The 144,179-nt window shown below is 43.1% G+C and overlaps 2 protein-coding genes across 26 annotated transcripts in view; both read left to right on the top strand.

The window, feature by feature from the left end:
• The window catches only part of FMO4 (flavin containing dimethylaniline monoxygenase 4), a 27,730-nt gene extending 7,633 nt beyond the window's left edge, over positions 1–20,097 (top strand). For 3 of the 8 annotated variants that reach the window (XM_034778314.1, XM_034778312.1, XM_034778315.1), the window contains exons 2-9: positions 1,856–1,993; positions 2,767–2,946; positions 3,789–3,951; positions 5,338–5,483; positions 6,521–6,738; positions 9,480–9,832; positions 10,281–10,353; positions 18,800–20,097. In XM_034778314.1, coding sequence (XP_034634205.1) covers positions 1,862–1,993; positions 2,767–2,946; positions 3,789–3,951; positions 5,338–5,483; positions 6,521–6,738; positions 9,480–9,832; positions 10,281–10,353; positions 18,800–19,229 — 1,695 coding nt within the window. In that variant the 5' untranslated portion in view covers positions 1,856–1,861 and the 3' untranslated portion in view covers positions 19,230–20,097. Of the gene's footprint in view, positions 1–1,855; positions 1,994–2,766; positions 2,947–3,788; positions 3,952–5,337; positions 5,484–6,520; positions 6,739–9,479; positions 9,833–10,280; positions 10,354–11,212; positions 12,937–18,799 lie in introns of those variants that run through there. The other 5 variants (XR_004646747.1, XR_004646746.1, XM_034778313.1 and 2 more) reach the window with 5 other exon arrangements.
• A 9,934-nt stretch (positions 20,098–30,031) lies between these two features.
• On the top strand, positions 30,032–141,507 carry PRRC2C (proline rich coiled-coil 2C). Of its 18 annotated transcripts, XM_034779739.1 has the most exons (37): positions 30,032–30,156; positions 31,744–31,825; positions 56,405–56,572; positions 57,992–58,169; positions 59,258–59,367; positions 64,226–64,363; positions 68,215–68,471; positions 69,188–69,267; positions 70,851–70,981; positions 71,069–71,159; positions 71,494–71,641; positions 72,800–72,880; positions 74,563–75,220; positions 76,297–76,469; positions 77,236–77,479; positions 79,747–79,960; positions 80,906–83,251; positions 84,697–84,905; positions 85,670–85,824; positions 86,610–86,952; positions 87,484–87,569; positions 92,077–92,265; positions 94,930–95,181; positions 97,011–97,040; positions 104,651–104,740; positions 106,570–106,671; positions 111,764–111,974; positions 112,903–113,106; positions 118,732–118,853; positions 121,520–121,656; positions 122,265–122,499; positions 123,162–123,284; positions 125,234–125,452; positions 131,996–132,099; positions 135,870–135,996; positions 137,023–137,259; positions 140,068–141,507. In XM_034779739.1, exons 3-37 carry the CDS (start codon positions 56,458–56,460, stop codon positions 140,326–140,328), a joined length of 8,400 nt encoding a protein of 2,799 aa, XP_034635630.1. In that variant the 5' UTR covers positions 30,032–30,156; positions 31,744–31,825; positions 56,405–56,457; the 3' UTR covers positions 140,329–141,507. The 18 variants fall into 18 exon arrangements, with proteins under 18 accessions (XP_034635630.1, XP_034635635.1, XP_034635642.1 ...); XM_034779744.1 differs by lacking the exon at positions 31,744–31,825 and having other exon boundaries at positions 30,034–30,156; positions 68,230–68,471; XM_034779751.1 differs by lacking the exon at positions 31,744–31,825 and having other exon boundaries at positions 30,034–30,156; positions 76,417–76,469.
• The last annotated feature ends 2,672 nt before the right edge of the window (positions 141,508–144,179 follow it).

Here is a 144,179-nt window from a genome sequence, read left to right as displayed (position 1 = left end):
ACTCGTGACCCCTTTCCTTTCATGGTCCCAACCAGTTCTATAGGTTGCCAGGAGGCAGAATCTTCAAAGCTAATAGTTTGGGCATTGATTCTGAAAGCCCTTAATTGTTTGCTGAGGGGTGGCTTATCCTGAGCCATTCTTGCTCTTTCTGCTTGTCTTTTCTAACAGGCCCCTATTAGACTAGCCCACTATTGTCCTATAGTGACCCTCCAAATAACCAGGTCAACCTACAACATTCATAAACTATTGCAGAACAGTTACAAACTGTCACTGGATCTTAATGGCCATGTCTCACCCCAATGGTTACTTCATCCCCCGAGATGGTGGGGCTGGGTCTGAAAGAGCCTGGGAAGGGTTTCCTCCACAAAAGAGCTTCCACCCCTTTGCCTTTCGCACAAGTCCTCAAACATAATTTTAGCAATTGGCCATATGGGGCGAAATTCTGGCCCCATTGAAATCAATGGGAGTTTTGCTTTTGACTGCAGTGGGACCAGGATTTCATCCATAAATCTTAGTTTGCTGCTGAGCCCACTTAACGGATTCAAGAGGCTGACTTCAGGCAAACCAGACTTGAACATTTTGGCGAGGGTTTAAAAGACACCAGTGCCTGGTGCTGCTGAAAAGCAGGGATGTTAAGATAACCACAGTTGTTGGTCACAGATGGGCATTGCCCTTAATCCTAAAGACATTCTCCCTGCCAGGGCTGGCCTTAGGGGTGGGCCACCTGGGCCCACGGCGCCGTGGTCAGGGGGATACCATGCAGCAGTACAGAGGCACACACTGCTGGCTGGCAGGGGAGCGCCACAAACTCGCGAAGGCGACGCATGTGGGGGGTGCCCAGATTTCTCCCTGCTTCCACCCCGCGGAATGGGGAGGGGGGACAAGTGGTGACACAGATACTGCTCTCCCCACTCCACAGATTGCTCCATGCCCCTCCCTAGGGGTCTGTGAAGATGGGGAGAGTGAAGAGCAACATCAAGCACTCCATGCATCCAGGTCACTTGCCCACCTGGAATGTGCTGTGAAGCGAGCATCGGGAGCTGCTACCCTCCCCTTACGCAGCCCCGATGGGGAAAGTAGCCTGTATTCAGAGAGCCCTGATGCTGCTCCTCGCTCACAGCCCCTTAAGGGGACACAGAGGAGCAGCATTTGAGGGGGGAGCAAGCAGCAATGCCAGCCACTCTGTGCATCCAGGTCGGTTTCCCCACATGGGTGCAGGGGTTAGGGGCATGGCGGGGGGGGGGGGGGGGAAGGGGTTAGGGGTACAGAAGGAACAGTGCAGCACAAAGTAAGGGTGGCAGTACACCATATACCATGCCACCCTTATTTCTCCGCTGCTGCTGACAGTGTCACTGCCTTCAGAGCTAGGCGCCCAGCCAGCAGCCACCACTCTTCAGCCGCCCAGCCAGTTCTTAATTTGTGCAGGGGGCTTGCTGGGGCTGAGTCCCGGCAACTCTTTCAATACAAATAAAGCACTAAGGGAGGCAGTGGGGGCTTGGGGCGTGGGGAGCCTGTGAGGGTCCGGGGGGGTGAGGAGCCCACAAGGGCATGGGGCAATGGGGCGGAGCACCATGCCCATGGGGGCCAGGAACACCAAAATACAAGTTCACCCAGGGTCCCATTTTCCCTAAGGCCGGCCCTACTTCCTGCCCTGAAAAATCCCTGTTATTGCAGCAGCCCAGCGATACAAATTTTAACATACGTATTAACCTTTGTCCTTTACTGGGCTGCAGAAATTCCAACTACTTCATCATTTATTTCCCTGCCATACTCCAGCTTAAGCTCTTACAGTGCGAGGCATTGAAGGAGTTCCAGAGAGCAACTGTGACACCAACTTGACTCTCTCCTGATCCAGGAAAGCATGGTCCAGAGGGTGGCAATCATTGGAGCTGGGGCCAGTGGACTGGCCTCCATCAAGTGCTGTCTGGATGAGGGGCTGGAGCCCACCTGCTTTGAGCAAAGTGATGACATCGGGGGCCTCTGGAGGTTCACAGTGAGTAGGATTTCCTTATCCAGTGACTTTTAACAAGGTGTTTATTTTGGACCAGGCTTTGTGTTGCTATGAATATTACCATAGTTTATATTCGCAGCCAAGGAAGAGACTGTAGCCATGGCCCTAGGCACATTTTCAGACTAGACTTGGGCTTTCCTTTCTGACTGCACAGGGATAAGGAGATGGAACGACACGAGCCATAGTCTCTGGCATACACGTATCTATTCTTCCCCAGTAAAGTCAGTACTTACATTGAAGCCATGTGCCAGAGTCTGGAAATCAGGTGTATCCAGTCCCTCAATAACACCATTATAGAGACAGGAATATGAGGAGATTGAGGGCTTGTCTACATGGGGAAATTGACAAGAGTAGCTACTGCAGAAAAAATACATTCTGGAATAGCTCCCCATGTGGACACACTTACTCTGGAATAAGCATGTCTGGTTTGTTTTTGTTGTTGGGTTGTTTTTTTTCCTGTGTTATCTGAATCCACTTTGGAAGTGGATTAAGCTAAACCAGGAAAGGCACTCTTCTTCCAAAATAAGAGTGTCCACATAGAGAGTTATTCCAGAACAGCTATAGCCCTTTAAATTTACCTTATTCTGGAATAACTTCCCAGTGTAGACAAGTCCTGCGATGGTGGCGTAGAACCCATATGTCTGTTCTGTGTACCAGTGGGCTGTTTAACTCTGCTCTGATAAACCAAGTCAAGTAAATCCCTCTCGGTCAGTCATTTTTTGAAAACATGGTTCCATATTTTGCATTTGACACAGGAAGCTGGGAGGATCAGTGTCTACAGATCGGTGATAACCAACACCTCCAAGGAGATGATGTGTTTCAGCGATTTCCCCTTCCCAGAGGATTTCCCCAACTACATGAACCACTCCAGACTCCTGGAGTATTTCAGAATGTACGCCGAGTGCTTCAGCCTTCTCAGATACATACGCTTCAAGGTAAGAAGGGAGTCAAAGGTTTGTGTGTGTGCAGCGCTGCAGTTGACACGCCAGGCCTTCAGGTCTGGCCAAGGTACGTTTGGTACAGGACCCAAATTGGTGTGGGGACAAAGATGGCTTAACATTTAATGTCACCTTTGTGCTCTCCCAATCCTGGAGTTAGCCAGGCTGGCAGTCTGACCCCCACTGCTAGTGAAAGGAGACTCAAGGCTGCCCTAATATATGGTGGCTGGTAACAGGTCACACCACTCAGCTACCCTTTTCAGCTACTTAGCATTACTGTCTTGGTGCAAAGGGGCTGGAGCAGGGGTCTTGCATACTTAGGGTAGGTCCACACTACCCGCCCGATTCGGTGGGTAGAGATCGATCTTCTGGGATCGATTTATTGCGTCTCATCTGGACGCGATAAATCGATCCCAGAAGCATTCCCCGTTGACTGCGGAACTCCTGCTCGCAGAGAGGAGGAAGCGCTGTTGACAGGGGAGCTTGCCTGCACCGCGTGGACCCGCAGTAAGTAAACCTAGTTCAATCTAGGAAATGTCGACTTCAGCTACGCTATTCTCGTAGCTGAAGTTGCGTTTCCTAGATCGATCCCCCACCCCAGTGTGGACCAGCCCTTACAGAAGAAAGAAATGTCTGTATCTCCAGGCTTACCCAAGCACTGGGCCCAGATCCTCAAAGCTCTGTAGATGCCTAACTCCCAGTGGAGTTCATAACTCCCAGTGGGATTTAGGAACCGAAGTATCTTCGGGGATCTGGGTCTAACCGTTCACACACGGAACCGATTTACTGAAAAGAACAATCCATAATGATGTTTTGATTTTCATGTGGTTTCCTGTAAGACCACAGTTCACAGTGTAAGGAAACGCCCAGATTTCTCCACCACTGGCCAGTGGGATGTTTTCACTGAGACTGATGGGACGGTTGAGTCGGCCGTTTTTGACGCTGTTATGGTTTGCAGTGGCCATTATGCAGAGCCCCATTTACCACTGGATTCTTTCCCTGGTAAGTCCTGCATTTACGGCTGAACGTATTACAGAAAGCCACACGGCATGTGGGGTGAAATTCAGCCCTGGCGAAGCCGTCTGTGGCGGGATGAATTCCAGCATTAGTGAATAAGGTGAATTCACATATGGACTGGAATACGTCTCCCTGTGTGCTTCTCTACAGTGCCCTGCCTGTGTCCTTCTGATCTGCCTAGAAGAGATGGTCTCTGTAGTAAGAGGGTATTTTATTCCTAATGTCCTTTCAGCCCTTGCCTCGCTAATGAGGCTGCCAACGAGGTTATTAATTAGCCCCAGCTGTGAGGGTGGTTTAATGTGATGCAGGTAAAGCACAAACTGAAACTGACTGCCTGAGGGGTCACCAGTATGACATAGCAGAGTAGAGCTAATACACAACTTCCCAGATCTACAGGGAGAAAGCATATAGCTTTGCAACTAAGGAGAAAATCAGTCTGACACATTTTTCGTGAGTTTTCTGCCATGCCTCACTTTGGGAAGCTTCTCCCTTAGAATCCATGGGGGGGAAGATTTCATAGCCCCCTAAAAGAACAGGCAATTGGCCGCACCTTCTCTCATGACGAGATGAAAATCTAGAGGGCCAAATCCTCAGCTGGTGTAAATTGGTGTAGCTATTGAAGTCAATGGAGCTATGATGATTTATGTCAGCTGAGGACCTAGCACAGAATTTGCAAAATATTCTGAAGGATGATGATGGAAAGCACTAATATATAAGAAAAACAATGAGGAGTCCGGTGGCACCTTAAAGACTAACAAATTTATTTGGGCATAGGCTTTCATGGGTAAAAACACCCACTTCCATCTGAAGAAGTGGGGTTTTTTACCCACGAAAGCCTATGCCCAAATAAATCTGTTAGTCTTTAAGGTGCCACCGGACTCCTCGTTTTTGTGGATACAGACTAACACGGCTACCCCTCTGCTACTAATATGTAAGCTAAGACAATTCATTGTTATTATTTGTATATATTCCATGATCTCTGCAAACCCCCAGGCCTGAGTTGAACCTACTCCACACTAGAGGAGCATGAGGAAAATGAAACATTGATGTCAACGTATTAGCAACTCCAGATTTTAAAAGGTGGCATTGTCTTGGCATAGGCATAAAAACCAATGGGCCCAGAGGATAGGATATTGGATCCTCTCAGAGTACTCAGGGCTCCACACATCACCCAGTGAAGTCAAGACTCCTATTGATCTGAAGTGCACTTGAATCTGACACTTAAGGAAAAATGGTTGGACACGAAGTAGGAAGACTAAAGTAATTCAACAGGGATTAAGGGTAAAAAAGAATGCTGTCCAGACAGAACTGTCTCAATGGAACAAGCACATTTATCTAATGGAAGGAGATGCTCCCTGCTTTTTTTCACAGGTATAGAAAATCGCTTTAGAGGCCAGTACCTCCACAGCTGGGAATACAAAGACTCTGCCAGGTTCCAAGGGAAGAGAGTCCTTGTGCTCGGTGTTGGGAATTCTGGAGGAGATATCGCCGTGGAGATCAGTCGGGTGGCTGCTCAGGTACAGCTCTGGGATGGTATAGAGATTTGGAGTCTGAGTTTCTCATGCACACACAGCGTCACCTTGGGGTGGCTATAATAATAGTCCAACAGACCACAAGCAAAGGCAGATCAAATCCTGGGGAGCACCAGCCATGCTGATCGTGGTTTCTCTCTCAACACTATAACTACAATATCTGCTGTTACTACTTGTATAGTGAATTGCCCCAAGTACACATGCCACCCTTTTGAAAGCAGAACGTATGCAATTGGCAAAGAATTCTAAGTAGATTAGAGGTTCCTGGACAGAAAGCACCTGGTGACCACCAACCATCCCCTCCCTGCCAGTTTTCTTCCTTTAATTCCATCATCCGTTTTTGTCCCATCTCACACTGGTCTCCACCTACCCAGTTCCATCTCCAAAGTAGCTTTGCTGTTTCCAGATCAGCAACATGCAGCCTGGCACCTTCAGGTCCTAGATTTGCCCCAGAATCCTTTGTATAGGCTGCCAAGGAGTCTTCTTTGAAAGAAATGGAAAGCGGGATGTTGAAAAGGTTTCACTGATAGTCCTGCACTCATGAGCAGGACCTGGGACTATTCTCCCACCCATCCCCCAAGTCAGGAAACATAGCTAGTATCCTGAGGTCTTCAAAAACCCTAATTACTTCCCATGGGAAGTGCCTCAGGAAGGATGCCAGACGATATTAGAATGGCATGAACAAACTAGTAGCCGAGGACATACCGAGATTAGGCATTGCCAAGTGCACAGAGGTTCAGATCAAGAGCTATAAAAAGATACATTTCAATTTCCTGGACTGTTTTGCAAGTCAGTTCAGCAGATAAATTGGTGGTTTTGCAGCCACTAGGAGTCAGAGAGAGACACTGTGGACTGACTTGTTCATCTGGATCCTGGTTTCTTGCCCCAACCTCCTTATCTTGGGATATTCTGGTTAGCTCTCTACCCTTCCACACTGAAGGCCTCCTAGCAAACATGCAAGATATGATTTGACAGTGAGAACAAAAAAAGGAACCCAGATTCCCAGGCAATAAATTTCTCAGGCCTCAATTATTTTCCAGGTGTTTCTCAGCACCAGAAGTGGCACGTGGGTGATTAGTCGTATTTCAGACCATGGCTTCCCTCTTGACATGATGCTCACCACTCGCTTTCACAACTGTCTTGAAAACTTCCTCCCATCAGCCCTCATGAGACGGCTAAGACTGAAGAAGTTCAATACATGGTTTGACCATGCAAATTATGGCTTGATTCCTCAGAAAAGGTGCTTTCTTTGTTTTCTGTGTAAATCTCCTGTTTAATTTGGGGAATAGTTACAGATTAGCAAAGCCCTATGTTGCCTTGCTCATAGGCAGTTCTAGGTTAGGGATTAACATCTATCTGTCAATGGTGGCAATTTTTCATGTTTGTTTCCATGTCATACTTTTCTGTGAATCGATCCTTACCAGTAAGATTGACAGCTGCCCCTTCTGGAGAACAGTGTAACAGACTGGATCTATAATTTAAGGACCTAGAACATTACCCTACAGAAGGCAGGAGACTAGATAGCTCAGGAATAGAGCTAGATGAATTTTTTTATGCAAACAGTTTTTTCCACTGCAAAAATGCACATTTGGGTCAACTGAAACTATTCATTAATTTGGGTCAAATTTGACAAAAGTTTAGGACAAAAAATGAAAAAAAATATTTTTTTAAAAAAATCAAAGTGGTTTTGTTTTGGCATGTTCAAATTGAAATGTTTCCACTTTTTGGAAAGTGGTTTTCTTTTGGAATTTATGTAGATTTAATTTTAAAAGAACATTAAAAAACATTTAAACCCTCCCAAATTAAAAACAAAATGAAAACAATTGTTTCAGGTTGAACAAAACGTTTTGTTCAATCCAAAGCTATGTTTTGGGGCTGTTTTGGGATGAGGTTTGTTTTGTTGAGGGGGGAAAAAAATTTGTTTCAGCTCAACCTGAAACAATTTTTTTCCCCAATTTTTCTGTTCTACCTCCAAACTGAAAAATGAGTGATTTGCCCAGCCCTACTCAGGAGGCTGACAAAGACCCTTTAGCATCTAGGTGACTGGTTCAAATTCAGCCTAGGTCAGTGACAGGAACTTAGGATCACTACGTTCTGATCGCTGCTTGGTTGTCTCCATGACATGAGTTCCTACATGACATGAGCTCAGCTTTCCACTCAAAGAAACATTACTATTGACAAGAAAAACACCATTGTAAGGCTAGATTCTCCTTTGCACAGCCTGAGCAGCATGAAGAAGTTGGAACCTGACTACACCTGGCCAGCTGACTCTCAGTGGGTATGAGGCCAGCACAGCCAGCTTCTCCACTGACCATCCTACCCACAACTCAGGGTGGGCTGGGGGTTGGGCATAGGTGAAAGTAAGCCTGTACGCCCCGGTGCGGTGTACCGGCAAGAGCCGGTGTGCTGTACCGGGGCGGATCGGCTTCCCCTGGCGGCAATTTAAAGAGCCTGGGGCTCCCAGCAGCGGCTGGAGCCCCAAGCACTTTAAATTGCCACCAGAGCCCTGCTGCTGGAGCCCTGGGGAAGCAGGGTAGCACCCCAGGGTAGCAGCGGCAGCCGGTGGCTCGGGTGGCAATTTCAAGGGCCCGGGGCGCCTGCTGCAGCTACCGCCCCGGGCCCTTTAAATCGTCCCCAGAGCCCTGGGGTAGCAGTGGCAGAGCTCTGGCAGCTATTTAAAGGATCCGGGGTTGCAGCAGCCGCTACTGCCCCAGCCCTTAAAATAGCCGCCAGAGACCTGCTGCCACCTCCCCAGGGTTCCGGCAGCAGGGCTCCGGGGACAATTTAAAGGGTCCGGGGCTCCAGTAGCCTCTACCATCCCAGGCCCTTTAAATCATCCCTGGAGCCTGCTGGAGCCATGGGGTAGCGGCGGCGGTGGGGCTCAGGCGGTGATTTAAAGAGCCAGGGGCTCAGCCACCGCTACCGCCCCGGCCCCGGGCCCTTTAACTTGACGCCGGAGCACCGCCGCTGCCATCCCAGGGCTCCGGCAGCAGGGCTCTGGGGATGATTTAAAGGGCCCAGGCTGGTAGCGGCAGCCAGAGCTCAGGGCCCTTTAAATCGCCGCCCAAGCCACAGGCTGCCGCTGCTACCCTGGGGCTCCGTCAGCGTTGCTCAGGTGGCGATTTAAAGGGCTCAGGGCTCCGGCTGTCACTACTGCAGCGGAGCCCTGGGCCCTTTAAACCTCCGCCAGAAGCCGGGGCCCCCTCCGATGGTTATTTAAAGTGCCCGAGGCTCCGCTGTGGTAGCAGCAGCTGGAGCCCTGGGCCCTTTAAATCACCCCTGGGGCTCCCAGCCGCCTCTGCAGCTGGTAGCTCCGAGGGTGATTTAAAGGGCCCGGGGCTCCCAGCTGCTGCTGCCCCAGCCCTGGGCCCTTTAAATCCTGATTTAAAGTGCCTGGGGATTTAAAGGCCCCACCTCTTCTGGTAGAGGCCACGCCCCCTCCTAAGGACTCTGGAGTACCGGTAAGTCCTTTAAGTTACTTTCACCCCTGGCATTGGGTGGAGCACAGCTCTGTTCCTCCTGGCCCAGTTGCAGTGTGGTGCCTAGGGATCAGACCCAGCTGTCATAAATTAGACCAAAATTAGGCTGCTCTAACTTATGCCACAGCGCCTTGAGGATCAGGAAGCTATACCAGCCCCAACCGTTCTCCGTCTTCTTCTACATGAAGTACACCTTGGGGCAAGAGAGAATCTAGCCAACAAATGGTAGTCCCAGCTGGTACTGGACAGACAGCTCTGGATTCTGACTGCTTCTGCTTATCAACAGAACAGGGCAAGCTCCCTCCACATTTCCCCATCTACACACCTCACCCCTGAGCACCTCACGTGCTCCATGTCTGGTCTTCCCCCATTAGCTCTTCCACACCTCACAATTCATTGTAGTATAGCCAGAATTCCAACTCTGCTTTGGTTCTTTATCACACCCCATGTCAGAGCAAACACTGCACTCAATCTCTCTCTCTCCCTTCCTTCTATGTGCCAGTCCAAACCTAAGCTTAATTGTGAATGATGAGCTGCCAAGCTGCATCCTCTGCGGTGCTGTTGTGGTAAAACCAAATGTGGAGGAGTTTATGGAAAGCTCAGCTGTCTTTGAAGATGGGACCGTAGAGGAGAACATCGACATGGTGGTCTTTGCTACCGGATACAGTTTCTCTTTTCCCTTCCTTGAAGAGTCTGTTCGCAACATCTGCAGAAGCAACTACGCCCTTTACAAATACATCTTCCCACCGCCTCTGGAGAAGCCGACGCTGGCTGTCCTAGGCCTTATAGAGCTAACAGGCTCCATCATGGCAGGAACAGAACTCCAGGCTCGTTGGGCCACAAGGGTCTTTAAAGGTAGGCAGACATACACACGCTAGCTTTGATCTAGCTGGTGTGCTAAAAATAGCAGTGTAACCACGGCCAAGTGATCTGGCCACCTGTATACAATCTCAGCTAGCCCCTCCCACCACCCGTGTTGCCATTAGTAGAATGTGAGTCACACAACCAATGTGACCCTAGACAGAGCGTAATTCCCCAAAGAATTAACACACTAGCTTCTCTGCGACATATGACTTGGAGCCTCAGCTGTGTAAACTCACCTAGCTCTGCTTGTTTCAGTGGAGTGGTATTGATTTGCACAAACTGAGGATTTGGCCTTTAATACTTAGATCAGCTCTTGCTAAATATGTCCAGCCTCTGATATAATCAGTGAAGGAGCTCATAGTGGACTGACTGGTTTGAGGACTTCGGAATCATCTGTGCAAAGCACTAGTATGTTCTCTCATTTTTCTTATGTTCCCAGGGTTGAATCAGCTCCCTCCTGCCAGCAGGCTGATGGCTGAAGTTGCCAAGAAGCAGCAGCATCTAATTAAACAGTACGAAATGCTACTTATTCTATTCCATATTCAGGGCATGGTGCTCCAGTCAATAATATCGCTGCTGAACAGGGGAAGGTAGCCCCTCTATCTATCCGTGTCACCAGAGACTCTGAGTGCCACACAGTATGTTGCTGTATTTATCCTCACCACAATGCTGTGAGGCAAGGCAATGCTGTTATCCCTATTTTACTGATGGGGAAACTGAGGCACCTCAGCTAGACCTTTCAGGAAGTGAAGAGCCTAAATACCTTTAAGGATCTGGGCCCTAGAAACCAAGTGACTTGCCCAAAGTCACATGGAAAGTCTGTAGAGGAGTAGGGACTCGGTCTCTCAAGTGCTAGACTAACACTCTAACCACTGGACCATCCTTCCACTGACTCACTAGCTAGATTAATAGAAAGACTTTTTTACTGCATTTTTTCCCCTATCTGTTTGGGTTTTGGCTTTTAATTCTCCTTCTGTGGAACCAAACAGGTGATGAAGAGAGTCAGGGGAAACTCTTCTAACAGAGGCTATGTCTCCACTGCAGTCCGAGGTGTGATTACAGGACATGTAGACATACCATGTTAGCTGTAATCTGCTGCAGCAGCACAGGTTAGCCTCCCAAGTAGGTATCCAGGGTGCCAGGTTGGCTTGTACAGACTGCGCTGAAGCCCATGCTGTCGCAGCTTGACTGCTACTGGTACCAGCTCCACACATCCTGCTCTGACGCCTCCGACTGCAAGGAGACATATGCATTTCTATGGCTAACAAGACCCTAGAATGCCATTAACCAACGCTCCTGAATAGAGGGGGGTTGGACTCGCAAGACTTCTTTTGAAACATTTCTTTTGTTTCATTCATGGCCTCTTCCAAGTTTTTTGAAACTGAATGAAACTGAGTTTCACACAGATTCAAAACCACCCAGAAATGGCACCAGTTTGACACAACAGCACTCAAAATAGATCCATTTCTACTGGGAACCAGATCCGAGTGAGCTCAAAGGGATCACAAACTTTTTGACAAACTTGGACCAAGTCTCGAGTTGCAACAGAACAAAACCAGGTGAGCTTTGCACATTTGGGGATTTATTTGATCTGGCTCTAACCCTGAAGTTAATGGTTTTCCTCTAGAGCAGTGGCACCATCTTGTGGCTAAAAAGAAATGGCAGCTGTTTCCTGTGCCTGGATTCCCCTTCTTCCTAGTTCAGGAGAAACAGGAGTGAGAGTCAACCACTGATTATAAAACTGAAAGAGTTCTGATTGCAGGCCTGTCTGATGAGGCTGCTGGTAGAACAGTGTGTGCAGCATTCTACACTAGTGCCTGTTAAAACGATGCCTGCCAGGATTGCAGGGGGATCCTCTGGCAATTATAACACTGCATACAAAGTGTCCCTCTAGTAACCACACCTTAGTTCTGGGGGGGATCCCATCAGCTGACCCCATTTATGTTCCAAGGGAATTTCCTTTCATGACCATGCTGGAGCTCCAGGATGCCCATTCTGGTCCTTGTGCTTTTCTGGCTATGTTGCAATTCTCACTGCTTCCTTCTCCCCCTGAATCCAGCTCAGGGAGAACGTGGCAGGGTAGACATGACAACAAAAATCTTCTCATGGGCTTAAAGCATGGGCAGCAGGTATAATAGGCCAGGGGAAGCTAAGCCTCCCCAAACAGGATGTGGTGCGCCTCCCTCTGGAGGCATGACGCTAGCCTTCTGCCTTTGGAGCGCTGCGACCGAAAGAGCACCCGGGCCACGGCCCCACCCACACTCCACCTGAGGTCCTACTCCCACATCCCACTCTTACCCCATGGCCCTGTCCACATTGCTCCTCTTCCCATCCCTCCTCCACCTCTTCCCTCCCGCCTGCCTCTTGTGCCTCTTCTCCCTTACCCCCATAGCCCCTCCACCCACCGTTCATGCCTCTTTGCCCCCGAGAGGCAGAGAGGCACGGGGAAAAGAGACCCTCAGGAGAGTGGGAGGATAGAGGCACAAGCAGTGGGGGAAGGGGGGGCTTGAAGGAGGGGGCAGAAAGACACGAGTGGCGGAGGGAGGGGCTTGGAGAAGGGGGGCCGAGCAGGAGCGGGGCCTAGGGCAGAGTGGGGGTGGAGTGCGGGTGGGACCTCGGCAGGAGGATGCTGAGTGGGGCTGAGCCTCAGGGCGGAGCAGGAGGTGGAGCCACGGTCTGGGCACCGGTAGCCCACCCAGTTCTAGGGAGCTTCTGGCACTCAGGCCCAGCCTCCCCAAATCCGGGAGTCATGCGCCACCCATGGCTTAGAGAGAACCATAAAATATGGAACTATCCAGGACCCTGAGAATGATCTTTAAAGGTCCATTTGCTTGGGCATTGTAGACTTTTATCTATGACCTTCAAAACCCATCATCTCAACAATTGTCTCCCCTTCACAAGGACTGAGGCTTTGTCTTCACTACAAAAAAAAAGGGTGTGTTCTTAACTCAAGCAAGAGCTAACTCAAGGCAAAACCCTAGTGAAGATAAAAACAATATTAGAATTGAAAAAGGTACAGAGAAGGGCAACAAAAATGATCAGTTTCCATCTGAGGAGAGATTAATAAGACTGGGACTTTTCAACTTGGAAAAGAGATGACTAAGGGGGAATATGATAGAGGTCTATAAAATCATGACTGATGTGGAGAAAGTGATAAGGAAGTGTTACACTGCTCTACAGCCAAAATGCTTCTGAAATAAATGTAGTCAAACTTTACTAATTCTGGGTCACTGAGAACGAAAATGAGGCTTAAAATTGTTGATTGCCTCTAGTTTTCAAGATATGCTATTGGGTCAATATATACGACCCTTGACTTGGGAATGGCGGAGGATAAGTGAGTTATAAAGGGAAGGGATCTCAATTTAAACCAGAAATGACTTAAATACATCTTTGACTGGATCTATGAATAAACCTATGACTCGGTTTGGACAGTACTTGCTTTTTAGGCAAAACAATGAATGATGCAATCTGAAGCTGGTATTGCGTCAAAAATGATATGAATTGCATCATGTTATTCCTAGAAGTCATGGATGATGCAATCATAACGAAGCTTACATCACTCTGCTGAACAAATTGCCCTGTATCAGCTCTAGAAATCATACAGTGTCGTGCTCTCTTATTTGTCAGTGTTTGATTTTGCAAAGGGACACATTTCTGTTTAGCCAAAGTGAGCAGAGATGCCTCATACTTGTGTGAACAGTGCAGATAACTTCTGCTATGTTTGTGGTGAAGTGACTTTTGCATCACAAAAGCGCAGTATAACCACTATGGTTAAGAAAGCCTATCACCTTTATTTTGGCTGCAAAATTGGAGATCAGGACAAGAGGTGGGCCCCACACATATGCTGCAACACTTGTGCAACAAATCTTCGCCAGTGGTTGAACAGGAAAAGGAAATCTATGCCTTTTGCAGTGCCAATGATTTGGAGAGAGAGCCAACAGATCATACCGGCAATTGTTACTTCTGCATGGTGCCTCCAGTTGGGAAAGGTGTGTCAAAGAAGAAAAAGTGGACTGTGCATTATCCAAACATTCCATCAGCTATACGCCCAGTACCCCACGGAGAAGGACTGCCGGTTCCTGATGCACCAGAATCATTCTCACTTGAGTCAGACGAGGAAGAGGAAGAGGATGAAACTTCTGGTCCTGAACCATCAATGTCACAGGACCCACATTTTCTCCCATCCTCCTCCTCTGAACCACACCTCATAACACAAGGTGAACTGAATGACCTTGTCAGGGATTTGGAACTACCCAAGAGTAAGGCAGAGCTGTTGGGCTCCAGACTACAGCAGTGGAATCTCCTGGCAGGTGATGTTAGGGTTTCCATGTTCCGTGACCGTCAAAAGGATCTTGTCCCATTCTTCTTCATGGAAGGTGATCTTGTAGCCTGCAACAACATCGATGGTCTGATGGCAGCCCTCAGCATCGTTCGCGATCCAGATGAGTGGAGACTGTTCATTGATTCATCGAAGACGAGTCTTAAAGCTGTTTTACTGCATAATGGCAATGTTTTGCCATCAATTCCAGTTGGTCATGCAGTCCATATGAAGGAAACCTATGACAACATGAAACAACTTTTGAGGTGCATAAACTATGACCAACATCAGTGGCAGCTTTGTGGCGATTTGAAGGTTGTTGCTCTCTTGCTTGGTCTGCAGACTGGATACACAAAGTACTGCTGTTTTCTCTGCGAATGGGATAGTCGTGCAAGAGATTCCCACTACATCAAGAAAGATTGGCCACTCCGACAGTCATTGGAGCCTGGGAGGAAAAGTATTCAGCATCCACCACTTGTTGAATCAAGGAAGATTTTGTTACCACCATTACACATCAAGCTGGGTCCGATGAAGAACTTTGTCAAGGCCATTGACAAAACACAAGCAGCTTTCAAGTACCTCCGTGGAAAATTTCCAAGGTTAAGTGAAGCTAAGATAAAGGAAGCTGTCTTTGTTGGTCCTCAGATTCGTGAACTTCTTCGAGATGATGCATTTGACCATGCGCTGCGTGGCAAGGAAAAGACGGCATGGAAAGCCTTCCAGTTAGTGGCAATAAATTTTCTCGGAAACAACAAGGCAGACAACTACAGGTTGTTGGTGGAAAACCTCCTCAAGACATACAAAAGCCTTGGTTGCAACATGTCACTAAAGATACATTTTTTGCACTCTCATCTAGATTTTTTTCCACCGAACTGCGGAGCAGTGAGCAACGAGCACGGCGAGCGATTTCACCAGGACATTGCAACAATGGAGAAACGCTATCAGGGCAAATGGAGCCCATCAATGCTTGCAGACTATTGCTGGTCAGTGACAAGAGATGCTCCATTTAATGAATACAAGAGACAAGCCAAGAAGCGCTGAGTAGACACTGAATAGGACTAAACTATGTACGTAATCATTTTTTGCCTTTTGTTTCATAATAAATTTTATTTATATAACCCTTTTGCTGATTTTTAAAGTGTTACATAAACAGGACAGGTGAAATATTATCATGTAAAGCAACCATAAACACATGAAAAGACCTAGGTTTACAATTTATGATTAAAACTCTACTATCTACACAATATACATAGACATAAAATGTAAAAACTTAAATATCTTAGAAACAGTAGCCAATCAGTTGTTTTAATTGTCATATTTGAATTCAGCACATCAAAATACATAATAAATAGCACATTTTATCTCTGAAGCAGACGACTTCTCAAAAATTGTAGACCAGTGTTATTATTCCTTCTCATAACACAAGAACCATGGTCATCCAATGAAATTAATAGGTTTAAAATAAACAAAAGGAAGTATTTCTTCACACAATGCACAGTCAACCTGTGGAACTTGTTGCCAGAGGATGTTGTGAAGGCCAAAACTATAACAGGATTCAAAAAATAATTAGATAAGTTCCTGAATGGTAGGTCCATCGGTGGCTATTAGACATGCTCTGGGTGTCCCTAATCTCTGACTGCCAGAAGCTGAGAGTGGACGACAGGGGATGGATCACTCGATGATTGCCTGTTCTGTTCATTCCCTCTGAAGCACCTGGCAATGGCCATTGTCAGAAGACAGTATACTGCTCTAGATGGACCATTGGTCTGACCCAGTAAAGCCTTTATGTTCTTATGAGGAAGTTTGTAGTTTTCACATGAGTTAGCAGGTCGAGCTATACTTAAAACCTAGACTTTAATTCGACCTGCTGCCACAGGTGAAAACTAAAACCTGCCTTGTCCTCACTAGCATTTCCCCTCAAGTTAGAGTGTGTCTTCACGGCAGAGTTATCTGCATTGGAGTTACTCTTTCCAAGTTAGCCTGGCTTGAGTGAGAGCGGCCACACTGAACCCACCAGCTGCTGTCTCCACATTGGCTCTGTGCTCAGGCATTGTAACCCCCCTTCTGGGGCACCCCTGATCTCCAAAGGCAGTGGAGAGCTCAGTTCCTCCCTCTTTTGGAATTCTTTGACACACACCCCTTTGGGACCAATGGGATCTGGTTCCTGATGAATGGTGTCTCCACCTATTGGCTGAGGGTACAGGTGGCCACACTGCTAGGACCTCTAGGAATAAGCTAACTAGTGTAGTAACTATGCCCAGATAAGAATGACAACTGGAACAGGAAAAGGAGGAATTAAGGAAGGAGAGAAGAACAGGAGACACACTTCGGAATGGCCCTAAAATGGATCCCTGACTTGTGTTACAACAATAGCCATTCCCAAAGTCTCTGTGGTTCGCACAGCGTGGTTGGAGATCAAGGAGCAGGCTGGCATCACTCTGAGCAATTTCACAGTTGGCTGGTTGGTGTCTCAAGCGAATCAAGCCATGGCTGATTTCCGGCCTCCAGTGCAGGATGGGCCTGTGGGCTCTGTGGTCTTCCAGCTCTTAGAGTTGCCACAGCTTCTGGGTGTTCAGGCTTCCTGGAACAGTGCGGGGCCTCTGAGTCAGCTTCAGGCTTCTGACCAGGAGAGTCAGAAAATGGCTTCTCCTGCATGCAGCCAAAGAGAATACATCCCTTCCCCTCTCCCCCACCTCCCCTCCCCTGCCCCGCACAGGTGCTCCATTTCCGAAGTCACACAGGGGCCAGTCCGGCATGTCCATGACTGGTCCCTCCAACACAAGCCAGTAGGAAGGCAGCCTCAGTCTCCACACTGTGCTGCTCCCTGTGCTGCTGCAGCCCTAGACTGACAGAAGCTACACCCATACATGGCACAATGAGTTCTGGGAACATATCCCATGATTCTTTGTGCTGCAGTAAGCTGAGCTGCTCTGTGAATTGTGGAAGAACTTGTCTGTCCTGTCTGAACACACGGGGGAATTGTGGGAAGGCACTGGACTATCGGCATTCGAGGGAAGCTAGCCTGCATCCACACCACAGAGTAGTTGTGTTAGCAGATGGCAAGTCGTACCAAGGTGAGTTTTAGACTATAGGGACTAACCAACTCAAGTTAAAAGCATCACCGCACTTTCTGCACAAATGGGACTCAAGTGAGGAGCAACACTCGAGTAATAACTCAAGTGAACTTTGCAATGAAGACAAGCACTTCACTAACTCCAGTGAGCTAACACACCTCTTTTTTTTATATCATGACAACAAGGCCTAATGCAGAAAGAGTGAGGATGTGTTCCAAATCCCAGTGACTATCACACCTACTCATGATCTCATTACATGGGCGCTGGTTCAAATTAAGATCAAGTTAGTGATCGAGACAAAAAAATCACCTAACTAATGGCTGATGGTGAACTCTTGTGAGATGAGTAGATGATCTCAGTCTAGTTCTTAATGAACTGGTGACAAATGACCTGAGCAGATTAAAGCAGGCAGACAGACGTGGGAGGATATGGTCCCTTATCTTTTTAACTCTCCTCAGAGGGGAACCCTCTTAACTTTTATAGCCCTTCTCTGGATCTTTTTTATTTCTGCTGCTCCCTTTTTCAGACAGGGTGGCCAAAACTGAACCAAGATTGTCAGGGTTCCCTCCCACTATGAACTCTGGGGTACAGATGTGGGGACCCACATGAAAGTCCCCCTAAGCTTATTTCTACCAGCTTAGGTTAAAAACTTTCCCAAGGCACAAATTCTTCCTTGTCCTTGGATGGTATTGCTGCCACCACCAAGTGAGTTAGACAAAGATTCAGGAAAAGGACCACTTGGAGTTCCTGTTTCCCCAAAATATCTCCCCAAGCCCCTTTACCCCCCTTTCCTGGGGAGGCTTGAGAATAATATACCAACCAAATAGGTAAACAAGGTGAGCACAGACCAGACCCTTGGGTTTTTAGGACACTAAAAACCAATCGGGTTCTTAAAAGCAGAACTTTATTATAAAGAAAAAAGTAAAAGAAGCACCTCTGTAAAATCAGGGTGGAAGGTAATTTTACAGGGTAATAAGATTTAAAACACAGAGGATTCCCCTCTAGGCAAAACTTTAAAGTTAAAAAAAAAACAGGAATAAACCTCCCTCTTAGCATAAGGAAAATTCACAAGCTAAAACAAAAGATACTCTAACGCCATTCCTTGCTTACTTACAATTTTTGTAATCTTAGATGCTCATTTCAGGTAGGGGTTTAGGAGAGGTTTTTTTCCTGCCCTGGTCCCTCTCTGGCCAGGAGAGAACAACAAAGAGAGCACAAACAAAAACCTCCCCCCACAGATTTGAAAGGATCTTCTTCCCTTATTGGTCCTTTTGTTCAGATGCTGACCAGGTTATTTGAGCTTCTTAACCCCTTACAGGTAAAGGAGGGATTTTATGCTACCCTTAGCTGAATGTTTATGACAAAGATGAAGGGCATAACATTGATGTATATGATGGCATTATGTTTTCAGTGTTATTTATAGCTATGTCTTTAATGGTTTGTATATCTGACCATTTGCTCTGCACAGAGCTTAGTATGAATCAGGGAAATGGGAAGGAGTTTCAGTCATGCATTTTGGGTTTACACAGAAATACAATAACCTTTTTGTTTTATTTCCTAATGAAGGGGTCTTTCCAACAAGGAGAGCAAAATCAAGACGAGTTACATTGGCTACATGGATGAAATTGCATCATGTGTTGGTGTAAAACCCAAAGTGCTGCTGCTGTTCCTGAAGGATCCCAAGCTGGCCCTGGAAGTTTTCTTTGGCCCATGCACCCCTTGCCAGTATCGCCTGGCTGGACCAGGAAAATGGGTAGGAGCCAGAAACACCATCCTGACCCAGTGGCACCGGGCTCTGAAGCCCCTGAGAACTCGAGTCATCAATGATTCTTCCAATCACTCTTTGGTTTTCTACTGGCTTACAATTCTTGGCCTTCCTGCACTCCTTTGTGCTGGTTTATTTATTTGTAAATATTCCCCTCAGCTGTGGTTCCCCAGGGTAAGATTAGGTGCTATTCCCATATGTAAAATGGGCTTTGTGAAAGGAGGGCTCTGAGTAGCTGGTGAAGGTTCTAAGCTGTGCTGCTAGAAGACAATAACTTCAATGTCTGGAACCATTCATAAGTTCCAAAAAAATTCAGACTCTTCCAGCCCAGCTCATCCCAATCAGATTGACACCAGAAACCACCCCTGGCCTTGGCACTTTGAGAATACACACACTCACTCTCCAGCTAATATGAAGTTGGTCCTGAGGTCAACTGCTGGCTGAGGAAGCCCTGACAATGCAGAGCCAGAGAGAGCAACAGAGACTATAGGGATTACCAACTCAATCAATGCCTCAGATTATTACAATTGAGATGTCAGATGTTTCATTTGTCTTTCACCATTGACCCTGCTTGTTTACTGATTACATACTGTTTGTCTTGGATTATGAAAATAGACTAGTCAGCTTCTCTTTTATACAGAGAGAAGTTGTATAGATAAGTTTCTAATCACCTTCATTTTCTGATTCTTTCCCATTGTGTGTTTGCTACCAGGTGTAGTGCTTACCTTAGCCAATGAGCCACACTCTCTGGTGCTCTGCACCTTATGTAGTTATTTCCAACAAATAATTATCTTGTCTAATACCCCACTCAACGTCAACCTGGGTTTGATTTACCGCAAAGGCAATGAAGCCTTCTGAATTGGTTTTGTACTGGACATGGAATTTGTGCTGCAGCAGAATTTTGGTGGCATTTATAGACAGTCCATTATGTCAATATGGGCAGCCACAAACCATGATACATATTGTTGAGGACTGCCAAATGACTCAACTTCCTGGAGGTCTTTGTGCCTTGAACATCGTCAATAAGAACATTGTGGCTTGGTTTGATCAGATTCCATACACAAAATAAATAAATAAAATAAATTTCCAACAATACAAACAGGATGCAAATCTTTAGCATTCTGATTTTAGTAGCATTTTACACTCATTTGGACAGAGGCAGGACTAAGAATTATCTAGACCATCCCTGACAAATGTTTGTCTAATCTGTTCTTAAAAACCGTCAGTGGTGGAAATTCCATTACCTCCTTAGGTAATTTATTTCAGTGCTTAACCACCCTGACAGTTAAGAAGTTTTTCCTAATGTCCAACCTAAACCTTCCTTGCTGCATTTTAATCCCATTACTTCTTGTCCTGACTTCAGTGGTTAAGGAAAACAATTTATCAACCTCCTCTTTATGACAACCTTTTACATACTTGAAGACTAATATGTCCCTCCTCAGTCTTCTCTTCTCCAGACTAAACAAGCTCATTTATTTCAATCTTTCCTCGTAGGTCATGTTTCCTAAACCTTTAATCATTTTTGTTCCTCTCCTCTGGACTTTCTCCAGTTTGTCCATGTAGTGATTCTGTGGCTGTCCCTTCCCATCAGGCTCCAAGGGAGGCTACTCTGTCTCACTATGTCAGTAAGGGTGTCAATTAGCAGGCTAGGGCTCTGAACCTCTGGGTGGGCAAAGCAACAAGCAGTCTTTAGCCCAAGACCTCCTGGCTTGGGCAGACAGCAATTGACAGTCTAAGAACTCTGATCCTTTAGCTACAATCTTCATGCTGGAGCAGGCAGCAAACACCGTCTGGGGATCTGGGTGGGCAGAGCAATAGGCAGTCTTTAGCCTATGTGAGTAGGCCTGCTGACCTCAGTTGACTAAGCCACCATCCCCCCTAGGGGACCTGGGCCCACCCTACTCCACTAGGTCCCAGCCCAAGCCTCTAACAATGGTGGGTGGTCCCAACACTATGTCAGCAGGGCAGTTACTGAAAAACACTGACTCATTTTCTGGCCACACAACCAGACTAATGTCTGGCTTCCCTGGGCTACTTCCTACCCCTGCCTGTAGGACTCCGTTGCTCATGGATCCCCAATTTCCATGGGGTAATTGTCTGGCAGAAGTCCTGGCAGCTCCTCAGGGTACTCACTTGGTGGCAGTCTTGGCAGCTCCCTTCCTTCGGGGTTCTCCTCTGGGTCAGAGATTGGCATAGCTCAGTCCTTGGTCCAGGGGCTGGCCACAAGGCAGAGGCATCTGACTCCTTCCCTGGCTCTGGCCCACTTGAGCTAGAGACCTCACCTCATTTACTTCCTGTTCCTCCCCTCTGCTTCTGGCACAGAGGCAGGACTTGCCTAGCTCTGCCCAACAGGGGGTGGAGAGTGGTTCCTCTCCGTTAGGTTCAGAAGGAGGCCACTCTGCTTCACTACAATCCACGTTTCCTGAAGTGTGGTGCCCAGAACAGGACACAATACTATAGTTGAGGCCTTATCTGTGCTGAGTAGAGTGGAAGAATTTCTTCTCATGTCTTGCTTATAACACTCCTGCTAATAAAGCCCAGAATGATGTTTGCTTTTTTTTTTTTTGCAACAGTATTACATTGTTGACTCATGTTTAGTTTGTGATCCACTATAACGGCCAGATCCTTTTCTGCAGTATTCCTTTCTAGGCAGACATTTCCTATTGTGTATTTGTGCAAATGATTATTCCTTTCAAGTGGAGTACTTTGCATTTGTCCTTACTGCATTTCATCCTATTTAATTCAGACCATTTCATCAGAATCATTTTGAATTCTAATTCTATACTCCAAAGCACTTGCAACCCCTCCCAGTTTGGCATTGTCCACAAACTTAATCAGTGTACTCCTCTGTGCCATTATCTAAATCATTTATAAAGATATTGACTAGAACCAGACCCAGGACAGAAATCAGCGGGACCCAACACAATATGCCCTTCCAGCTTGATTGTGAATCCTTGATACTCTCTGAGTATGGTTTTCCGGCCAGTTCTATACCAACCTTATAGTAGGTTTGTCTAGGCTATATTTCTCTAGTTTGCTTATGAGAAGGTCGTGGGAGACAGTATCAAAAGCTTTCTAGAAGCAAGATATTAAATCTACTGCTTCCCTCCATCCACAAGGCTTGTTACCTTGTCAAAGAAGGATATTAGGTCAGTTTGATGTGATCTGTTCTTAACAAATCCATGTTGACTGTTATTTATCATCTTATTTTCTTCTAGGTACTTACAAATTGATTGTTTATTTGCTTCATTATTTCTGTGGGTAAGAAGTTAAGATGACTGATCTATAATTCCCTGGGTTGTCCTTATTCCCCATTTTATACATTAGGAGATGGGATTGGTTCCCAGGGGCTTTTGGGAAGGATTGGTGGACCATTAACCAATGACTGTTGTTATTGGGTGTGGCTGTGCATTTTCATTGCAGTCACCTGGTGTTAGCAAAACATAACATAAACTAACTCCAGGCCTGCCCTCTCCCTCAGGTTTGGTGACTGCTTTGTGGTATGGCAGTCTGAAGGGTGTGAATGTGAAGCATGTTAAGGAGGAAACTTGCAGTTCACACCCTGTTAAATCTCCACTGAAGACAATGTCTATGAGAAGTAGTAAACATCGTTCCTGGCAGTAAATATCTGTGTAACCCCCTGGTCAGTGTGTGGAATGGATCCCGATCCACAGAGGCTATATATCTGTTACAGCTCTCAGTTAAAGAACCTGGCTCTTTAGCTCAAGGCCCAAGCTGTAGACACTTATGCTTTCAGCTCTGGAGATCCCTAGTGTCAGCCAAGATGGTGGCCCTCAAATCTGCATGATTGGGCCCTAGCAGAATGGATACAGCTGTTCCAAAACAAACAAACAAACAAGGTAATACTTTAGCCCCTGATCTCTTTAAAGAGACCTGCTTTCCTGTGGCAGTTTCCTTCAATGACATAAAAGAAACAGCAGAGTTTCATAGTTTGTAAGGCCAGAAGGGTCTTCTGTGATCATCTAGTTTGACCTCTTGCATAACACTGCCATAAAACGTCACTGGACTAATTCTTGTTTGAACTAGAGCATATCTTCTAAACATCTAATCTCGATTTTAAAATCACCGGTGATGGAGAGAATCCACCTCAGCCCTTGGTAAATTGATACAATCAATTGATACAATGAGGGTTAATCACCCTCATTGTTAAAAATGTGTGCCTTATTTCCAATCTGAATTTGTCTAGTTTTAACTTCCAGCCATTAGATCTTGACTTCTGGCCATTGGATCTTGACATCATAATGCCACCTCCAACAAAGCCCTTGAGGAGAGCTAGTTAGGCTCAAGAACAGCTTTCAATGGACACTTAAAAGGTTTTGCCCTCCTCCCTGCCATGCAGACTGACTTTGAATTCTGAAATGGTTTCCTAGAACTGTTGAGTCCATTTCTGGACATGTGGGTATTTATAGTGTGGGTGGAGCCACCATCCTCAGTAGCAGATACAGTATGAGAATTCCAAATCACCTGGCTCCCTCTCCCATCTACGTGAGTAAAAATAAGCAAAACAAATAAAAGCAAGGTATGTGTTTTTTAAAGTGTATTTTTTGTCTGGTGGGAAATACACATGTGAGCATGTATGGGACCCCAGGTTTTTTGATGCATTTTTACTGGCAAATTATTTAGAATTCCTCAACATATTATTTTCTTGCTTTTAGATTGTAAGTTCTTTGAGCAGGGCCTGTCTCTTCCTCTCTTTAGAGAGGACCTCACACACATTGGTGCTGCCTCAGTCTAAATAATGAAAATATTGCTCTTATTTGTATTCATTATTTTATGGCACCAAAATGTGATTTAGGTGCTTCTCAGAAGACATGGTAAGTCATGGTCCCTGCCCTAAAGAGCTTACAATCAAAGTCCCTGATCCTTCAAAGAGAACCATGCGGAGAGACTCCTGCACCCATGTGACCCTAAAAGTTCCCCAATGACAGTTGGCAGACTGTTGTCATGATATTTACCCAAAAGGTGGCATGTAATATATCACTGGAAAACTAACAACTCAGCAATCATGAATATGTTTGCATGATGTATGTATGGTAAACCCCCAAAAGACTTTATAGACATATACTGGAAATATGTGACTAAAATATGTTTAAATCAGGTAGGTCAGGGGAATTGATAAACAGGTTCTCTCCAGACAAAGGAAAGAGGCCAACACCTCAAACCAGGTGTGGCCAAATTCAGTGGGCTATTCATTTGCATTGGAGGTTGTGGGAAGAGATCATTGGCATTGTAAAAATCACCATCAGGGAGAAGAGACAGCATGAAGTCATCACCAGACAGCATGGCATCCACACCCAGCAGGGAAAGGAACTTTATCTGGAGATATGTTTCAGAAGAATACATTTCCAATGTTTACTGGCCTATGAAAAGAGGGGGAGCAAGCCCCTACGTTATCCTGAGGAGTCAGAGAAGCCCAGCACTTTGAGCTCCATGTGTTGGGTCCTGGACAGAGGGTCTGGTCAGCCATGGTGGAAAAGAGACTTGGTGAGAAACACTTCTTTGAACAAGACACCCTATTTTGTTAAAGCAGGTTTTAGTCTTGAATGCATATCTTACTTCTGTTTCCTCGTAACCCTTTCTGTCTTTATTCCTTGTACTTGGAATATAAACCTATGGTTTTTTGTTTAATGACCTTGTTTTAATTTTACTATAAACCAGCTCAGTGCTGTGATTGAATCAGAGTGTTTGTCAAACCCCAGTTAAATTAATGAGCTGCAGTGTATTGTCTCTTTAAAGGAACAACAAACTTCTTAACTTCTGTAAGTGGTCAGTGAGAGAGGTGGACAGTGCAGGGAGGCAATTTTGGGGAAATTTGGGACTGGGAAGGTGGTGGGAACACTCTGCAACAAGTAACTGGGTGGTGAAATCCAAGGTATGCTTCTTTCCCCTGGTCTGGTAGATGGCCATCTTGGTTAGCATCAGGAGGAGGTTGATGAGGAGGGCTCAGAACTTTGTGGGGCCACAGATCTCCATGTACTCTAGTGGATAGAACAGTAGCCTGGTAGTCAGGAGATCTAGGATGAAATCTTGCCTGTATTGAAATCAATGGGGATTTTGCCATTCAATGGAGCCTGGATTTCACTCCGGGTTCTATGCTTGGCTTTGTCACGGATCGCTGTATGACCTTAGGCAAGTCACTTCACCTGTTTGTGCTTCTGTTTCCCTTCCCACCCTTTGTCTGTCTTGTCTGTGTAGATCGCAAGCTGTTTAGGGCAGGGACTATCTCTCACTATGTGTTTTTGCAGTGCTAGAACAATGGGGCCTGAATCTCTAGCTGAGACCTCCAAGCACTACCATAATTCAAATAATAATTAGTAAGAAAAATGCTGCAGGGTTGATGTAAGCTGCCTTATGTCAACAAAACCGTGTATTGTAAACATGGCCTTTGAAAGACCAGGAAGTGGTCATGGTGAATAGCCCTGGGGCAGCCAGATGTAGCTCTGCAGACCCAAACAATAATGTGGGGAGGGATAGCTCAGTGGTTTGAGCATTGGCCTGCTAAAACCAGGGTTGTGAGCTCAATCCTTGAGGAGGCCATTTAAGGATCTGGGGCAAAAATCTGCCTGGGGATTGGTCCTGCTTTGAGCAGGGGGTTGGACTAGATGGCCCCTTGAGGTCCCTTCCAGTCCTGATATTCTATGTTTCCTTTTGTGTAAATGACTCTTTTTGTTATCTCAGAATAATGAGTCTTTATTTTTGATGTCAAGAATTTTCAACGATCAAAGTAAGGACACCACATTTGTGTGGGATGGTGGTAATTTTGGGAGTGAAACGAGTAATGTGCCTTGAAATAAGCTTTGCAGAAGCAGGGCCTAAATCTGTTTTGGTACTGCCATGGATCCACAGGATTGGTTCTACTCTCCAGCCTTTAAACAGGCTGGAGGAATGCCTTCAGTATGCTATGCCCATTAGGGTTCCACGCTTCTTCAGGGTAGGCCACATGGCCTCAACACCTCCAAGACTCTTCTGGAATTGACACCTCCTCATCTATTATTGGGAGTGGACTACATCCACCCTGATTGAATTGACCCTGTCAACACTGGTTCTCCACTTGTGAAGTAACTCCCTGCTCTTCATGTGTCAGTATACAATGCCTGCATCTGTAACTTTCACTCTATGCATCTGAAGAAGTGAGGTTTTTACCCACGAAACTTATGCCCAAATAAATCTGTTAGTCTTTAAGGTGCCACCAGACTCCTTGTTGTTTTTGTAGATACAGACTAACACGGCTACCCCCTGATACTTGACACCTCCAAGACTGAGCTGCTAGACTCAGGCCATCCCATTTCACACCATGAACTCTGCCCAGCAAGTCCAACTGCGAAAGACTCCTAGTCAGAAACGTTTTCACTCTTCAATGACCAATGCACCTCAAGTGTTTGTGGTGACACCTGGCAGCCTTCTCAAAACAGAGTAGGATTTATCAGTCAACAGGAACACAGCATCGGAAAGTCCTTGGGTTAGCCTAGACAAGCAACGGGCTTTGTTGCAAGGATACTCACCAGCAACCACACACCAAAAACAATAACCCAGGAACCTATCCTTGCAACAAAGCCCGTTGCCAACTCTGTCCACATATCTATTCAAGGGACACATCACAGGACCTAATCACATCAGCTACACTATCAGAGGCTCGTTCACCTGCACATCTCCCAATGTGATATATGCCATCATGTGCCAGCAATGCCCCTCTGCCATGTACATTGGCCAAACTGGACAGTCTCTTTGCAAAAGAATAAATGGACACAAATCAGACATCAAGAATTATAACATTCAAAAACCAGTTGGAGAATACTTCAATCTCCCTGGACACTCAATTACAGACCTAAAAGTCGCAATTCTTCAACAAAAAAACTTTTGCAAACTGGCCACTATTAAATTAGGCTTGAATAGACTGGGAGTGGATGAGTCATTAAACTAAAAACTATTTCCCCATGCTAATTTTCCCCCTACTGTTACTCACACCTTCTTGTCAACTGTTTGAAATGGGCCATCCTGATTATCACTACAATAGTTTTTTTTTCCTGCTGGTAATAGCCCACCTTAATCGATTGCTCTCGTTAGAGTTGGTATGACAACTCCCATTTTTTTCATATTCTCTGCATATATCTATCTTCCTACTGTATTTTCCACTGCATGCATCTGATGAAGTGGGCATTAGCCCACGAAAGCTTATGCTCAAATAAATTTGTTAGTCTCTAAGGTGCCACAAGTACTCCTCGTTCTTTTTGCTGATACAGACTAACACTGCTACCACACGGAAACCAATTCCTAGTCAAGTAAGTCACTGTCATGTATATCGTTCATAAAAATATTACAGAAAATTACTACTGTGGTACAGGTGCCCCATTAAAGGATTGCCAACCCCCAAATGTTCAGAATTCATCATTCGGGCCCCACAAAAATCATAAGATTTTTTTAAATAATACATTTTGGATTCCTTTTATCTTCCTGCTGGCCTTTGAGTCTTTAGCAAGCACAAAGGCCTGAAACTTACCTTGTCAGTTTTGCCAACTCTTGCAATTTTTGCATCAGTCTTGCAGTATTTTCCGATAGCCTCAGCTCTTGGAGTCTTGTGTCTATGTGAGAATCTCTGCTTTCATAATAAATAAAGAAATAAATAAAACACTTCTGGCCCTCATGGTTGCGGAGAAAATCTGGACAATATGACCCTTAAAAGCTCAAACATCAGAAGGCAGATAGAAAGACCCCAAATATAAATCTTATTTTTAAACCAGTTTTCTGATTTATTTTATGGTCCAACTGATGATTTTTTAATGCTCTTGGTTGGCAAGTCTGTATATGTAATCACTTGACTCTAAGACCTGGGGATTTAAAGTAAAACATCAAACCTCATGAGAGTTTTTACAGGCTCTCTTCAGCAGTGCCAGCATCTCACTCTATTTGGTAGTTTACTTAAAGCCACAGCTCATGATAAAATTATATGATAATCTCATATTTCATTTTAAAAATAAAGTGAGGCCTTGCCTACACACAATACTAGTACTGTTTTAGCTATACCGGTTTCTCTCTTATATAGCCTGTGGCAGGGCATCGACTCACTGGGGCAGCACCTCCTGCTGGCCATCTCGGGAATTAGCTCTTTCCAGCCCAGAGCGCCTTCTGCAGGCCGGTGTCTTGCCTGCCACTGGCCCCATGTCCCTCCCAGACCCCGGTACCCTTTACATCAGGGTTCTGCCCCCAGCAATAACCCACAATCTGGGTCTCCCCACTCAGGGGAACCCCCAACCCTCTATCCCCACCTTGCCTCAGTGGCTACTGCCAGTCACCATCTAGCCCCCGCTCACTGGGGCAGACTGCAGTCTGTAATGGCCTCTCATCATTGGCAAGGGGTTTAGGACCTGCTGCCTTTCCTTGTCTCTGGGCTGCCTCCCTGCAGCCCCAGTACCATTTTGGCCTTCTTAGCAAGGCCTGCAGCCTGGGGCTTTACTAGGCTGGAGCTGGCCAGCTCCCTCTGCCCTTCCCCAGCACTGCTCCACCTCAGGTACCCTTCTCAGCTACCAGGCAGCCAGGTCCTTCTCTCTCAGGAATCTAGTGAGAGAGTGTGTCATAGTTTCTGGCCCTCAGCCCTCGTATACGGCCAGCTGTGGCCTGATTGGGGTGTGGCCCCACCTGTGGCTGCTTTCCCCCAATCAGCCTAGCTTTTCCCCGCCCCAGCCCTCTCCCAGGGCTGTGTCAAGCCCTTCAGGGCATGAGCAGGGTGATCACCCCGCTACATAGCCTCTTTATTTTGAGTCCCAGTCCAGTGCTATATCCATGATAGAACCTCCTTGTTTGGGCTCAGTTATATCAGTACACATTATTCCTGTACAAGAAAGAGAATCCACTATACTGCTATATGGTGCCTTTACACCAATATAACAGCTTCCACACTACTAGCCGTACTGGTATAAATATATACTTTTTTAAAAAAATCTAAATTAGCTATACTGTAGAAAAACTGTGGGTAAGTCTACACTGCAATTAGACATCCATGGCTGCCTCATGTCAGCTGACTCGGGCTCGAGGGCTATTTAATTGCTACAACCCCACCTCTGGGATTCTCCCATCTCTAGGATCCTAGAACCCAGGTTTCAGCCTGAACCCAAATGTCTACACTGCAATTAAACAGCCCCTTAGCCTGAGCACCACCAACCTGAGTCAACTGATATGGGCAGCCGCAGGTTTTTAACTGCAGTGTAGACATACCCTGGGTGTATAGTAGGTCTTATTTTCTAGCTCTCGTCCTTGCAGAGAAAAGATTGGAAATGTAACGTGTGTGCAATTCACAAACTCAGAAAATAAAAGGGAGGGGATGAGAAAGAACTTCCCATTTATTTTTAAAATCTCGTGATTTTGAAGCCAATCTCATGATTTTTTAGCCTGATTCCTGGATGTTGGCAAGCTGGCAATACAGGTGCTCCCCGACTTATGCAAGTGTTCCATTCCAGAATGCCTTGCGTAACTCGAATTTTGCGTAAGTCGGAAACATATACCTGCAAATAAACCAAAAACAAAACAAAAACACCCTATTTCTAGCTTACGGAACTTTTTCCATAAGTGCGGATTTGGGTAAGTCAGGTTTGCATAACCTGGGGGGTGTCTGTACCCGCTCTTTGCCAAGGTGTGCTAGCGGACTGTGTGATAGTTCCTAACCCAGCATCCAACCAGCACAACTTTATTACAAGCCCAGCACGGGCCTCAGATTTGCTGAGATTTGCAAACTTTGCTGTGTCCTGCAAGAATCAGGAAGGCCAGGGAGGAATCTGGAGCTTCTCCAATCTCCCTTGGGCTGACCCCAAAAGAGACCCATATCTGAACCCTGGACAAACAAAAGCCACGTGCCCCCGGGGGTTAGAGTGACCTCACGGTCGGAGGGGCAGTTTCAGAAGGCTCCTGCAAGTGGCGCCATCGGCTCCGCGGAGAGTAGGAACCCGCCCAGGCTACTGCGGCAGGCGGGCATCACGTGACCGGCGTTGCGTGGGCGCTGCGCGGTGAGGTCAGACGCCGTTGGCGCCGGCTTGGCCGACCGCCATCTTGGCCTCTGTGTGGAGGCGGTTCGCGCGGCGGCAGCGGCCTCACCGAGTCCCGCAGCCGGGTACAGACCAGAACGCCGGCCCCGGACGCTGCGTGCCAGGTAAGAGACCGCAGGGGGGCTGGGAGAGGGGAGCTGGCCGGCAGGGTCCTCCCTTAGGGGAGAGGGCTCGCCGCCGCTTCCCCCGCGGCCGGGCGGGGCCGGGCCCGGCCCGGCCCCTGGAGCCGGTGGGAGCGGCAGTCAGATGAGAGCGGCCTGCGCCGCATGGCCCGGGGGGCTCCGTCTGGGCCCCGCTTCCGCTCGGCGTGGCGGGAGCGTGGAGGTGCAGGGGCTGCGTTGAGGGGAGAGGGTTTTGCCCCCTGGTATGGAGAAGGGAGAGGGCTCCCCGAAACCTTCCCCGGGAGGAGATGATGGGGGGAGGCTCCCCGTTAGCCTTCTTTTGCTTTCTCCTGTGGGGGAGGGGGCCCGGCCCCATAGTGCGGGGGGGGGGAGAGAGAGAGCCGGGTAAGGGGCCTAGCCTATAGTGCTGCTCTGCGGGGAGGTGAGGTAAGGCGCGGGGGGAAGAGGCCCGAGCCCCATAGCGCCGTTCCGGGGGAGGGTGAAACGGGGCGGGCGGGCGGGTGGGGGGCGAAGCGACCCCAGCTCCATAGTGCTTGTAAGGGGGGAGAGGCGCGGGCGGAAGGAAGGGGCCCCAGCCCCGTAGTGCTGCTCCCTGGGGCTGAGCAAAGGGTCCCTATTTCTTTGCAGTGAGTAATGGGTCCTTTTTTCTTCCCCTTCTTGAGGCTGGGTTGGGTTGAGCCTGTATTTCCCTCTTGGCTCCATGACCAGAGTGATCGATTGGTCCTGCTCCTTGCAGGCACTGTGAGCTCCATGGGGCGCTGCAGAAGTAGAGTCTCTTCCCTGCTCACCCGTAGCTGTATGAATAGCCACGAAGGGGAAGGCACTTGGTACAGGAATATTGTATGGTGAAACTGAGCTTTTTCCTCCCTATTGAGGCAACTGATCACACAAGTGGGTTGTTGCAAGATTGGAAGCATGGGGCATCAGAGGGTCTTTCTGGTCAATGTAGTTTAGTTATCATCTCTTTCTTCCTCTAACCCTAAAAATATTTCAATGGTCAAGATACAGAAAGGCATGGGCTATGTACTTAATGCAGTTGATGTTAGTTTGTAGTTGCAGTTTTTATTCCAATTTTATGTCTTTATTATGGGATACTAGCCTATTATTTCCAAGGTCCAATGCCTTATAATGTCTAGGTTATGATGAGACACTGACATTTTTGTACTCATAATTCTTGAGGTGAATAGGGTGAGCAGACATTGCAGGATTATTTTGTTTAGTGAGCTACATTTTATTCTGAAGCTAAAGTCTTGTTTATGCCATTGTTAGCAGCAGTAGGAGTGCAAGTGTAGACATTGTTCCAGGAGGCTGCTGGCATTTTAACATGGTGTTGTCTAGACCTGCTGCTGGTCTACATTAAGCATTCTGGGAGTCACCACTGAGGGAAGCAATGGCTGGAAATTTTGGGGGCAAAAATTAATTGTAGCCACAGCTCAACAGTTTTCCAAGAAAATACAATGTTTCTTTGCTGATTAATCAAGAGGAAGCATCCCTGTCTGTAGTCAAAAGTGTTGTCCAATATACATGCTGTTCCAGTGTGTTTCTCATTATCCCATTGCCCCTGCCCAGGCTGTCCCAGAGGATTCCAGACTTGAGTTTTTAAAGGAGACTTACAAAGGGAAATAGGAATTCATGAAGAAAAGAGTGGAAGGTATGAAAAAGGTCTGAAGGGGGACTTTTGTGGGGTGAGGGCAGTGACATTCTGTGGATTTTCTTTTTCTTTTTTTTATTGTTGTGTTTTTGTGTTAAATAACAGGAATGCCAGACAGATCTTCCCTGTTTGTTCTGGTCTCAGATGTGTAATAGGAGGTTTTTTTACCCCTTAATTCAAAGTCCATTTTTCCTTCCCAAGTGTTTCTCAAGCATTTGAGTCAAATAGGTGTTGGCAAAAATAAGCTACAAAGTTTTGAACAGTTAGACTAAAAATTCCATTTCCCTCTTGGTAGTTTAGTTTTCAGTCTCTTATCTAGTGTGATATAATTCCACTTGTCCTTCAGTCTTCTATAGAATTTCTGGGTAGGCAAGATGTGAATTTCTAATGTAAATTTTTTTTTGAAAGAAACCTTCCAGTCTCCTCCTTACATAATAGAGAAGCAAAATGGGCACAAAATTAATTTTATTCCCCTGGCAGGTCACCTTTAATATCTGTGCTGCTAGAAGCTTGTCAGTTCTCAGTTTTTCTTTCCATACTATGATGTTCAGAGTAAAATGTCATTTTTTTATCAAGCTTAATATAGGGGCATTATAGTATGTTTGTTACTCAGTGTTGTTCTTTGAATTAAGAAATGAACATTTTCAGTTCTTAGGACTTAGTGTGCCTTTGACAAAACAATGGTTTGTGTCATGGAGTGCAGCACGTTCTCTGATGTGATCAGTTAATGATAAACATTAAAATATGCCACTTACCTTTTAAGAAGGTATATTTATAATGGATTTCAATGGAGCTAAAATGGGAGGCAGCATAGTCTAATATCTAGATGGAGACCGGGACTCATCACCTGTGTTCTGACATGCTGTGGCCTTGAGTGTACCCAGTCACTGCACTGCCTAATTTTCTTAATTTGTAAAATGGAGATTACCACTTTTGTAAAGTCCTTAGTATGATAGATAAAATGTGATGTATATGTGCAAACCATTCTTCACAAGCTCTGCTTTGAGGACTGTACCTTTCGAATGCATTCTGAGATCTGATAAAAAAGCTCTATGTAATTGTTATGAGGGCCTGGACAAAAGATTTGGGGCAAGTCTACACTAAAGTCTTAAATCGACTTGTCTTAGGTTGACTTACAGCGGCCACTTTCACACTACCCTCCTTCTGTCTGTGGCGCACTAGGAGCGCTTTCACCGACTGAAGAGGGGCAGCTCCGCACTGGAGCCCAGCTTTCCCTTGGGGCTTCTTGCCTCCCTGCTCCCAGCCAGGACCAGGGGGACAGCCACCTGGGGCTTCTCGCTTCTGGCAGGTAGATCCACCCAGAGTCCGATCAGCTGCTGTGCTTCCAGTGGGGATCCAGGACCTGGGGGGGGGCAGCAGCGCTCGGAGTGGGGAGCCCGGGCAGCAGCCCAAGCTGGGAGCTTGGGTGGCAGCCCAGTTTGGAGTGGAGACCAGACAGCAGTCTGGCTCCATAGCCGACTTTCTTGTCAATTTCATGGCTCCAGGAACCGTGAAATTGACAAGAATGACAGCCAACAGTCCATGTAAGGAATGCAGTGTCTACATAGACACTGTGTTACCCTAACTACACAGACATAAGCCCTATGCCTCTCAAGGAGATGGAGTTGTTATGATGGTGTAATTGGGCACTTATATAGGCGAGAGAGCAAGTCTGTAGTGGAGACACTGACGTAGTTGGGTCGACATAAGCTACCTTATGTAGACTTACCTAGTCTAGGCTACAGAGTTATGTGATATGAAGATGAAAAGACCAGATGATGGAGATATTGAGGGGGAAGAAGCCCTCACACTAGCCATGAGACTTTAGAGTTATGGGTTGAGAGAACTCTTTCTCTCTTCTAGCAACAAACCTGGGTAAGAAGGAGAGGAATTTCAAATTTATCAGACACCTTGAATCCAGTGGTTGCTGTAAATGATGGAGTCTTCAAGCAGGGTATAAGAGAAAAGTAACCTGATAACACCTTCCCCATTTCCATTAGCTAGGGATGGATGCTGGACCTGACATCATGGAATTACCATGTTGCTTACTGGTAGAAACTTTGCTCATTGTTTGTATTGACCTAAGGCTTTAGTAGTCCATTCTGTTTTCCCTGTAATTTTTTCAACTCTTAGTTTTAGTTTTATAGATCCGGACACAGAATTTATAATATATTCGCTATAACATGGACAAAAACAGGTCAGAAAAGAACACAGTTGAAAGGTGTGAAAAAAGATGAACATTGGATAAGTTTGTAAAACTAGAAAAAAAAATAAAGTTGTGACAGCATAAGAGTTCAAAAATACAGAAGGAGCAGAAGATGGAGATAGAAATTGTAATAAAGTACAAAGATACTGTAATATGCAGAGATGAAAACAGTTTCAATATCTATAGTGTACAAACTAACAAATAGACTACTGTTTTTATTATGAATACCTCAGACACTACATAACTTTAATTAGCATTTCTTTATAAACTGTTAGTTACAGATTGCGCTAACGCATATTGAGTTTTTTATAATTTGTACTCTTTAAATTTAATCTAGTCCTTTCTTAGTTCATGGCAAAATGAGACTACAAGTGCAAAAACACAGGTCAGAAGCAAACACTGTGGTATGTGTAAAACAAGTCTTAAAAGATACCCATGCAAGGGAAAAAACAGACTGTCAGTTTTTGAGATTTTTATGACTGAAGGTCTGATTTTTTGTTTTGTTTTCCTGCTTGTGTTTTTACATTATACTCCCGGGGGGAATTATGTTCCACTGCAGATGCGCAGAATTTGTCCCCCGCAGATTTCTTTGCTTCCTTGCAGAAAAATTACTGTCTGATGGGGAAGCCACAAAAGCGGTCATGTGACCCTTCCCAACAGTATGTTTTGGGTGCCCAGGGCAGCTGGCAGAGAGGTAAATCACTGCAGGGCAGGAGGGGAGAGGAAGACCTGATTGGTGGCTCCTACCCTGTGCCCGCCTCAGCTGCTAGGCTGGGCTGGGGAGGACGGGACTTCCTCTTCCCTTGCATGGCATCCAGGGCCGGGTCAGACCCACCCCTGGCCGCAGGAAGCTCTGAAAACTCTCCCTGCTTCCTGCAGCCATTGCTCCTCTGCTGCAGGGGGAGGGATCCCTGTGTAGGGAATTGCTCCCGCATCCACCCAACCCCCATGCATACAGTCCCCCTCATGCCTAGACCCTCTTGCCAGGCCTCACCCCTCAATGACCCCAACTCCCCCTGCACCTGGACCACCCCAATGAGCCACCTGCACCTAGATCCCCACCCCACTGAGCTCCAACCAGTTGCATCTGGATCCCCATCCCCCTGAGTCCTACTCCCCCAGCATCTGGACCCCCACACCCAGCCCCCATGCTGAGCTCTACCCCCCCCCCATCCCTCTGTCTGAGACCCAACTATCTTCACCTGGAACCCTCTGCAGAGTCCCATTATCATTGCATCACAACAAGCCCCTGTGATATTCCTGACTTTTTTGCTTGCTTAGAAAAATTAACTTATAAAAAAAAAAAAGGGCAAGCAAACCCTTTCAGGCCTTCCTCATGCATCATAAAGTAGCAAAAAAAAAAGGCACAAGCCCAGCTTTAAAAAAAGAGAAAAGAAAAAAAATAGATAAACACGTGACCTTTAATACTTTTCCTTTTGTCTGTATATTTTTTTTACTAAAAGCACAAAGGTCTAGAGATAACCAGTTTACAGTATATTTGCAAAACTAATAGTTTAAGAAACTTTATAAGTGAATATATCTAAAGTATTTTTCTCGTACTACCTTAATTTAAGTTAAATATTTGTATCAGTATTTAAAATGTGAAATATAAATGTCTGCTGAGATTAAATCAGTTCCATTTGGTGAATTAAACTTCAGTTTTTCAGAAGACAGGGTGGATTTGATTTAAATCATTATTTAAATCACTAGTCAGGAAGACTCGATTTAATCATGGATTTCTACATAAAAGTGTATTCTTGTTAGTTGTTATAACCTTAATACATATTCTTCACAACTCAGAGATGGATGTAGGTTTCATTTTTAGAAGGCACACTATACATTTTAAGGTGATTTATTTTGAAAATTTTTCAGATTAGTTTTACAGCTGTATCAGAAAATGAATGATTGTTTGGTTATTTCATTTACCAAAAGTAATTAAAGCAGATATTTATGAAGTCATTGGGAGGTGAACTATCTCCAATTCAACAGTTTAATCATTACTATTTGGAGGATTTTCTTGCCATGCTGTGTTAGGAGAACATCACCAGACAGACATTTAAATTGCTTTATTTAACTAAAACAACAACGTTATGTATTCTGGATTTTTTTTTTACTTCAACAGCAAACATAATATTTTAACAAAACAAACATATGAATTTTTGAAGTTAATTAAATGTTCAAGTTTTTTAAAATCAGGTTTGTTTTTGTTAAAATTGTTAACTAAAATAGTTTAAATGAAATATTAAAAAACAAACAGAAATTAAATCAACTATGTCAGCCAGGTCAACATGAGAAACTTAAAATATTGGCTTCTGCAGCTAACTCAGTCGTCTTCACCTTCATTTTCCTGTTTGTTCATAATCTGGAAAAGAAAAACAAGCTTTCCTGCTTTTTCAGGTCCCAAACGATTTCTCAATTTGGAATGAATTAGTCCAAAGGAACTTTCTACACTAGCAGAAGAAGTTATTGCTGTTAAAAGTGAGATTATCACTTTAACAGTCTCCTGAATCCAAGTGCTTAAGTGACTTCAACCAGTTCATTGGTGTGACTTTCTTTAAAACATCATCAGCAAACATATATTTCAGAAATGGTTCTTATTCCCAAACTCTCTCTCTTTTACAGCCTGCTGCCATTATAGATTTTCCCTTCTAGTGAGAGAATGGTATGCTAGATCTCAATCAATGAAGGCTACACTCAGGCCACAAGACTTCTGGAATATGCTGCTCAAACAGTTTCACTTTTGTTTCTACAGTCTTTCCCTCCCTTCTCACATTTATCTCCAGATTTCTTCTCCTTGTCCAGATCTATTCCGTCGCCAACTATCTTCTTCTATTAATTGAATTTTTTGAAACTTTGCACTTTTAGAGAGGTAAGGGATTGACTCTGTGTACACAAATTTGCAGAGGGACAATAGGGTTAAGGTCTGTTATTTGTCACCTATTTTATTTATTTATTTAAAAAAAAATTTTTTGCTGTTAACAAGCATTTTATCTCTGGAGAAACAAATCCAGTGTTTGAGAACTGCAAAACTAAGCATATCTGATAGTATCTTCTAGACTGAGCACTGAGTCCCATTGGGTAGATAAGAAGATTAACCTAAATCTATACAGAAGCCCCTGGAATCCCATAAGATTGGGTCCCTAAAACTATTGGAACTCATTTACAAAACTTTTCTTAAAAATTACATGAATATATTGTCTCATATCATAGAATTAGAATTTATAATCCCTATTCCATGATGAGATATCTTTGAACTATAGTAGTTTTAATTAAGATACATTTTTAGATAGTTTTCCTCAAAAAGCATTTTATCAAAAAATCATTTTTTATCCACCCGTCAGAAGACTGTTAGTGGCGAAGAACCTCTTGAAAAAGGTTCTTTTTTTCCCCCAGTTGTTTGACTTCTCGCTGCTTCAAGAATAAAATTCAAAATGTAAGTTGCTGAGTTCCAATTAAGGATGTGTAGTCCCCTATAGTATTTTGCTCTCTGATAACTTATTCACTTATCAAAAATAAATTATTTCATTTATGGGTCTTGCCCTGTGATACTGTTTACACTTGTGGCTGAAGTCCAAGAAAAGTACATGAAGCTTGATTTTGCACAATAAAATGTAAATTAAGCTTTTCCCCCATACTACAGCTGGCAAATTTTTTGAAAGCAATGGATTAGTCCACATGAAATTCTTTCCATTCTCACAAGTCAGAGAGTATATTGCAGTCAGGTTATTTTCTACAAAACAGAAACAAAAACAAAATATTGTATATAGAATAAAGTGTTTGAGACATTACAAATAGATATATTATGGCATAAACTGTTCTGAAGTTCCATAATAGTTCCCTGTGTGAACACAGCATTCAAGAATGTCATCTTATTCCAGAAAAATCAGTGTCCTTACGTTTTTTCCTGAGAATAGTTAGTCCAGTCAATTTCCCCATGTACACAAGCCCTTATTTTGCACCTCTCCTTTTGAATAGCACCTTCTCCTACAACATAGATGTATTGAGAAAGTAAAAAGTAGATAGGGGACATAGAAGGCACAAATCATGTTTATTCTGGCAAATTCATTTCTAGAGTGGAAAGAAGGGCTTAAACACTGAAAAACCACTAGAACATCTTTTGTGCATTGATATAAAGAATTCTGGAATAAAGTTTAATTTGCAGTTGGGCATGGGAGCTGCCCTGAAAAAATTTCCTGAAGGGAGCCGAGTCTAGAGCAGAGGAGGGCAAACTACAGCCCACGGGCCAGATCTGGCCCATCAGGACTTTCAGTCCAGCCCTTGGGATTGCCAGACCCCTGGCGCAGCGGGGCTAAGGCAGGTTCCCTGCCTGCCCTGGCCCCACGCCACTCCCGGAAGTGGCTGGCACTACATCTCTTAGGCCCCTGGGGGAGGGGCAGAGGGTTCCATGAGCTGCCCTTGCCTGCAGGCACTGCCCCCCGGAGCTCCCATTGGCCAGGAACGGGGAACCGTGGCCAAAGGGAGCTTCAGGGGTGGTACCCGCAGGCGAGGGCAAAGTGCAGCGGAGCCACCTGCCCCACCCCACCCCCAGGAGCCACTGCCGGACATGCTGGCCACTTCTGGGAGCGGTGTGGGGCCAGGCAGGCAGGGAGCCTGCCTTAGCCCTGCTGCCACCCCGGAGCCGCTCAAGGTAAGCAGGGCTGGAGTCCGAACCCCTCCTGCAGCCCAACCCCCTGCCGCAACCCCTCCTTCACCCTGCCCCCCTGCCCTGAGCCTCCCTCCTGCAGCCCAACCCCTTGCCTTGAGCCCCTTCCTGCACACTTCACCCCCTCCCACACCCCCAGCCCTACATTTATGGCCCTGTGTACAATTTCCCCACCCAGATGTGGCCATCGGGCCAAAAGTTTGCCCACCCCTGGTTTAGAGGCTGCTGTGAAAAACTTCTTGCTGCTGCTACTTATGCTTTTTGGAATTGATCTCTCAGCAGAGGGATTGAAAATCCAGTGTCTACCTAAAAATGACCCATTAGTAAGACAAGTTTTAATTTTTCTGTGGCTGGGGGCTGATATCCTTTAAATGCTGTGTTTGAGGCCTGAAGGAGAGAGATGGTTCTGGAGAAGCCAGCACCAGAATGAGAGTTGTGATTATTTGAGAAAGAAGGCTGGGGCAGAGAGGATTCTGTGGGAAAACTTTTGCTTTCAAAAGTGGTCATTACTGTAGGATGGAGTTGGGGATTAGATGATACTGGCACATGGAATGGGAGGCCAGGACAGCATTCCTGGACTTAGCTGTTCCAAGTGGGGAAGCTCTTCTGGTCTGCCTTTTAATCTTTCTACTGCCAATTCCACCTTCTATTTCATGTTGGGAGCCTGCAGGATGCTTAGCCTGGCTGTGGGAGACTAGGGGCACTGACCAGGAAGTGGCTCTTTGTGAAAAATCAGCTGTGCGGGGAGCAAGAAGCTGCCCACCAACTCAAGTGGCCTTATTTCGGAGCTTGTGCGGGTGCTGGGAATGCTTGAGGGATAGTATAGGAGAGACAAGAGGGAGAATGGAAAAACAGACAGATGACATTGGTGAGGAGCAGAGAAGCAACAGTGGATTATCTCGGCTCCAGTCCCTCATGTTATATTGGTCCTTGGAATTCTGCACATTAAGAATCTGAATTAAAGATAACTAACACAAGTGTTATGCACCTAGCAACATGGCCTGCTCAAAAGGTGGACATCTGTTTTGCACCAGCTTATGTTTCTGGAGGTTTATCAAGAACAGTCCTGGGAAAAGTGCACCACAGTAAAATGCCCAGGAGGCTTCAAAGGCATAGGTGACTGTTACGAGGCCTACATCTGAGAGAGGTCAGTCTGCTGATCATCTGCAGCTGGAACTGCATGGCCTTTCACTATTGCTTTCTGTGTATGTAGAAGCAAATCCAGTAGTACCCTAACATTGTTACCTTATCAGAAAAGGATGGCATGATGCCCATTTACTGGAAGGTCCATTTCTTTCACCAGTATTGCCATTTCTGTTCGTTCTACACCAGTTTTCTCCCCATCTAGGTCCAAACCTCTTGTAGCAAGTGAGAAAACATAGGCATTGCAGAATCTATTAGGCTTTTTTAAATTAAAGATGTTTTTTTCAGGATGGTTTCCTTTTTTCCAGAGGACTCATCAGTATGCACTCATGGTTAGACTAACCTGTTGCCCCATTGAGGCGCATTTTCACTGCTTTTGAAGCATTTTAAGTCCTTCTTTTCATAAGATTTTCATCTGGCAGCCCCCCAGCTTTGCTTAAAGGTAGTCTGCAAAAGCAAAAACTTGGACTTGTCCCTTTTTTGCTGCTTAGTGATGTATGAAGTTCTGAAAGGTTTTAGTCTAAAACTTCTTATGGTCACTTTTTTATTTGAAATTGGGGGTGGAGGTGTATAGTAGGGAATTTAGGATGAAAACCCTCATCGTGTTAGCATTGGTTCAGCAGTTCAGAAGATAAAATGTTTTTCTGAAATTCCATTGTGTAGGGTTGGCCTGTGGTGTCTTGAGAAGTAATAAAAATAAAATCACATGAGACTAAAAGCTAAATAACTGAGGGGGAAGGCTTTGTAGTCACGGTTTTAAACTTTTTTAATGTCTGCTTAACTTCAGTGCCTAATAAACATTTGGAAGAAAAATTACTGATTTGAGGTGTAAGAGCTCACTATCCACACTTGAGAGACAAAGCCCTTCCCTTGAAGTCCTCCAGCAAAACCAGTAGCATCCTGATATTTCTTAGGTAAAAAAACAAACAGAAAGACCCTTTAAAAAGACTCTCTTTAGGCTCTTTTTTACATAATGTAGGCGCATGTCCAATTTTTAAGATGGTCATTTTTAAAGGAAGACTCCCAGAGATCAGTTATACCCCAGGTGAATTTACCTTAATCAGTAATTGAAAAACTTGTTTAAACAGATAAATTCTCTTCTTTGTTTAATAGAATAAAGTGATTCACAGTGGTTGGTATTACAGGTGAAATATCCTTTATGAAAAGGATAGTTTACCTACCTACTAGGCTAATATTGCTCGTTGATAGCATGCATGTGACTTGCTTTGGTAGTAATCACTTAAAAATTATATTTCTTTGGTATTTATACTAAAGAATGAAATAGTCAGTGCTTTGGCACTTAGTTTTGAAATGTATTTACAACTTTTTTTTCTCATTCTATGAAGAATTCTTGCAGTCCTTCTAGCAAATCTGTGTATTTTACCAAGGTTGGGGAAATAAATTACCTGACACCTTAGTTCCCTCTAAGCTGTGTGGCTGCGCAGCTGCATATTAAGCGCCATGCAGGCGCTCAGGCTGTGGCAGGGAGAGATGCCTCTTCCCAGACCTGCTGCAGTGCCCCTCCCACGACCTAGCCCGCCCCGAACCTGCCACGGTCATGGGGACAGGTGCCCCTTTCCCCAGCCCAGCCCTGAATCTGCTGTGGCCGGGGGACAGGTGCCCCTAGCCCAGACTGGCCGGGGAAGAGACGCCTCTCCCTCCCAGCCCAGGTGCTACTGCGGGGGGAGAGAGCGCGGGGAAGGGGATCGGGAGAGTCCTCTCTACCCACCGGGGAGCCCCACTGCATCCCCAGCCCCAGCCCAGAGCCTGCATCTCAGCTGGAACCCGCACCTCAGCCCTGTGCCCCTTGTCTGCACTCCGCCACATGAATTTTGTTATGTGCTATGTACCATAACAGGGTTCAAAAAAGAACTAGATAAATTCATGGAGGATAGTTCCATCAATGGCTATTGGACAGGAATGGTGTCCCTAGCCTCTGTTTGCCAGAAGCTGGGAATGAGTGACTGGGTGGATCTGTTCATTCCTTCTGGGGCACATGGCACTGGCCACCGTCGGAAGGCGGAATATTGGGCTAGATGGACCTTTGGTCTGACCCAGTAGGGCCGTTCTTATGTAATATGGAGGTGATGTGTCACTGCCTGACACCTGCTACCCCAAGAAATAAACATACTAGCCAGGGTGAAAAAATACCTGTGCTGTCATGATCCCTCCCTCCCATTCATTTTAAAGGAGTGAACACATGCCATGTGATTTTAATATTGTCGATAAACTTACATTTATCCCTCCCCGGGGGGAGGGATAGCTCAGTGGTTTGAGCATTGGCCTGCTAAACCCAGGGTTGTGAGTTCAATCCTTGAGGGGGCCACTTGGGGATCTGGGGCAAAATCAGTACTTGGTCCTGCTAGTGAAGACAGGGGGCTGGACTCGATGACCTTTCAAGGTCCCTTCCAGTTCTAGGAGATAGGATATCTCCATTAATTTAATTTGTTATGCTGTATTAGATAGTGACTGTCTGTTTTGATATACTTTTCTTCATGGCTTCACTTCAGTATTTTTTTCTGTAAGACTAAATTTCAGCATAGGTTAATACCCTGTTTCCCCGAAAATAAGACATCCTCCGAAAATAAGGCCTACTTACAGTTTTGCCTCTCGTTGTAATATAACGCATCCCCCCGATAATAAGACCTCCCCGATAATAAGGCATCCACCGATAATAAGGCATTTTTCATTTCTGAAAAATAAGACATCCCCTGAAAATAAGACCTAGCGCATCTTTGGGAGCAAAAATTAATATAAGACACTGTCTTATTTTCGGGGAAACAGGGTATGTGGCAGTCTCTTAATTGCCAGAAAATTACTTAAGCGCTTTCGTAAAGTAGTTGAAAAAGTAAAAACCTTGCAGTGCAGTTTTTTAGCAAGGTATTGTAGTCTGACAAAGAAATGCAAACAATTAAAAGAACTGTCAAGTTAAATAAGCATAAAATAACTCACCTTAAACGTGAGCTGCCAGAGGGATCTCATATTGCTATTATTTTTAGTAGAAAATATATATTTTCATTTTTTCTTCAAGATGCATTAGCAAGTCACGTTTTAGAGTTTACTCTAATTACAATTCTTAAGTCTTAATGGAGTCTGTAAACAGCCATATTGTGTCAGCATATTACCTATGCACAGACTTACATAAAAATTATCAATGACAAAGGAATTACTTAAATAACTTTTAAGTAGTGATTGTTGATTAATTTGAAGATGTGCCAGCACTCAGGGTTGGGGTGTGTTCACAGTTCTTTCTTAATGAAGTACAGTCTTCACCAGTAGTTTAACAAATGATTGTGAAACCAGATATCTTTTACTTCTGATTACTTATTATAATCATGTCTTTCTGTTAGTCTGATTTATATAGAACAAACTGATAACTGAATTATAGGCTTATAATACTATCAAAGGGCTTTGGTGATGACAGATCACTTAAGTGTTTTATGTAGTCACTGTAACCCTTCAGTACAATTGCAGCTCTGTAATCGTTTTCCTCTCTTATGTATACTCTTGGGGGGAATATGGGGCAATGCAGAATTTGTGCAGAATTAATGTTCTGTGCAGAATTTCATTTTTCCCTGCAGAATTGGTGCTGCAGAGCTGCTGGCCGCCACTAGGGGCTGCTGGACCCAGGAGAGTCTGGCTCTCCAGCTTACAAATACAGGATGCTGCGGGCGGTGGGGGGAGCTGGAGGGGTCCAGGCAGCTGTGGTTCCCAGCATGCTCTGAAGGAAGGAGGCGGCATGCAAGAAACTCCATACAAGCCCGGGAGCCAGCATCAGGTTGGCTCTCTTTCTGGATCCCTGGACTCTGGGGGGAGGTTCTGCAGGTGTTTGGGCTGGGGGGCACCCTATGGCTGGGCTCTGGGAGGGGAGAGGGGCTGTGGGTGTTTGAGACTCGAGGGGCAGAGTTTTCCTCCAAGATGTGCTCAGCTGGCCCATGTGAGAGAGACAGACTGAGGTGCCGAATAAAGCATAATAGAAACAGGAGCTGGGTTGTCGTAGGGGTTTCTTTAAATTTCTACTCCTGGGGGAAATCTTTTTTTGTTGTCTTCATTGTTACAGACATACTTGCTGACAGGTATTTTGAAATAAATTACTAAAATAATTGAAACTGGTGTGATTAGATTGTTGTTTTGACAAATAAAATATGCAGAATTTTGCAGAATTTTTAACTTTTTGGCTCAGAATTCCCTGAGTATATGTAGTATGGTCCTGGATCAGTGTCTTGAACAGGCTTTCGCTCCTTCATGATAACCTCTGTCACCAGCAGTCTTTCCATATGCTGGATCAGCTTTGTCTTTCTCATCCAGTGATGTTGCATTCAGTGCTTGAGCTCTGGTGTCATTTAATGAACTTGGGTATTGCTGAAATGTACTGACTGACAGCCCTGGAAAATGAAAACTCAACAGAAATAGAATAAACCAATGAAAGGACAAACTTTGCCATACTTCTGCCATTGTGCCTTGGCCTTCCCATAAAGGTGGATCACCCCAAGAAGGGAGTGGAATTTCACTGTACAGACCACTAGTAATTAGCTTTTGAGTTTGCCAACAAGGATCTCATCTAGTACCAATTTTTTTTTTGATGTGCATCCCTATTTACTTCAGGTAGCTCTATGGAAAGCCATATCAAGTAAATATAATAAACATTATATAGAACTTTAGATTAATCATCCAAAATTATAAATGTGTTGTGTTTTACAGAGAAAGCAATGTAGTGGTATTTACAGTGGAAGACAAAGCCAAATAGTCAATTCAGCATTATTGTGATGTATCTGATTGGACTAAGACCACACCAGCTCTTTTCTGTAAGCCAATGAACACCTTCTGAATGGTAACTTTTGGTCATTACAGCCTTGAGCTGGATTTGATCTAGTGAAGTGAAGGTAAAATACACAGGATTACCAACTCTTGCAATTTGATCCTGAGACTCACAATATTTTATCCTTTTTTCTTAAACCCTCCTCCCACCCCCTTCCTGGAATTATCTGCTTACATGAAAATTTCAGCTTTCATTTAAAAAAGTTTCTAACCCTCATGGTTGCAGGGAAGAGTTGGAAAATATGACCCAAGTGTACCCTAAAGCAGTGGTTTTCAAACTTTTTTTTCTGGCAACCAAGTTGAAGAAAACTGATGCCCAGGGCCCAACAGAGCTGGGGATGAGGGTTTGGGAAGGGCTCAGGGTTAAGGTCCTGGGGTGAGGGCTGCAGGGAATGAGGGGTTTGGAGTGTGGGAGGGGGCTCGGGTTGAGGTGTGGGAGGGGATCAGGGCTGGAGGGGCAGGCTGTGCGGCCGGGGATGAGGAGTTTAGGGTGCAGGAAGGGTCTCTGGGTTTGGGGGGCTCAGGGCTGGGACACGGGATTAGGGTGCGGGGTTGAAGCGCAGGAGGGAGTCAGGGCTCTGGGCTGTGGGAGCAGGCTCTTGGGTGGGTCCAGGGTGAGGAGTTTGGGGTGCAGAAAGGGGCTCTGCGTTGGGGAGGACTCGGGGCTGGGGCATGGGTTTACCTCGGGAGTGGCGCAGTGGGGATGCTAGAGCAGGCTTCCAGCCTGTCCTGGCACTGCAGACTGCGCTGCACCCCAGAAGCAGCCAGCAGCAGGTCTGGCTCCTAGTGGCTCTCGCCTGCAGGCAACGCCCCGCCCCGCCCTCTCCTCCCCAGCTCCCAGAAGGCAAATGAAAAGAACCCCAGCTGATTATTTCAGGGGTCAGGGCAGAGGGCTGGGGGAGGGGGTTCAGGGCAGAAGGCTGGGGGGTGTGAGGGGGGTTCAGAGATCATGGCAGAGGGCTGGGGGGTGCAGGGCAGAAGGCTGGTTATGTGTTTGGGTGGGGGGGTTCAGGGCAGAGGACTGGGGGTGTGGGGGTGCAGGGCAGAGGGGTGGGGGGTGCTCGGCTCATGGGGGTGCCCCCAGTCCCCTGCCCTGAGTGGCTCAAGGCAGGGGGCTGGAAGGGATATGCCCTGTTCCACCCCCTTCCCCCAGGCTCCGTCCCTACCTCTCTCTGCGTCCTCTACGGAGCCGTGTGCACGCTGCCGCTCTTCCCCCTCCCCCTCGCTAGGGCCATCAGCCGATTGGCGCAGGGATGGAGAGGAGGAGGGGCTGGAAAGCACCATACTGGGGGAAGAAGTGGGGGAGGGGAGAAGCTTGGCTGCTGCAGAACTAAGCTTCTGTCTCCTACCCCCACAGGGGAGAGCGGTGGGCGGGGGGGCTGAGTGGGGCTGGGGACCGGGACCTCGGCAGGGAGCTGCGTGCCACTCAGAATCGGCTCGCGTGCCATAGGTTGCTGACCCCTGAATTAAAGACAATCAGATACTACAATGATGAGTGGTATAATAACCTCTACAAAACAGACTCTATGCTACTACCAGTCCCCTCAGTCAAGACTCTTCAGCTGATGGAATCTTGTAATTCATAAGTATGAGATTGTATTTTGAACAGGGTTTTTTTATGTTGTATATCTGGCATAGGTTATGTAACTGCTGCAGTGTTTGGCAGCTGTGTAGACTTTAACATTCTGAACTGTAATTCAAGAAATGGTAGGGGAAGCATGACGTGTAGAGCAAGTTCAAGTGTCGCATCTTGGACGCAAGTGTTTACAGATGTGCTCTATTAAAAGGTTCTGTTATGTACCTTGTCCCCTTTTCTTAATATTTAACACTTTTAGGCAATATGATTTTGTAAAACCAGTAAATTTATATGGGGAATTTAGGGAAGACTTAGTACTCTAAACTACTCTTAATCCATTTTAAAAATTGATTAGATTTAAAGTTGGCTTTAATAAACCTACAGGGCATGTTATAAGGCAGTGGTTTTCAAACTGCGGTTCGAGACCCAGTACTTGGTCACGGAATGTAAGGCACTGGGTTGCATTGGCTCTGGTCAGCACTGCCAACCGGGCTGAGCCCCTTCCTGTACCCCAAACCTCTCATCCCTGTCCCAGCCCAGAGCCCCCTCCCACACTCTGAACCCCTCATTCCCGGCCCCACCTCGCAGCCCTCACCCCTGCACCCCAACCCTTTGTCCCAGTCCTGAGCCCCTTCCACAAACCTCTCATCCCCAGCTCTGTTGGGTCGTGGGCATCAACAATTTTCTTCAACTAGGTTGCCAGAAAAAAAGTTTGAAAACCACTGTAAGGCATGTTGAACGCAGCTATAAAGTGAGATTTGTTCATCTGTTGCCTCTTTATCTGCATTATCATCCCTGACCAATTAATTCATTACTCCTGGGGGAATTCTGTGCCACTGTATGCATAATTAATGAGCCATGCATTTTTAACTTTTTGTGCACAAAAAGTCATCCGGAAAGTTGCTACAGTTGACTTTTGCCCACCAGAGGATACTGTGGTGATAGAACAGAGCAGCAGCTCCTGGCCAACTAGAGAAAAGAGAGAGCCTGCCTTCATCACAGTGCCTGTCAGGCCAGATCAGGAGACAGGGGATATGGGGAGACAAACAGCATTGGGCTGCTGCAGGCTCAGGCAGGGACTCATAAACGCTAGTGGGGGAGGACAGACTGGGACAGGGGCTGAATGGGAATGGAGGCCCAGGGCCACAGGGGAGAGGGGGGACACATCAGGATGGAGGAAGGGGTGAAGGGCCACATAGGCACAGGGGTTGGCTGAGTAGGGGCACAGACACATATGGGAGTTGGGAGGGGGTGTAGGGCCCCATGGGGAGGGTGTGTGTGAGTGGGGGTGGAGGGACACATGGGGGTGCAGGGATACATGGGGACAAGGGCAGTTGTCCCTGACTGAATGGGAGAGGCTAGGAGTCAGACAGGGTCTGCATGGGAGAAGCTCCCTAACAATCCTTCCACAACTCTAAAAAAAAAAAAAAAAAAAAAAAAAAAAAAACCTACTCCATACTTTTCCCACCTATATTCAACAACCCTCCACACTCTGGTTCCTTCCCAGCAATTACTTCCCTCTCCTTCAGCTCCTCCATTATCACTGACTCCCCCAAGCCTTTGCACTGCTTCGGAGGGGTGCAGAAAATACAGTTCTGAATTGTAGTTTAAATGAATTATTCCTCAGAGTTCTGTATTAATATGCCTAGTAAGGAATCTGTTGTGTTGTCTGTGTTGTTGTCAGGCATACTTGCTGACAGATATTTTGAAATAAATGACCAAAAATAATTGAAACTGGTGTGATTATATTGTGTTATTTTGACAAAATTTGCAGAATTTGAAAATAGTGTGCAGAATTTTTAATTTTTTTGCACATTTTTAAATTTTTTTGGCACGGAATTCCCCCAGGAGTAAATTCTTCAGCTCCTTGTTCCCTCTTCTCAACCCTAGTGGGGGGGAGGGGGAAGAGTTGTGGGGGTGAGGCGAGGTTGAGTGGGTTTTTTGGTGGTAAGGGGAAGTTGGATTTTGATTTGGTTAAGGGCTCTTTTGCAATTGTGTGTTTTTGCAGTTTAATGAAATCTAAGCAGCTTGTTCTTACATTAGAAATTTAGATCTTGTCTTCTCTGAAAAATGACTGTTGAATTAGTGAAATAATGACATTACAGGAATGAAAGCAATCGTTGAGCGGGGCAAGGAGTTTTAGTCCCTGTGGATGTCTTTGTTAAAGACACCATAACTACCACACTTTAAGCTCAAGAGCTCTTAATGAGCATGATCTGAGATGTCCATAGTTTTTTGGAGGACTTGCTCTCAGGCCAGACCTGAGATTCTTGACATTTTAGGGAAGAAAACTTAACAGACCATCTATCTGCATCTTAAAGATGTAGCAAAACACTGCACAATCTGTCTTTAAAAATCTTGTGTAAGGCACTAATTAAGATGTTTTTTAAATTAAGCTGGTGCAAGTTTGCATGTACACACTTATTTTGTTTAATCTTTAAAAAAAACTGATTAAGCTAAACGGCACTAAAACTTTTGTAAAACAAAATAAAAATGGCTATGCACAAACTTGCATTAGTTTAATTAAATCAGTTTAAACATACACCTGTATTTAAAAGTATATCAACGACCTAAAATTGGCTCTTTTTTGCTCTGACAATCTTAACAGTTTTTTCCTCTGTATTTTTCATGTTTAATTAAATGATAGGAAAAGTTCAACATTTTGGGATTTTTGTCTAGATAACACTAGAACACTCTATCCTCATGCATCTTACAATGTCCAAAGGATAGAGCTGCTAGCCTCCAAGTCCTTGGAGCTTCTGCCTAATAAAATGTGGAATAAGTGAGCCAAGGGTTTCTGGAAGTGGTTAGTCATTCACTGGGTCTGTTTTTATGGTTTTCAGGTAAGTTAGCCTGATTGGATGTACAGGTGCAGCCTACCTTATCCCTAACACTGCTAAACAAGTGCTGAAAAATTTCTGGCTGAAGAGGCTCATACGGTCAATAAAAGCCACCTTTAACTGCTGAAAGGTATTACTTAATGAGGGCTATTTTCATGCCAAACATCAGCTTTCTACTCCAAGTCATTTTGGTGCCTGTTAGAAAAAGGTTTCTCTTACTAATAGGGAAAATTTTGTGTTCTCCCTCCCACACGTGCTCACCTCGTATTCCGAATGGCTGAACCATTTTTGATCAAAATTCATCTTTGGGCAGAGATCAAGCTTGGAAAATTTCAGTCCCCAAAGTGAAAGTTGACAGCTTAAGTTACTGTAGCCTGGTGGCTGGAAATAAGATCTCACACAGTTGGACTATTGTATAGTAGATGTGCACAAGTCTACGGGGTTAAGGTTGTACATTTAACCGTTTTACTTTTTGTGACTTGAATAACCATGTGCAACCTTAATGTTAGCATTAATGTAGTGTTGTTTTTTATTTTATTACTTTTAGTGTTTTCTCAGTGGTTTTTCTCCAACTTTATGCAGATGTGGAGTGTAGCAGCTGCGAGGTCTGTGGCCAGAACAGGGAAAACCCCACACTGCCTTCAGTTTTTGCTTACTGTTGAAACTTTTAGTCTAACACATTAAAATATTTAAGTTTGCGATATGGGGTTAATATCTAAAAGCTGTTTAGCACTTACTGATAAATGATTGTGTCAAGTATCAGAAGGGTAACCGTGTTAGTCTGGATCTGTAAAAAACGACAGAGTCTTGTGGCACCTTATAGACTAACAGACGTATTGGAGCATAAGCTTTCGTGGGTGAAATATGATGAAGTGGGTATTCACCCACGAAAGCTTATGCTCCAATACGTCTGTTAGTCTATAAGGTGCCACAGGACTCTGTTGCTTTTGATAAAACATTAAAATCCTAATAACATATTGGGAATCTGAGAGTATTTATTAAAGATAGTGTGTTATAAATGGGCCATAAATCAGGAATGCTTAAAGTAAAAGTTGGACTGTCATAAATAAATAAATAAATAAAATAGGGAAGTCGCTTCTGGTTCCAAGTCCCCAGAATCCACTTATAAGTCTTGATTTGTTGACCCACAAATTCAATTTTTTACCAAATTTCACGTACTTTTCAGGATATAGTGAGGTTCATTCTAACCATAGATCATAGTGATGTTTTGCAGTTGTGAAGCAACTTCTCTGCTTGGTTAAAGATGTAGAATCTGGAAATATGCCAGATTTACAGTTACAGTGAAAATTTTCCATTCTTGTTGCAGCTTTTAACACCTTATTCTTCATCTGGCCTGTTCTGCACGAGACAATTCAATAAAGCAGCAGGACCATTCTCCTAAAGCCAGTAGTAATGGGTTTGGAGGAACACAGACCATTAAATTTAATCACCCGGGTAGCAAAAAGACACCAGTTAAGTCTTCGCTCTTCCTCAGTAATTTGAAGATTTATCTGAGACTTATTTTTCAGGCTATCCATTAATGAGGGTGTGTTTTGGCAATGTTGGCACTGTAGCTTGACATGACTGTCAAACTGATATTAATACCCTATTCTAAGAGGGGAAAGATTACACTTTCTAGAGGAAGTGGTTAGAAAAGAATATAGAAAGGAACCCAGGAATACTGACTTCCATGCAATTTACCTAGATACTTATATGGCTTCCATTACTGTGGTATATGTGTGCCTCACAGACATTAATGAATTTATTTTCATAATGTGGTAAATATCATGAGGCCCTCTTTAAGATGAGGAATTGTGAGTTGCCTACGATTGCACAGGAAGTCTATGGCAGAGCTGGGAATTGAGTCCAGTTCTGAGTCTGTTCACTACAGACCATCCTTCTTTGCCAAGCCCTGGCATTGGTTTACTATGTGACCTTTGGCACTTCTTTTCCACTCTATAATATGAGGATATTTGCCTATCTTCTATCAATTATTCTGGTTATAATCTAGCTAATATTTGTAAAACTTTGAGAGATCCTGAGAAGAAATCATGATGTAAGTACAGCATATGATTAGTTAACTATTGTAGAGTATTGTATATTTGTACATCAGATAAAACCCCTTTGCCAAAATGTTGTCGAATTAGATAGTCCTGACTGATGTTGCAGAGAAGGTGCCTGATGTGTTATGCAGTTCTTTGAAGTATAACTTCTATTTTTGGAGGTTAAAAAAAATTAACAATATATAAAATATGTAGGGGTAGAGTAACAGATGCCCCAGTTGAGGCTTGCACCAGCCAGGAGGACTCCAGTGGTAGGAAACTGAGGCTTTTTTTAGTAGTCAGGGATTTGCAGCAGATTGTGCTTCAGATTGATCAGAAAGCTACTAGTTGAAGGATCATAAGATATGGAGCCCCTGAGCATACCTCAGGGACAGCACCATGATAGGAGTCTCACTCCAGCATCCTTCTCTTTATCATAAGCTGTTGGTGGGGGAGTTGACATCTTACCTTCGCATTACTGCAAACATTTCTCATCTCCCCCTTTCATTTCTGTCTTTAGCATGTGTATGCTCTATCTCCTGACTACTAGAATGTAGAAATCTTACTGGACACTTTAATATGAGGTGATGAGAAGTGTGTATATATGTATATGTGTGTGTGTGTGTATATAAAAAATAAAATAAAACCGCCATTCTGTGGGAGGAATGTGAGAGAAAATATAGAGGAAGTAACTAAACTACAAAATGTAGGGGATAGACTATCCTTAAGAGAGATTACATTCAGATAAACTCCTCTACATAGGCCACTTTCAAGAAAAGGGACTTGCTAGAGGCATTCACATCCTCCTAATAGTTGAAGTAGCTTCTTTATATGGGATTCACCTTTTGTGGTTTTCTATAAAGAGAAGACAACCCTTTGCATGTGCTGCAAGTTCTTCCTTGATTAGTCTGCAGTTAGTCTTAATCTTGCAAAATGTAAAATTTAAAATATTAAATTGTTCTCTAGTGTATTCATGTTTGGAAGGTTTCCTTCCCATTTGGGGGAGAGAGAAATTTCATTTAAATGAGCTTATTTTCTGGACCACCATTCTGCAATAATCTATGGCCACAAAATAATGGAATATAATGGGGCCTTGTTGTGGTGTGCTTTTACATACTAGAAGGATCTTAGAGTACAGGAGCTATACATATCATAATACCCTGTGCTTTAACTCTGGACCTAAATAAGTGACAGAAAACTTCTTATTGTAATCTGAAAAATAGTATAGTATAAAGTACAGTCACTTCTGTAGGCTTAACTGATGAAAATTTATTTGTATGAGTCTTATTATGACAGTTAACTTTTACGTCATAACGTATTTGTTGACCGTATTAAGTTTAAATGGCTGAAAGTACTATCTTCGCTCCAAAAGTTAAGGAGCATAATGCCTTATGTAATTGTGCAAATGGTAACTATAGTGACCCGAAATGGTTCATTGACCATATTGAACAACTTTTTTGGATGCAGTGAACCCTGCCAGTTGCTATTACTTCATTTACTGTAGCACACCCCTTTCCTTCCTAACAGGTTAATTATTTAATTTTAGTGAGTGATTAGAGAATTAAAATTGCATGCTTCTGCTTTCCTGAGGTCATGCAGCCATTGCATATCCTTTAATTAACTGATTTGATTGATATTGTGATTCAGATGTCTAATAACAGATAGGCATAGTTTTCTCTTAATGGATGCACATTTGATAGTAAATATTAAAAGTTAACTAATGGAGATCAGATATTAAGCAGGCTAGTTATTTAATTGATTAAAAGTACAAATGTTAGCAAGGACTAACTTTGAAGAAGTTGGTGTGCTGAATGAATCTAAAAACCTCAGCTGAGCATATGTTTATATGTACTTAATACATCCAGTGTATGGCACTATGAAGCATGATTGCATGCATAAATAAGAACAGAGGTTGTGTGGGTTTAGGGCCTGGTCAAAGTTTTTATCTTAGAAGTCCATATTCTTTGGCACTCAGTTGCATGCCTATACTAAGTTAAATATGAAAATGTATTGACCGACCTAATTCAAAAAGTTTCTCACGGACCAGTTTACTGAGGAATCAGTTTAATCATAAAAAGCAACAGAGGGTCCTGTGGCACCTTTGAGACTAACAGAAGTACTGGGAGCATAAGCTTTCGTGGGTAAGAACCTCACTTCTTCAGATGCAAGTGAAGAAGTGAGGTTCTTACCCACGAAAGCTTATGCTCCCAGTACTTCTGTTAGTCTCAAAGGTGCCACAGGACCCTCTGTTGCTTTTTATGATTAAACTGATTCCTCAGTAAACTGGTCCGTGAGAAACTTTTTGAATTAGGTCGGTCAATACATTTTCATATTTAACTTAGTATAGGCATGCAACTGAGTGCCAAAGAATATGGACTTCTAAGATAAAAACTTTGACCAGGCCCTAAACCCACACAACCTCTGTTCTTATTTATGCATGCAATCATGCTTCATAGTGCCATACACTGGATGTATTAAGTACATATAAACATATGCTCAGCTGAGGTTTTTAGATTCATTCAGCACACCAACTTCTTCAAAGTTAGTCCTTGCTAACANNNNGACCCCTGCCCCATCCAACCACCCCTTCTCCTGACCGCTCCCGCCTCTAACTGCCCCCACTTCCCCATCCAACACCCCCTCACCTTCCTGACTGCCCTCCTAGGACCCCTGGCCCATCCAACCACCCCTTCTCCCTGTCCCCTGACGGTCCCCCAGAATCCCCACCCCTGACTGCTCCCAGTCGCCCATCCAACCCCTCCTCTCATTCCTGACTGCCCCCTGGGACCCCTGCCCCATCCAAACACCCCTTCTCCCTGACCGCCCCAGAACCCTTGCCCCTATTCAACCTCGCTGCCCTCTGACCGTCCCGGCCCCTGACCACCCCCTGAACTCCTCTGCCCTCTATCCAACCCTGCTCCCTTACCACGCTGCCTGGAGCACCGGTGGCTGGCAGCGCAGCTGCACCATGACATGCACCGTGCAGCACAAAGCACTGGTGCAGGCCAGGCTCTGTAGCTGCGCTGCCCCAGGAGCTTACCGCTCCATTGCTCAGAGTATTGTGCCGGTGGCGCAGTAAGCTGAGGCTGCGGGGGAGGGGGAACAGCAGGGGAAAGGCTGCGGGCTAGCCTCCCCAGCCAGGAGCTCAGGGGACAGGGAGAATGGGCCCACGGGCTGTAGTTTGCCCATCTCTGTTGTAGGGGGAGGACGTAGGTTACTGAACATTGAGCAAGGGCATGTTAATTAGCATGCGAATATAAATTAAACTTTCCCTGAGTGTTGAAAAATGGTTAGGTTGGATAACAGCATCTCTTACATCACAGCTTGGTCATGCACATGCCATATTTCCAGTTTCACTAAGATGAAATTATCTGTATAAAAGTGTTTCACTTAATTGTACGCTCGCTGGTGTGGAACACGTGCAACCACATCTAGCAGGATCACTGCCGCTTAGGGACGCATTCTACATTAAAACTCACTAAGCACCAGTGGCCCTGTTGCAAGATCTTCATGGTATGTCGTATTTGGGATAACACTTTTAGTTATCAGTCCTGATCTTTACTGTCAGATAGACCTGAAGAAGGAATAGCATAACTGGTATGAACTCCTAGACCACAGCACTTGTAGCTCAAACCCATCATGTGGCAAAAAGAAGACCGACTAAGCTGTTAGGCCACCATAGAAGCTCATAGAAGGGGACCAGTGAAATAGTAGCTGCTTGTTGTGTTATGGGCGTAAATCACTGCAATTCAGCATTTCAAGACTGAGCTGGGGATACTGCCATCTCTCTTCTTATCTCCTTTTCTTTTCCTTTCTGGGAGGAAGGTGGGTGTTAGTGACTTGCAGGGGGGCAGAGGTTGAGAAAAATTTTAAGTGAGAAAGGACCCTGATGTGAAGAACTTCTCCTGAGCATAGGAGACACAGCCGGCTACCGTAACTACTTCTGTGGTTCCACATACCATCTAAGTTCCTGCCCCCTGAAAACAACCTTGTTTAGGACTATTAAGAGTGAAAATAAAGCTTGCTGATTAGCCTTGCCCACTTAAATTGCTTTGATCTGAAGGATGTGTAAATTTTTGGAGGTACCCATGGCTTTGAGAACCATAGAGTCTTGGTCCATACACAAACGCATCCACAGCAAGCTTCTCCCTCCCTCTGCTGACTGGATTGTAGCCAGTGAGCTGTGCATCCAGCATAGAACAAACATACTTTGACAAGAATTACTGACCTCTGCGAGGGAGGAGGTACAGGAGGAGGGAAACATTGGTATTAGCGTACTAATGCTTTTCCTGAAGCCTTTGGGACAAAATGAAATAGTTATGTTTCCCTATGTGGAGCTCCACTGAAGGAGTTTTCCTTCCCTTAACACAAAGCCTGCAAGCAAGTTCAGTTATGACCCAGGTTTTGATAGGGAACAGACTGGTTGGTTCAGAAACTGGTTTGTTCTTGTCTCCATGATGGATCCTAACTGGGAGGAAGTTGGGTATCAGGAGCTGGAGCTGTTTTCCTGAACCTCCAAATATTTCTAGTGTATTGCACAGCAAAGTTGGGGGTAGCAACACTACTAACTGCTGGAGTAGGTGAAGTCACTGAACATGCCTGATGAGGGGTGAAACTCTGTAGAAATGTTTTGGGGGCATTTGCCCTTTTTATAAGCAGTGCAGTCCATTCAGAATTCCTGAGAAACTCTTCTTCCAGTGGAAAATAATTCTTTCCAAAGGTGTGCATGCCCAAATTAAAACAAACAAATAAAAAAACACCCTGTTCTCTGTGGAGGCAGCATGTGGGGAAGATGTTTGTTCAACAAACATGCCGGTTGGAATAGGTTTCATGTTCCAAAAAAGCACACTCCTTTCCATCCTCTGTGTTTGGCCAGAAGTACCAGGAGCAGCTCTCCTTCCATTATCTGGTATTGTGCAAAAACACTGAGAGCAGAGAATCCAACTGAGCAGGAATAACCAGTGCATCACTTGATCACTTTTGACTTACATTTTCCATAGGATTTTGTATTGACCAGAAGTTGCCCCTTTATAACTTAGGTAATTAAAAAGTTCAAATTGCTAAATCTGAAATCCTTTAAAATAGTTGCTTTAGTATTACAAAAATTGCTGAGTTTATGAATTTAATGCCTTCTAAAATGACAGTACCCAGAGTGTTCTAGGTGAAATATCACTAACTTCCAATGCACTAAGAATATGTTCTCAATTAACTTGAGTATTTATGAACTTTTTATTTAAAAATTTAATATAGGATTTGATTTGAAATTGACTCTTCCTTTCTTTTATACTAAGATTGGTTTTGAGGGGTGAGCAGGAGGTACCAGACTCGATGAGTTTCCATCGAAATGTCGGAAAAGTCAAGCCAGAGCACAAAAGCAAAGGATGGAAAAACAAAGTATGCAACACTCAGTCTATTTAATACTTACAAGGGAAAGTCATTGGAAACACAGAAAACCACAGGTGAGTAAATTGAGTTGACTTATTTTTATGTTCTGTAACTCTGCTAGTAAGTACAGTTATATTTGAGATTGGTCATGTGGAGTATGTGATCTAAATGCAACAAGATGTCAAATTGTATGTTATAGAAAGCTGCTAGATGGAAAGCATGGTGGCAAAGGCCTTAGTTTCAATATTACTTATGGTTACTAGTAACATAGTTCTTCAATTTCGGGGGTCAGAGCACTCCTTCCATTCCTATAGTAAGTGGAGTTGTAGTCTTAGGGTATAAATAATACTTTATAAAAATATGGTTGCGTTTTACTGTTGTCTACTTGCAGTCTTTGTAGCAGTGTAATAAAATGGAGACAGCTAAGAGGAAAACAATGGTATGATAATAGCATATTCACCTTTGTGGCTGTATTGTGAGCCTTCTGCTTCAGGGTATTGCTAATCTCCCCATACAACACAAACAAACTTTTTTGTTGAATTGGACTTAGTTGATCTAGTTCCTAAAGCAGAGATCTTTGATCTCCTGTTTTTTGCTGGATTTTGATTAATTGGTTCTTAATCCCCATTGGTGGAAAAAGTTCTGTTTCGCTTTTTTAACTAGTGAGACAAGAAATGGGTACCTTCCTTTTCAGGTGCTCTGACAGAGCTACAGAGAGCTTGTGGAGTGTCTGTCTGCAATATGCCAGATTAAACCAATGTAGTTACTCTTTCATTAACAGTAAAGTTCATCATATTGTTTCCCTAATACGACACTCAAATTCCCTGAGAGCCTTGAATTTTAGGTCTGAATTGAACCAGGCAAATGTTAGAAGGAATGTTGACTGTTAGTTATATTTTTAAGTTACCATTCTATCTTTGAAGACTCTCTTTTAAGTATGTTTAAATGGACATAGTTAACTTTGAAAATTTTATCTAATAATATTGCAGTTAGTCTGTTCCAAGTAACCTCTGAGATTACTATAATTTGGAAGATGTTAGAGAATTTTTTTCAGTTTATTTGTGCCTTTGAATAGTATACGGTCACTTTCATTCCACACTGTGGTGGGAAACCCATCTACATGTTCTTTCTGAAGTCCCGCAAAAGGATCTTTGCCATTTTTAAAGGATTTTTTTTTAGTTTTGAAACATTTCTGTAAATTTGGGGCTCAGATAATCCATTTTCAGTTTATCCTGAGGACATCAGAATAAATTAGCTTCAAAACTACGAAAACTATTTCAGAACTCTTCTAAGCAAGGAATTTATAACTCCTGCTTGACAGTGAGATGTAGATTTCAAGGGACTTGCTTTTTAATCTTGAGTGCCCTTTTTTTTTTTTTTTTAATATCGTGGTGAAACAATTTTTTCTTCTACTAAATCTGTAGCTTTACATGAACATTGTGAATTTTAAGGAAAAAAGTGAAAATTAATGTTTTCTTCTTTTTGGCATACAGTTGCCGCACGCCATGGATTACAAAGTCTTGGAAAAGTTGCCATTTCACGGAGGATGCCTCCCCCTGCTAACCTCCCGAGTCTCAAAGCAGAGAACAAAGGCAATGATCCTAATGTAATCATTGTGCCTAAAGATGGCACAGGATGGGCTTCTAAACAAGAACAGCATGAGGAAGAAAAGTAAGCTACAATAGAACAACTTACTGATTTCATTCAGTATAACTTGTGAAAGTCCTGTCATACTGCAAACACCTTAATGAAGGCCAGAGGAAAAATAGGAAGTTGGTGGCTGTGTGACAATAAGCCTAAAATGTCGGGATATTATCATAGAGGAAATAATGCCACATTAATTGTTTGCAGGGAGGCTTTCACCACATGAGGCTGGTTGAAATTAATTTCATTATTCTTACACTGGAGACAGTATGCCTACATATATTCCAAATGAAGAGCTATAACTTTTTCAGTGCTGTTCACAAATTTAACTATTATGGCTGTGTTTTTATCTATATTACAACTGTTATCTGCCTCTCCTCTAGTAGTATTTCCTTTAAGTGTTAACCAGGTCTCAAATCATTTAGGGATTCATAGGTTAAAACCAACACCTTTTCAGTCATCTTTTAAAAAAAACAAAAATTAAGCAAAATTCTGCTTTATTTTAGATGTAATTTTGTATCCTATCTAGTTTAATTGCTATCTTCCTGTGCACCAAAATACTGCAAATATAATATTGAAGTCTCATCTTGGCAGCTGTTTCTTACATAACATCAAATCTCACATAATTTACTGACCATAGATCTTCATTATTCTGGTATTACTTCTCTCATCGCTTAAAGGGGGGGGGGGGGAGTATAAAGGGATTGGAGGCAGTGACTAATAAAGTACTTACTTTTACCTTTGAGTGGTGTCATCTTAAGTATTTTGATGCATGGCTAAACAGTAGCAGATATTGGGTAAATATAATTCAGTTTTATGTCTTACAATTTGCTCAGAAGAGAAGACTTGTAGAGTAAATTACTGTTCATTTCCAGAATATTGCGTCCATATCATGATTTTAGGACATAGCATGACAATAAGTAAATCTGTGTTCATACTGGGTATACAATTGTGTTGCAGATTAGGACTTCAGTTCCTAGTTCTTCCAGTGCCATAATTATCACAGGCACAAGTGAGCAGAATAAGTTAATACTTCTGACAAAATTGCTCATTCTTTCCTGAGAACAAATCTCTCCTCCATCCGTGAAGAATGAGTGCGTTTCTTTTCATTTCAGACAACCAGAAGTGCCGCAAACACAGCCAAAACCTGTAGTTCCTGCTCCTCCAGAAGTAGCTCCTGTTGCCAAATCATGGGCCAGTACCAAGCAAGGTGGGCAAGGCGATGGTAAGTGAAGTTTAAAGTGGAGGACACCCAGGCTGGCCCAGTGGTCTATTTGTGGTTGGCACTGCTATGTGGGAGATCTGGGCTCAATATTCTTTTGATCCTGTCTCTTGTTCCCTGGGACAGCAGGCGCTGAGAGTGTGAAGACAACTTCCTTGCCTCTAAGATGAGGGAGTGCCTTGTCACTCAAGTGAATCCCTGAAGCCAACTTAGCAGTAGTGTTATTGATTGGCTACACAGGGGATTGTACATCCCTCCTTTGCTGGCGTTCCTGGGGAAGATGATGGCTGGGATGCAAGTCCTTGAATATGGCAGGGTTAAGAGGGGAAAGAAAATAAAGAAATCCTCCGCCTGTGGCAGGGATGTGTGTAGCTCTTCTCTGGCATGGGAGGGGGAACAGTAAACACCCAGTGGTCAAGCTAATCGTGTATATCAGGGGTCGGCAACGTTTGGCACGCGGCTCGCCAGGGTAAGCACCCGAGCGGGCTGGGCCAGTTTATTTACCTGCTGACGCAGCAGGTTTGGCCGATCGCAGCTCCCCACTCTCCATGGTTCGCTGTCCCAGGCCAATGGGGGCGGTAGGAAGCGGCGCGGGCGAGGGATGTGCTGGCCGCGGCTTCCCACCGCTTCCATTGGCCCGGAACGGCGAACCGCAGCCAGTGGGGGCCGCGATCGGCCGATTCTGCCGCGTCAGCAGGTAAATAAACTGGCCCGGCCCGCTCGCTTACCCTGGCGAGCCGCGTGCCAAACATTGCCGATCCCTGGTGTATATGTTTAGCATAAACCAAAAATCTGGAACCATGAAGTTTAGTAACTGCAGTTCAAACAGCATATCTGCTACAAGATGTTTTTTTCCATTTGTTGCTGTATAGCTCTTGCAGTATTTTTAAAGCTAAAGAGTATTGACTCAAGTAGTTTTCCTGGGAAAGAATTAATAGTGGTGTTTTTTTCTTGCAATATGAAAGAAATGGTAGATTATGTCCATGAATAGGAATCTTAAGTTCTTCAGCATTTTCATTACTATTCTAGGATAAAAGTTTGACCTTTTACTATCAGTAATTGACCAGAGAAATAACACACTTTTATTAGACGAAGTGCACATAATGAATCAGGAAGCAATTTTGTTTACAACACAGAAAATAAGTCATGGTCCCTTTTCTTGGCTTATTTTTGAGAGATCTGCTTGTAAGCCTCTTCTGACCGAATAACAGATTCGTGTGAACTTACTCTGAAAGATCAATGGAAATAACTTCTGAGCCTCTGTTGTTGTAGGCATAGACCTAGTTTTTGCATGTTTTAATGTATTCTTGTGCATAAGGTCTTTGAATGCTGTATTGTGGGGCAAATATTAGGATCAAGTTGGCAATTCTAGATTGTTGGCATCCCACTGCCCTTCCTAAAGTTTAATATGGCATCCATCCTTGAATATAGGAAATCTCTCACTCCAAAACTAGATCTGATACAGTAACTCCTCACTTAAAGTCGTCCCGGTTAACGTTGTTGTTTTTTGTTACATAGCTGATCAATTAGAGAACATGCTAATTTAAAGTTCATAGAATCATAGACTTTAAGGTCAGAAGGGACCATTATGATCATCTAGTCTGACCTCCTGCACAATGCAGGCCACAGAATCTCACCCACCCACTCCTGTATCAAACCTGTGTCTGAGCCATTGAAGTCCTCAAATCATGGTTTAAAGACTTCAGGGTGCAGAGAATCTTCTAGCAATTGACCCGTGTAATGCTCCCTTATAACATTGTTTGGCAGTTGCCTACTTTGTCCACTGCTTGCAGAAAGAGCAGCTCACTGGAGCTAGCTCGTGGGGGCTTGGAACCAGGGTGGACCGGCAGCCCCCCATCAACTCCCTGCTCCCCTAAGTTCCCTGTGCGACAGCTGCCCAGCAGGCTATCAGTTGCCGGCAGTTCAGCTGTCACCCCCCCACTGCCATGTACTGCTCCTGTCCTCTGCCTTGGAACTGCTCCCGGGAGCCTCCTGCTTGCTGTGCGAGGGAGGGGGGAGGAAAGGGGTGTTAATGTCAGGGTGTCCCTCTGCTCCTGCCCCCCCCCCCCTTTACTCCATCTCCATAGAGGCGGGGCCGACAGGGCTCAGGAAGGAGGAAGCTTTCTGGCAGCAGCGGCTGTCTCAACTTGCTGATCTACTTAAAAAGGCAATGTACTTACAGTGGGGTCAGTGTACTTAAAGGGGCAATGCACATATCTCCCTTCCCTCCTTTTGTGCTGTCTTGTAGAGTGTGAGGCTACATTAACAACAATGTGTTAACCCTTGAGGGCTCAGCCGAGTGCTAGCTCATCATTTAGCTAGTAAGGCATTCCCTGGGAAATATCCCACCCTCTTCCACCCTCTGACTTCACCACCTCAGCCAAGCTTCATAATCATCATTGGTGTGTATAGAATTAAATTGTTTGTTTAAAACACACACATAGATATAGATATAGTCTTTTGTCTGATGAAAAAAATTTCCCTGGAACATAGCCCCTTCCCCCTATTTACATTAATTCTTATGGGGAAAGTGGATTCACTTCACATGGTTTCTCTTAAAGTCGCATTTTTCAGGAACATAACTACAACGTTAAGCAAGGAGTTACTGTAGTTTGTCTTGCGTGAGTGTCCTGTAAGTGGGATAAGATCTGACTCTCACTGGGTTACACATCACCCTTCTGCAGTAAAACCTTCTTCTTTGAGGTGGCACAGGAATTAGACTATGCTTAGTGACTTCGAGATGCAGACAGGTGATGTCTGTTTGAATTTAGTTAATGATTTTATAGCTGTCATGAGCACTAAACCAGATGGTTGTCTCATCTCATGCAACTAGCCACGATATGGTGTTTGGACAGGAAGTTGATATTTTGGGGAATAGGGAAATTATACTTTTTGTCTTGGACTGATTCCAATATCCTTCAGTTTGAGATTGCAGATGAACCTGTCATACGAGTTATGAACTTATATTTCCGGCCTGTTCTTGGTTGATGGAACTTGTGCATTTCTAGCTGTCTCTTGGGGAGAATAAAATTCAGCTGACTGATCCTTCATGATATAATAGGATTTTTTTCTTGTCTGTTAAGGGTTCCTTAAATTCCCTCTCCACAGCTCCATTCTTATCTCTCACTATGTTTTATGTGTATAATGTGAAAAATTAACTAAGAAGGAAAGACTTCTAAAGCTCAGAAGCTTTGTGCAGTGCCTGACCAGTTGCAGCATATCTTTAGATCTTGTTGTGTAGGAGATAAAGAAAAATGTAGTTGTCTCAACACCATCTTTAAAGTCTCTAACAGCTGAAATTTCACTAGCTGACAGTGGTTATTTCAGGTTGACTCCACTTGCTTAGATTGTCAAGTTTATCACTAAGGAAACTGTTACTTTGCAGACAGAATCACTTGATTCAGACTTTATGGTCACACAGGCAGTATTTTGAAAATGCATAAACATTTCCTGCCACCACCTCCCAAATCCTGCTTACTGTAAGACATCCTGGAAAAGTTGCTTTTGCCTCATAGGAGCAGCTGTATGAAGTGACTTCTACTGCCTGCCACTCGCTATTAGCAGTAGGAAATGTCTTCTCAGTAATAGCAGGGCTTCCAGAGACCCCAATCTGCTGACCCCCATGATAAAGCTTAAAAAAAATATATATATATTCATCTTGGCAAAGTGAGGATTGGTTATACCAGAGCTTTCAAGATCCCCAAACGGTTAATCGTGGGGGGAAATGTTGGGTGTTTGCCCTCTTTTCTTGTTTGTATAAAGAAGGCATGAAAGATTCTTTTGAGATTCGTTTGTGCTTCATTCTTAACTCACAACATCAAGAATATAGTCTTATCTTCCCTTCAGAACAAAAAGGGGCTCCTTGGAGGAGCAGAGCATGATGGCAAGCTTTCTTTACCTTCAGCTGAAGGGTTGGGGATTTGGAAACATTCAAAAGATCTGTCCTTCTAACTAGTTTTGACAAAGAAAAAGGTTTAAATAGTTTGACTAAAAGTCACTTCCGTTCTCAATCAAACTTCATTTCTTTGGCATTTGGAATGTTATAGTCCTACTAGATCTGCAGTTCATATCATCTTACACATAACCAAGAAAGATTATCTTAATTTCTAATTTTAAATTTTTGTTTTAAATAAAATCTATCTACGGCTTCTTTACATAGCATAAAGCAAAATGGCACGAACACTTCCCTCACCCTCCCCCCCCCGCTTGCAGTTAATTTTAAGCTAGCCTCCATGCTCAATTTTACTGAATTATTTTCTTGAGGAAGCTAGTTAGAAAGTACCTAACATCCTAAAAATTTCCCTTCTGAAGGGTTAGTGTTACCATACTAATTTTTGGTAGAGTTCTTCCAAGAGGATCTTAAGCCTAAAGTTTATTGTGATCACTGTTGTTAACTCAACCACAGGTTGTTTCTTAAACATGCTACCTTAAACTAAGCCAAGAGTAGTGTTTGCGTATTCCAGAAGTAGCTAATTCAAGAAGCTGGCATTCATGATGTTGAGAAATTGCTTATCCAAGCTGTCCCCATGTGACATAATACCAGTTAATATTTTAGGTAGTTCAAATGATCCATTATTGCTATTCTAGCACTTTTTGTGTCCTCTTATCTTGATCCATCTAACATTATGTACAACAAGAAAGTAAATTGGCTCAGTGGATTTAACTACTCCTGGTATTCAGTAGTGAATATGGAATTTCACAAAGGATTATTTTAAACTTGGATGAAATACAGTCTTGTTTTATTTGAAAAATAGTATAGCTTTTTAAAGTAAAACTTTATGGTTGGCAAGCTAGAGGGTCCTATTTTCTAAACTATATTCATTATTGAAACTTGTAATACTGTTTTGTTGTAATTGTCTAGGTCCAAGTGTCCCAGTAAACAGTTATTTCCAGCAAGAGTTTCCCAGTCTGCAGGCAGCTGGGGATCAGGAAAAGTCAGGGAAAGAGAAAGATGGACCCGAAGAGCCCTATGGACCTGGACCCAGTTTACGGCCACAAAGTAGGTATACCTTAAAAGTCTTGTGAAGATGCATGCCAAATTTTCATTTGTGTAGTGGTGTGAGACTGACTCACTATGGTGCCTCCTGCTGGTTGTGCTGCGAAGGGTGCCTTTTACTAGCGGGGTGTCATTTGCTGTTACTTCCACTTCCTCTACCGTCTCCACCATCTGGACCCGGGTCACTCCTGGACTGCAGTGTCCTCTTCGGGACACGGCCCTTCGGCTGTGCCCCAGCCCGCTGTCTCCCTCCTTTCTGGGGGCAGGCGGTCCTCAGTCCTTCCATTTGCCTCAATAGCCAACTGCAGTCTCTAGTCTAGCCCCGGGCTTCAGGGGCAAACTGCAGTCTGGATTTAGGCCACTCTCCTCATTGGCAAGTAGGGTAAAGGGGAGCAAGGACCCAGGCCTGGCCGCTACTCTGGGTTCTGGCCCAGGGACCCGATAGCTGACAACCACTTACTGCCCCTCCTCCTATTCCCACTGCCTACTTTCCCTGGGCCACTTCCCCTGTAGTCCTAGCATCTTCCCTGCCCTTGCTTCAGGGCCTTAGTCTGGCCATGGTCAGCCAAGAGCTCCCCTATTCTTCCGGTACCCTGCCCAGCACTGCAGTATCTCCGATGCTCCTCAGCAGACAGTCCTTCCCCTTTGCCCTCCAGGAAGAGACTGCCTTTGCTCTACTGAGCAGCCTTTTATATATGGGCTGCTCCAGCAAGCCTTCGCTTGATTGGCTCTTCCAGTGAGCCCTTTCCTGATAAGCGGGGTTCTGCGCAACCTCTCCAAGGCTGCCTTAACCCTTCTCCCCGGTGTGGGGCAGCTGCCCCACCACAATTTGGCATAGGGTTTTACTAGGGATTTCTGGTGTGCACTATGAAATAGATGGAATGTTGTCATTTAGAAGTTCAAACGCTCAACAGAAAATTGACAAACGTGAATTGGCCTAAATTCTACATTACATACACTTGCAGATTTGTGTAAGCATGTTCTTCCAGATTATATTTTCATACCTGTCTGCCTCAGTATATTGTCAGCTTTTTTGTTTACTCATTTTACTTTTCTTTGAATCTACAACCTTGTGTTTGTCCTATTTAAATATCAGTGTTTACCTTTTACAGAGATTACTCTGGGGAAATTTTCACACTTTCACTTCTGTTCCAGCATAATGTCTACATATAGAAATAAGATACATTAATATTTCTCTTAGGCCTTGGCTACACTTACCAGCTAGTTCGACGGCTGGAAATCGAAGTTCTGGGTTCGACTTATCGCGTCTAGTCTGGACGCGTTAAGTCGAACCCGGAAGTGCTTGCCGTCGACTGCGGTACTCCAGCTCGGCGAGAGGAGTACCGCGGAGTCGACGGGGGAGCCTGCCTGCCGCGTGTGGACCAAGGTAAGTTCGAACTAAGGTACTTCGACTTCAGCTACGTTATTCACGTAGCTGAAGTTGCGTACCTTAGTTCGAATTGGGGGGGGTAGTGTAGACCAAGCCTTAGTCCTAGGATATGGTTCCCTTCACAGGTTCCCAAACTGTGGTCAACTGTCCACTCATGGTCCAAAGAGTACTTGCTAGTCACATTCAAATGGTGCTGGCACCTTCTTATTTCTAGTTGCTAAATGTCATGACAAATAAAAATACTTTGCTAATATTATTCACCATGTGAGCAGTTCATGGAGTTGCCAAAGGGTGGCTGGTTACATAAGCACAAATGGAAGGAAGTGTGGTCTGCAGAACTGTGAATGGGAAGGAGAGTTGGTCTACAAGATATTCTCTGATAAGATATAGTCTGTACTTTGAAAGTTTGAGACACTCTAAGACTTCAATAAGCTGAACCTCTCTCACCTGCAGAGAGCTAGATGTGGCCAGAACAAATCAAGGCCACACAGCACCTACAGGAGGTTGCTTTCATCTCAGAAGTACTGTGTGGGTGAGCTGTGTAGCCGCTGGGGCCTGGGAATCAGGAACCACACTTTTGATTCCAGCAATACTGTTCCTTACAGGAAAACACTGACTTTTTTTTTCTTCTCCACCTAAAATTCATCATCCTTGTCCCAATCAAATGATCATGGGAAGTATTTTCTGTACTGTAGCTGCCACCTGTGCAGATGACAGTGCCTTGTCTACACTACAGTCTTAAGCTGACCTGTGTTAGGTGGTCTTACAGCCACCACAGTAATTATTGTAGTGGCTGATGTCCACACTACCCTCCTCCTGTCAGTGGTGTGCATCCTCACCAGAGAGCTTCCACTGACTGAAGAGCCAGGGCCAGCTCTCCCTCTCCCACCTGGGCTTCTCACCTCTGGCGGGGAGATCCGCGCCCAGAGTCCGGTCAACAGCTGTACTCCCAGCAGGGAGCCTCAGTGCAGCTGGACTGGAAGCGGGGAGCCAGAAGCCTCGATGCAGCTGGGAACCCCAGGGGGCAATAGGGCTCCTAATGGGAAGCCCGGGCAACAGCCCAAGCCAGGAGCTTGGGTAGCAGGCTAGCTTGGAGCAGAGACCTGGCAGCAGCCTGGCTGGGGAGTTAGACTTTATTGTCAATTTCACAGCTTCAGCATAGCCATGAAAGCATAGCCTCACAGTTGGTGTAAGGAGTGCAGTGCAGTGTCTACACAGACAATGCATCATCCTAACTACACCAGCATAAGCCCTCTGCCTCTCGTGGAGGTGGAGCCATTATGTTGGTGTAGTAGGGCACTTAAATTGGTGGGACAAGGCTCTAGTGTGTACACTGACATAATTAGGTCAATATAAGGCAGATTAGGTGTACCTAAATGTAGTGTAAACCAGACCTGAGGCAGGTAGTAGTCAGAAAAAGGGATTTTGGCTTCCATAGCTCCTTTAAACCATTCCCCCCCTTCCCTTAGCATTCACATCTCCATTTTTTTTCCTAGCTGTCTTCTATACACCCGCCACTGGTACCTCTGACTGAAGCAGTATATTTGATCAGAATCTAAGCTGGTTTGTGGGTGAAGAATAAACCAGCAAGGAGTGGGATAAAGTAGGAAAATTTGCCTTGCCTGTCTAATGTTCCAGTCTCAATTTCTTCTGCATAGTCGTCATGGATTTTTTGCTAGATCTCCATGTTTCTTTGAGGACAGCTCTTATAGCTAGTGCTTCCTGTCCACCCCTTTGTATAACAGGTGGTGAAATCTGTCTGGGAGCTTCTAGATACACCTCTACCCGAATATAACACGACCTGATATAACACGAATTCGGATATAATGTGGTAAAGCAGTGACCCGGCTGGGGGCGGCGCTGCACACTCTGGTGAATCAAAACAAGTTCGATATAACGCGGTACCATTTTTTTTGGCTCCCGAGGACAGCGTTCTGTAGGGATAGAGGTGTACTTGGATTCTGCCTAGAAAACTGAAGAAACTCTACATACAGCGTTCTGCATTCCATGGCTTCTGAGCTGTGCCAGTCAAAAGTGGATTATTCTATGGCTTCCACTTGACACTGTCTCTCTTCAGGAACCTCTTAGACCTCAAGTTGCTACAGCAATCTAAATCTACACCCTGAGATCTTGGGGGGGGAAATAATTTTATATCAGTACCAGCACAGATACCCCTCCTAAGTCATCCCATAAGCTGTGGAGCGTAGAGCAGGCTAGCTAGTTTAAATTTCATCACTGGAAGCTCTCAGAGAAGAGCAATCTGGAGATGGCCTGAGGAGGAATGGGAGCCAACAATCCTTTTATCTGCAGTGGCTGCCACCTGCTTGCATAACAGACTACAAGGCATGTTCCTCATTTGCACTGGTGTTGCTACATCACAGAAAACAATTGGATAAGAAGTGTTCTTTACTTCGTTACAAATCAGAAGCTTATTTAAAGTTGTGCTTGTCTTTCTCCCCTACTGGTTCCTTCCATGCAGATGTTGCTAGTTGGAGAGAAGGTGGAGTTAAGAATCTCAACACCCCAAATTCTCCAACTGATCAAGAAGTTAAGCCTCTTGGCCAAGAAGATGGTAGTGTAACAGGACCAGTAGAACAGAATGATGTCCCCAAGGCAGCAGAGAAAAGGGATATTCGGGTAGCACAGCCACCTCAACCCAAGCTGAATGGTCAGCAACAACCGGCTGTCTCTTCCCAGTACAAAGCAATGATGCCACCCTATGTAAGTAACTGCTGTATCTTATATAAGTATCGGTGTGAGTGGTTGACTCAATAGGATACTAGCATTAGATAGTTAACCTGAAACAACATCTTCCTTCTCTGGGGCACTTATTGGCTTGGTTTCTAAATGGTGCACAAATCAAGAAAAAAAATGTTAACTCTTTTTGTTCTTCTTTGTACAGAGGTTTTGGGACTGTTTGGGTTTTTCTTCCTCCTCTCTTCCCATTAAGGTGGTTTATAGGTGCTATTCCTAGGGGAAAGCTTGCATACCTCCTTTTCCAAGAGCAAGTTCTATTGACATATTAAAGCCAGCCCCAGCCTTCTGGCAGGAGGTTACTTGGTTTGTAATTTAGTCTCATACTGCCTGATCTTCCTATTAGACCACATCTTTCCTATGGAAAGAGAATCTGGTGTGCAACCACAGCTGATATCCACTGACAAGCATTAATGTATATGGAGCCCTGTCATGACTCCATCTGTCTTCAGTTTGAACATGTCATGCAGGGCAACTACCTACCTTTAAGTGAGGGAATTGTAATTTGTGAGCTCAACCCACTATTTAAGGTGAACAGTCTCCTTGGATTGTAAGACAGAATCTCTTTCTTTCATAAGGGCTTCTGTAGTAGTGGCATTGACAGTTCTAATGAAGCTATATTTTTAAATCAGTTTTTCCTATATCTAAAAGCCAGTTTGGTAATTTTTGGCTTCCTTTCCTAGATGTTTAATCAATATCCTAGAATGGCATATCCTGCAATGCAGGGTCCCAGCAGGTTCCCTACTTCATCTGAGGCTAGCAGGTAATAACTTTCATAAATACTAGAATTGCATGAGTAGTGACCAAATATATGTCACTATGTAAAACCATGGTGCGCCCACACCTTGAATACTGTGTCCAGTTCTGGTCAGTCCATCTCAGAAAGGATATAGTGGATCTGGAAAAGATTCAGAGAAGAGCATTGAAGATGATCAGGGGTTTAGAATGGCTTCTATACAAGGAGAAACTAAAAAGATTAGGATTGTTCAGCTAAGAAAAGAGACAACTGTGGGGAGATATGAGAGAGATCTATAAAATCATGCATGGCGTGGAAAAAGTGAATAGAGACGTATCGTTTACCCTTTCCCACAATATATCTGTTAGCCAATATGGTCAGGGATGCAACCCTAAAGCTCTGAGTGCCAGAAGCGGGGAGGGGGAAGATGGGATGAATCCTTCCAACTGACCTGTTCTGTATACTCCCCCTGAATCTCTGGTACTGGCCATTGTTGGACACCATATATTGGGCTACATGGACCATTAATCTGACCCAGAAGGGCAGCTTTGTTTTGTGTGATAAAAGCAGGGCTTCATATACAGTCTAGCACGGGGATGGGCAAACTACGAGCCACATTCGACCCGCCAGCTGTTTTTATCCAGTCCTCAAGCTCCTGCTGGGGCGTGGGGTCTGGGGTTGCCCCGCGCCAGCCAGAGAGCAGAGTTGGGGGCTGCTTCATGTGGCTCTCAGAAGCAGCAGCATGGCCCCCCTCCAGCTCCTACGCATGGGGCAGCCAGGGGGCTCTGCCCTGCACAGCCAATGGGAGCTGCAGAGGCAGTGCCTGTGGATGGGACAGCGTGCAGAGCTGCCTGGCCACACCTTCGCATAGGAGCCGGAGAAGACATGCTGCTTCTTCCGCAAGCTGCTTGAGGTAAACGCTGCCCGGAGCCTGCACCCCTGAGCCTCCCCTCACGCCCTAACCTCCTGCCCCAGCCATGATCCCCCTCCCGCCCTCTGAATCCCTTGATCCCAGCCCGGAGCACCTTTCTACACCCTAAAATTATCCCTGAGCCTTCCCCCAGCCTGGAGCCCCCTCCAGCACCCTGAATTCTTCATTTCTGATCAATATAAACTTCATTCTCCCCTTCCAAGAGATTAAAAAATCATTGAATGACAGTTTCAATCTAGAGAACCCTTTTTCAGTATTTATAAACATCAAAACAGTATTTACTCACCTTGTAATGGTGCTTTGTGTGAGATGGACAAATAAGAAGGGAGACCAGGGCCCTTTCACTCAGTTTTCCCCATTATAAAACTACTTGATTCAGAAATATTCCTCCTTCCCTTTTCTTTTGACGTTCACAAATAATAAAAACTGATTGTTTAATCAGTAATTATACATAAAATAATACAGAATGTGCTAAACATGGCTAAGTAGTATAAACTTTGTGCCTCTGCTAATAAGGGAAAAGCAGTAATGTATACTTAAAATAGTCTATTGCTTCAACTACAAATTAACCTTTTTATATAGTGATTTTAAAGATCTTAGTTGCTATCGTGGGGAGAGCAGATATTGCTGTATAAACTGATTTTTGTTTTGTTTTGTTTGCATTCTTCCTTTGTTCTAGAGGCCCACGGGGAAGAGGCCCCTCTTGGTGCTCAGAACCTGTCGAGCGTCCGTCCATCCTTAGTGCTAGTGAACTCAAGGAACTGGATAAATTTGATAATCTGGACGCTGAAGCTGATGAAGGCTGGGCTGGTGAGAACATTGAACCTATGAAGACTCTTGCTCTTTGCATGCTGAACACTTTTAATATATTAATCTGAATTTTTGCTCCTATGATAGGTGCTCAGAGTGAAGTAGATTACACCGAGCAGTTGAACTTCAGCGATGATGATGAGCAAGGAAGTAATCAGAAAGATAAAAGGGAAAGCAGGTAATTTGATGTTCCAAGCCTTCTGAGCTGCCACACATGTAGGTCATGCTCTAATGTAGGTGAAAAACTTCTTTGGGAAAGTTCAGTGGACCATCAGTGCTCACAACTTAGTTTCTCAAATGATGAATTGATTGGGGTCTCCTGGCATTAATGTAACATAAAACAATCAGTATTGAGGCCCCATTGTGTGAGATGCTATGTGTACATGTAGTAAAAGGACAGTCCTTGCCCTATAGAGCTTGCAGGCTAAAAATGCAGAAAGTGGGAGAAAAGAAGTATTACTGAAAGTGTACTCAAAACAGACCCTCAGTTTGATTTATTTTTTTATATGCAGTGATGAACAAATGCCTTCAAAAGACTCTGAGAGCCCTGATGGACAGAAAGAAGCAGAAGAACGGTCTGGCAGTAAATCCTCTACCCAGGCTCCTCCACAGTCACCAGGACCCAGAGGTCCCTATGGCAAAAGCACTCAATTTGACCAGGTTTGTTTTTGTTTTATTTTCTCTTACCTGTGCCTGGAGAATCCTTTCTGTGGATTCTTCCCCATTCTTCCTCCCTATTCACTTTGAAAGTCTTAAGTGATTGCCATTAAAATATATGCTTTTACCAAAGTTACCACAGGGTGCTATGAAGTCACTTTTACTTGCTGTGTTTGTTTTATCCTTATTGTAACTGCTCAGTGGCAGCCACTGTGATATCATGACATCTCTCTACCTGAGTAGGTCTGCTTTGTGTCCTTCAAAAATTGTCAGCTCTGTAACTAAAACAGCAAGTGCAGTCTGCAACATGCTTCCTTTTTCCAGTACTTCAGGAGCAAGTTTTGTTTTTCCCTGAATAGCCAATTCAAGCTTCTTTGATGGATATCAAAAACTTTATTTTAGTTTTTCTCACTGCACTCTATTTGTCAAGATTTTTTTAACTTTCCTTGAGCCTATTACAGCATGCTGCTAGATTGGGCCAGTAGGAGAAAAGAACTTTTGCTCAGCTTGCTTCCAAATAGAGCCCTTTCAGGCAACCTGTCTTGGAGAGACATAGACACAGACTCTGTAGAAACACAACACTTCAGGGCTTCTATTTTGTAATTGACCCCATAGTACAGAGAGATCTGCAAGTGCATAATGTAGGTTCTGCCCAGGTCCCAACTGGAGATGTACTCTTTAGTATTGTTTTTCAGGGAAGTAAGTTCTAGCTTTGTCTGAGAATTTCACTGAAAAGGTAAACTTCCCCCCTCCTTTCACCAGTTACAGTGAAGACAGGGAAGCCTGAAATGTGCATCAAATAAACCTTACTTAATCCAAGTTTTACTTTAATTTTAATAGGGGGGAAAGGGGGAAGGCACTTAAAATCTTTCAGGAATTATCACTTATCTGAATTATAGAAAGCAAATGGGATTTTTTTCAGTGTTAAATCCAAATTCTGCTCCTTGGATATATGACTGTTACTTTGCCCTTGAACATAAAAGTGAAAACTACTTTGTTGCCCTTCTGTATTTGTATCTAACCTTCTTCACAGAACTCAGATGGTCCACGTTGACATGGTTAAACGCAGCAGGAAACCCAGCCTCTATGTAGAGGATCTGCAAGACTGACCATACATTCCATTAAGCTAGTTACTCCAACACTGTTTTCTTTGTTCAATAGGAGCGGGGTCTGACACCAGCACAGTCTTCTGTACATGAGAGGGGCGGTTCTGCACTTCATCCAAAATCTATTCCTCAACCGGTAGGAGAAGACAGAATATCTGATTTACATTGGAGAATCTTGATTCCCAGTGTCAAGTGCTTAACTGTATCAGAGAGAATTTGAGGGGGAGAATTAACAGACTGTATGCTCCACCTGTAAGGAAGAAAGATTATAATAGTATTAGGCATTTTGTGTGATGATCAACAAGAATGATGCAGAATTTATTATTTCTATTAGAGTAACTTCTAGTTGCCAATAATTGAAAATTGTTGCTAGACACTCTACAAAGTAAAGTAATAGACAGTCCCTGCCCCAAAGGTCTTAGTTTAAATAGACAAGACAAAAACTCAGGGAAAGGGATGTAACACAAAAATAGAGGGAACAGAATGGTGGCTTGCAAGTGTATGTTTCATGATCGTTAGTTTTTTACACATGGGTGAGGAGGGATTAATTCAGTGGGTGAAGCTTTATGTGGAGACTAGCTCAATGGAATACCAAGGGGAAGGAGAAGAGACTGAAAGTAGGAGTGGAGTGCAGCTGAGGTGAAGATATTGAGAGGAAAAAAGGCATGAAGGGATTAGTGCAAACAGTCGGCACAGAAAAGAATGTCCAGTGTGTAAACTGTAGAATGCAGTCTGGCAGCATCAGTGTCTAAGAATCCCTGCTGAGGATGCTTCAGTGTCTACTCCTGCTGGCTTAAGTTTCTCTGACTCCTGCCTAGAATTTTTTCCCCAGTGGTGCTTTGTGGATTTTACATACTCCCAAAGGGGATTTCAGGGGCAGCCTTTTGCACAGTTTTACATCTGGCTGTTGCTGCGGGAGAAGGGGTGCCCCAGCCAGGCCCAATCTTGATCTCCCTTTCTTTCCATTCAGATGTGTACTCCTTCATTTATTTTCAGCTGAAAATAAAATCACTGGTGATCCCCAGCAAGTTTTGCAGTACAGTGCTTGTTAGATTACCTGAAATCCAGTTCTTTCAACACCCCCATTGTGGCTTACATTTTTTGTTAAAAAATAAATGGCCCTGAGTAAAAATTTGTGAAAGCGGGTATCAAAATTAATTAAATGCACCAGCCGAAATTTTTAAGGCAATAATTCTCAACTTTTCTCTAATCGTGGGTCCCAGAATCTAATAACTCCTGAGGTTCTTGAAGGAACTTCTGACAGTGGTAAAATTATTTTCCTGTCTTTTTCATCCACACCCTCTGCCAGCTGCTAGGAGTGGTGGGACAGCTCCATGTCTCCAATTCTTGCTGCAGGAGAGAGTGGGGGTTCAGGGATTCTGAAACATTGCTTCCCGCTCTTCCTGATTTCACAAGTAGCAGTCACTGCTCTCAGGGTCGCAAGCTATCAGCCTCCACCCCAAATCCTGTTTTGCCTCCAGCATTTATAATGGTGTTAAATATATTGTGTTTTTAATTTATAAGGAAGGTCGCATTCAGAAACTTGCTATGTGAATGGGGTCACTAGTACAAAAGTTTTAAAACCACTGCCCTAAAAGCAGAAAAAACAAGAGCACCAGTCAATAGATGTGAATTACAGCAGGAAATTAGGACCAGCCTTACGCCCCACAAACCTGCTAGCAACTCACAGGTTGGGTGGTTCTGTTTTGAAGGTGCCAGTCAAATACGGCAATACTGCATATTGTTACATATAGCCACATGATTTGAATACTAAAGGTTTGCTTGATATGTACTACATTACTTATATTAATGTTACAGCCTCCACCTCCAGATCGCCAGGCAGGACCTGGAAGACAGGGCCCCTTACCCCCTAAACTGGTACCAGATGAAGATGAAATTTGGAAGCAGAGACGAAGACAACAAGCAGAAATTTCAGCAGCAGTGGAGAGAGCCCGTAAGCGGCGAGAGGAGGAGGAGCGAAGAATGGAAGAACAAAGAAAAGCAGCTTGTGCCGAGAAGCTAAAACGGTTAAATGAGAAATTTGGCTGCGTGACCAAACCATCCCGGGAAGACCCTCTGAAGGAGAGGGAAAGGGAGAGAGAGAAGGAGAGGGAAAGGGAGAGAGAGAAGGAGAGGGAGAGGGAAAGGGAAAAAGAAAAGGAGAGGGAACAGAAGGAGAGAGAAGAGAGAGAAAAGGAGGAGAAAGCAAAGGAACAGNAGGAGAGGGAACAGAAGGAGAGAGAAGAGAGAGAAAAGGAGGAGAAAGCAAAGGAACAGGAGAAGGAGAGAGAAGAGAGAGAAAAGGAGGAGAAAGCAAAGGAACAGGAGAAGGAGAGAGAAGAGAGAGAAAAGGAGGAGATAAAGAAAACAGAAGAGAAACCAGAGCCTGAGAAGCCTGAGCCTCAAGAACCAGTGCTAGCACCTGTAATAGAAAAACAAGAAGAAAGTGAAAACAGCAGTAATAAGGAAGAGAAAGGTTTGTATGAATTGTTAAAGGCTGTTCTTTTTAAAAAATAAGGAACCACTGGGATTAATATAATTCAGGATTTTTAATTTGTACAGTTATCTTTGATCATATGCAACACACATTGCCATGGGCACATTGCAACCCCAAATCACTAATTGATTCAGGACCCAGACCTGAATGCTGTACTTCATCAGGAAAATGAGTTATTCATGAAAAAATTGTGAATCCCACACATTGCAATTTTTGCTGCATTCTGCAAAATCTAAGCTTTCTTCTTAAAGAAGAGGAAAAGACATCAGTCTTGCCAAGATACAGGCAGCATAGTATAAGTAAACAGATGTTTTTGTGATGTTACTATTCTGTTAATCCAGCCTTGCAGAACAGTTCCCCCTCCCCCCTCCAAAAAAAAGCTGCTACAAGCACACATTTAAACTTCATCCATTAGGTGTAGTAAATTGTGAGCTTAAGCACCTAATTCTCTTCTTTGTCTTTATCCTCCCATACCCTCAGGTGCTGAGAGCATCCACTAGTTTCCACCATTTATTTTGGTCTTCTTCAGCACCTAATTGGGACTATTTACATACCAGCTCTTACTTAAGCACAGGCAAATTTTTTTTTAAGTGCAAAATTATTGTAAATCAGCCTATAGGTTACACAATCAAAATAAGTCAGGCAATTCAAAACTTGAGTTGTACGTCAGCATAAACTTGGCTGCATAGCAATCCTATTTATATATTAATTTTACAACATAAACAGCAATGCGGTTAGCTACACAGTTTACTTAGGTAAACAATAGAATATACTCCATATGTGAGATGAATTAGTAGCTATTGATCTGTGGTCTCCAGTGACTAATTTTCATTTCTCCACTGTAACCTTTTTGTTTTTCATTAATAGAATTAGCCTAGCAGAACACTAAAAGAATAAATTGATAAATATTCAGGGTGTTTTCACTTTAGAAAGCCATATCTTTTTAAAGTTAGGATAGACTATCTGATAGGCAGCAGATTAATGTGAAAGTGAAGACGAGCTTATGACCTATAATACATGTGGTAGGTGCAAACTAACTTTGAATATTTTTATAGCAGAGGGACAGCCAATTTTTACCAGACAAGACAGTAGTCGGAATGAAAAAGAGAGTTCACAAGTGGCTCATGAAAGTGAGCCAGATTCAGGGTCTCAGCCTAGACCTGCTGTTTCCTCAGGCTACTCTAAACAGTTTCAGAAGTCGCTGCCACCAAGATTTCAGAGGCAACAGGTAAGTAACCAATCTATTAGCATCAAAAAATAAAGGGCTTATTTACCACTGAGTAATGGAGTACAGGTCTGATCTTGGGACTCCTAATCCTCACACTGGAGATGAAATTCATTACTGGGTGATATCTTTCATAAAGATACTAGAATGTTTTGTATTGTTGTCTGCAGTACTGGCAGGGATACTTCTATAGAGGCAGTTTATTTCCCTCTTTCTATGAAGGCAAGATGTCCAATTGAGCCAAAAATAAAAGCGTTGTTAAAATGTAGTGGGTTTTTTTACACCAGATGCTGGGTGTAGACCATTGATCTGTATTTGCAGAATGTTGGGATTGTAGAATGTGATGTTAATCAATATTTCCTAAAGGATTCATACATGTTGATACCTTTGAGTATTAAATCTATAAAATAACTTGCCTGAAAGATATCCTGCAAAATTTCTGTGTTACAGTACAGATTGCCCTGCTCTGCTTCTCACTGAAAACCATGCAGACTTTGTAGCTAATTTGGGGGTGAGGGTGTTTCAATTTTATTTGTTCTATTTCCTGTTTTCCCCCTTAATCTTTTTACTCCAGTTTATCCCCATGCATTTGACACATTCTGGATTATTGTGCCTTGTCCTTAAGTTAACTAATTCTGCAGTCCGATAGACCCTTTTCTGGAGATAACTGGCTCTTATCGCTAGTTTCCAAGGATTATTTGAATGGCATGCAAGTCACTTCATATTATGAATGAGCCTTCTTTTAATGTTGCATATCTGTACATTGTAGGAACAGATGAAACAGCAACAGTGGCAGCAGCAGCAAGGGGTGCTTCCACAGTCTGCTCCATCACAACCTTCCAGTGGTCCTGTCCCTCCTCCCCAGCATAGACCCCTTTACCAGCCCATGCAGCCACATCCTCAGCATTTAGCTTCTATGGGCTTTGATCCACGGTGGCTTATGATGCAGCCTTACATGGACCCACGAATGATGTCAGGAAGGCCTACTATTGATATGTCTCCTATGCATCCAGGTAAAACCCAGCCTGCATTCTCAGTGAGCGTTCTCGCAGTATTTTTGAACAGTAGAAGATTCTTTCCCTAACCCACTGTTTGTCCACTGACTGGAAACATCAAGCCAGTACATAAGTACTAAATTCTTTCTGTATAAATATCAGATCAGGCAATCTCATTAGAAAAATGGTGCACTATACTTGTATCTTACTGCATTCCCATACATGATTATAAAATAAAAACATAGTTTGCTACTATATTGCAGATATATGGTAGTGACTGGTTATGTTTGTGTTAAAAACTTTGCTATAAGCCTCACCACCATTGGCCACCCATCTCATTTTTGACCCAAGTTTGTGGAAAATGTGAGTAATGCAGGTAAGACTTTTCAGAAGTGTACAGTGCTAGGATACATAGTTTTCACTTGCTAGCAATCAAATACTAGCACTTATGAAACATTGCAGCCATAATTTCAAAGTTTTCAGCCAGTTATCTCAGCACAGAATATGCTTTTAATCTCCACTATTGCCATTTGCATCCCTGTCATGCGTCTGACGAAGTGGGCATTCACCCACGAAAACTTATGCTCCAATACATCTGTTAGTCTTAAAGGTGCCACAGGACCCTCTGTTGCTTTTTACAGATCCAGACTAACACGGCTACCCCTCTGATTCCTGTTGAAGCTAGCATTTAAAGATAAGAAATGTCTGGACTCTCCAGCTAGCTGGCATGTGAAAAGAGAAGGGAAAGTGGGGTGACAGTCCCAGGGTGGGTGAGAATTTGGGGAAGCAATACAAAGATAGAAATATCTGTTCTAAGTAATGTAACAAGAATATTCTTTCCCTCTTAATTTCTTGATATTCAAGGTTTGAAAAATCCTCTTGCCCAAGGTGATTAGGAGCCTATCCTGGGCAAGTCCCATCAATTTCTGCAGAACCAAAGCTTTAAGTGAAACTCTAGCCCTTATACTTTCCAAACCTGAACTGAATGTAAACCAAACCTAAATAACATGCTATATGCTGCTGCTGTTGTGGAATAGTAAAGAGGCTGTCAGATGCTGCTGTTGAGGATGTCTAGGGCAGGAGGCCCAAAAGTGGCAGCAAGAACATGAGCAGAAGGCTCTGTATGGTGGGAGCGACTCCTGCGGCCCCTGTACTTGATGGGGAACTGTCAGAAGGGGACATCAGTATAGAAGTTCTCTGCTCATCATCCTGCTGATTTTTTTTCAGCATAGCCAGAGTTTAAATTCTTCAAATCCTATCTTTTATGTAATTGTGACTGGGGTTCCAGGGATGCCATGCTGAGAGAGCTCATTTAGGGCAGACAATCCCCAAAACTGGTAGTTATTCTAATACTTAGATTCCCCAAGCTAGCAACAAAACAGTTTCTGCAGTACCTTACTGGTTACTCTGAAGAACTTATTCATCATATGAAAAAAGTTCTACCAATCCCGAAGGATCGCACACATTACCTGCCAAGTTAATGTCTATTTCAGATATTACCCAGATACACGCTTACAGCCAATTCTTATTAACTAAAACTAAAATTTATTAAGAAAGAAGAAAGAGTATTGGTTAAAAGATTATTATACATACAGACTTGAATAGAGTTCTTACCTCAGTTTCCTAGTAGAGATGGTGAGCTTTAGAGTTGGAGAGAGTCCTTCCCAGAATCAGTTCATCAGGTTATAGACCAATGCCCAAATATCCAATATAAGGTGTTCCAGATGGGACTGGAGACCTCAGTCTTGCAACTCAAATTTCCCCCGATGAAGCTTAAGCAGATCTAAGATGAAAAGGATCAGGGGCCAAGAGTTTTTATAGACCCTTTGCAGGCTATTGTCAGCCTCTTGACAGCAGGTGTTCCTTGAGTGAAGAATAGTGTCTTTGAAGTAACCTCCTATTTCCTAAGCATCACCAGTAATTAGCTACATGGATTAACATAAGGCAATTGCCTATCTCCTGCCATTTACAGGTAGTTGTTACATACTTCAGAGAAACTAAGACTGTGATATTACATTCACACTTGATTTCAATGTTAATATCTCCTTTTGATCTCTGAATAACAGAATACAGTAATAGACAGGAACTGTTTGGTTACATTGTCAACCTCTAACTAGATATGTAAACACACAAAACATGAACATTATCTACTAATATATCTCTAAAGGTTGACTCTGGGTCAATTAGTCTGCTAGTTGTGTAACCTTTTCTGGCCCTGTGTCACAATAATCAATGTATTTTGAGCCATTAATTTCAACTGTTTAACTTGAATCTCTTGATCACAGGAATTATGTCTCCCAAACCATTAATGAGAAGAGACCAGATGGAAGGGTCAGGAACTGGTTCAGATTCATTCGAACATATTGCTCGATCGGCAAGAGAACATACTGTACCACTGTCAGAGCCCCGCATGATGTGGGGTTCAGATCCTTATCCCCATACAGAACCTCAACAGGCTAGTGCTCCTCCTAAAGTGCTAGAAGAGCCTGAGGATTTGAGGTGAGCCCCGCCTGATTTGTGTATTTCTACGTGCCATTCATGTCAGCCAGACTCCTATGTTTGTTTAGATATGTAGGCCATACTTGCAACTGTGAATTAGTCAGTGATCATGATCAGTTGTTGCTACCAAGGAGATAGGTACCGATGACTTAGGGACATGTGAGTTATTAAATTTAACCAGCTGTGCTTTATGGCATCTGGCAGACAGGTATGGTTTTAAGGAAGATGCAAGGAAGAGTCCATACCTAACTCAAAGGTTCTGTGACTGAACAATTGTGTGTGCATTGGAATTGCTATACTGGACAACAGGTTTGAGCCATCTAATCTAGTATCCTGTCCCTGACAGTATCCCAAGAACCCCATAGTAGGTGGATATGAAGTAATCTGGCCCCATGAACATCTCATCCTAATCCTCAATAGATGGAGATTGGCTTAGTTATTAGTGGGGGTGGGGGGTTTGCAGGTACCAAGTAGTGGGAACTGTGATACATTCCCATGTTTCAGGAATCAGGCAGGACACCCTGCATGTGGTCTCCACCTTGAAGAGCTGTAGTCCACTTCACACTGATAAATCAGTTAACTATGGAAATAAAACTGCTTATAAGATGGTCAGATGGTCATTTTGATCCTTATTCAGTCAGCCTCTGAGCTTCTGTTGACACTTTCTTAAATGTGACCCCAGTAATTACTTTTACTTACTTTGAACTGATATAGTACTTGTGATGATAATTTACTAATATGCTGGCTCATTCGAAGTTTTGACTTAACTGTTAACAATAATAGATTCCCTCACACCATGACAGATACCTTGTTTCTCCTCTTAAAACTTCCATAGATGAGGCAAAAGTCCTTTAACATGTTACAGGGATGTTAGCGAATCCAGCTGTAAATATGGTTAAATTAAACTGTTCCATTAGAAACTTATTTAATTGCTTCTTCACTTAGGCCTGAAGCACATTTGGAAGAAGAACAAATTGCTGTTACCACTGCTTACCCTGTAGAACACAACCAGTTGGATTCTCAACAAAAGACAGACTTTTTTAGAGAACCAAATGAGGTGGATGTACAAAAATTCCCAAGCAGGACTTTGGAAGATGTACAGCCTCTCCAAACTGACATGCCTAATCCAGCAGTTAGCTTTGAAGTAGCTGATGAGAACATTGCACACAGCTCTCAGGAAGAGCTGGTACCCGGAGGAGAGAGTCATTCTGTTTTGAAGAGAAGCATTTCCCATGGTTCAAGTCATTCTCTAAAATCAGAAGAGCAAAAGAATGAGACAATACCAAATGTCCCTAAAGTAAGTAGTAGATATGCTGAGACAGCAGAAAGACCAGAGATTAAGCCAAAAAAAGAAGGTTTCATGAGTAATAGAACATCAGAGGGGCCAAAATCTGAAAAACCTTTCAAGCCTAAATCTGAAACCAGATGGGGTCCCAGGCCAGGCTATGGCAGACGAGAAGAAGGTAGTGATAGACCAGTAAGAAGATCTGGCCCTATTAAAAAACCTGTTCTTCGAGATATGAAAGAAGAGCGTGAGCAGAGGGAAGAACGTGAGCAGAGGAAGGAAAGGGAAGGAGAAAAGCTGGCTAATGAAAAAGCTGGCAAGTCTGAAAAGACAGAAAAGAAGGAGCAGGCACAGCTGTCACCTCCCCAGTCAGAGCCAGAAAAGTCCATGCCAGACAATGCTTCTTTAGCTAAAAAGATACCACAAGATACGGCTCAGATTTCAGAAAGTACAGATAGCAGTCACCTTGAGGCTGCCATTAAATCTGCAGCCCAGCCGCCTTCACCTGCAGCCCAGCAGCCTTCATCTGCAGTCCAGCCACCTTCACCTGTTCAGCAACCTACAGTTCAGCAGCCATCACCTGCAGTCCAGCCACCACCTGTTCAGCAACCTGTTAACACAATTAAGGAAGAAAAACAACCAGAGAGAGCTGCTGGCAAAGAACATATTGTAGAGAAACCTCGCCTAGAAACCAGGCCAGTAAAGAGAGAACCTGGTTTACCACCCAGAACGTACTGGAAAGAGGCTCGGGATAGAGACTGGTTTCCAGATCAGGGATATAGGGGCAGAGGCCGTGGAGAGTATTATTCTAGGGGTCGCAGCTACAGAGGTTCTTATGGAGGACGAGGCCGGGGAGGTAGAGGTCATAATAGGGACTGTCCACATTATAGAGACACTAAGCCTAGGGCAGACCATGTGCCTTTGGGGCCTCTTAGACAGAGAGAAGAAAGTGAAACTCGTAGTGAGAGTTCTGATTTTGAAATAGTCCCGAAACGGCGAAGACAGCGAGGTTCAGAAACTGATTCTGACAGCGAAGTTCACGAAAGTGCTAGTGATACTCTTCTTTCAGACAAAGACAGTTTAAGCAAAGGTAAACACCCAAAGAGAGAGGAGAGAGCTGATGGCAAGAAACCTCCAAAGCCTCTGCTGTCTTTCAAACCTGAAAACAATGTTAGAGTTGACAATAGATCCCTAGAGAAAACTTATATCAGGGACGAAGAGAATAAACCAAAACCAGGATTCCTTCCTAAAGGAGAACCTTCAAGACGTGGCAGAGGGGGAATGTATAGACGTGGTGGTAGGGATCCAGGTGGGCGCCCACCACGACCATCTATGTTAAGGAGGCCAGGCTATAGAGACAGTCAGTGGAATCCAAGGCAAACAGATATCATTAAACCAGAAGAGGAGGAGCCACCAAGAAGACATGAACACTATGGTCCTGTGCCCATTGATAAGAGACCTCCAAAATTTGAGAGGAAGTTTGATCCAACTAGAGAGAGGCCTCGAAGGCAAAGGCCTGCACGACCACCAAGGCAAGATAAACCACCACGCTTTAGACGTCTAAAAGAAAGGGAAGCTGCATCAAAAATAAATGAAGCAGCAACTAGCTCATCGACAAGTGCTACAGTTGTTAATGCAGTTAATGAAGCATCCAGCACTGCTTTGGATATTTCGGGGAGTAAGACACCAGACTTGTCCAATCAAAATTCTTCAGACCAGGCAAATGAAGAATGGGAAACTGCCTCAGAAAGTAGTGACTTCAATGAGAGGCGAGAGAGGGATGAAAAAAAAATAGCAGATGTGACCACACAGATAGTTGCCAAAGCAGGAGAAAATGCCATAGCTCCAAAGAGAGAAATATCTAAGCGAAGTTTCTCTAGTCAGCGGCCTGGAATAGATCGCCAGAATCGCCGTGGCAACAGTGGGCCACCAAAGGCTGGAAGGAATTTCTCAGGGCCTAGGAGTGAAAGGAGGAGTGGTCCTCCATTAAGAAGTGGGAAACGAGGGTAAGTATCTATTATTTGTTTCCAGTAGCACCCACAATATATAGTTACTGTGCAAACACAAAAGGCTCTAACATTCACTAATTTCCTGTTGCAGATTGCATAGCCATTCATAATCTGACCATGGTCTGTGGAGGATAGTGTTAGATGGCTCCACAATGCTGGGTTTTTGTTTTGGGCCTTTTGTACAGAAAGGAAGCTTTCATCTTAATCACTTCAAGCCTGTGATAGTGGAGGGGAAAAGAACAGAGCTTTCCAGTATCAGTGTACCATATTAAAATACCCTGGCAGAAAAATGCCAACTCTGTCACAGGTGTAAACTACATTCATCCCCATGAAACTTAGCATTAAACATAATCCAGTTGATTTAAATCACAACTCTACAGTCTATTGCGTTAATCCTTTCACTGTATTTATCCCATCAGGACCCCCATCTCAATTTCTAGTAGAAAATCAATTAACTAAATGAAGGATGTACTCTCCAGTTAAGGAGGGGTTTTCAGCTCCACTTGGGCATGTTGCTCAGTATTAGAAATGAAATTGTTATGCTTACCTTTACATGCTGATCTGATTGAAACCTGCCCTTCGTCTCTGGGATTGGTTTCTCATGCCTTGTAGCAACTGCATGATGGTTTGACAGCATCTTCTGCACCAGGTTAGGGAATGCTATGTAGTGGGCTGCTGAACTCTCATTGAAGACTTGGCTACTTTAGCAATGTCCTGTCTTGAAAACTTTTTCTGAATATTCTAAGCTGTTGGTCCTTCCGTTATAAAACTTTGAAAAAGCTTTTATATAATACTTGCAGAGTTTCCAGTGTTCGACAACAAAAAGGCAGAATTCTGTAGTTTTTCCACTGGCCTGCAACTGGCTGCAGTAGTTGTTACTAACATATCAATAAGTCCATGCTGCAAATACCAAACCCAATTAAATATGGAGCATATATTGCAAAGTCTACAAATTTCTATGGTATGTTACACAGCAACTTTTCAGTGGAGGCTTTTAGCTTCACATTTGGGGTGGATATGGGTCATTCACTTATTCAGTGTGGTGAAAGAATGGCAGTTGAAATGAAAATGTTGTACCTTCTCTGTATGGTTAAAGGGTCTACTGTGCATCATCATTAGCTGGCTAAGCTGTATGGCTACTGCTTTATTAGTTTCCTATTGAGACTGCACCTATTAGTGATGCTTACACCTATATGGCTAAAGGGTCTACTGTGCGTGTTGACTTTTTGACTGGTCTGTGTTCCAAATCTGTAAGCATCACTAATAGGTGCAGCCTCAATGGGGAACTAATAAAGCAGTAGCCACACATCTTAGCCGGCTAATGATGATGCACAGTAGATGCTTTTAACGCAGTAATGTGATCTGCATACAGATGTGGTTTTGCTGTTTCTGAGGGTACTCTGGGGATGGTGGCTAGTTCTGTCTAATTTTGTCTGATGTAGGCCATTTGAAGACCAGGCAGGAAGCATGACTGCTATCGATCCCACCATCAGTAATTCCTTGCATCAAGAAGAAGGTGGTGGTAATGCTGTAATGCAAAAGACCTCCAAGGATGCCAGTGGCAAAAAGAGGGATGAGCCCAAACCAGGTCCAAAGAAACCCAAGGAGAAGGTGGATGCTCTATCCCAATTTGACCTCAACAACTATGCAAGTATGTGTTGATGGAAACTTGTGGTAACCAAAAAAAACCTATTAATGCATTAGCGTTCCTCCTTCTGGAATTAGATATATTCGGGAACTGTGGAAAGAAGAAAAGTTGGTGCATATTTTTTAAAGGCTGTTTATATCCCAATATTCAGACACTGCCCCCTGTGCAGCAATGAATGAGTCCTGTGGGATGTGTCCCTTTTAAAATTGGGTAATAAAATTTTAAATTTGTGTATATGTACGTAAAATAGTTATTACCTATTTTAAGAGGGACACTTCTTTTGTACAGTCTCATTCCTGTAACTTTTTTCAAGCTATCATTGCACATCTGATGTTGGCATCAGGTATTTTGTATCTCTTTGCACGTGGAAAACGGGAGAGGATGTTACTGTTGTAAACTCAATAAATAACACCGACGGGTTTGCAGTTAGTGTCCAGAATGCATCATTTTTCTATTTAAACTACTCACTGTTTTTCTTTAGCTCTTTGTTTTATGGAACTTTTTTTGTACAAAGTATCATCTCTCTTTCAAGAGCCATTAATTGAAGGCTTCTGTAGTAAATCCTTTTTCTTGAAGTCCACCAGCAAAAGGATGGTCTGCGTGAGGAAACTTGCACATTACTAGGATGGTAGGATGGTCATCTTTGGCTGCAATTGTACGAAGCTATGCAGTGCAAGTGGAATTTGTTTTTATTCCAGAATTCTTAATATTGGGTCTGAAACTGTTGAAATGGAAGGAAAAAATGTACATTTTTGGCTCATCTGCAGGTGTTGTGATCATTGATGACCATCCTGAAGTGACAGTAATTGAAGACTTTCCGTCTAACTTGAATGATGACGGCTTTACTGAAGTGGTGTCAAAGAAACAACAAAAACGTTTGCAAGATGAGGAGCGCAGAAAGAAAGAAGAACAAACGGTGCAGGTATGTTGATCAAGAATGTCATCCTTTGCACCTGTTACAAGCAGTTACACACTTGCAAATTTTTTTTGTAAAGGACTATGCGACAGTGCAAAATCTGTTTCCACACAGCTGTTTTTCACCATTCAAATTGCAGTATTCTAGTTAATTTTTAATTGAAATTGTTTAGCCTTAGTTATGCAGGTCATCTTGCCTCCCCTTATGTTTCTCCTCTTGTGCCTCTTACTTTTTCAATACCCATTGCCACAGTAATTTGGGTATTTCAAAGTTAATATGTCGGCTACTGTAACTAACTTAAAAGCTTGCTTTTGGGCTTACAGTAAAAATGCTTTGTTATGCTATTGCCGGGGCGGCTCCAGGCACCAGCGCAGCAAGCGCGTGCTTGGGGCGGGAAGCCGCGGTGGGCAGCGTGCCGGTTGCCATGAGGGCGGCAGTAAGGCAGCCTTCGGCGGCATGCCTGCGGGAAATCTGCCAATCCCGCAGCCACATAAACACCGCCGAATCCGTGTGCCGCCGGAGGCCGCCCGACTGCCATGCGTGGGGGGCAAAAAACATAGAGCCGCCCTTGGCTATTGCCTTTGTGTCACAATTCTATATGAAAATTTCTTGGCCAAAAACATGGGATATGTTTAACTTTTTCATTATTCAAATGGTTAGTACATTAGAAAAAAAGTCTCTAAAAAATATTCAAGATTCCTGCTTTGTCCTTTTCCCATACTCTACAACTGACAGAAAAATACAGACTTTCTAAATGGCTTAGCCTTCTGTAATGTCAATTTTATTCTTAGGTTTGGACCAAAAAGAGTTCAGGTGAAAAAGGAAGAGGTCAGAATTCCAAGCTTCCTCCCAGGTTTGCAAAAAAGCAGCAACAGCACGCGGCAGCAGCAGCAGCACAGCAAGTACAAGCTCAGGCACAAGTACAGGTACAGCCTCAGAGTGCATCGCAGACTCCAAGCCAGCCACAGGCTTCAGTTCAGCCTCAAAACCAGACAACAGGAGGAACAGGCGGCACAGAATATACAGCAACAGGCAAAGCTCTGCAGAATGCACAGTCCCATCCTGCTCTAGGGGCTGAATTATGGGAAAATAAAGTGGCATCAACAACTGTTGTTAATGACATCTCCAAGAAATGTAAGTGGCATCTTTTGACTTTTTCTTTTTGCCTGGGAGGGATAGAAGAGAAACATTGTGGTTGGAGGGTTTGGGTTGGTGAGAGATGTTTCTGGAGGTCTTAAACATCCTGGCCTGCAGGTATAGTTCTCATATGGCACAGAGAATATGCTGCTATGAAATGTTCTGCAAGACTGTTGAGCGATAGTCTCCCAGGTTCCCTGAGATGAGAGAGCTCTTCTATAAAATGTTGAGTAACTTCTTTGCTACAGTCACCACATTCTGTATTCCCAGTGTACAAGTAACTGCCATTGGTCTCAAACATGGGTTTCTTTGTCAAATTTGTGCATGTTTCCAAATATGCTAAATAGGCCAAACGAGGTTGACTTAATAAGGGACTCACTGTTAAAAGCTGAAATGACGTTCTAGAATCAAACACACTGTGAAATGAAGTAGCTGTGGTTTCATTGTCCATTCAGTTGTGTACTTATGAATCTAAATAACCATGGATTAATTGTAGTTTTGACTCCATTGTATTCTCTGGACTTTTAGTGGGACCCATTAGTCCACCACAACCCCCTTCAGTCAGTGCATGGAATAAGCCTTTGACATCATTTGGATCAGCTACATCTCCAGAGGTAAGGATAAAACTAAAAACAATCAAGAACATCTGAAGATAACTCAATTTGTATCTTGCAGATGGTGGGACAAATGAAATAAGATTATTGTGGCAGTTCTCAAAGTACCCAGGACTGGGAGTCACCTTGTTGCCCCCTGCCTTCAGAGTGAGGGAGTCTTGGGGGAGGGATAGCTCAGTGGTTTGAGCATTGGCCTGCTAAACCCAGGGTTGTGAGTTCAGTCCTTGAGGGGGCCACTTAGGGATTTGGGGCAAAATCAGTACTTGGTCCTGCTAGTGAAGGCAGGGGGCTGGACTCGATGACCTTTCAAGGTCCCTTCCAGTTCTAGGAGATAGGATATCTCCATTAAAGATTTGTAGTAACTGGGTGTTTAGCTCCTTACCACTAGCAGCCCTCTCCTCTTCTCTGGGCTATGCCAGCCCTGTCCTTTCCTTGCAGATTAACAGCAGGTGCTCCCTAGTCTCCAAGTTCCCTTGAAGTGCTCTCATGTGATATCCAGACCCTGAAAGCAGTTACCCACAGAAATCCTCTGTACTCCAGTTACCAGTTTTACTTAAATCACTGCAGAGAGCACTGTACAGAACACTTATAATGAAATAAAAGGTTTATTTAAGAAAGAATAGAGATTCCACTAGAAATAAGATAGTGGTGGAAACAAATGGTTATAATACAAAAAACAAAATCGTAAAACATGAACTGGGACCTACACTTTCCTATTTAATAAAATAGGTCCCCCTCTCTCCCAAAGTTCCATCTGTTGTAGAGCTGGCTGACTTCCAAGAGCCAATCTTTCATGAAAAATATCCCCATTCTACAAGATGTCTCCTCAGTGACTGGATCCAGAGTGCCTCTCCCCACTCTTATACTGAAACAGTCTTTTGTCTTTATTCATAGGCAGGGCAATCCACGGTCTGTTACAATGTTGCTTTTTCATCTCCAAGTGGTTTTGATTGTTTGAAGTTGCCTGTGATGGTTTTCTATTGTCTGTTCTATGACGGGACAATATTAGATCATTGAGCCTTGCATCACATCATTGGCTAAGTTTGGAGGAGTGGTAATCCAATCCTGCATGAATAGGCCGTCGCCAAGTAACATTACTCCAAGGTGACTCCTTTTAACCTTAAGACCATAAGGGCATAAATTTCAGTATAGTTACATTATTCCTCCGATATTATCTGTACACATACCATGCCATGATTATGAACATCAGTAAGTTGCAAGCTTTCAACAGAGGCCTTATATGTTACCCTTTATGGACAAATACCTTGAAAGCAGTGTTGTCAGGTCTAAGAAGAGTTGTTTGCAAAGATCCAGGGGACCCTTTGCCAAGGAGATTGTCTCACAATTATCCAGTGTTTTCAAACTGTGTATTATTTTTCTTTAGCTAGATATAATTACTGAATAATATTGATTGGGTGTGTCTACACTACCCGCAGGATCGGCAGGCAGCAATTGATCCAGCGGGAATTGATTTATCGCGTCTAGTGTAGATGCGATAAATCGACCCCCGAGCGCTCTCATGTCGACTCCTGTACTCCTGCGCCGTGAGAGGTGCAGGCAGAGTCGACGGGGGAGCGCAGCAGTCGACTCACCGCGGTGACATCACAGTAAGTCGATCTAAGTACGTCGACTTCAGCTACGTAGCTGAAGTTGCGTAACTTAGATCTATCCCCCCACCCCCAGTGTAGACCAGGGCATTATCTAATTTCTTACTGAGAGCAGTTACAGCAAAAATTCTTATTGAGAGAGTGTTAGTAATTAGAAAAACTTGTAAACTTCATTGTTTAGAATTATAAAACTTAAACCAATAAACTTGCAGCAGTTAACTTGTTAGTTTAGCAAATGCTTTAAGATTCAACTCTCAGAAACTAATGTACAGTAACGCCTCACTTAAAGTCGTCCCGGTTAACATTGTTTTGTTATGTTGTTGATCAATTAGGGAACATGCTCGTTTAAAATTCTGTAATGCTCCCTTCTAATGTCGTTTGGCAGCCACCTGCTTTGTCTACTGCTTGCAGGAAGACCAGCCCCTTGCAGCTAGCTGGTGGGGGCTTGGAACCAGTGTGGACCAACAGCCCCCTATCAGCTCCCCATTTCCCTAAGTTTCCCTGTGCAGCAGCTGCCTGCAGTTCAGCTGAGTCCCTCCCCCCACTGCCATGTGCTGCTCCTGCCCTCTGCCTTGGAGCTGCTCCCTGAGACTCCTGTTTGCTGGGGGGGGAAGAGTGGGGGCTAATGTCAGTGTCCCCCTGCTCCTGCACCCCGTTTACCCCATCTTCCATAGAGCAGGGGGGACAGACCAGGACTCAGGAGGGAGGGAACTTGCAGCAGCTGCCTAACAGCAAGCTGATCTAATTAACAAGGCAGTGTACTTAGGGGAAATGCACATATCTCCCTCATTCCTGCTGCCTTGTGTAGAGAGAGAGAGTTAACACTTGAGGGCTCAGCCAATTGCTAGTTAATCATTTAGCAATAAGGGAAATATCCCACCCCCTGACTCCTCCACCTTAACCAAGCTTCACAATCATCATCACTATATACCAGTATTAAATTGTTTGTTTAAAACTTATACTGTGTACACACACACACACACACACACGTACACACACACACACACACACACATATTTATTAAAAAAAAAATCTTTTGTCTGGTGAAAAAAATTTCCCTGGAACCTAACCCCCTCATTTACGTTAATTCTTATGGAGAAATTGGATTCGCTTAACATCATTTCGCTTAAAGTCGCAGTTTTCAGGAAGATAACTACAACGTTAAGTGAGGAGTTACTGTATACTTGTTGCAAAATACATTTTTAACTTTACTTTTTTAAATTACACAAGTATTTGAAAATTGAAAAAAAAATCACGTAATTTCTCTAAAATGTTTGTCATTACAGCTTTCCCTAATGCCAGCAAGAGGATACTAAGAATTAAAATTTTAACAAAATGGTGTATGCTTGTTTAGTATTAAATTCAATTAGCTGAACAAATATTTCTTAGAAGAAACCTAGATATTGCCTCAAAACCAGCTTCAACCTGCTATTTTTACACTTGGCCCTGGTACTCCATTCTCAAGTAATGAGAACTAAAAATGTTTGAGTGATGGCTTGGATCACAGAAACCCCGCGGGAGCTGCCAACTGATGTGCCAAGACTACCTCAGTTCCTATTTTCCCTGCCAGCTCAGGACTCCAGCACCCTGTCTTGCTGAACAAGACATTCCCATCTGCTCCAACACAGACCCAGGGTCTGAATTACTTGCCCCAAAGCTGCAGGTTTACCTGAAAACAGCTCACAGGAGTGTGCTTGTCTTTAGCACTCAGATACCCAACTCCCAATGGGGTCTAAACCCAAATAAATCCATTTTACCCTGAATAAAGCTTATGTGGGGTAAATTCATAAATTGTTCGCCCTCTATAACTCTGATAGAGAGAGATGCACGGTTGTTTGCTCCCCCAGGTATTAATACATACTCTGAGTTAATTAATAAGTAAAAAGTGATTTTATTAAATACAGAAAGTAGGATTTAAGTAGTTCCTAGTAGTAACAGATAGAACAAAGTAAGTCACCAAGCAAAATAAAATAAAATGCGCAAATCTATGTCTAATCAAACTAAATACAGATAACATCCTCACCAGTTCCAGAATGCTCCCTTTTACAGGCTAATCTCCTTCTAGCTTGGGTCCAGCAATCACACTCACACTCACACCCCCTGTAGTTACTGTCCTTTGTTCCAGTTTCCTTCAAGTATCCTGGGGGAGCGGGGGTGGAGAGGCTCCTTCTTTAGCCAGCTGAAGACAAAATGGAGGGGTCTCCCAGGGGTTTAAATAGACTTTCTCTTGTGGCTGGAGACCCCCTCCTCACCCTGTGTAGAATCCAGTCACAAAATGGAGATTCGGAATCACATGGGCAAGTCACATGCCCATGCATGACTCAGGACTTGCAGGTAGTAGCCATTACCCACATGCTACCTTGAATGTCCTCAGGTAGACTTCTTATGTGGATTGGAGTCTTCCAAGCTCTTTTGTCTGTTAAGTGCTTCCTGATTGAGCACCTAATTTGCACATTCCTTTCCCAAGTGACCAAATGTTCTAACTAAGGCTACTTAGAAATCAAGCAATTATATAGCCAATGTTCATAACTTTGACCACATGGATGGTGCCTGCATACAACTAGGGTGAACATAACCAGTAGATCATAACCGTTACATAGATATGTTACATGGCATATGTAGCAAAAACCTATTCCAGTTATATCATACATACCTTTATGAGCACACACACCCCCCCCCATAAAGCCTTATGTGGTACACTGTCAGTTTGTTTTTAAAAATAAGGACCATGTGGGTTGCATCAATTTTTAACCAGCCTTTCATGTGCTTATGTTCCATTTCCTAACTTTTGTATGCTTAAGTATATAACTACATTAAAATCAAGGTAAACACCTATTTTAAGGCAACATTCTGGTTGAGAATTTTTTGGAAGTTTTAATGTATGTTGTTACCTTAACTAGGGAACAAAGTCTGGACAGGAAAGTGGAGTCGAGCTTGGAATAGAAACGATTCAATTTGGAGCCCCAGCTTCTAGTGGTAGTGACAGTGAAGTTGGCCCTGTGCTTTCAGAGAAGCCCACTGACAAAATACCTGAACCAAAAGAGCAAAGACAGAAGCAGCCTCGGGCAGGACCCATCAAAGCACAAAAGGTAAGGGAGAAGATCCGGTCTAGTGGGCTCCTGGGTGGCAGAGAAGTCCAGTCAAAGGGAAAAATACCAAAACTGTGGCTTGAAAAAAATTAAAGGAACTGTTACAAGTACGATCCAAATAAGACAGACCTCTTTTCCCACTGTATGTTAGTCAGAGAAGATGCTGTGCATCAGCTTACACAGTTACCAGATCAGCCATGTAAAAAGATTAAAGTACAAATATATGCTGTCTGGGCAATCTAAGCCTCCTTCATAACGTCCAAACCTACTTTTTTAAAGTGGCGATGATGTCTCTAAAGTCACTTTTTCATAACAATGAATGTATCAATAAATGGCCAATCTTGGTTTTCCTTTAAAAATTGTGTATATACATTATATTATTTATATTGTCATGTTTAGAGCCCCTAACTGATCTTCCTTTGCTTGTTGTATGCCAAAGTGCTCATCCTTGCAGGAATATTTAGCAGTCTAGAGAGGATGGAGGAGAAAACTCCTGTGGTATAGGACAGACTGGATTGTCTGCTAACCAAATCAGTCTTGACATCTCTTCCTCACCGTCAAATACACAGCCTTGTAGGAAATAGGGGGACAGGAAAAGTTGGGGAATAGGGAAAGAACACCAGCTTCTCACCCTGCAGCAGCCCTCTCCAGCTTTTTGGAATAAGTTGGTGGCTAAGGTACTGACCCCAGTCCTGAGTTCCCAGGCCCTCTTCCTGTTGCCTGAGTCCCAGCAGTGGTCCCAGTGCACTTGTCTACTGGGAACCCCTTAGGTTTTTTTCTGAAGATAAATTGGTTACTTACCCAATCATAACTGAGAAAATTGAAGGTCATTAGAGTGCATCTACTCGTTAAAGAGCCGGCATAGTTTTGATAACTGTTACACTGACCAGGTAGCCTGTAATCCAGTGATATTTGCATAATTAAAGTTAATAGCAGCAGAGGACTACTCAGACTAAAGGTTCATGTAATTGACTTGTTGAAAATACATTAGTAATCAACAACCTTATAAAATATAACTGAACTTAGTCTTGCATTAAGAAAGTGTGTATATTGTATGTGTGTCAAATCACTTGTATTGGATTTATGTAAAGGTGATCTGCAAAGGTTAAAAAATGCCATTTTGTTACCTTATAAAGTATACAGATTATATAGGTAGACAGTCTGTTTTTTCTGCTTGTTTCGATGTTACAAATATCAGGTCTTCTCTACTTTGTTTTTGCTGGTAGGACTATAACCTCATAAGACAAGAGAATGAAGTGAGCTATTGACGGGGGGAAAGAGATTTTCAGTAAAACTAAACCCAAAGTTTTTAGTTAAGGCTCAAACATTAAGGACTTCTCTGCACTAGAAGGTTGTACTGCTTTAACTACACTGCAGTGTACTGTGCTCGGGGATGGGATGGGAGAGGAGAGGAAGGGTAAGGCAGAACAGTCTGCTGCAGGAGTGAGGGACTTAAGTGGCCACTGTAGCCAACAAGTTTTCCCCTCCTTTCTCAACTTTTTGAGCCCTACAGGTGCAAACTCTCTGGGTAGGAGTTGTCTTTGTCTCCATTTAGGGGCCTCCCAGCAGGCACACATGTAAAGAAGGGTCTCCTTTACCTGTCTCTGGAGCAATTAACCTCCTCATTCCTTGCCATGAAGTACTTGTGGTGAGAGAAATTGCCAGTCTCTACCCTGCCCACCCTTAGCCTCCATTAATGCAGTAGGATTTTGAGGGCTGCCCTGCCTACCCTAGCCCACTAGCTTTAAAGAGACATTATGCTGCTCCTGCTGCCCCACAGTAGTAGCCACTGAACTGCTTCATGCAGTCCACCCTCTGCTGGTGTCACCATCTATTAAGAAGGGAGTGGCTTCTGAGTGTCATATCATGGTATTAAACTTACTCTTCCTTTGTGGCCACAGACCAACGCTGTCCCTGTATAACAGTTATATAGTAATCAAATGTACATTTTAAAACATTTATAATATAGCCACATACCATCACAGCCACCACTCCTGCAGAAGAAGACAGGGAAACACTTGCAAATTTGAGTTTGTGTTTAAATCCTTTTTAGTGCAAACACTGTGGAGGAAAGCTCTGGCAAATATCCATACCGCAGTGTCTCTTCAGCTGAGGGCTGAGAACCCTCCACCTCCATTTTTCTAGGGCTCCAGCAAAAACAGAAGACTTGATATTCCTGATATTAGTAAGGCTAAAAAAATCTGTTAAACATTACTAGGAAAAAAAAGGGGGAAGGCTCTCTTTAGACAATATATTTTAAAGTTCACTAGTGCAATTTTTTCTTCTTTGCAGGTCACTTTTAATCTTTAGACTGACAATTTAATCTTGTGCCATTTGATATAGCACTCATAGTAGCCCTTCAGTCTAGATCTTTGGCTTCCTGCTGGTAATTGGTGCTTTCAGTTGACATGTTTCAGGTACTCATCTGCTGCCAGATTAACATCTCTAACTAAACTACCCTTTCTTTAAAAAAACAAACAAACAAAAAAAACCCAAACCTACTGTTTTACACCCTCAAGGAACAGTCAGACTTTTGAGTCTTGGTAGATGTCAACAAAATGTTTTGACTCTTACTCTCCTGAGCATATAAAGATTTTACGTTACAACTTCCTTGTTCTTAAAAAATCAAACAGCCAACACTGACAAGTTAAAACACTAATTTAGCTTCCAGATTTGAGTCCAGTAGAAAACAAAGAATATAAACCTGGTCCTATTGGGAAAGAGCGTTCGCTAAAGAACAGAAAGGTGAAGGATGCCCAGCAGGGAGAGCCCGAGGGACAGGAGAAGCCCAGTCCCACCGCTGTCAAGAGTCCAGACCCTGTTTCGACAAAAGAAACCAAAGCCGCAAATGAACTGAGTACTGAAATAGGAACAATGATCTCTGTCTCTGCTCCAGAGTTTGGAACAAATACAAAGGTAAGACAAAAAGTGGCACATTTCTTGAACATTACTGAACAATGTGTGTAAAAGAGATAACATTTAATTAACTGTAACCCATTACATTGGTCATTTAATGTCTGAATTCAGCTATGACATTTAGTTGCCTGCTGATGAAATCATTCAGATATTACATAGAAGAACTTACAAAGCACTGGAGTTGAAAAGTTAGACCATTTGCCTGTAGTTGTTCTCAGGAAGGAATATTTAAAATGGAGCACTGCTGTGGATCATGTGCCCTGTATGTGACTGGGGTTGAAGTGTTCTAAACTGTTACACCGCCTCACCAGTGATTTACAAGTGCTCACTAAGCTATAGAAAAGAAGTCTGTGCCCTGAGCCCTAGGTTCTGATCTGTGGGGAATAGCACTAAAGAGGTTGGAGTAGGCAGAAGCTTACACTCAGTGCCTGATTTGAAGTTTATCCAAGTTGCACAAGAGCGATGTGGTCAACCATCATCAGAGAGCTGTAGCAAAATGTTGGAGGGGTACTCAATTTGCAAGTTTGAGTACCACAGCAAAGGAAACAGCATGCATCAAGCTTCAAGATAAGCTTTAGGATGGAAACATTTTCAAAAGCACGTAAAGAATTTAGATGTCCAAATCCTACTGAGTTTCAATGAGACTTCAGTGCTTTTGAAAATTTTACCTAATTCCCTCTGTGGAATGTGGTGAAGATGCTTAAGTGTCACTGTACATTCTCTCCAGATTGCTCTCTGATTTTATGTAGACCTTTTGTAATAACACTTAACAGGAAGACCTCTACTTTGCTTGCTTTCAGCCCTGATCCTTAGCTATGCTGTACTGACAGCACAAAATGGGGGGGGGGGGGGGGATAACCAAGGCTTCCCAGTGATCCTCAGCTGCTGTGATAGCTCCTCTGGGGTCTGTTGAATCCAGTATAACTTTAAAGCGGTCTACAAATTACTTGAATTTACACCAAAGGACTAGCCCAGCACACAGCCAGTGCAAGACTGAGCACAAAGATTGAGAACATGACTGCAAAAATTGAGCTCCTTACCCGTCAACTGGAGGTGGGGAAGTGGATATTTTAAATAGGAACTAATGGTTGTTTCATAGCAGGTGGACACCAGCACTGGCAAGACAATTTAATGACTCGGGACTTCCAGTTTGTAATATTCTGTCCCAATTGCCTGCAGATAGTCAGTCTTGAGCAGGAAGTATTGCTGTATTGCTAGCATTGACATTGTATTTGATATGTTGAGGAATCTGAGATACTAGTGACTCCAAGAATGTTGTTTAAATAGTTCTAAGTTAGCCGAAACAACTTAAAAAAAGCTGAGAGCATATCTGTGATCCTTCAAGCTGAGTTGCCACATCCTCCCCAGTGAACTGGAAGCAATCTGCAGAGCAGTTATTGGAGGCTGCACATCGTTGGAAAGGTTCACCCTTGAGAGACATGAGGGATGGTACATAACCTCTGCCATGGAGAAGAGGTTGTCTCTGAAATCTCTGTTCTAGCCTAATAAATTTTGAATGGTATTTTTCCTGTTGCCAGCAGTGGAAAGTTTTTGTTTTAAGGTGTGTTGGCGAGTTTGAGTAAATTGTCAGTGCTGCAGTTTTTAATCTTGTCTATATCTGTGAATTGGCTTCCCTGGACCAGCAGACTTAAATGGCTTGAGCCCACCAAAAACTGGTAAGATGAGAAGTGTAACTTCTGAGGGCCTGAAGTGGTGGTATTGGTGACTGGCAGGGGAGACCATGACTGCATCTTACTTGTATATCCTGGCTTGGGCCTAGTTCCTTTATTGTCAGAACCCAATGGGTTTTTTGTAAACTCTTCTTCTAGGACCAGAGCATCCCATTGAGGCCTATCAGGGTAAGGAGAACATAATCATCTTTGCCTGACTCTTCCCTGGAAGCAATCAGAATGGGAAAGGTGCCTCAGCTGACTATCCAAAAGCAAGTCCCTGGATGGATAGCACTAGCAGCTAGGGTGACCAGACGTCCTGATTTTATCGGGACTGTCCTGATATTTCCTTGTTTGTCCCGCGTCCTGACCGATGTGCGGCCGGGACACTGGACAAACAAGGAAATGCTCCGGAGCCTGGAAGTGCTCATGCCCCCTCCTCCCCCCATTGGCTCCCTCCCCGAATCCCCGCCTCTTCCCCAGGCTCACCATTCCACCTCCCTCCACAAGCGCTGGAGGGAGGCCCGGGAGACACAGGGGAAGCGCGGGGCCAGGGTGAGTGAGAGTCCGGCCTGGCCCCGAGCAGGCAGGACTCAGTCNCCGCGGGGGGGGGGCGGAAGCGGCCGATGGCCAAGCGCTGCAGCTCTGGCACCTGGGTCTGAACCCCCCGAGCCCGGGTCTGCTGCGGGGACCTAGCAGCGCGCATGCTGCGCCCAGCCCCTGGCCAGTCGCGTCTGGGCTGCTGCTGCCTAGCTGGTGCTATCCCACGGCGGCCCCGGGGCGGAGGCATCGGCAGCCCAGGCCCGTTCGTTCCCCTGCGGGACACAAGCGGGACGGGGGGGCTGGGGCCTGCTGCCCCCACTCCGGGGCCCCCGCGGGATAGCACCAGCTGGGCAGCAGCCTAGACGCAACTGGCCAGGGCTGGGCGCAGCGTGCGCGCTGCTGGGTCCCCGCAGCAGGCCCGGGCGCCAGAGCTGCAGCCGCTGAGCTTGGCCATCGGCTGCTTCCGAGTCCCGCTGCCCGGGGGGGAGAGCAGCCGCCGCCTGGCCCCACGGGCCGCCCCCTACTCTCCCTACCACCTGACTGAGTCCTGCCTGCTCGGGGCCAGGCCAGACTCTCACTCATCCTGGCCCCGCGCTTCCCCTGCATCTCCTGGGCCTCCCTCCAGCGCTTGTGGAGGAAGTGTGTTCCCCCTCTTTTTCCCCCCTCTCCCCCCTCCTCGCCCCCCCCGTGTCCCGATATTTGACTTGGGTGATCTGGTCACCCTACTAACAGCATACATTGATATCCTTTTGTCCTCTCCCTAATCCCAAGAAGTTACAGGCAACCCACAAAGGGAGAAATTGGCTTTTGTAATATTTTGGCTCCCTTATTAAGTACAAAGAAGGCCTGAAAGGGTTGGTTTGTTTTAAGTTTTTGTTTTTTTAAACGCAAGGTGAAGCTATCAGGAGTATCAAGTCTGGTGTCTGCAGGAAAGCTTAAAGAACCAGAGTGCTGAAATGTGAGCTATCCCAGCCCTTAGCTGAAATGTTCTCTCAGATCTTTTCTCCCAGCTGTTTGAGTTAAATAGGTGTTAACAAAACAATGTTTTCAACAGTTTACCTAAATATTCCTTGCCCTCTCAGTTCAAATTTCGCTCATTATTGAGATATCATAATAGAGTCCTCCATGAAAAACAGGTAGACAAATCTTAAATTTCGTGTATAAAACCAAGCAGAAAAGCTATATTTAGAAGAAAAGCTTTCAAGCTTTTTTAAAACATTACCCAAAGCAAAACACAAATCTCTGCAGACCACCTTTGAGGTAGTGGCGCCATCAATTTCAAATCTAGTTTTTAAAGTAGTTTTAGGTCTCATGCCTGTCCCTAAGTTCCTCTGCCAGCTTTTGTTTTCCAGCCACATTTTTGTGTCTTTAAAATGTTTTTCTCCTCTTATTCCTTGGGGAGGACCCAGCCAAAGTGAAACTGACTGTACAAGGAAAAAAGATGATGGCTATACAGTTCTCTCAAATGCACAAAGTAAAACCAAATTAAAAATAGGGGGAAATTACATCCCTTGCTGTCTTCTAAATCTAAATAAATAAACCACACTGTCCTCTCCACCTCTTCCAGAAATCACTAAAATGATATGTATACCACATCTTGCAATTCAGAAGTACAGTCGACAAGATCGGTCTTACCAGTTTTAAAAGTAATGGAATCCATCTGGTACTGACTTGTAGTTAATGGAAGTTGGCTCTTTAAAAGAAGTTAAAATGTCCCAATGGGACTGGGAAATTGCTTAATTTACAGCCTAAAATGGATGAGCATTTAACAACCTCCTTGGCTTGGACACTCACCTCATGCCAGAAACAAGTCAAACTTCTTTTCAGATAGTACATAATTTAGCTTTAAACCAGCCTTTTCCTTCACAGCAAGTTCTCTTCTCAGTGCCAGCTCCTCTCTCTCTCTGTCTCTCGGCTTCTAGATTAGTCTCAGCTTTGTACAGCATTCTCCTTCTTTTTGGCAATTTAGGATAGCTGGGAAAGTTGGCCCCTCTGGTTGCCCATACAAGTTAAAAGAAGGCTTACACATATACTTCTCATTTTTTCTTGTGATATTGCTTTGGAATTTTATTTAGATAAATGGAAATTATTTTATTGGTTTCTTCAGTATAACATTAATAAAGATAAATAACATCCTTGATCTACAGAAGGCGAAGACAATCATGTAGAGCGAAGAGGAAGTACTTTTTTAGTCTAAAAAAAAAAAAAAAAAGACAACCTTTAAACTTTGCTTTTAGTGTTGTAGCCGTGTTGGTCCCAGAATATTAGAGACACAAAGTGGGTGAGGTAATATATTTTATTGGACCAACTCCTGTTGGTGAAAGACACAAGCTTTTGAGCTACAGCTTCTTCGGATCTGGAGATGGTACTCTGTGTCGTCATAGCTAAGGCTAAGATTTTGTCATGGTTATTTTTAGTAAAAGTCATGGGCAATAAACAAAAATTCATAGAACCCATGACCTGTCTGTTACTCTTGCTGCGGCTCCATGGTTTCCCCCGCCACCGTAGTAGCTAGGAGCTGTGGGGTTCCCCCTCTGCTCTCGGCAGCTGGAAGCTGCAGGGTGACGATATATCCCAAAGAGAAAATGGGACACCCCCAGCCGCTCGCCCAAGGCATTCTTCCCCCCCTCCCCCTGCGAGGCTGTCGCCCATTGCTGGAACCCTGAGGAGGACCCCCTCAGGAGTCTTGTCACCTGTCGCTGGAACCTTGCAGGGGGCTGCTTGTCGCTGCTATCGCCTGTCACTGGAACCCTGCCAGGGTCCCACTGGCTGTCAGCTCAAGAGTCCCACAACCCCTGGGTTGAAGCAGAGAACGTCGGGGAGGTCTCTGGAAGGGTTCTGTGACTTCTTCTGTGACATAAACGTAGCCTTAATCATAACTAAATAAAAGGTGGAACAGATTTAGTGTAAATAGTTAACATATTGTAAGAGACCATTTAAGGTGAAGTGGCCAGTTAACACCTCTGCAGGACAAAAATGGAGTTAGTGGGTTAGGGCTTGGCTGCACTACAAAATTAAGTTGACTTAAGTCCAGGTACAGCCATCTGCAGTAATTAAAGCAGTGTTTCACATCCACATTATGGGCATGGCTACGCTTGCAGATGTGAGTTAAACCAGCCCTCGGAGAGCACAGTAGGAAAAGCTCTGCAGTGTGTCCACACTGTCAGATTCAAGCGTACTGGCGTGCCCACATTAGCAGCTCTTGCAATGCGACAGAGAGCAGTGCATTCTGGTAGCTATCCCAGCATGCAAGTGGCTGCAACGTGCTTTTCAAATGGGAGGGGGGAGTGGAGTGTGACAGGGAGTGTGGGGGGGGGAGTGGGTTTTTGGGGAGCAGAGAGCATGTCAGCATGCTGTCTTGTAAGTTCAGACAGCAGCAGACCCCCCCTCGCCTCTCTCACACACACTCACAGCAACAACATTCCACACTAATGGTTGCTTTGTCCGAAAGCAGATAAGCATGTCGACTGTCAGAAACAGAGCTTTGCAAGGGTATATCCGCAAGAGTGGCCATTTGACTTAAGGGGATTATGGGAAGTTTCCAGAGGCCAATCAAAGCGCAGTAATGCAACACCTCATTCACACTGATGCTGGGACATTTCAGCTGAGGCACAGAAAGCATTATGCTTCTCATGGAGCTGGATTACCAGGAGCACTCCAGCTGCAAAGTCCAGACGCTCTAAGTGCCTTGCCAGTGTGGACAGGTCGTGAGTTAGGGCGCCTGGGACTGCTTTAATGCGCTCTAACTTGCAAGTGTAGCCAAGACCTGTGCTGCTTCTGTCTTTTGTGCATTTCCTCACCTGGAGTGCTTCCACTGACTGAAGTGGGGCATTGTGGGGCACTGACAGCTGGAGCCCCACCATCCTGGGGCTGACAGCCCCACACAGGGCTCACAGCTGGAGCCCCCTTGACCCGAGGCTGACAACCCAAACTGTCAGTCCAGAGCAGGGCTCACAGCTGGAGTGTAGTCTGCAAGTGCGCAACTGGAGCCAGGATTCTGGGAGCTGCCAGGGTCTCCACACTGCAGCAGCAGCCCTGGGAGCCACATCTGCAACCAGGATTCTTGGCACTACTAGGCTCCCATCTCAAGGACAGGGAGCCTACCAGTGGTGAAATTGACATTCATTGACAATAACAGCTGCTGTTGTTTCATATTCAGGCTCCAGCTGTCACTCTATCTCTGTCCTCTTCCTCAAAGTTAGCCTGCATAATACCTTCAAAAGACAACCCCGGAAGCTTAAATTCATAACTTTGCTAGACATTCAAAATCATGGTTTTAATAAAGACACTGGATTTAGGCTTCATTACAGCATTCTAGCCCCATAACCTCCACTTTTTGTCCTGACTGCTGAGGTGTTACCTGGCCACTTCACCTTAAATTGTCTTTTACAATAGGTTAGCTACTTATGCTAAACCATCTGTTCCACTTTGTATTTATCTATAACACTGAGTACCTTTCACAGACCTGAAGAGCTCTGTGTAGCTTGAAAGCTTGTCTTTTTCACCAACACAAATTGGTCTAATAAAATATTTTACCTCACCCACCTTGCGTTTCTAGCTACCTTTAATTTTTAGTTCAGTAAAAAAATTCTTCCAACAAGAAGGGTGTTGCCTAAACAGACAGTTGGTGCATTGTTTCTTGTAGTTAAGACACTTGATTGGTATTCTAGGCCAACGTCCTGAAGGCACTTAACTTCTGTTGGGTTATTTAAATATATTTGATTGTAAAATTCAAGCATATGTGCAATTTTATTGTCTCAAAGAATGGTAGGTTGATAGAAATCCTAGATTTTAAATGCCTCAACAGCTTCACAAGGAAGAAGTTTAAATGTGAAGCATCTACTGTCAGTTCTGTCTGCCATCTCCCTGGCAGTTTGATATTCATTGATTTAGTGACTGTGTACCTTTGCATTCTGATTCGCACCCTTCCTGATGAAGTTGGTCAAGTCTTTCTGAAACAAGAACAAGATACCCTTCCTTTGGTTGTGCTGATGACTTCTTGGGGGTTTAATCAATATCTTGGTAGTGACTATCACAGCCTTGAGAAATGCAGTGGGTATACACCTGTTTTCATGGGTAGGCAGTGGGCTTGATCCTCCACTGTTACTAGTTCAGTGTAATTACACTGGCATAATATGAAGAATCAGATCTCTTATTGTCATAAAGACTTATAACTTAGTAAGTGGCAAATACAGCAGTGTTGCTAGTGAAAGTGAACTCATTTCAGTCTTGTCCCAAACAATGTTCAGTCCTGTAAGAGTGAAGATAATGAGAAGCCTGATGCAGGCTCTTTGCACCTTTTAGAAGTTACTTTGGTTTTGACATGTAAAGCACCTAACTTTACAATGCCTGCTAGAACATCTCTGTTCAGGCTGCTAGGACAGCAGTTCTCAAACTTTTGTACTGGTGACCCCATTCAAATAGCAAGCTTCTGAGTGCGACCCGCCCCCCTTATAAATTAAAAACACACTTTTTTTTATATTTAACACCATTATAAATGCTGGATGCGAAGCAGGGTTTTGGGTGGAGGCTGACAGCTCATGACCCCCCATTTAATAACCTTGCAACCCCCTGAGGGGTGCCGACCCCCCAGTTTGAGAACCCCTGTGCTAGGATCTTTGGATCAGGTTCTACAAGTGACTACTCCAGTGAATACTGCATCCTGAGATCATACTTGGAAAAGTGTGGTCAGAAGTATGTATACCATGTACTTTGACAACCAGAGGACGACAAGAACAAAACCATATTATTCAAGTTATTTCTCTTCACCAACCCTAGTAGGGAGTGGTGGCAGTGGATACCAACTCAATGGCGAGACCTCATTGGAAGCCAATATCAATACAGAGAACACAGAGCAGGAATTTCAGATCAATATCAAGCAACATACCTAGCTTGTTCCCTGGAAATGTTCCTGCAGGAAGTCATCACCTAATGAGGATTGAGGACAATGACTTTATTGAACAAAGGGGGATGTATGTACAGTATCCTGGCAATCACTGGCGGCAGCTAGTTCAGTTAAAAGTGAACCTTGGATCTTAGTGCAGGGAAACCTAAATAGGAGGGCAGGTGAGCGCAGCAGAATGATCCTGGATAAGGAAAACTGGAACTTTTATCCTCATCTATACCATGAAATCACTTTCCAGGCAGAAAAATCCAAGGGGGAAATCATCCATCGTCCATGGAAAAATCCCATAAAAGGTACTTTCCAGAAGGGATTCCAGGAACAATGGCAGTTGACTGTCTCTCCACTAGTATTGGGCCAAGGATCATCTTTATACTTTTCCCCAATATTTCTGAACTCAGGAAGTGTTTTTAAAAAGTTAGTCTCACATAGTAATTAGCAGACCTAGAAATGGCAATTTGGTCCTCCTTTTGGTTCCAGACAAGACCCAACATCCTCTTGCAAGGACTAATTCTACACATCTTATCTAGTCGCACTCGGCATGGTAGTATAGCTTTAGAAAAGGAATCCTGGAGACAGAAATGCTGTTTGGAAGAGGGTATTAAAACCTGGCTTTGTATTCCCAAGAGTTGGGTTTGAATGCTCATACAAGAATTTTAATGACTTCAGGAACTAGTGCGAGGAGTGTTTCATCCTGTAATGAGCTAGTAAAAATTCATAATTTTTTGCTTTGAGTTGACTTCTTAGTTACCTTTTTAAAACTTGCTAAGATCTTGCCATTTCCACATCAGTTTCTTTCACTGGCCACTTGCCACCAGTGAAATTTCTTGTATGTGCACTTTGATTTCTCCACCTGTTCATCTTTTCAGAAAAAGTCTCAGCCCTTTAGAGGAAAAGTGCATATTCATCCCTTCCATTCTTTTTTTTTTTTTTTAATCTGGAGAGCCTTCTCTTTCATCTGCTTACTTAAGAAACATCTAATCTTATTTTATACTGTTTTCTTCTGTTTTATAGCCGTGTGCCTAATATTAAAAGTTGTATTTAACTTCTAAAAGTTATCATCTGAACCACATACATGATTAAAGGCGAGGCTTTTCTGGGATATGCTGCCTCTGACAGAGCTGAAATTTTCCACATATTCTTCTAGTGCAAAGTAACTCAGCAGTGAGAATTGCTGAACATGCCTTCTGAGAAAATAAATTAATAGGTGTGATGAAATTCTGTCGTCATACTGCTTGGTGAACTGCCTCTATGTAAAAGATAGTCAGACCACTGTCTGAAAAGACTAAGCCTGAGACTAGAAAACCTAGTTTAGATAGGGGGTTCATTTTAATGGACTTATTTTTCTTCACAGGAGTCTGTGACAGACTACACTACACCTTCTTCTCATCCTAACAGTGTGGCTGCTAGCAGTACAAAAATGGAGGAGACTTTGGTGACTAATGTAAGTCTATTGTAGTGAATCTCTTGACTTAGGACAGGGAAAATGTATTTATACTCGTCTTGCTTTTTAAAAGCACAGAATGTTACATTCAGTTAGCTATTAATTAGGTTTCCATTATGTTAACCAGCTGCTCATTGTGTAATTCCACTGGGGGGGGGGGGGAAACCAACAACTTAGTTTGGTTAGTACCTGTCTGAGTTCTTTGTGTGTTACATGGTGTTTCTTGTTTTTAAATAATGAAAAATTTGGAAGCCTATGTAAGGGAAAGATATTTTTAGAGGATACTTGAAAAGAGATGGGTTCAAGATTCAGGAAGACAGTTCCAGATAGCAGGAATTAGAGAAGTTACCCTCAACAGCATTTGTGAGACTAAGGGAAAGAAGAGGCCTGTCTGTACTAGTAGTTAGAGATGGAGTCTGTAAGCTAGGCTAAGGAAAGTCCCCTATAGAATTATTTTGATCTGGATCCTGAAATTAATTGTGGCTATCAAATGTGAGGGAACCAACTTAGTGGAGTATTTAAAGTAGACAGCAGAGTTCAATGATAAAGCTTGAAGTACTTCCCACAAAGACAGCAATCCTGGCTTTGTGGGATTTGTTGTCTGTATTAGTTTCTCTTATGGTGAGAGAGAGAGTACTAATTAGCATATGACTCATAGTGACTTCAAATGTATCTTGAACTCGGTGGGTCTCTGTCAAGCGTAGGAACCTGGATCTTGTCATTCTGCTATTTTGAGCAAAGCAAATATAACTAGCTCAGAGTTGACTGGATTTGGGGGAATTGTGACAGGTCCTATTCCTACATCTCTCCCGAAAGAGCTTATAATTTTAAAATAAACTTTATTCCTATTCAGTGAATTTAGTGATAGCAACATCCTTAATGCATTTTTGTGGTAATGGTGTTTGTAACTACTCCTGCGCACCTCTTCCATTCATAATGCTGTGATTTTTTTTTTTTTTTTTTGGTGCTATTCGTTAGTGGTAGACTCCTATCATAGGCAAAATATGATACTTTGTCTTGTAATTCCTTGGTCTTGCTGATCTTGTTGTATTGCCTTGTTGCCTGGTAGAGTTGGATACACACATAGGAAATATGGTCTCCCAGCAACAACAGATTCGTGCTTTTGTCTAGTTTCAAAGTTTCAGTACATGTATTTTGAGATTAATCTCATTATGTGGCAGCTCTGTATGCTCTGTGCCTAAACTAAGAGTTGGTGATAGACAGGAATAAGAGACTATTACTGTACCAAGGATTATAGCAACACTTTCTCAGATCTTGTGTTTAGGACCTTGAGCAAATCCATCATTAGCTTTTTCTTGTGCAACAATTGATTGCATTTTGTCAAATTTGCATTCTTTCTCCTAAACTTCGCCTTTGTATGAGAGTCCTATTGAAAGAGGGCTAGGAAACTAGAAATAGGCATATGCAAGCATTAGTTGCCAAGTATAGTTTTGCTTATTTTGTGGTCCATCTCAGAGTTTGGATCCTAATAGGGCCAGGCTTGATTTGGGAATAATTTTGTACCCCATTGAACTAAAAATACATTTTGGGCTAAATTCCCAAAGAGCTAAATGACATTTGACTATACAGAAAACATTGGTGCATGGACAAATAAGCCTGCAGTCACTCTCAGAGATGACCGGTATTACATGAACACATATTAAATAACCTTTCCCCTCCAAATTTTCATCCTAGTTTGTCAAAACATCCCTGCTAAAAGCTCAAGCCTTGAAGAAAAATTAATTTATTAGCACCGCTTGAGCATGTGCTCTTAAGGGGCTTTTGTAGCAGACTTAGTTAGAATGTGATGTGTGTTGCCTGCCTTTCAGGTGCCCCTGCCCCACACCCTTCCCCTCCCTAGGAGGGAGACTCTACAACAGAGCTCCAGCCTAACTCCAGTTTCTCCCGCTACCGTGGACCTCACCCTCAAGGTATGTACCACATCCCTCTAAGGGTCATTTTCTTGCATGCAAGGGAAAAAGATAATGGAGAACTTGCTGGTGAACCTTTTTAGAGCCTTCCTTTGTTTCCTCTTCTGAACTGCTTTTGCATATAAACAGATGGCTGAAACAAAAGGGTGTATCAAAGGGAATGCATTAAATTACAAATCTCTTTAACCCCATTTTGCATTAACACTTGGCCTCAATCTTGACTCCCACTACCCTAAGAGTTAATTCTAGGGAGACACATGTAAGAGTGTAAATATTGTGGCATGCTGCTCATGACAGAAACCTGTCATATTTTGACGTTTTGGTGGATAGGTCTGTTTAAAACAAGCTGGTTACAGATTGATGGTTGTACAGGTTTCTAAAAACGGAGTAGTGCGTTGGCTTCAGCAAGCAGTACTTGACTTTCTTAGCTCTTTCCTTTTGATTAGTGATGTGTGACTTGTACAGTTAGATGATTGGAGTAGTAAATAATGACAAGTAGGTTGGCAGTAAGTTATTTTATGTCAACAGCTATTGTCTCATATAAACTAGTACAAAAGTGCTTTGCTATACTTGTGGTGGTTGACATTTCACGCTCCTTTATTGTGCAGTGTGGAGCAAGTATGTGAGAGCATTTGGTCTATGGCATGTATGTAGTCTGATGTTGGGAGGGTTTGGATTGTGTGCTATATAACTCACTAACATTATTAAGCTGGTCTCTGTCCTTTGGCTATAGCATTTTTAGGAGAGTCTATCCTTTCCAGTGCCATAGATGAGTTATGTGATAGTGCTTTTATACACTGAACCTAGTAAAAGCATTGCAACCTCTAATTTTCAGAAGGCAGAATATTGTCCAAACTAGAACTCACTCGAAAGAGGATTGGATGCATAGCTAACTGGCTTTCAAGGAATTTTCATGCAACTCCCAGTGAGAATTTCTCACTGAACTGGTTTTGTGATGGATGAAAGTTTCTTGCCAGTTTTCATGGTCCGTATCCTTACAATACAGCACAACCTAGTGGTGCAACCCTAGTTACTGTTAATTATCCTCCCCTCTTTTTGTTTAAAGTGTCTCAGCCAGGAAAAATATTAGTCTATTTTAAGAAAAAAAGATGTGTGAGGTCAGAACAGTGGTTTTAATTTGGGGAGGTGGTAGAGAAGGAAGAGTAATTTAGCAAGGGGAACTCTGCTAGCCTGCTAAAATTTGAAATGTAATTTATTATTTATAATCTAACTTTCTGGTGTCTGGAAGCACTTTTTTAAATTGTTACCTTTAAATGTTAAACTTAATAGCACAACATCTGGAAATACGTAGTTCATTCACTAAACCCTTGTTACAAATAGGATTATTACCCATAGTGAGAGCACAGTTTCACACCTGAGCAGAGTGAGTTCCTTTTGTGTATATTTTCTTGTCCTGTAACTTTGTTGGGGCACCTCTATACCAGGGTGATTTAATTGTCCTAATAAACACTTGATAGATGATAGCTATCTCCACAGTAGGTCTGATGAGGAATTTTGTCTAAAATCTATGCTGCAGTGCTTTGAGTCTACAACATTTTGGGAAGCCTTTTTCCCCCCGTATCATGCCATCTACTCAGACATTCAGGGTTTGCATCTCTTCCTGCAAATACCAAAGGCAGTTCACACTTTTTCAGGGCATTCTAGGACTTGAGCATGCCCCTACCATCTTCATACCAGAGTCACTGGTACCCAAACAGAACATTGCTACTATTCTCCCATCCTATTGAATGTAATCCTTGCTTTTAAAAGCTGCTTTGAGGGCAGCAGTGAGCATTATCTTCCAACTCTCCTCCCTTAGAGGAACAAGAGTTTCTAGGCTTTTCTTCTGGAATGGAATAACCCTCCAGCCTCCTCTCTTGTTCCTCCATTCCCTATCATAGCATTCCATCTGCAAGGAGATCCTCTCAGAAGAAACGGGAGGGGGAGGGGGCAGGGGACTCTGCCACAATTGCTCCTTTCTCTGGGCTTCACTCTGCCAGGGAAAGATACTCCAAGTGGAAGGCTTGTTGGGATCTCTGCTTCCATCACATCAACCAAGACTTCTCGGGAGACACCTTTGCAAAGACAGGTCAGCCATGTTAGGACTTAGCCAGGCCTTTGCTGATCAAGGGCTCTTTGCGGGGGAAGTTCACAATCCTCTTAAACTTCCCTGTCCAACATACTTCTAAATTCCAGAGTTGCATCTAAATGTTCTAAGTGAGTAACCGAGTAAAGGAATCTGCCTCTGTTTCTGTCCTTGCTCACAGAAACTGTTTTTTCTTAGGGAAGTTTTCTCTTCCTCTGCAATCATTTATTGACTTCTGAATGCTGGGACCCTGGAGCACTTGAGTTGGCTAAGGCCCAAACAGTATTAACAGGTGAGAGGCCTCAGGTTGACCGTTGTGTTTTCCGTGCCCCCACTATCCAACACACCCCCTGTCCCCTGGATGAAAAAAACCACAAAGATCCAAAAAACAGAGAGAGAGAAGGTAAAATCCTTCTGGATGCTCTTGCTGCTTCTTTGAGGTCTTAGAATTGAGAGAACTTCTTTCTCCCAAACATGTTTGAAACATTTGGTATGAGGGAGAGAGGTAGCATGGATACTCCCTGGAATTTCACATCCCTTCATCCTTTCTCTGATCTTGAGAGGCGATGAGAAACTTAACATTCTGCAGGAGCCCTAATCCTACAGCTAGGAAAACAAAGCCTAAAGAAGGAAGCTGTTCAGGACTCTGCTGCATGCTCTTCATAGTTAGAGAAAGGGTCGGGTGGAGTCTTGGCCAATCTGGTCCCAGAGGGTGAATAGGGTTGATAAAAGACAAAATTCAGGATGACGATTCTAGCTTCTGCTATCACTGGAACCACTCCATGAGACCTTCCAACATCAATGGACCTGGCAAAAGTTTATTAACATATTCTGGTCTGACCCTTGTCACAGACATTTGTTCAGTTTGACTCCAGAAATTGCCAATATTAGTTTAAAAAAAACTACTTGTCTGTCATCTTCCCCTATGGTGTTTACAAAGGTAATGATAGTGATATAGCCTGGCTGAGGAAGCTAAGGTCTTAGATATATCTATTCTTACCAGGTTTGTGACAAACTTGTTCTCCCTGCTCTCCCTATGAAGATGATCTACCCCAGGATCAGAATAGCATGTGGGTGAGACAATGGCTTACCTACAGGAAAGGTTCCACAAGATCCAGGCACTGAACTCTGAGGTATCAAGGAGCAAAGCGTCATTTATCCATACCTGCAGGTGCTAGGTCTTAGTCTCACTCAGAGATTGCTCCATGTAAAACAGTACATGTGGATGCTTCAAGGAATTTAATTTACTATTAAGAATATAGTTTCCTTACAGTTTTGGGAAATACTCATCTGGTATGAGGGTGGAAGGGGGTGTGAACAAATCTGGCTCACATCTGATATATTTATTAGAAGAGGCTCAGCCTCAGTGCATGTGTTTTATGGGAGGAATCTGTTCCCAAAAGGGAAGTAGTCAAGTCACACATTTTCTATGAAGTGTGTAAAAGCACTTGTGTGGAGGGAAAAGAAACTTGAAATAGTTCTTCCTGTCTGATACCTTTTTACACTTCAACAGTGGAAATTTAAATACAAATTATATTGTTTTTTCTATCATTTTCTATGATGTATAGACAAATAACATAACTTAAATTAGGGACATGCGGACCTAATTTCCGTAAATTTCCAAAGTAGTTGCAGCCATGCTCTGTTATAATCGGAGGTGTGGCCATCAGAGACTACTTGTCCAGTAAGAAGTGCTACATCTCGGTTCAAGTGACTAGACCATTCTGATCAGACTTGTGCATTTTCAGCACTGAATGAGTTTGGTTTGGAACAAGGCACCAAATGAAAATAGTTCCTGCCCTCAACAGTTTGTAATCTGATAAATGAAGAATTGCAACATGGAACCCATAGTCTCCAATGGCTAAACCTCAACATTAAATATGTGGGCATTTGTCATTGTAGAACTTCATGGACCATAATAATTTAAGTTTGTGGCAAGTCTAATTTGAAAATTTATACTAAAATTTCCTTCCCTTTGTCAGTTTAACATACTCCCTCAACATTCTCCCTAGAATTATTGCATGGAATTCAAAGGTTTGCTGTTAAATTATAATAGTGCTAAACTCTTGGGATTTTTTTTTTTTTTTGGCTCCAGTCAACCACTAGGTTGTTTAGATCAGTTTGTGGAACAGCTTAGAAATACATATTTTTTAAACACTTCAAAAACATGTTTGACTCTGACTATATTTGTTGCTATGCAAGATTACATACATCCATGATTACAGAAAGTAGGATTTGACCTTTTTGTGTATTTATTTTTTCCTCTAACATGAGCAGTGGGCATGAGACACTTATATTTGGTACAGTTTCAGCCCCAAATTATTTTCTTTAAGGTTTTAAAATATGCAGCCAAACAAGCATACTAGTTATGTGGTGGTATGTAGTCCTATGTTAAAATTACAAAATAAAATGGACATTATATTCAAATATGCCTTTTTGATAAAAATGATCTTTTTGTACTCCCTTAAATGGTTACGGATCATACTGAAGATAGAAACTTGCGCTTCTGTGGTTGACATTTTTCATTGCAACATGCATCAGCTATGTCCAATCTCAGAAACGCTTTCTTACCTTTTTGCACCAGTGATTATCAAAACCATTTAATTTTAAAGCGAATATTTTTATGGTATTTTAAGCATGTATGAAACAATATATTTCCCTTACTCCCACTCCCCTCCTTGTGGGGGGGGGGGGGGCAGGGAGGAGACAAGTTAGTGTGAGCAAATTTAATCTTGGATACTAAAAATTTAAAATGGTTGATTACTTTTGTCAGTTGGAGCTATTTGGAAGCTCCCACTTAGGGCTATAGGTTTTTTGCATGAACACATAGCATTGTGCAATCATAGTGATCAAATGTTAAGCAAGGAGGCTTGCAGGTAGCCTGTACTTCCTTTTTAACTAAAATGAATTGTTAACTGAAAGACTAACCGAAGAGAGAAAATCTTCTAAATAGCTAACCTGTTTCTCTTTTTAAAAAAGAAAAAACTTCCTTTTTTTCCTAAATAGATGGAGTCTGCACGTAAAGCATGGGAGAATTCTCCAAATGTGGGGGAGAAGAGTTCTCCAATAACCTCAACGGCATCTCCCATAACTGGAGGTAACAGTGGAAGCAGTAGCAGTAGCAGTGGACCAAGTAGTGGCACTTACAGCTCTTTCTCAAGTGCATCAATGCCTCCTATTCCTGTGGCATCAGTTACACCTACAACTTCATTATCAGGTATAACTCTTTACATTGAATATTATGTGTTGCATCACCCCCTTTATCCAGTTTACTTGTGTTACCCTTTGATCATGCCAATCTCATCGCTTTCTTTGAGATTAGATATTGGGTTCTAGTCTGTTCGGTGCAAGCCACAATTTACCAAAACCCACTTATCGGGAGGTCTGATATTTCCCCTATAATTTTACTGCATATCCAGCTGGGGAGAGGGGTTTTTCTTGTTTCCCTTTTCTAGTTGGGTGGATCTGGAAGATACGGTTTAGGAAGCTCCTCTTACCCACCTTCCTCTTCAGCTGGCTGCACAGAATTTTTTGTGTATAATATAGCTCTCCCTCTCCTTGTGGTCTTCTTGTAGCTGGCCTTGGGGAAACCAGTAGCTGTGGCAGCTACCCAGTTCCCACAGTTGCCTGAAAATCTCCAGATTTTGTTTTTCAGTAGTGCTGATTGAGGCCTCTTTGTGGTAGACACTATACAAACATATATATAATATGAGAGTATCTCACAAGACTTTCAGATAACAGGTTTCACTACTGTTATGCACAAACATTAGTAGGAAAGTGTTTGACTCCCACTATAGCTTACAAAAGTGGCAAAAAAATTAAAATTTGGTATCCAATTAAATTTTCTCATATGTGGCCTTTAAAGGGAATGTGTGCTCCAATCCCAGCTAAGGTGACTGAAGAAGGTTTCTTACTATGGCAAACTGATATTCTCTGGATAACTGGAACAGAGAGCGCAATCATGTTTTAAGAAATATTAAGGTTTTGGCACCCCAGCCATACAGCCATCTCTATAAGTACTTTTTTATTATTCACCCTTGCCAGTGGTAGTCGATGCTTCCAACATTTTGTCAGACCTACTCAAAGATAAGTTTCTGAATGATCATTTTAAATCGTTTGATACATGTTTTTTTTCCCCAATCCAGGAGCTGGAACATACACTACCTCTTCACTGAGTACAAAGTCTACAACCACTTCAGATCCTCCTAATATCTGTAAAGTGAAACCACAGCAGTTGCAAACAAACAGCCTTGCTTCTGCTAGTCACTTCTCCCAGCTAAGCTGCATGCCATCCCTCATTGCCCAGCAGCAGCAGAGTCCACAGGTCTATGTGTCTCAGTCTGCAGCAGGTAATAGTGTTTGTGAGGTTGGAAAGGAAAGGTGCTAGCTAGTTCTTTGTTTTCTTTGGAGTTCAGTTAAACAAGTTGGTAGGACTTTAAAAAAAAAAAAATCATAGTACAACTCAGATGAAATTCTCTGAAGTTAGTGATATACTTCTAAGTTATTACATACTCTACGTTCCATTTTTACCACCTGCAGCAAAAACAGAATGACGTATAAGCAGGTATGTAACCTGCCCTCTAACTAGTATTACCTTGTGCATATGTTGTGGTCAAGCCCTGCACAATATGGATATGGAATGGTGTTACATTGACCAACATACTTCAAAAGAAACTTCCATTAAATAAAACAAGTTTGTATCTTCTCTGTATTTATTAATCCCTTTTGCTGTAACCTGCTTTGCATTTTTTAATTTTAAATCTGTATTTGTTTAAACTTAGCCATCTCTGTTTTTAGTCTAATTTTATAAACTCTCTTCAGTGATACCTTTCTCTGACTATAAAGAAACTACACCTCTACCCTGATATAACGTGGTCCTCAGGAGCCAAAAATCCCTACCGCGTTACATGTGAAACCCTGTTATATCGGGGTAGCGGCAGCAGGGCTTCAGCGGTGATTTAAAGAGCCCGGGGCTCTGGCCGCAGGGAGCCCCGGGCCCTTTAAATCGCCAGCCAAGTCCCAGGGTAGCGGCATGGCTCCAGCGATGATTTAAAGGGCCTGGGGCTCCCCGCAGCAGCTGGAGCCCCGAGCCCTATAAATTGTCGCCTGAGCCCCGCTGCTGGAGCCCCGGGGTTACTGAGCTATATGTGAACCTGTGTTATATCTGGTCGCGTTTTATCAGGGTAGAGATGTACATGGGTTTTTTCCTTTAAATTGCATAAATTAACATGTTCACACAATGCTTAGTTATAAAATAGGGCATTTAGAGGTGTGCCCAGTATTTACCATACCACTAAATTTCATGGGATTCAGGATGCATATGCACAATTTATAAATATGCAAAAGCTCAAAGGGCAGGTGGGGCCCACCTTTCACTTGTACATAAGAATGCCATAGTGGTTCAGACCAGTGGGCCATCTAGCCCCGTATCCTGTCTTCTGAGCAGTGGCCGGTGCCAGATACTTCAGAAGAATGAACAGGGCAATTTATCAAGCGATCCCCTGTTTTCCAGCTTCTGGAAGGCAGGGGTTATGTGGCAGACCCAGAGCATGGGGTTGCATCCCTGACCATCTTGACTAATAGCCATTGATGGACCTATCCTTCAAGAACTTGCTTAATTATTTTTTTAAACCAGTTGCGCTTTTGGCCTTCACAACATCTCCTGAAATGAATTCCACGGGTTGACTGTGTGTGGTGTGAGGGAAAAGTACTTCTGTTTATTTCATTGGATTCTTGTGCAGTGGGTACGGGTGAATAACATTTATTCACTTTCTCCATGCCGTTCCTGGTTTTATAGACCTCTATCCTATCCTCCTGCCCCCTTCCCCCCTAAGTTCTCTTTTTTTTTTTAAGATGAACAATCCCTCCCCTTCTATGGGCAGGTCTACACTACAGCAAGGATTGATGCTCTGAGATCAGTCCACCAGTCGATTTAGCGGGTCTGGTAAAGAACCTGCCAAATAGACTGCAGTTCACTCTCCAGTCAACCCCTGTACTCTACCCCCGATGAGAAGAGTAAGGTAAGTCGACGGGAGATTTTCTCCCATCGACCCCCTGTGGTAAGTCGAGCTAAGGTACGTCAACTCCAGCTATGTTATTCATGTAGCTGGAGTTGCGTAGCGTAAGTCGACTTACCGCGGTAGTTAGACATAGCCTATGGAAACTGTTCCATACCCCTAATCCTTTGTTGCCCTTCTCTGTAATTTTCTGGTTCTAATATCTTCTTTGAGATGGGTGACCAAAACTGCATGCAGTATTCAAGATGCGGAGTACAGTGAATTTATATAGTGGCATTATATTTTCTGTCTTGCTATATATCCCTTTCCTAATGGTTCCTAACATTGTCAGCTTTTTTGACTGCATATTGAGCAGACATTTTCTGAGAATTATCTACGATGACTTAAAGAAATTTCTTGAGTGGTAACAGCTAATTTAGACCCCATCATTTTATATGTATCGTTGGGATTATGTTTTCTGGAATGCTTTTCTTTGCATTTGTCAACATTGATTTCCTCTCCCATTTTCTTGCCGAGTCACCCAGTTTTGAGATCCCTTTGTAACTCAGCGTAGTCAGCTTTGTACTTAGCTATCTTGAATAATTTTGTATCGTCTGCAAACTTTGCCACCTCACCGTTTAACACTTTTTCCGGGTCATTTATGAATATATTGAACAGCACAGGTCCCAGTTCAGATTCTTGGGGGACTCCTGCTATTTACCAGTTTCCACTGTGAAAATTGACTCTTTGTTTCTTATCTTTTAACCCATGTCTGATCTATGGCATGACCTACCTTCTGATCCCATAACTGGGTACTTTGCTTAAGACCCTTTAAGGGACTTTGTCAAAGCCTTTCTGATAGTTCAAGTACACTCTCTGAATCACCCCATCCACGTTTATTTAACCCCCTCCTCCCCCTTCAAAGAATTCTGGTAGATTGGTGAGGCATGATATCTCTTTACAAAAACCATTACTCTTCCCAAACAGATTTTGTTCAGCTGTGTGTCTGATAATTCTGTTTACTATAGCTACAACCAATTTGCCTGGTACTGAAGTTAGCCTTACCAGCCTGCAATTGCCAGGATTGCCTCTAGCGCCTTTTTTTTAAAAACCAGTGTCACGTTAGCCATCCTCCAGCATCTGGTACAAAGGCTGATTTAAGCAATAGGTTGAATACTGCAGTTAGTGGTTCTGCAATTTCATATTTGAGTTCCTTGAGAACTCTTGGGTGAATACCATCTGGTCCTGGTGACTTTATTACTGTTTGTTTTACCAGTTTGTTCCAAAACCACCTCTATGGACACCTCAATCAGGGACAGTTCCTCAGGTTCATCACCTAAAAAGAATTGGGTGTGGGAATCTCCCTCATGCTTGTCTTCCTTGAGTGCTCTTTTAGCATCTTGGTTGTTCAGTGGCCCACCCAACTGAATGTCAGGCTTCCTGCTTATGGACTTAAACAAATTTTTTTGCTGATAGTCTTTGAGTCTTTTGCTAGTTGCCCTTCAAATTCTTTTTTGGCCTGCCCTATTGTACGTTTACACAGAGTTTGTTCTTTCTGTTTTCCTCAGTAGGATTTGATTTCCAATTTTTAAAGGGTATCTTTTTGTCTCTAACTGCCTCTTTTACTCTGTTTTTTAACCATGGTGGCATTTTTTGTTCCTCTTACTTGTTTTTATTTGAGGTATACATTTAGTTTGAGCCTCAATTGTGTGTTAAAATTTTTTAGCTTGCAGGCATTTCACTCTTATGACTGTTCCTTTTAATGTCTGCGTAACTAGCCTTTTCATTTTGGTGTAGTTTCCCTTTTGGAAGTTAAATGCTACTGTGGTTGGTTTCTTTGGTATTTTTCCCCCTATAAGGATGTTAGATTTAATTACATTACAGTTGTTCTTTCTGAGCAGTTCAGCTATATTCACCTCTTGAACCAGATCCTGTGTACTACTTAGGACCAAATTAAAAATTGCCCCTCTCTTTGTGGGTTCCAGGACTAGCTGCTCCAAGAAATAGTCATTAATGGTGTTTAGAAATTTTATCTCTGCATCCCATCCTGAAGTGATGTGTTCCCAGTCAATATGGGGATAGTTGAAATCCGCCATTATTACTCAGTTTACTGTTTTTGTAATCTCTCTAATCTCCCTCACCTCAGCATTTCACAGTCACTGTCATTATGCTGGTCAGGGGTTGGCAGTATATTCCTACTGCTATATTATTATTATTCAAGCATGGAATTTCTATCCATAGAGATTCTGAGGTGCAGTTTGATTCACCATCATTTTTTTTACTCTAGTTGACCCTGCTTTCTTTCACACATAGTGCCACACTCCCACCAACACAACCTGCTCTGTTATTTGTATATATTTTGTCCCCTGGTATTTTTGTCCCCATTGATTATCATTGTTCTGCAAGTTTCTGCGGTGCGTGTTATGTCAGTATCCTCACTTAATATCAGGTAGTCAAGTTCACCCATCTTAATATTTAGACTTCTAGCATTTGTATACACGCACCTGTAAAATTTGTTAATATTTAAGTGTTTGCCTTCAAGGTGTGTAATTGAATTGGTCTTTTTCATTTGACTGTTATTTTCAGCTCCTACCTGTCCTTTATCAACTTCTGTCCTCTCCTCTTTACTAGGATATAGAAAATCCCCTTTAATAAATCCTCCTCTAAGGGATGTGTCTGTCTGAATCATGTGCTCCTTTGTACCTGTCAGCTTTCACACAGCCCTTAGTTTAGAAAATTCTCTACAGTCTTAAATTTCACATGCCAGCAGTCTGGTTCTGTTCGGGTTTAGGTGGAGCCCATCCTTCCTATATATGCTCCTCCTTTCCCCAAAAGTTCCCTAGTTCCTAATAAGCCTGAATCCCTCCACCTAACACTATTGTTTCATCCACACATTGAGACACTACAGTTCTGCCTAACTGGCTCTGGGCATGGAACTAGAATTTCAGAGAATGCAACCATGGCCTAAATATGGCCTCCAGGACCTCTCTCCTACCTTTCCCTATGTCACTGGTATCTATATGTACCATGACTACCATCTCCTCCCCAGCACTGCCCATACATCTGTCTAGATGTCTCTAGAGATCCACAACCTTCACATCCGGCAAGCAATTCACCATGCAGTTCTCCCATCAAAAGCCCAACTATCAATATTTCTAATAATCCAATCCCCCAGTTCAGCCACTCTGGTCTCAAGAGCCTGTACTTGATCTCTGTGAGCCAGGAGCTGCTTACACCAAATACATACCAATGCCACCTGCCCATAACGCAGGTAATCGTACCTGCTGCATTCAGGGCAATATACTGGATAGCCCACTCTGCTGCTGGACTTCTGCCTGCATTCTTTGTACTCTTGCATGGTTTTTTTTCTGTGTTTTGTTCGGGGGCGGTTTGTGGGGGAGCAAGTTTTATTGGCCCAAGTTTAGAGGATGTTTGTAAGGTATATCTTGATTTCATATTCCCTCTCTAAACTCCCTTGTAAAACTCCCATTTGCTGCTCTTGTTCACTAGCTCCTCCAGTCACTTACGAGCTGGCTTTTTAAACTCCTGTTTTCCGTGAGTTTGCCCCCTTGTCAAGGGATTCGGAAGGGATTAGGGATCCAAGGATGGCAGGCTAGAGCCTACTTAGGAAGCTCTGTCTTGCTTAGCAGGCTGCTAGGCTCAGCACACAGTCCCCAAACAGACCACACTATAAACTTAAAGCGAGCAAATACACCACAGGCTCACCCCAAGAGTCACGTAGTTGCTCCTCTTTCACCTGGAGAACTCCCTCACAAAACTCTCCTGTTGGCTAGCTTACTGAAAATCTCTTCCCACTCCAAATCTCCACCCCCAATGCCAACAATCAGGCAAATAGTTAATCTAACTTGTAAATATGAAATAGAAAACTTCCTCTCTGGCTGCAGTTCCAACACTACGTGGAAATCTGACCAGAAGGAAAATGTTACATTCAGACACTAATTTTCATATTTTCCTGAGGTCCTGCAGCTCAGATCCCAGCTTTCTACATGGACACAAGCCACTTATTCAGCACTCAACATGCACGTCTGGCTCCACCTTCCCTGGCTCAACAGCAAGGTTTTCAACCAGGACTTTCTCAGGTATTTGGGGATTCATCTTACTGGACCTTCATTGTAAAGCTGTTATAACTTGAGTGGAGCCGATAGTTGCAGGGGGGAAAGAGATCTATAAATGCTAAATTGCATTGCATTCCCAATCTATCATAGTTCAGTCTGACCATGTACACAACCTTTTATGGTCTTTCAGTCAACATTCATGTGAACAAAGATTTCATTATAGCAGTATTCCAATAGAAGCTCGTATTCTAAGAAATGTACTGCTTTATACAGGAGTATATGTTCACACCAGAAGTGCTCATTATGGTTTTTCTTCCTGCAGTTGAGGACGCTGTTTGCTTATGTAATAGTAGGGGAGACTACTAATGAGTCCAGTAACATATCATTTTTATAGGGGTCGGCAACCTTTCAGAAATGGTGTGCTGAGTCTTCACTTATTCACTCTAATTTAAGGTTTCGCGTGCCAGTAATACATTTTAACGTTTTTAGAAGACCTCTTTCTATAAGTCTATAATATAGAACTAAACTATTGTTGTATGTAAAGTAAATAAGGTTTTTAAAATGTTTAAGAAACTTCATTTAAAATGAAGTTAAAATGCAGAGCCCCCCAGACTGGTGGCCAGGACCTGGGCAGTGTGAGTGCCACTGAAAATCAGCTCACATGCCGCCTTCGTCATGCGTGCCATAGGTTGCCTACCCAAATCTAGAAAGTGGTCCAGCCTCTCTTTAAAGAATTCAGATTCTGATAAATTAGCCAGCTCCTTTTGTAACTTGTTCTAGTGGTTGATTCCCCTCTTGTCATTGTAAAAGTTCTTATTCCCAGTTTGAATTCTTCTAAATAGACTTCCAGTCATTGGGTCTTGTTGTGTCTTTGTCTGCTATCTTAGAGTTCCTATTCTATGAACTATTAATTTTTTATAATGGAACACTGCTTATTACACAGTAATGGAACAGTGTTCCTGAAAGCCACGGCCAAAAGTTGGTACTGAGGAAGTTTAATAAGTGAACTAGTTAAGGAAGTGTACCAGCTGTCTCCCCAAAGCAAACCTGTGCACATGAGTGCAGTAGTTCTCATGTATGTAACAAGAAAATTGAATGTGAACTCTGCTGTAAATAGTCAATAAACCTTGTTTGTGATCGTCTGTTTCTGTCAGGAAGGAATCTAGGTGTTTTTAAACATGGGATCCCATATAGACCAAAAATATAAAGCTCTTGTAGAAGAGAGTAAAGGAAAAGGTTTAAATGTGTTTTAGATCTTCTAGATTTATCTCCTGCTAACTTTAAAGTACTCCGTCCATCTGCCTGGGAGAATCAAGTCCAAGTGACTTACAATGGTTTATAAAATATTAGTGCTCAAGTCACATGGAATATCTGACTAAAGTGGCTCAGAGTATGAGTAATAAAGATCAAGTATTAAGAATGCAGCATGTAGTCCATAGACTAAAATGTTAGCCAATTTTTAAAAAAGCAACACTTGTGAAAAGTAACAACTGAATGGCCTTGTGATGGGGCAAGGATTCACCCTGCAGCTCCTCCTGCTGGTGGTCTAGGGAATTAGCTCTTCCAGCACAGAGTGCCTTCTGCAGGCCTGTGTCTCGCCTACCGCTGGCCCCGTGTCCCTCCCAGACCCCAGTGCCCCTCTTAAGTGAGGATTCTGCCCCAGCAGCAGTAACCCCTTCGTCTCTGGGTCTCCCCTCCCAGGGAAGCCCCCAACCCGTATCCCCACCTTGCCTTAGTGGCTACTGCCAGTCATCATCTAGCCCCCGTTCCCTGGGGCAGACTGCAATCTATAAACCACTCGCCATCGGCAAGGGAGGTTTGGACCTGCTACCTTTCCTAACCCTGGGCTGCACCTTTGCAACTCTAGTACCTGCTTGGGCCTTTGCCAAGGCCTGCAGCCTGGGATTTCACTAGGCTGGAGCTCTGTAGCTCCCTCTGCCCTTCCCCAGTACTGCTCAGCCTCGGGTACCCTGCTCAGTCCCCAGGCAGCCAGGTCCTTCTCTCTCTCGAGTGAGAGAGACTCCTCCCAGCTCCTGGCCCACTGCCCTGTTATAAGGGCCAGCTGGGCCCTGATTGAGCTGGCCACAGCTGCATCTGCTTCCTTAATCAGCCCAGATTTTCCAGTTGCAGCCTCTCCAGGGCTGCTTTTAACCCCTGTTTACTGAGGCCTAATTTAATAAATATATACTACAGATAGTTTGCTCAGCTATCATTATCATGCACTCTGACTTCTCATTTGCTGCTATATTACAGCAACTGCACATTCGTAATGGTTCTGAATTTCTTGAGCGCGATTGTTGGGATTTTTTTCTGTTGTTGGTCATCAGAATCAAATGCCTGTAAAGTTTGTCATAACCATTTTTTAGACGGAAATTAACTTTAAATAGCTGTGTTCATTGCCTCAGTAAGAAGTGAACTGTAATTCTTTCTACAACTTATTTGGAAATGGCAAATCTGTCAACTCTTCAGTAAAGTTAACTTTCAGTTTAGAAAGTTGTCATGCGTTCACTGTATAACCTTTGTGTTTAACGTGCAGCTACTTTTTAGTCTCTTAATTCCTTTATAAATCCCATTGCATGTTAGGTACAGACATTTTTTCCCTTTAAGGTTTTTACTAGGCAATTTTCAGCAACCAGGATTTTTATGACTGTTTCTACACTTGGATATTTAATTATTTATTTTTGTTACAGCCCACTTCAGTTCAGCAGATTCCCATCCCCATCTATGCACCTCTACAAGGACAACACCAAGCCCAACTGAGTATAGGAGCAGCACCTGCTGTTTCCCAAGCTCAGGAATTGTTCAACTCCTCCTTACAACCATATAGGTAAATGTTTTTGCTTTAGTAAGGAAAAGCAACAAATGAGATCAGTCTATTGTAGTATTTCTTTTTTTCACCACTCCCACCTTTTCAGACCAATATTGAAGCCTAATGGCAACTCTTAAAATCCTTGTTAGTTTGTGACTTCAGGCATGAGATCCAGTAATAGAGATTTGATTTAAAATGAACTACAAAGCTTAGGGATCAGTTGATGACCTACAAAAATAAAACTTGTTAGAAAGACTGTGGTCTCTCCCTAGTTAACTTACCAGCCAGAGTTCATTATACATTTTATTTTCTCACCCTCTTTACTCCCCTCAAAAAATCCACATATTCAAAATGTCACTAATACTGTGCCAAGCAGAATGTTGTTGAATTCAGTGTCCTGTCTCCTGCCTCTCGTACGCGTTTCATTGGGAGTCAACTCACACGATCTTCAATGGGATCTGTTGTGTGTACAGCCATTTTGAATATTTGGCTCTCTGATTTTAATGCCAATAAAGGTCTAGTTCTGTTATAAAAAGAATGTTGTATTTTAAATTTCAAAGGCAGTTTCTCATATATTGTATCTGTAATGCAAACTAAAGCCTAAAACACTACTTATTCTTTTGTAGATCACAGCAAGCTTTTATGCAAAGTGGTCTGTCTCAACCATCGCCAGTAGTTCTGTCTGGCACAGCCTTACACAATTTCCCAACAGTGCAGCACCAGGAACTTGCTAAGGCACAATCGAGTCTTGCATTTCAACAGACTTCTAACACTCAGCCTATTCCCATCTTGTATGAACATCAGCTTGGTCAAGCTTCAGGACTAGGAGGCTCTCAGCTCATTGATACTCATCTTCTCCAGGTGAGAATTTGTTTTCAAGTTGAGGTCTGTATCACTTATTGGAGCAAAAATGATAGGATATAAAGAATACTGGAGGAATTTTCTAATACACTGCATTTTATAGTATTAAGGTATTGGACTCTGTATTATTCAGACCTGCTTCTAACCATCTTGGATAGGTGAGATGCCAAATATCCATTTCTGTTAACTGAAATTTGTAATTAAACTGAAATTTATGAAACCCCAAGACCTTTAATACCATGTTTCATCTGTATTCGGATATGCCCATCTCTATAATATCTAGGTAGCATTGATGCCACGTTACAGGAAATCTTAATGGTTTCTTTTCATCATTTTTACCAGGCCATCTGTTTTGTGCTCCAACATTCCAATTCACTTGTAACAAACTATGTAGTATGAGGATACCTCTGCAACTTACAGACATAAAGACTTAACTTTTCAATAAAGACACTGTCCTGTGTTTGAATTGTTTTAAACAGAAATGGAGGCTTCACCACCAATTGAAATGTCTCTCATTTTCCAACTTCTTACGCTGTAGCAATTTTGCAATTGAACTGACTTTAAATCCAGAATAAATTGCCGTGCTCTTAACATTTAGTAATCCTGGTTATTGATAGTAATTTAATGGTATCCTGTTGCAATTTGTCACTCTTTCTTTCCAGGCCAGAGCTACTCTCACCCAGGCTTCAAGTCTATATTCTGGACAAGTTCAACAGCCTGGCCAGAGCAATTTCTATAATACAGCTCAGTCTCCCAGTGCTCTTCAGCAGGTAAACTATGGCATGGTAAATTTCCTAAATTGCATTTCTTTTTATTATCAATTTTATGGACTGTTTTTTTCTGACATTGTATACTTAAACGTAGGAAAATAAAAAATTTAAGATCATGATCCTAGAGCTGAGAATTTGCAGAATAGAGCCACCATAGTGACACACAAGTTGCAAGAAAATCAAGTGATAGACTTAAGTCATTAATATGCACTTGTATAAGTGGCAAAAGAGTGTTCCTACAGCCCTGTCTCTCTAGTGCAGTGGTTCTCAGACTTGTACTGGTGACCCCTTTCACGTAGCAAGCCTCTGAGTGCGACCCCTCTGTATAAATTAAAAACACTTTTTTGTATATTTAACACCGTTATAAATGCTGGAGGAAAAGCCCGTTTGGGGTGGAGGCTGACAGCTTGTGAGCCTCCTCTTCCCCCCACCCCCCATGTCATAACCTCGCGACCCCCTGAGTGGTCCCAACCCCCAGTTTGAGAACCCCTGGTCTAGTGATAGTAGAAGCAATACCCTACAGTTAAGTAATACGAGTGTCTGCTGTCTTTCATGGGAACAAGTCAGAGGTAATAGCGCTTTCATAGAGAGCCAAGTAATTACAGCATTTAGAGAGCAGACAAACAAAATAGCCTGTTTGCTAATGATGGCTTATGGCTCATCACTGACTAGCTGAAACCTATAAGACAGTCACATTTCCAGGGGGACCAATGTGTGTACCCCAAATATGCAAAGTTGATTGTTTGCACGCAGTTGTCTATTATGCTTACCTGTGTATATCTAGTCTTATCCTGTGTCTCTGTAGCACTTCCCAGTTTTGAAGTTTAAGTGGTACCAGAGTATTTTCAAGGAATTTAAGATTATATTAAGAAAAAAGTTTTGATTTTGTGTTGTGCAAGCACTGTGGGATGTTTGCAAATCTAGTCCATTCAGTGGCTCACATTTTGACAACTTAAGGTTTACATTTTATAAACTGTTTCTAACACTTATTTGTAACATAGCAAACAATTGGCTATTTTATGACAAGTCTGTCAAACATTAACAGTGTGAATGAGGGAAACCTCCACAAACTTTAAATCATATTGAAACACGGTGCAAATCCATCATCTGGTAGATTAGAAGTATCCTAAAAAGTTAATATCCCCTCCAAATGAAAGTCTTTGGAAGTCAAAATTATGGGTATTTGTTTAATGTTTTCAGAGGTTCTAGTGAAATAGCTACTTGTAACCAACATTATGCTGCTTACAGTAAATCTTGATTTAAACTTGACTCACTGTACTTTAGAGAATATTGTATCATTCTTTTAGAGGCCCTCAAAACATTTTTTGTGTGTGTGGTGGATGAGGGGTTCATGATTATGCACCATATAGATTAGATGTAAAAACTAACATAATTACTTGACTGACTAATATTTTCAAGTCCTTATCACTTCCATCCAGCTATTAGTGTGCACATTTGGTTACGGTGACCCCTGTTAATACAAAAAGGTGTCGTCAGGTGGTTGTATAGTAGTCTATCATTTCTGTTTTTAACCTTAAAACTCCATTTGTGTGCTCTTTGGCAAGTAAAGTCTAACTTTGATACCCAGCAGACAGCTTGATCATTTGAGTTGTTTAATGGAAAATGGCCATTTTTGTAACTATCTTGTAATTATCAGTTGAGTTTAATTTACTTTATTGTGAAGTGCTGTTGAAATGATAGTACAGTTAGGATCCAACCTGTAATTTGATGCATTTGTAACTGTTTCTGAAGTTCAACTATCCAAATGGATTAAGAAAGAACTAATTATAAAATCTCTACATAACAAATTAAGAGATTTATTTGCCTGCATCCCTCTGGGTGATAGTTTCACTAATTAAGTGAAATATAATTTAATCTGAATATAATTTAATGACTAAGCCATCTTGATATAGTTAAGTAATTAAGCTTGTACTGTGGTACTGATATTTCCTTATTGTTTCCAGGTGACTGTACCTTTACCAGGCTCACAGCTTTCTTTGCCCAACTTTGGATCCACAGGACAGCCACTAATTGCTCTACCCCAGTCCCTACAGCCTCCACTGCAGCACGCCCCACCACAGGCTCAGGCTCAGAATCTGAGTAGGCCTGCACAAGTAAGCCAGCCTTTCAGAGGATTGATCCCTGCAGGAACTCAGCACAGCATGATGGCTGCTACTGGAAAGGTAATTACATATTTAAGCCTATAGTGCAATAACGAAAATGTTCCATTACTAATGTACAGTATTTTTACAGCATCCAGCAGTGTTGTGAGCATTTGGCAGTTTTTTTAAGAACTGAGGTCCCTGTCCAGATGATCTTAAAATTTAGTTTGACATGGTATGATAAAAAGGGGCTAGGATAGCAAACAATTGGAAAGACATGTGGAGGTAGGGCACTTTAAGCCCTGTGTATATCTTGGTGGCTCAGGCAAGGTTTTTCTACTATTAACTTCCTTCTTGTGGCATTTTGAAAGAAACTCATCTTAGAGGGATTTTTTTAATAAAATGATGATGGCTTGACAGACAAGGGCATTTCCATACATAGGGAACAGTGCAGAAAATGGCACATAGGTGGGCAGAAACAGACGAAGAGAGCATTGAGTGTGGTATTGGTAGATCAGAGGGGTCAGGAGCTATGGGATAACATATGAGTTTATATGTAGTCAGGTTGAATTCTCTGGAGCTTTGAAGGAGAGGAGAAGGGTTTCAGTAATTAAGAGTAGATGATCAGCACACTAATTCACACTTTGACTGTTGGGATTATGAGGAATTGACAGACCTTTAATTAAAACAACAACGTGAAGAATTCTACATTTTTTTCTTCAACAGCAAACACAATTTTTTAACAAAACAAGCATATGTCCCTCACTTCTCACATTTATCTCCAGACTTCTTCTCCTTGTCCAGATCTATTCCACCCCCAACAATCATCTATTCATTGAACTTTTTGAAACTTTGCACTTTTAGATAGAGGGTTATAAGATTCAGGTTTTTTTTTTAAAGTTGACAAATCCACACTGGGATGTGTAGCAAATGATGATGGTACTACTACTGCACATCCCATGCAGTTGGTATCACCGGAAACAACAGCAGCTCATAGACATTCTGAAGATAAGGATGGCCCCAATTATATCTCTACCAGTATCTCTAGTAGCAGTGCTCCTGATCCCAGATCTGTGTTTATTGAGGCAATATGTCACACATTTTTGTATTACAATTCATAATTGCATTTTAGAAGGTGCTGGAAGAAAGGTGGGGCATTTTGGAAGTTGAATAGGGGACAGTTTGGGCTTTTGGCATCTGGGGAGGAATGTGGGACAGTTCATAACTTTGGGATAAGGACATTAGTTGGATGATTTTGCTAAAATGAAATAGTTGACATTCTAAATTAATTTTTAGATTTGAGTTAACTCATATGGATGATGAAAGGGGCAATTCACACCTTCAGGGCCACGATTTGAGGCTGTTCGTGCTCAGAAAGGCAGGACTATGGTTTGTGTTTGAAGATATTTTTGATAAAGCTAGAAAAATAGCCATTTTAAAAAGGAATCTTGGACTCTGAAAAACAGTTCTGTACCAGGGCATTGACAAGTTAGTGATTTCTGCAGCAGATGCAGAGGGATTGTACTTAGTATAAAGTATTCTACAGTTTTTAATCCTGCTGGAGACAGCAATAGTAGAGCACATCAGGTGGAGTCTAGGCACAGATGATCACTCAGAATCAGAGCACCTGGCTCAATCCCAGTCTAGGAGCCCTTTCCCTGACCTTTGGGATTCTGACGAGGTAGAATTATAGAGGTGAGGTGTTTGAGTCAAGTTTACCAGGAATCTCTAAGAACAACTTTAAAATAACTGAAAAAAATATATTTTGATGCCTCAAACTGATCACCCTCTATAAAGTTGGCATTAAAATGTCTTTTACTATGCTCCAAGCAAAAAAGTCTAAGTTTTAAGTTCACCCATTGTTTTGATTTGCAACTGGCACCCTGATAAATGCCATTATTAAAAGGCAGTGTCTAAATAGCTGAGAGAACCTGTCTCGTAGTTGTATGTCCGGGGCAAGAGATGACTTGGTTGCCAGCTTGGATCTGTTTTACTCCAGGACCTATTGTACAGAAGGCTGTGCACATTTCCTGCTTACCTTTACAAAGAATAATTGCCAAGATTCAGTTTCTAGGGAAGAGCCCTGATATGGACTCCCCGTGCTGCATAACCTGTTTTCCAAATAGGGGTGCCCAAACTCTCACCACCCATACAAATGTGCTTTAATTTTAGAGTTGGCTATTGGGATGGTAGGGAGGCTCAAGCTTCTCCTGCCCAGCAACAGGAGAAAACATTTTAAGCCCAAGAAACTAGGACAGATGAAGAAGCCACTCTTCAAGCTACCATTTTGTCATCTCTGGGTGAAGCTGTAGTGCCTCCTGCTCCATCTATGGCAGATGACTTTCAGCAGTTCCAGGATCTCGTTAGGCAGGTAGCAGAATCCCTACAGATAATCCCAACGCAACATGTTGTATGCTCTGTACTCTGCAACACCATCCAGAATTGCCCTTCCTATCAACAAGGCTCTCCTGGAAACTGTGAAAACCATTTGGCAAGCCCCGGCTACAGTAGTGGCAACATGTAAAAGGGCCAATTTAAAAAAAAATTATGTGTCCACTAAGGACTCTTTCTTGTTCTTCCCACCCTCCACCTAACTCTGTGGTTGATGCAGTTAATGAACCAGGCAAGCAACATCATTATAAGTCCACCCGTATGACTAAGACCAGAAGCACGTAGACTTGCTTGGGAGAAAATCCTTTTCATTGGCAGCCCTACAGATGCATATTGTAAATTACCCAGTGCTGATGGTAAAGTATATTTTATGTACTTGTAAACAGTTTGCATTGCTTGTTGAACACTTCCGCCAAACCAAAGGGACCAGTTTCAGGTCACAGTGGCTGAGGGACAATTACTGGCCTGAACATCTCTTCAAGCAACTCTGGATGCTGCAGATAGTGCAACCCACTCTATCACTACAGCAGTGGTGATGATCAAGGCTTCCTGGTTTACAGCTATCTGGCTTCCCCAGAGAAGTCCAGAATCTGATAGAGGACTTTCCATTTGATGGACTCCATCTGTTTGCAGAAAATACCAATGAGTCGTTGCGTACCCTTAAGGATTGTGGGGCCACATTACACTCATTAGGTGTCTACACACCTGCAAACAAAAGGAAGTTTAGTAGATCAGGAACGGCTCAAAGATCTGGTCTGATGCGATTCTCTGGGTTTCAGAGACCAACAGAACCTCTTAGAAAGAGACAGCTTCCAAAGAAAGAGACCTTCTAACCCAACTGATGTGTCTACGCAGCAGCCTTCATTATCACAGCATCTGTTTTGACGGGATATTCAAAGGTTCAGAACCCCCACTTCTGTTCGCTTTCCAACTATAATGTTTTGCCCACCTTCCTCCATTTGGAGACCAATTCTCCCATTTCCAACCAGCATGGGAGTGTATCACCTTGGACAAATGGGTGATGGAAATAATATCATGCTACACCATCCATTTTCCTTACCTCCAACCTCCTCATTCCACTTTTCCATCCCTCTTCATGGACTCCTCTCATGAGTCCCTGTTCAGACAGGAAATAAACTCCCTTCTTTGTTTAGGAGCAATAGAACTTGTCCCCAGTCAGCATGGAGGAGAGGGCAATATGGCCTGAGCCGGCCCTCTCCCAGCCTGGATCAGCTGGGGGAGGACTGCCTATCCTGCAGCCTCAGCCCCAGAGCTCCCACGGTGGGGAGTGGTGCCTCTCACCCCCAGCCCAGGTGCTGCTGCGGAGGGAGGAAGGGGTTCCTCTCTCCCCACTGTAGTCCTGGAGCACCCTCCTGCATCCCAGAGCCCTCATCTCCTGCACCCAACCCTCTGCCTCAGCCTGGAGCCCCTCATCCCTGGCCCCAGCCCAGAGCCCTCATCTCCTGCACCCAAACCTCTGCCGCAGCCCTGAGCCCCCTCCCACACTCTGAACCCCTCAGCCACACCCCCACCACATGAATTTTGTTATGTGCACCAATATGAAGGTGATGTCAGACATCACCTTCATATTGGTGCACATAACAAAATTCATTCCGCACATGGGTGGGAAAAATTAGAGGGAACACTGGGGCACAGCTGGGTGCTCTCATAGTACAGGGCAAATGGTCACCCAAGAAACCATCCTCCATATCAACTTGCTGGAGCTCAACGCAGTCAGAGTACGTGCCTTCATTTTCTGCCTCTCATCAGGCACAGATCCATAAGGATCATGATGGACAACATGGCCTGCATGTTCTAAATCAATTGGCAGGGAGGAACGAGATCCCCTTCCTTCGATCCCAAAGCGATAAGGTTATGGAACTAGTACATAAAACATCACATAGGAATCCCAGCAATGTATCTTCTATGCAGACAAAACGTCATGGCTGATGCTCTCAGCAGGTATTTATCACAAGACTACGAATGGGAGCTGAATCTCCAGAACCTGGTTGGCATTTTTCAGATTTGGGGATTTCCAGAAGTGGGTGTTTTTGCAACAGCTACAAAAAGAAAATGCCACCTGTTTTATTCAAGGGGGAGTTTAGGTCCCAATTCCCTGAGGGATGTTTGATCCTCAGAATGGTTAACAAAATCAAATAGGAGAGGACCAGAGTCATTCTAAGCCCTGATGTGCTCAAGGCAAGCATGGTTTACTTACCTATTTCATCTAGCTCGCTGTACGACGACAAGTCTCCCAATCATGCCACAACTCCTTTCTCAGGATGCCGGTGACTGTTGCATCCCACTCTGAGCATTCTTTACCTAAGGCGTGGCTCCTTGATGGTTCATGGGGCTAGAGTTGTTCTGTTTTGCAGAGCACATATTAAATAGTAGGAAAGATTCTACCAGAAATACTAGCCTTCACAATTGGAGACAATTTAGTCGCTGGTGTGAACTCCAGGAGACAGTCCCACATTCTGCCCCACTCCTCTTGTTCTGGAGTACCTGCTACATCTAAAGAAAACAGGGCTGTAACTTAGGGCAGATCTACACTAACCCCCCAATTCGAACTAAGGTACGCAACTTCAGCTACGTGAATAACATAGCTGAAGTTCGTAGTACCTTAGTTCGAACTTACCTCGGTCCAGATGCGGCAGGCAGGCTCCCCCGTCAACTTCGCATACTCCTCTCGCCAAGCTGGAGTACCGCAGTCGACGGCGAGCACTTCCGGTTCGACTTACCTCGTCCAGACAAGACGCGATGAGTCGAACCCAGAAGTTCTATTTGCTTGCTGCCGAACTACCGGGTAAGTGTAGACCTACCCTTAGTTCTCTCAAGGTTTATCTGGCAGTCTTTAACAGCCTTTCATACCACTATTGAGGGGTTCTCCCTGTTTGCTCAGCCAACATCTGCAAGGTTCATGGAAGGCCTGGGAAATCTCTCAGTGAAAGTCCCTACTTCTGTTTGGAACCTTTATTTTGGTTCTTAAGTCTTATAAGTCTTCCCTCTAACTGATGGCAACCTGCTCTTTATCGGATTTCTCTATGAAAACAGCCTTCCTGGTTGCTAATATCTCAGCCCACAGAGCCAGAGAGATGGGGCCTTAATGGCAGATCCTCCTTTCACAATTTTCTACAAGGATAAGGTTTCCTTACGTCTGCATTCCAAGTTCCTTCCTAAAGGGTCCTCTGAGTTTCATCTAAATCAGATCATTTACCTGGTAGTGTTCTTTCAGAAACCTCACAAGTCCAGTGTGGAGACTGTGTTCCATACTCTAGATGTCAGATGAGTGTTATCCTTCTATGTACATAGGACTAAACCATTTAGTAACTCCACTAACTGTTGGTTTAGTTTGCAAACAGATCAAAAGGCTCTGCCCTTTCTACCCAAATGTTTTCAAAATGGATTTCTGGGTACATTACAACCTGTTACACTGCTGTGAGCATCTCAATCTCCTGTTGGTGTGTCAGCTCACTCAACAAGATGTCAAATGTCCCGGTTGCTAAAGTCTGCAGAGCTGCTACATGGTCTTAGGTACATACCTTCTCCAGACACTCTGCTTTAATCGATGCCTCCAGATCTGATGCAGTAGTTAGCAATGCATTTCTTTCTTCTGTAATTGACTCAACTCTGAAGCCTCCCACTCTTGATGGGGCTACTGCTCCACCTGAAGTGGAGCACTCATAGGGACACTACTTATAACAGTTACTGCACAGAGTGAGTAACCTCTTTTTTGAGATGTGTCCCCCTCTGGGTGTGCCATTACCCATCCTCCTTTCCCTCTGCTTCAAAGTTTCCTTCTGAGACTCAGCAATGGAGAAGGAACTGAGGGCGGGTCACCTGTACAGCCTGATATAGCCTCAGCATGGGGCTTGAGGAAATCGTAGCACGTGCACAGGCTGAATGGACACTGCTAATAAAAATCTCTAATCGGAGACACGTAGGGCACATGCTTACCTAAAGTTGGAGCTTCGATAGAGAGACACATCTCAAACTACAGTTATTGCACAGGGTGAGTAACCTCTTTCCCTGTCATGAGGAGTAATTGCATGCAGGGAAGGACAGCCGTGTGTTTTGGATGTTCTTCGGTTGCAAGCAACTATTTTTTTCCCCCCATCGTAATAGCAGCCTGGATAGAATGGGCCATTTGTGATTGTCCTTATAAGTGATGCACTTGTGTTAAACCACAAGTGATGCATTTGGGCTAAACTGCTGTTAATAATTTTTCTCCAGATGTCAGAAATGGATCTTAAGGCCTTTGGAAGCGGCATTGATGTTAAACCAGGGACTCCACCAGTTACTGGTAGAAGTACCACTCCAACCTCCAGTCCTTTCCGGTAAATGAGCCTTTTTAAGCTCAGAATTTCATATAAAATCAATTCTATATTAAGTATTGTAACTAGCTGTTTGCTCATGCACGACCAATCAATTCTTGGAAAGAGATGAATGTTAATGGGGGAGGGTGAAGACTATGAATACTTCAAAGTGATAATGCTTAAACACTCAACAATCTTAGTACAGCATTACAGTATGTCATCAGGTCTGCTAACTGTTATGCCAGAAGGGTACTGCCCTGAAACATGAAGATTATTTTTTTTAATTTGTGAATGAAATTGAAATGACACTGAACAGTTTTTAGAAGTGATTCCTGGGAGCATAGTGGCGAAAAGACACACATTAGTGACAGAAAAGACTTTGGGATGGCACTGGGTTAAGTTTTAGAATCTATTCAATTTAAGGGTAGAACTCTCTTACCTGCACTGAAGGTTGTCATCATTACCTAGGGCATAAACTAAAGCCCTTCTTAAAACCCCACGCCTTAGAATGTAAACATAATGACAGCAACTCTGATGGAGTCTTTCACTTCAGTGCAGGATTTACAAACTGTTCTTAAACTCTGAAATTAGTATGTAGACTGGCTTGCAAGTTTATTTGGCTGATGTAAGAAAAAGTGTAGCAGATTTTGCAGGAAAATTTTGTAAAGTTGAGATTTATGTTGCTGGTACACAGCTTTTTGAGACTGCTCACAATGCTATTTGAGGGGAAAGCCTTTAATAGAAAAAGCTAGAAAACAGGACATACTGTAACTATCTGGCTACTAGGAGTTAATGAAAAATCTGAAGTACTTTGTGGGTTTTTTATTGTCCATCTGAACAACTGAATTTAAGAAATCTTACATGAATTGGTATTACATCAGGCCAGAGATTTCAAAAGTAGCAAAAGGAGAGGACCCTCTTTATTTCATACTAATCTTCTGGTATGTGAAAATTTGGAAATTACTAAGAACCAGTAGGATTTTCCACTCCTTCAACATACAGGGGATGAAGATTGTAATGACTTCAGACTGTACCTCTCCATTACACTTCCAGGAGAGGAAGAGGTTTTGGTTCTGGAAAGGTTTTTTTTTTCCAGTTACTGGGCCTGAAATAGATTGTATTGTAACTCAGACTGACTGCATCTGGAGTAAGGAGAAGGGTATATTTTCAGAAACTGAGGCGGCAATGAATTGCAGGCACTAAAATGTTTTAAAAAACAATGCAGAAATAGAGCTAGCAAGTTCTGAAGATTTCAGAGGAATGTAAACATACAAGAAGACTACAAATGAATTGTAATTCAGATTCACTTTTGCACAATGTGGACATCTCACCTGTATCAGCCCTCAGTGTTTTGTGTGTTTATTTAACAGGAAGTTATATTTCTTTTAGTTGTTCCATTAAATAGTCTCAAATCATCCCAAAGTTTTTTTGTTTGTTGTATAATATTGTGGCTATAGAGGTTCTGAATGCATCCACACATGTTGGTACATAGCTTGTTGACATCAAGATAGCTGAAATTTAGTGGGCAGGTAATTAACCTGCCATATATATTCTATTCTTCACTTCCAAAATCCCTGCTTGGTTTCAGTCACTGAAGCTTAATATTCTATTAGATTACAATAATTGTGTTAAGATGCTTATGTACAGAATCAGTTGTCTGGGAATGTTTTAGGGTTTTGTGCGAAGAGCATTTCTGCTTTCTTGGTTTTTTGTGTGTAACACAAGGTAATTTGTTTTTATTCAGAAATAAAAAAATTGTGATTACAGTACTGATTCATTGCCTGTATCTTTGTAATTGTCTATCCTTACTCATGTGACAGTTCTGAAGCAGACAAAACTCCCATTGAGAGGCTTGGGAGTTTTGGCTGCATCAAGACTATAGGATTGGACCTATAAATGTATGTATATTATTTCATAATTATGTACACAATTGGGAAATGCCAAAGCTAAGTGCATATGCACACACTTGCTCTTCCCCCTTGTGTGTGTGCGTTTGATGGTCTTCAATTATATTGTATTAAATACAGTACTACCGTATTTTTTTCTTACAAGTTTAAGAGTATAATGTTCAGCATCATGTTAGTAATCTTTTTTTCTTATACAATTATTGATTTAATAGTTCATGTGTATCCTAAGATTCATGGGGAAAATGTATACAGTACTATGTTTGAGCATTTGCCTACTAAATTAAAAACATTTAAGCCTTCAGCATTGAAGTGCAACTTTAATTTTGACATTTCTGATTTTTATTGAATAATTCCAGTTTCTGATCGAGCGGCCTTTTAATATTATTTCCTGAAACCTTCCTGATAGGGATGAGGGGAGAGACTCTCAAGGGATTTTCAGTTCCCTGCTTAGCTTAAGGTCTTTACAGCAAGATGGAAACTAGTTGCTTTATACAAAGGAGAAAATACTAGCTACACAGTTTTCTAAGCCATCTAAATTTGTGAGTAGCTTCTTTCCACTATGGTAATTGGACTGAATTTTGTACCTTCTGTAGTTAGAAAATGGACTACTCGAGTTGACAATATCCCTTGAATTGTACTACTTCAGTGTTTAATACAGATTTTGAATGGAAATTCCAATTTTTCATTGCAAGAAGATTTTAATGGGGTGAGGAGGGAGAAAATAAGCATCTGGAGCATCTGTCTTCATGACACCAATATTCTGATGGGTTGCAAAGAAAAGGCAGTTAATGTGTAAAATCAGGAAATATTTGAGAAATTACTGAAATGCCCTGTCCCATGCACTTTATGTACTACTGCAGAGATCCCTTCTCTTGGACACCTTAGTAGAATCCAAGGTATATTGATGGAGGCCTCGGGCCCACTCATCTTCATTGGGCCAGCGGGCAGATGGGCTGGAAGACCCCAGAGAGCCACGGAGTTGTAATAATTTAAACTTGTTCAGGTTGAAAATTGTAGGAATAAACTGACTTAAACTAATAAAACAATTCGGGTGACTTAGTTTAGCTGTGCACACACACACGCTCTGCATCAGTGCTCATGTAGCAATCTTAACAAAAATATATTGCACATGTTTAATACATGATATTTAAAGCAAATCAAACCCCATTTTCTCATGACCGAGGCCATGCACTATTCCTCGGTGAAGGCTGTTGCATTGTCAAAAAATCAACTTTCAAACTTCATCTGTTTTGGCTTGGCTGTTCAAAATGTTACAGAAAAAATGGTAATGGAGAGACATGGTTTTTCTTCTCACAAAAACTAAAAAAAATTCATCCCACACCTGGAGAACTTCAGCCTGAAAACAAAAGTTTCAGAAAGCTATGAGCAAGAGAAAAGGTCAGAATGGAAACAATTAGGGAGCATCAACTGCCTGCATGTGTATGTGGTGCATGTCACAGGCCCCAGTGCTGAGAAGCTTAGGATCTGAATCAGACAATACAAAGGGAGTGGAATGGGCAAAAAAAAAGGGGGGGGGGAGGACCTGGCCACACACAGCAAACAGTCTTGCTTACTGAGTCTGAGATAGTTTATAGTGGGGGCCCCAGGTAAAGTCTGTGACCAAAACATTTACTTTCCTTCTGTGTTCTGTTGCTCATTCTGTTCAGTAATTCTGACTCCCAACTGTTTCCCCTTTGGATTGCCATATTAACTTGCTACCGTTCTGGCTTCATTTGCCTTGAGGATCCTAATGATAGTTGCTAGGGAATATCTGATGCTAGTTTTCCTTTGAGCTCAGACTTCAGCTGGGAGGTGCTAATTACAAAAGCATCCTTGTGATGATAGCAATGTCTTGATTCTAATTGGTGTTGGTTTCTTTTCAAGGGCCGCTTCTACAAGTCCTAACAACCAGTCCAATAAAATGAACAGCATTGTCTACCAGAAGCAGTTTCAGTCAGCAGCTGCTGCTGTGAGAATGACACAGCCATTTCCTGCACAATTCGCACCCCAGGTGGGAAACTGATGGCTTCCTGAAAGCAAACTTGCTTTTCTATACCTCAGTTAATCCTGTGACTTTATAACTCTACTCACCTGTGGGCACTGTTTCTATTTTGATGGGTTAAAAGTATAAGCCCTACATTTAATAAAGAATGTTGTATCAAGCAACTGAATTCAAGTTAAATGCAAACTTGTTGTTAACCTTGCTAGTTAATGCAGGGTTTCTGGTGTTTCATGCATTTTAATTTTCAGGGACATCGGCGCATCTGCAAGTGAGGCACTTAATAGCATTAGGTTGAGTAGTTCTAGTACAGGTAGGTGCCTTGCAGGCTTCCCCACACAGCTCCAGACAACTTCATTTCTATACACACTACTATAGGGGAGTGGGGGGGGGACTTAGTATCTCCGAAGGGTCCCAGTGCATATTTAAGATTCTAAAAACTTAAGCAGATTCCTAGTCGTTTGTCTGAGATGCAGTTCTGAAGTGTTCCAAAGTATGATTTATTTTTAAAAAAATTCCAGTGAACACCTAAAAAAGGTAACTGTTCCAGATTATAACTGGATGTCATTGAGCCACTAGAGAGAGAATGATATATGCTGTGGATAAGGACTCTTTGGGATTCGTCTGTTTGGTTTCAGAATGTTTGACTTAAGGATCTCTGTGTCTGGTTTTTTTGATTGAAGGGTTCACTAAATGCTGCCAGGTGCAGGGAGAAATTTCTCACTAGTGATGCCTTAGGTGCTGCCTTGCTAGGGTAACATGCCTTAATTTGGGGGGGGTCCCCCACTTTTTTATGTAGAATTTTGAGTTGTTAGGGCACTTTAAGCACAACAGCATCATTTTGGGGGTTCTATTTTTCCTAGAGTCCAAGCATGGCCTGTCTTAACAGAAAAAAAAACCCCTACTTTCTTGACATTAGTTTAATGGCAGAGCAGGCATGTTTTTCCCCCTCTAAGGAGAAGCCAACATATGATCTAGTTGGCAATTTTCTAATGGCTAAATGTTTTTTGTTGTTGTTGTTGTTTTTCCCCCACTTAGATTCTCTCTCAGCCTAACCTGATCCCTCCATTGGTAAGAGCCCCACATACTAACACCTTCCCAGCGCCTGTTCAGAGGCCGCCAATGGCACTGGCTAGTCAGATGCCACCTCAGCTGACCACAGGCCTTATGAGCCACCCTCGTTTACAGCATGTGGCCAGAGGTCCTTGTGTATCACTATCTGGAGTCAGAGGCAATCAGGCCCAGGCTACGATGAAGGCTGAACAAGACATAAAGGTTAGTATTTTGAACAGCAGTGCTGTTAACACCAGTTCAGTCTTGACAGCTCATAGGGCAAAAATGTGTCTATGAACCATGTCTTACGATGCCTCTGGACCCTTAACCACTTTATCCAGGCCTTATGTCTTAGTAGAGACTAAAAACTAAAACTACCCCCCCACACACACCCCTTTTAATTTTTTTTATTAAAGAATTGCAACTATAGTGATTGGCAGCAGGCTTCCATTCTCAGGTGGTTTTGTGACCAATGGCTCCATGAAACAATTATCATTCTTGAGAGAAATCTGAGGTTTAGGCTTCAGGAGACTGCATCTTTTGAATGAGATGTAAAACCCAAGGTCCTGACTATTAGTGGTCACTCAAAGTCTCTTATAACCTTTGTTTTGTTTTTTGTTTTGGTTTTTTTTGGCGGGGGGGGGGAGGGGAGGGGAGCCAGATGAGCCCCAAGTGTACTGGCCAACTTCCAATTTTGGTAATGTGGCCGAATTATATTTTCCCTATTTCTCAGTTCCTGTTATAAACTGTTTCAACAGCTGGCATATTCCACCCAAGAGGTGACTGCATTTCAGTAGTAGATGATGTGAATCAACATATATAAAAATTTGTTAAGCACTTTGGGACCCTTCATGATGAGGCAAGATATTTCCTGAAGCAGATGCAATGGCACAGGGAGTCTGTGTGGGGACACCATAAGATTATAATACACTTTACACATCTGCATGTATTCTGCAGAATCAGTTACCCATGGGGATAGCACTTCATCTAAAGGAACTCTTCAGTTGTGTTGCCATTTCCAGTGTCTGGGTGTAGAAGTAATGTAACAAGCTTTTTTAAAAAAAAAAAAAATAGGCTTTTGGGGAGATGTTACTTTCATTGTCCTTCACTTAAATTGTAGATATTTTTAGTTTGTAAGTAATTACCTATATAAGGCTACAGCTAGTCCAAAATTCTAACAAATTAGGCTTAATGTTATCCAGAATTGACTAGTCCTTAATCCGTCTATAAAATTTGATCCTAAATTAGGCCAGTCATATCTGAGTTTGCCCTCAAAAGACAGCAAACATAAATCTTACATAGTCTTGTTTTTCTCTACCTCCCCATATACATTCTTTAAATGATTATTTCACTTTCATTGCTGTCATTCCTTGTCACTTGTGATTAAAGCATTCAGACATCCTGATTTAGCTATCAAACAAATCTGCACAGAGGAGTTTTAAGTCCCCATGCTGCTTCATTTAAAATGCAACTATTTCCACAGTCCGTTGGTCCATCAGTAATAAATATTAATGTTGGTTGCATTACTTGCATGAAAAGTTGGTTAGTCATTACAGTAGAGTAGACTGGGGGCTGGGATTCTTGGGTTGTTTTCCCATTCTTATACGGAGGGAAGGCAATCTGTCTCTGCCCCATCTGTAAAATCAATAGAATACCTATCCACAGGAGTATTGATGCTTAATTCATGTTCAGAGTGCTTTGGGGTCCTGCTTATAAATGCATAGCATTCCTGATAGCATATTACTTTTGTGTTGTACAGTGGACTTGCTTGCAGAGGGCCTGAGGAGTGCAACTCCTACTGGAGTTGAGTAGCACTTACATGAGCAGTCCCTTGACTTTAGTGGGCATTTGTATGAGTGCTGCTCAGTGTGAACAAGGGTTATAGAATCATGCGTTAGTCGGCATAGTGCTATTCCTTACAGAGAAAGGAGCGAGGGTAAAGTTGCAGTTTGCACTGTGTAACCAAGTGGCTTAAATTACATACCTTGCAAGCCTGGGAAAATGGCAGTACCTGAGGCTATCGCTGTAGCGCTGCTAGTGCAGACTCTCTAAGCCAATGGCAGAGAGCTCTCGCATTGACTTAATTACTCCAGCCCCCACGAGCAGTGGTAGCTGTGTCGGTTGGAAGAAGCTCTCCTGGTGTCCACAGTAAGCCAGTGTAATTTAATGTCGCTCAAGATGGTGGCTTATTCACACCCGGGAGCAACATAGCTTATACTGACTTAAGCTGTAGAGTGTATATATAGCCTGAGAGAAACCGTAATTAACCCAACCTAGGCAACAGCTTCTGTGTATTGTGAGGGGAGTGGTGGGAGATCTTCAGGTGTGGGGAGAATTTGAATCAGGACATTATGGCTGTATTGGCACTGTAGACTTTCTGAAATTCTCCCACTGATGCTCTAGTGACAGTGGAATGGTTGGTGTTGGCCAGTTGCCAACATTTTGCCGCTGTCACGTAACCCTGCTCAGAACAAGTCTAGAAGATGCAATGACAAAAAGCTGGTCTGCACTTGTACAACCCTTGTTAGTACTGACATAGTCACAATAGTACTAGAGCAACTGGGTGACAATGTCAAAGTTCCCAGCGTCAGACAAGGCTGGGGGTGGGGGGCATGTACTAGGAGCACTTACATTAAGGGCTTGCATGTTGTTGAGATGTCTAACACTTATTTATAATTGAAGATTTTTTGCAATTTTCAGACTTTCTAAACATTCCCTAAAAATAGATCTTGGACTTAGTGGGATCCAGGTCAGCAAAATGTTTCCAAGATGGAAAAGGTGTTTAGAAATAGCTGCAGGAAAGGCAAGGGAAGATTGGGCATACCACTACACTTATTTTTATATTGAGACGCATTTTCAAGCCCAGGGGTGCCTGGGGAAGAAACTAAAAGCATAGCAAGATGTTGCCCTTTGGGGAAATCCTGATCGATTTAATTGGTCATGAAACTTTTTAAAATGTAACCACTACAAGAAATAAATATCTTTATCTTAACGGTCTATCAGTAAATGTGTTGTTTTCCCTTTTTTAAGGCGAAACAGAGAGCAGAGGTTCTTCAGTCCACACACAGGTTTTTTTCTGAGCAGCAACAACCGAGCAAACCAACAGGAGGCAAAGCTCAAAAAGTGGACGAAAGTGGAAGCAAACCTGCTGAGGCAATGACGGATTCCTCAGGGATCTGCCAGGACAAAGTGGAGGAAAAGCCCACCCCTGCGCCTGCTGCCACCACAAAACCTGTTAGAACTGGACCAATCAAACCTCAGGCAATCAAGACAGAAGAAACAAAATCTTAGACTGTGCTTCTATGAAGCTGGGGGGCAGGGTGGGGTGAGATATGACAGCAGTGTGAACCCGTAGCCCGAAGGGCAAAACAATAGTCTTCTATCCCTTCATGGCTCCAAACAGTATAAAGGGAGATAGACGCTACTGGCATTGACAGACATAAACAGCTGCAGGTCCAATAAAGCTCGCAGTCTCTTTGGGCTTGCAGCTTCTCTAACATAGCATGAGGTCTGCCTTTGGTAGAGTGTATGTGGGTATATTGACATGTACATCTGTATGCCATCCAGATACATAATGGGAAATAGCACAGCAGGGGAGAAGGTGGCTGAAGAGCTGGGAGGATGAATACTCTTTTATTCATGCTCTGCTGTTCTTCAGCTGCTATTTCATCTTTTATAAGCTGTCTCTCTCCAATCATGCAGTCTGAAGACAGACAGTGCTGGACAGAGTAAGGTGTGTTGTTTTTACTTCTTTAGTGACTTGAGAGGCTGCTGTTTTGCAATAAAGAAATGGGAATTAATATAATTGGCAAGTCACCTAGAGTAGCTTATCCTTCACCACATGGCATCTAAAGTAATAGAACACAATTAGTGACATTGACATTGTGTCAAATTTCCCTAAAAAGGCAGTGTTTGACTGCTGTTGCTTTTGTTTGATATGATGATGTATTTAGCTCACGACAGTCAAGTGTCGCTTGGCACACACGCTACTCTACACCCATACCCCCTCAGACATTCACCCCTTGGATTTAAAAGCCTAGTTGCATTAATAGTCAAATGAGTTCTGTTCACTTCTGTTTGGCTATCCTTGTATGAATCCAGTAGTCTTTAACCAGTTTCCAGCTTTTGTCTGTATAGAGCAATGAGCACTTAGAACTGTGCTGCTAGATTAAAGAGAAACTTTATCAGAGTAAAGAGAACCTTATCTAAAAAGGTGCATTCTTATGTCAGAACTGCATCGCACCACCTCCTTGCCCACTGTGTGCTGGAAAGTAGAAATCAAGTCAAATAATGCCTTTTTAATTGTATCCTCTATTATTATAGCTGTAGGACAGTACTGTATGATACTTCTGTGAATGTAAGATATCCTGTACCTGCTTATGATATGTAGTAGTGACTGTGCTATACCAGAGCTGTTTTTAATAATGTTTTCTTCCAGACAATGATTGAGAAGCTAATAAAAGGCACCAGGTACCACATCAGTAACAGAATTTGCTGTTTTTTTCTGGGATTTTTTGTTTTTTTACTTTTTGGAAGGAAGTATGCTGAAAGTCTAATGTGTATAATTTTGTTCAGATGACTGCAGAAGCTGGAAAGGCTGTTGCTGCTATTGATGCCTAGTGAATCGCTATTGGTTATCTTTTTATATAAATATATATATAATTTGAATTTTTGGAAACTTTAGCTGTGATGTCAACTTTGGAAAAAAGTATCCCACTTGTACTGTGAGTTGGCATTGTACAGAAATTAACAGCCATATTGGTCTAGAAATGTTCAACTTAATTTTTTTTCCATTTGTACAGGGGTAATACACTGTATTAAATATGTAAGGTCTTATTTACATGGGTTTGATTACAGAAACTAATAAAGTATTCTCTAAATAAAATATCCTGGTAGTTTTATAATCCATTAGTCTACATGCTTACAGGCAAAAAAGAATGTGTGAGGTATCACTTTTGCTGTATGAATGGCATACGTTATGGTTTAGGAAGAAAATTTATAGCAGTTGAATTTCTTAAACAGCTTATATATGGACAACAAGGCTTGCCTCCCTCACAGTCCATTTCTCTCCTGTTAATCCTCCAGTGAAGAGCTAATGGGACATAGCTTAGCCATACCCGATCAGACTTAGTTTATCATTTCATGTATCTTGCCTCCAGCACTGGCCAATATCTGATGCTTAAGAGTATGAAATAAACCTCCCATAATGCTTCTGGGCAATTGTGCACTTCATGGAGTAAAATAGGAGGCGAGAATTCCTTTGACTCCCATAGGGATCAGGTCATAGCCTGTTTAACGACAATTCTGGTCGTTCAGATACCGCAGTCATTCATAGTGACAGACCATTAAACACAAGATCATGATTTGCCAGGTCAAGCAGGAGAGGGTCACAGTATAAACACGTGTTCCAGAGTAGTAAAAGAAGTACAAAAATTCCAACTACATTACTTATTTCATTTCCCCAAACTGCTGTAATATGAAGGTTTTCTAAATTCCAGCAGCCAGTTCACCACTACACAATCTACCTTAAATGCATGAAAATGTGCCATTAGCTGACATCTTTGGAAGCCCTTGTTAGGAGTATAAAGCAAATATTCACTTTTAAACCCAGAAGCTTTGATCATTCTTAGTGTTTCTAGTGTCATCTTCAGCATGGTGTCTGACTGCCGAGATGTTCAACCCCTTTAACCCTGCAAGTTGCAACATCCTTCCCTCCAATGCAGACAGCCAGATGGAGCTGGCATCTGAAACACAAGGTAATTAAAAAGAACAGGAGTACTTGTGGCACCTTAGAGTAACAAATTTATTTGAGCATAAGCATCCCTAAAATGATAGTAAATTAAACATACGTGTATGTTCTTTAACTGGCCACTAGAGTGTGCTCTTGCTTCATAATTATCTGGAAATGTATTGATTTATCTTAGGGTCCATCGCCTCCAAAGAATGTGACCAAACTGCAGAATTAAGAAATAAGCCAATAGCCAGATTCCAGCAGCTGCTTTTGCAGAAGTTGATGGCCTGTTCTGTTACGCCATGTTGAGGTACTGGAGGAAAGTGTATGGAAGGATTGGTCTTCCCTGTACCCAAAAGGAACCAGACTGAAGGCCATGGCTTGGAAAGAGTTAAAGTAGAAACCGGGAGAAGGTTAGCATATGCAGAGCACTTCCAGTGGGGCATGTAACTGACAAGAAGAGCCAGCAGTTCAATAGACCTACAGCAAAAGGGACTGAGGACACTAAAGATGCAATAACCAGCAGACAAAAAGAAGAGTGGTGTACTAGCTTATACATCTCTTCCTCCTGCTAGTTATGCCTTTCAAACATATGCAAGTGGGTATGTCCTGTTCAGCCATGGGGCTTGCATGCAACCGTGGTCACAAACAATCAAATTAAAAATACTGTCATGGCAAATTCCATAGGAGACCAAAGGTATTGTCTCCATACAAAAGGGTTCGCCCAGTGCAGTTATACCCGCAAACCCTGCTTGTGGAAGCGCAGCTTATATGGGCAAAGAGATTTTCCAAAACAAAAAAACCTATGCTGGCAAAGGGACTTTTTTGTCAATATAACTGAGTCTACACTAGGGCATTTGCGGGCATAGCTTTAACAGATAGGAGTGTGATTGATTTAACAGTGGTGTGATTTAACAGATGGGTGTGAATTTCTCCCTCTTCCCCATTGTAATGGGCACAGCTATGACTGCAAAACTTTTTGAGTATAGATCAAGCTAGAGGATTAAATTTTCAAAAGCACCCACATGATTTGTGAGCCTGCTTCTGACTTCAGCTACGTCTACATGAGGAGCGCTTTATTATACCAGGGTCTTAAACTGACAAAGTATGGCTAGTGTGGATGCTTTGTTTTGCAGCTTAATAGTAAAACCACCGCCACCATCCCCCTGGAGTGAAACAAGCTATCCCGGTAAAAGCTACGCTGATATAACTGGGTCTATGCTAGCAGCTTTTGCTGCTGGCACAATGATGTTGGTCAGGGATCACATCTGCTCGTGTCCCTGACTGATAGATGTGCTGGCAGTAGTCTATCATATAGCCTTAGCCTCCAAAGTCACTTAGGTGCTTTTGAAAATTTCACCCACCGCCATTGCTCAGTGACACAGGTGGTTCTCTGTGGCAAGGTCCAGAT

Source organism: Trachemys scripta, chromosome 8, assembly GCF_013100865.1.
Source record: "Trachemys scripta elegans isolate TJP31775 chromosome 8, CAS_Tse_1.0, whole genome shotgun sequence".
In the NCBI taxonomy this organism is placed as follows: Eukaryota; Metazoa; Chordata; order Testudines; family Emydidae; genus Trachemys; species Trachemys scripta.
The sequence above is the reverse complement of the archived record's forward strand: the minus strand, read 5'-3'. Positions and strand labels throughout refer to the sequence as shown.